General features: G+C 39.4%; 1 protein-coding gene across 1 annotated transcript; it reads left to right on the top strand.

Moving 5' to 3' along the window:
- Positions 1-46,074: 46,074 nt before the first annotated feature.
- Positions 46,075-121,616, top strand: cass4 (Cas scaffold protein family member 4). The gene is made up of 7 exons (XM_028811821.2): positions 46,075-46,186; positions 80,056-80,496; positions 107,199-107,309; positions 107,492-107,620; positions 111,327-112,706; positions 116,154-116,237; positions 119,880-121,616. The coding sequence occupies exons 1-7, from the start codon at positions 46,181-46,183 to the stop codon at positions 120,294-120,296; spliced, it is 2,568 nt and encodes an 855-aa protein (XP_028667654.1). The 5' UTR covers positions 46,075-46,180; the 3' UTR covers positions 120,297-121,616.
- The last annotated feature ends 22,563 nt before the right edge of the window (positions 121,617-144,179 follow it).

Raw genomic sequence — 144,179 nt, 5'->3', positions numbered from 1 at the left:
TGTAATGCTGAATTTGTAAAAAATAATTTAAAATCAGAATCAGACCATGTTGACAATATATATGACAAAGACACTCATTCATATGCTCTAATTAATCACACAGCAAGCACTTTTACTTGCTGTCACACTCTTTTCTTTTTGCTTTCCTTAACTGGTCATCCTTTTACGACACCAAATCAGAGCTGTTGACTTGCCACGGCTAAGCTACATGTAATGTTTTCATCAGGATAACAATATAAAGCAGTGCTCCTCCATTTGTGTCATAGTAAAAATTAGGAGTGTCAGATCAAATGCCACTATTAGAATACAACTTGAATGTGTTTTTTTCTTTTCATTTTCTGACAATAGAATATAAAAAAACAGTTGTTTGCATTACCTCAAACCAATATCAGACGTGTTCTTCCACATGCTATTTTACAAAACCTATTTTGCTCATCACTAACAGGATCTTTTCTGCCTGTGCTTATTGGTATTGTTGAATGGTAGCGTCATTAATGAAATGATCAGACTTCAGCCTTTAAACACAACCCTTCACCTGTCCTGTTCTGGTTCTCTCTTAGACCAGAGATAGCTTACTTACTTCTGCTTTATTACTAGTAGGCATTCATTGAAGCAAGCACAAGTTGGGTTTCAGTTTCATTGAAGACAAAATAAAGTGCAGAGATAATCAGAAGAGCCAGTAAATCCACAAAAGAAAGCAATGCTTACTATAAAACTCCTTCACACTTCAAAGTGCGCTGCTCACTACCCTCCTCTTGGCTACTTATCAAGCCAGCAGATGGCCCACCCCCTGAGGTTTCATCCACAAAGAATAGAGGCACATCTATCTATATTACTAACCGAGAATGGTAAACCGGATATGGACGCAGGGACATGCCCGTGGATGCAGGAGACATAGTGTGCAGGCGCCACACAAAGCCCCTCCCGCCCCAGAGCGAAACGGGAGAGACTATGAACTGTCTGACATGCCGCAAACCAGGCAGGCACGGCTCCAAAAAGAAACAGCTCGACTGACCAAAGTGAAACGGGAAACACCATGGAGTCCGCAGTGGTCCACAATGCACCGCATAATAGTACGGAAGAAGCTTCGTATTAACAGTGGGGGGCACCAGAGTGACACGGGCGGACACTCCGTATTAAACGTACATCATCCTCACACGTCCAAACTATACAGCATAGGTGGATCACATTACAGTGATGCATTATTGACAGTACAGTAAAGATCACAGTATCGCAAACAAATTGAAATTAGTACTCGAAAAAGGGAGAATATAATCACCACGGACCAGGTGTCATTGAAACAAAAGCAGGATAAACTGAGGTCAGAAATAAAAGACAGAGTAGAAAACAAAGTCAAACGTCATAAAGAGGTTAAAGAACGGGGCCAAACACATGGAGAGCAGGTTAGAGATAATGAAAACTGAAATTCAACAGCTTCAAAAAAACCTAGGCACCAAACACATGCACAGCTAGATACAGAATATAAAAGCAGAAAAAACGACAGTTAAACGTCTACACCACACAGCGGAGGCAGACCCGGAAGGTGCAGGCGCCTGCATCGCGCGTCGGAAGGCGCGGGAAAATACGAAAGGCAAAGGCGCCTACACAGCATGGTGAAACCCGACATACTGTAATACGGAAGGCGCAGGCGTCACCGCCATATTGTGAGTGGCACTACTGCGTGGTGAAGGCACGGCTCCAAAAAGAAAGAGCTCGACTGACCGAAATACAAAGTGAAACGGGAAACAATACGGAGTCCGCAGTGGTCCACAATGCACCGCATGATAGTACAGAAGGAGCTCCGTATTAACAGTGGGGGGCACCAGAGTGACACAGGTGGACGCTCCGTATTAAACGTACGTCATCCTCACACGTCCAAACTATACAGCATAGGTGAATCACATTACAGTGATGCATTATTGACAGTACAGTAAAGATCACAAGATCGCAAACAAATGGAAATTATTACTCGGAAAAGGGAAAATATAATCACCACGGACCAGGTGTCATTGAAACAAAAGCAGGATAAAGCAAGGTCAGAAATAAAAGACTGAGTAGAAAACGAAGTAAAACGTCATAAAGAGGTTAAAAAAGGGGGCCAAACACATGGAGAGCAGGTTGGAGATAATGAAAACTGGAATTCAAAAGCTTCAAAAAAAACGTAGGCACGAAACACATGCAGAGCAAGATACAGAATATGAAAGCAGAAAACAATGACAGTGTCAAAACAAAGAAAGTAAACATTGCATTAGCGCAAAGAAAGAGAAATTATTACTCGGAGAAATAACGAAATGTCGAATAGACATCGAATATATGGACACAGGTGATATGTTAGAAGTATGTAAATATTGTAAGGCTTTGAAGTTTAAGTCAAGAGAATTTCAAAAACGGAGTTTACCTCACATGCATTTATTGGTTACTTTGCAAAAAACTTTATTAACTGTTGATGATGCGGAACAGTGGGCCAGCTCTATACCCTTAGCAGGGTCCTGGAGGGTGCATGGGAGTTTGCCCAACCAGTCTACATGTGTTTTGTGGACTTGGAAAAGGCATTCGACCGTGTCCCTCGGGGAATCCTGTGGGGGGTACTCCGAGAGTATGGGGTACCGGCCCCCCTGATAAGGGCTGTTCAGTCCCTGTACGATCGGTGCCAGAGCTTGGTCCGCATTGCCGGCAGTAAGTCGAACCCGTTTCCAGTGAGAGTTGGACTCCGCCAGGGCTGCCCTTTGTCACCGATTCTGTTCATAACTTTTATGGACAGAATTTCTAGGCGCAGCCAGGGCGTTGAGGGGGTCCGGTTTGGTTGGCTCAGGATTGGGTCACTGCTTTTTGCAGATGATGTTGTCCTGTTTGCTTCATCAGGCTGTGATCTTCTCTCTCTCTGGATCGGTTCGCAGCCGAGTGTGAATCGGCTGGGATGAGAATCAGCACCTCCAAATCCGAGACCATGGTCCTCAGCCGGAAAAGGGTGGAGTGCCCTCTCAGGGTTGGTAGCGAGATTCTGCCCCAAGTGGAGGAGTTCAAGTATCTCGGGGTCTTGTTCACGAGTGAGGGAAGAATGGAGCGTGAGATCGACAGGCGGATCGGTGCGGCATCCACAGTAATGCGGGCGCTGCATCGGTCTGTCGTGGTGAAAAAGGAGCTGAGCCGCAAGGCGAAGCTCTCAATTTACCAGTCGATCTATGTTCCTACCCTCACCTATGGTCATGAGCTATGGGTAGTGACCGAAAGAACGAGATCACGAATACAAGCAGCTGAAATGAGTTTCCTCCGCAGGGTGTCTGGGCTTTCCCTTAAAGATAGGGTGAAAAGCTCAGTCATCCGGGAGGGGCTCAGAGTAGAGCCGCTGCTCCTCCGCATCGAGAGGAGTCAGATGAGGTGGCTCAGGCATCTGATCAGGATGCCTCCTGGACGCCTCCCTGGTGAGGTGTTCCGGGCACGTCTAACCGGGAGGAGGCCCCGGGGAAGACCCAGGACACGCTGGAGGGACTATGTCTCTCGACTGGCCTGGGAACGCCTTGGGATTCTCCCGGAAGAGCTAGAAGAAGTGGCCGGGGAGAGGGAAGTCTGGGCATCTCTGCTCAAGCTGCTGCCCCCGCGACCCGACCTCGGATAAGCGGGAGACAATGGATGGATGGATGGATGGATGGATGATGATGTGGATTGTTTTGTTTGTGCTGAAATTCTAAACAGAGAAGCCTATCCTAAATGATTGGTACAAAGTCATTAAACACATCTCACAGACCTCATTTAATAGATTCAGAACATCGGGACTCGGAAGATTCCAAATATTGTTTTTACAGAGGTTCAGAAATAAAAGTGAAACTAATTAAATAGCAACAATTCAAAGAAAAAAAACTCTTAAATGTGTGTATCTGGAAAAACAAAAACGGGGGTTGGCGAGCAAAGCGAGCAGGGGGCAAAGCCCCCTAGTTTAAAAAGATAGTATATAATTGTACCAATACCCGAAGGTTACAAATCTCTTATATATATTTCTCTTCTGGTTCGTCCTGCTTCCACTTCAAAACCGGTCCCGCCCACACGCAGCCGACACGCCATTTCTTGATTCCTATTCGTCGTCTTCCATGTCATGCACTATACTGGCCTGCTGAGCATAATACATCCAACAAGTACTCGAAGTGCTGCCACAACGGTAACGTAGCTTTACCACCCTTGCGGGAGCCACCTGTGTCTTTACAACAGCTTCTTACACAGCAAACATCAGAAGCTAAAAATTATCTTGAACACATTCAAGAATACAAACCTTCTCTAGTGTTTGCTTCCATGGGTGCACAGATAACTCAACCTCTTGGCCACGGACCGTACTGTTTTAAAATACACGGGCAAATTTATCACCAAATCTCTCCACTATACGCTAACACTTCTACCTCTCCAGGATATGGACAGTTGTATGTTTTTGACACAGCACAAGCTACTAAAGTATGCTTACAAAATAAAGCAAATTCTGCATGCAGCAAAAATGTACTTCTCCAGCTAGATTCCATGCTCAGAACCATCAACCCCTTTGCTAAATCATACAAACACATGCATGAAATCGCTCAGTCCAATCCAACAGCATCTGTACGAATGGTTTTCAAGGAAAACCCTAGGCAGGATTTATGACAATACAAAGCCACACCAATGTTGCAGCAATTTTCATCGGAGAAGATGGCGAAACACCTGCCGAAAGAGACATTTGCATCTATCCCATAGGCAACTCCTGTAAACAGATTTCCACCCTCAATATGAATTGTGATCCTATGGTTTACCCACTTTTATTCCCTTACGGAGACATTGGCTGGCACAAAGATTTACAACATGTTCCCGATAAAAGAACCGCCAAGCAAATAATGCTTACTCAATGCCAATTTTGCACGTACAGATTAGCAATGAGGAATACATTTAGTATTTTGCACTCCAGCGGCAAACTATTCCAACAGTACGTCGTAGATGCGTATGTTAAAACAGAGGGCGCGCGTCTGAACTATCTCAGATTACATCAACAAGATCTGCGCGTCGAACTATCAGACGCACTGCAAGCAAACGCTGAAAATAACATTGTTTGTGTAGGCAAAATGATCATATTACCAACCACATTTCCAGGAAGTCCAAGATACATGCAACAAAACTATCAGGATGCCATGGCCATAGTACGTAAATTCGGAAAGCCTGATTTATTTATCACTTTCACATGTAATCCTGCTTGGCCGGAAATTCTACATGCACACTGCGTCTTTCAAGAAGTATTTATTTCTTCTTGATTTCTGAATTCCTTTCTCGCTGTTTTCCGTTCATATTCTTACACCACTGTATGCTACGGCAGGTGTCGGCTAGTATTAAATAAAATTAAAAAAATAAATAAATAATAAAAAGAATGAGGGCATACAACACTACTCTTCTGCTGGCCTCAAATTATACAGGCCACACCATACACACTGTAAGTACAAAAGAAACTGATGCTATAAATTTGAGTTTCAATAATAAAATTGAATAATAGACAATAGGACAATAGGACAATTACCCATTGATGACACCCTCCCGAGTACATAAGAAAAGACCACATAAGTACAGCATGACATAAAGAAAAAGCAAGTGATATAATGGAAATTGAAAAAGAAAAGTCCAATCATTTAACAACAATAAAAATAATAATGAAACAACAAATAAATACAAGCCAGGGAGAAAACCATGGTTTTATCACAACACAATTTGACATGTGGATGCTGACCTGACACACAATGCATAAAACAATAAAATGTCATCAAAAAGAGATATTAAAGTCACCCATGTGACCTTTTTTTGTTTGTGGCTACAAAAGGGAAAGAAGGAGAAACTACTGTAAGTCCTGTTTGTTGACCACTTACTCAGGCCCACATCATTCAACTGGCTTTCTGTGTTAAATTTATCAAGTCACATCCTGAATACCCAATCTGTTGTCCTGCAGTTTTTTAAAGACTTCTAGAAAAAAGAAGAATTTATTAATGATTTCATTTACCATGTTTGAGCAATCACAAGTGATTTCATCTTGTATTTTTATATACTTACCAGTATAGCGAAGATATGTACATTTCCAGCTTCTTTTTGATCCCTCACTACACAAAGTGAACAATTTTGTTTTCCTTTTTTTGAAGACTACAGATTTCACTTGCTTCTTTTAAGCAACTATATATAAGTCATAACTGTTATAAACTAATAAGATTTATAGTTACCAGGAGAAGGACATGACATCAAAACAGGTCCAAACCAGGAGATCAAAACAAAGATCAACAAAAACAGTGAAGAACGTTAGCAGAAGGTCAACACACAAACCAACAAAGCATGAAGGTTTCTAACAAGCAATAAAACGGTTGTTTGTTTGTTTTATCCAGAGCTCAGACAGGGACAGATTGCCCTGGAAAAGCATTATATCCACTGCATCACAGTAATCAGAATCCTTACACAGAGCAAAAAAACAGAAAAATCCAACAATTATAACAATTCACAATATTCACAAGAAAGACCAAACCACCTTTCACCAGAGCGCCTATGACATACAGCAAGGGACTGCGATTCCCATGAGACTTTAGACTGAGAGCAGTCCTGCAATGGAGATTGACAGGTAGCCCTGCCTTTGGGGAACCACCCACAAAACACAAGGATTATAACTGAAACATAACACAATGGCAAAATTAAATACAAAGAATAATGCAAGTAACAGTCAAAAATAACATTCACTTAAACAAAAGAATCAAAAATGAAGAAAAAGACACAAGACAAGAATTTGAACCCCAGCCAGGGGGATGTCGAGATGAAATACAATAACAATGCATTCTTTGCAGGCACACTGTAAGCAAAAAGGTAAAAGTATTAATAATAATTATGAAAAATATTTTTAAAAAGCACATAAACATGTATTTAGCACCCAGAATATATAAGATACCTTTCAATATACAATGCCTCTTCACTTTCCACATGTTATTGTGTTGTAGATTTAGTTTCAAACTGATTCATTTGCCATGTTTGTCCATCAATCTATGATGAATAATCCCTAATGACACAGTAAAAACATGTTTTCAAAAAGATTTTCAAACTTTATCAAAGATCAAAAACTGAAAATGTCCTTTTTTTAACTCTTCAGACGCTTTTCTGTGGCACACAAATTGCGGTCAGGTCATTCTGTTTGCTTTAATTCTCTGACAGATGTGTCCAGAACGTCCGATTGGGGTAGACTCAGTGGGGCATCGTTTGCAAAGGCTACCACATTGGTTTTTGTTTGCAAATAAAAGTGCAAAAATTTACAAAAAATCCTGTTTTCACTTCATCATTTTGGGGGTGTTGAGGGCTGTTTGATGAAGGGAAAAAATGAATTTAAACAATTTTAGCGTAAAGCTGCAACATAACAAAATGTGAAAAAGTGAAGTGCTCTGAATATGTTCTAAATGCACCACATCCATGCTTACCTTTGTTGCTACAATCCTACTAATTTTGTTTTTATACACTTGGAAGAGGTCATACAAAATGAACAATTTTCGTGGTTTTGTTTGTCAATGTTCTATCATATCAACTACTTATTTAACCAATCCTGTTGCCCTTTGTCACAGTAGCTGTGCCGGCTGCTCTTTTCTCTGCTCTTCTGTGACTTTGGTAACAATGTCAGTCACGGCAAGCCGATGGTCACTGGTGTCTGATCCTCACAGCTGGTTTCTGCAGGCCATGCACACAAACTAACCACTCAGCTTCCTGAGGCAAGCAACCACAGTCTGAGTAAGTCGCAGCTCTTCTTCTTGATAGATAAGCCTCAAGGATGAGTCTGATAACAACCGCAAATCCACCCTGCTCTCAATGACTGGGTGCTTTTAGGGCCCTCCTTTTTCCTGTATTTCTTCACTGCAAGAAAAAAAAAAGAATTCTAATTATGTCTATGTTGAATCCTTAAACATGATGCTCATGGGTCAAATTATCTTCTGACATCAGACTTCCAATACCGCAGCAAGCTTCCTTTGTCTTTTGTCACTGTGAACATACATGATAAACAAAGAACTTAACTTTAGGTGCTCAGCATAGCCAGTTTTATTTCATTTCGAACTGTGCCTTTTCCATAAATGGTACCTCCTTTAGTCTCATGGACCTTCCAACGTCTTTAGTACTTTATACCATTTCCCCACATTAATATACTTTTGTTTTTGCAATAATAAGACAAGCAAATGAATGCAACACCAGCTCTGAATGTGCCAACCCTTTCAAAATAGACGGAAATGGCTGAAGTGTGCCTCAGGCTCCAAGCATGATGCTTCCCCTGTAATTAGTGTGAAGCTGATCTAAGAGCGTGGCATGCTATAATCTTGTGCAGGTTACCTACTTTCATGTCTTAAGCCAAATTAGCCCTTTTACCACCTGCTGCAAAAAAATGGCTGTCTCCAGGGGAGATGCCGAAAGCCCACTCACACATTATACAAACAGCTGAGTGGTGCGCATTTACAGTAAAAACAGCAACTGCAGCTACAGCCCACAGCACAGTGACCTCAGTGTCCCTCAGTGGAAACTATGGTGCACACAGAGCCATCAGCAGGCGGTTATTACAGGGATCAGTAGTCATATGAGAGAAAAATCTAAAAAAATGAGGCAACTAAAAAGTACAGAAACTGTTAAAGAAGCATATGTTACCGTTAAATGGGGAGCAAAAATGTCTTTTACTAATTCTGCCTCTCAGTTTTATAAATCAGCAAGACTGTTTAGACGAGAACAGGCCATTCAGCCCAACAAAGCCCACCAGTCCTATTCATTTAACTCCTCCAAAATAACATCAAATCAAGTTTTGAAAGTCTCCAAAGTCCTACTGTCTACACTTGGTAGTTTATTCCAAGTGTCTATGGTTCCCTTGTGAAGAAAACCTTCCAAATGTTTGTGTGAAATTTACCCTTAACAAGTTTCCAACTGTGTCCCTGTGTTCTTGATGAACTCATTTTAAAATAACAGTCTCAATCCGCTGTACTAATTCTCTACACAATTTTAATTATGTCCTCCTCTTGATCTTCTGCTGCTTAAACTGAAAAGGTTCAGCTCTTTTAATCTTTCTTTATAATTCATCCCCTGTAGTCCTGGATTCAGCCTAATTGCTCTTCTCTGGACATTTTCTAGAACTGCTATGTCGTTTTTGTAGCCTGGAGACCAAAACTTGAGCATAATCTCCTTGGACTTATATTGTACACATCAGGGCACTATATAACCAAACATTCTGTTAGCCTTCTTAATGACTTCAGAACACTGTCTAGAGGTTGAGAGTGACAGGTCCACTATGACCCCTAAATCCTTCTCAAATAGTGTACTTCCCATTTCCACACATCACAGTTGGAGAAGTACATTCACCTTTCTGCATCATCATCATTATTGTAGCATTTTAATTCTGTCTTAAGGATCTATAAACCAGGATTCAGATGCTATCCATGTGCCATTTGCATGTCCTCCTTGTATCTGTGTAGGCTCGGTGAATTGTCAATATTACATTGGCCCTTGTGTATAATTGGAATGGGTGTGTGTGTCTGTGTTAGCCCTGTGATGGAGTGGCACCCTGTCCAGGGTTTCTTCCTGCCTTGCACCCTATGCTAGCTGGGATAGGCTCCAGCACACCTCCACGACCCTATTCAGGATTAAGAAAGTGATCTGGAAAGAGGAGGGACATGTGCCTGCCTTGGCTGGTTAAACACAAGACATGCTGCTGAACTTTGGAGGGATGCACGCCAGTATTCCTGTAAGCAGAGAGCTGCAGTAGTCTAGATGTGACAAGACCAAAGCCCAGAACAAGAGTTGTACTGCATGCTATGCATACAGGGAGTTGTGGTTTGTTGGGCTATAAGTAAAAACAGGGTTATCCCCATCCCAGTTGTAATTCTGTGCATTGGGCAGAAGTAACCCCAGGAGGTGTTTATGTCACTTCACGGCCAAAGTGTACTTGTCCTTAGTATCAGAAGATGAGGGTTACTAATACTATGGTGAGTAAAGCAATGTACTTTCAACATGAGAAGCTGGGTAGACAGGGGTCAACACCTTTTGTGGCAAGCAGAAACAGCAGTAGCGTACTCACCATTCTGTATGCTTTGGTACTTTGTGTTCTCTCTGTGCTTATCCCACGTATATGTTAACAGTTTCCCCTTTCTTCAGAAAAACCCTCAAGTGTCAAGTTCTGAACTAGATCTGCTGTTTGACAGTATTAGTTGAACGCCTTCTAGATTGCATTCATTATTTCCACTTGTGCTAACATTATTTATGTCTTTGTGATCCACATTCTACTTAACCTTAACTTTCATTTTATAATTTAGTACCAATCAATCATCGTTTGAATACCACAGCCTACTTGAGTGTTGCTGCTGAGCATGTGCATCCCCTCACTGGCTGGCTTCCAGCATGATAATGTACCATGTCACAAGGTCATCCCAAACTGGTTCAATGAAATTAGTTCAGTGTTTCTCAGTGACCATCCCAGTAACTGGAGCTACATCCAGTCAAACACCTTTAGGATGTGGTAGAAAGGAAGATTCACACCACGAATGTGCAGCTGACAAATTTGCAGACATTGTATAAAACAAAATCATGTGAACATGGACCAGAATCTCAAAGGAGAATTTTCAGCATTGTGTGGCTTTGGAATCCATGCCATGAAAGATTAAGTTTGTACCAGAGTAAGTGCCAAAGGAGGCCTTACCAAGTGTTGGTATAGTGGTCCAAAAATTTGATCAATGAGTATATTTGTTCTAAATCTTTATTTTTATTTTTGTTGGCAAGTTCTCCCCATATCTTTGTGGGTTTCCTCCACTCAATTGGATGTGCATTCAGATGGCATACCATGAGCCTCCCTCCATCAGAGAGGGTAGTAAGGAGGAGGTCAGCATCTTTAAATGTTTTAGAGTCACAATCATTGATGACCTGAATTAGTTTCTGGCTATCATCAAGAAAAAAACATTGAAATTTGCAAAGATTAGAAAATAAATAAATGAAAGAGTTATCAACAGAAATAAGCATAATTAAAACTGCTGCAGAGTGTAGGTTGTTTTAAAATCCTTAAAAGTTTCAATATTAGTAGCCAGAGCTTAACTGGACAATATACTATTATATATGCTATGGTGAAATGGCCACAGAGAAGAGGAAAACAAAACCTCCAACTTTCAAGGATGCTGGAGAAAATAAATGTCTAGCGGTTTCAAGACCAAAACAGTGTCCAGACCCCTAGGGCATTCTACAGTACAGTAAAACCTTGGCTAACAAATCCTTTGAGAATGAAGCTCAAACTGGCATCTACCGCTGATGGAAAAGCAAAGGCTGAAAATTCTCGAATGCAAAGTATTCAGAGACAGACTTGCTGCACTGGAAGATGGATGCAGAAGGCATAATATTAGAGTTGACGGTCTTCCTGAGAAAGTCCAAACCCAGTGAAATTCGTAGCTGAACTGTTCTCTAAAATAATTGGAGAGGACTTCAAATCAGACACCGAGATAGCAGCAGCTTACCGCATATGGGGATCAAATATCTCTAAACCTAGGACTCTTATTGTGTGTTTTGAAAAATTAGTATCTAAATTTGTATCTAAATTACATACATAGTATTATCTCTCAGACAGAAACACGAGATTATATTTGAAAATAACCACATTCATATTTTTCCTGATTTCTCACCCTCAACAGCTGCCAGTTTGATCCGCTTACAATAATACTTGTTTTGGACGTGCTCTGTTATTAGGTATGTGAGAGGACTGGGACTTTGTGAAGTAGGGTCCAGCCTCATGTGGAGAGGCAAAATGGGGGGGCGGGGGGACTGGGGAGGAGAGAAAGAAAGCAAGCTATTTCTAATCTATCCTTTTAATCATAATTTTAAGTGCCAATATAACATTAGGCTTCATGGTAATAACTCCTGGGAAAACTGGACATTAAGGTCAAAGCTGTCTTATTTTAAGTTAAGAGTACAAAATGACAACAAAAGTTCAGAAGCAATGTCTCCATGGCCAAACAGTTAACTTTGTGAGCTGGAATGTTAAAGGCCTGAATCACGAATTAAAGAGAAAGAAAGTATGCTCTCACCTAACAGGTCTAAATGCTAAAACAGTATTTTTACAGCAGACCCACTTAGTAAGCAAGGATCAGTTTCGGCTACACAGAGAGACTGGACTGGCCAAATGTTCCATTCCAGCTTTACAAAGAAAACTTGAGGTGTGGGAATTCTTATACATAGAAGAATCTCATTTGTGGTATCAGATGTAGTATCTGATCTGAAGGGAGATATGTTATTGTCATGGGTAATTTATTACACAGTTAAATTCTGTTAGAATCCATCATTTCACATGTGAAACAAGTGGTTTCCACACATAGAAGTTAAGGAACATTGAGTAACAATCAACATCAGTTTTGCCCAATGCGTTTCAATGGGGAAAACAAGTGAATTTGAGATGTTGATGTGTACCTTTGATAAAAATCTACGCACCCAGTGTGGATGATAGGGACTTCATCCAAAACGTATTTGCATCCATTCCCAATGTGAACACTCATAAAATTGTAATGGCTGGGGACTTTAATTGTGTTTTAAATCCAGACCTACATAGGTCTCCCGCCACAGGGGCGATGACGTCTAACACTACAAAAACAATCACACAGTTTGTAACTGACCACAACTTATTGGATCCCTGGAGAAAATTTCTCTATATGCAGACAATATGGTACTGTATATATCAGACCTACAAAACACTGTGCCTGCAGTCCTAACAGCACTTACAGAATTTTCAAAGATTTCTGGTCTCAGAATTAATTTGAATAAAAGTGTGCTCTTCCCAGTGAATTCTCAAGCACACAATATTAGATTGGACACCTTCCCTTTTATCATCGCAGATCAGTTTAAATACCTAGGGGTAAACATCACAAATAAACATAAAGGTCTTTATCAACGAAATTTTGCCGTCTGTATGGAAAAAAATTAAACAAGACTTGCGTAGATGGTCTACCCTTCATCTCACTTTACCTGAAATAATTAACATTGTCAAGATGAATTCCTTCCTAAGCTTCTTTTCTATTTCAAAACATTACAATATACATCAATAAATCATTTTTAAGAAATTAAATTCAACCATAACCTCATTTATTTAGAATTCAGAACATCCATGTATCCAAAGGGCGACCCTACCAAGACCTAAGGCAGAAGGTGGCCTGGCTCTACCTAACTTTCAATTTTATTACTGGGTGGCAAATATACAAGCTATAAAAACCTGGACATTGATACAAATAGATGAACACACGCAGGCTTGGTCCACAATAGAAATAAAATCTTGCAATACTTTATATTCCTTGCTTTGTACCCCAATAAGTTCAAGTCATTGCCAATATACTAACAACCCAATAGTGCTTCACTCACTCAGAATATGGAACCAATGTAGGAAGTATTTTAAGATAGAGAAGCAAAACATATAAACATATAAAACATAAAAACATATGAAACATATTAAAATATTTTACAGTCCCTCCTTTTCAAAGATCCAAGTGTACAGTGGGAAAGGATCTGTCACACAACACCTCAGAAAAGGAGTGGAAGGTAGCAATGCACAGAATTCACTCGAGCTCCATATGTACAAAGCATACAATTATCCAACTTAAAATAATATATCGAGCACATCTATCTCATTTAAAATTGTCCAAAATGTTTCCAGGGCAAGATCCAACCTGCGAACATTGCAATCAAGTTCCAGCCTCATTATGTCATATGTTTTGGGTCTGCACCAAATTAACATAATTTTGGACCAAAATCTCTGAATGCCTTTCAGACAGCCTTGGTGTCACAATCCCTCCTAATCCATTAACAGCTGTGTTTGGTGTTCTTCCAGATGGGCTTAAAGTGGAGAAGGACAAACAAACTGTAATGGCCTTCACTACACTATTGGCACGTAGCTTATTTTGCTCAACTGGAAGAATCCTAACTCCCCTCTGTTAAGTCAGAGGGTAACTGATGTTATATGTTATTTGAAACTGGAAAAAATCAAATTTGCATTTAGAGGATCTGTACAAAACTTTTTAAAAACCTGGCATGATCTAATCAAATTCATTTTAGTGTAACAGTAGAGGCACGGAGCCACCTCTAACACCTTCAGGTACCACTCTGAACATGAGGTAAAAGCACAAGACTTCTTTATTTGTCTTCTGTACAGTGCACAAAGCACCCTCCACTCCACACTCATATAAATCACCAATAAACTCTCAATAATCACAAATCCTCCTCACCCAGACACTTCGCCACCCTACCTCCCAGCTCAGCTCAGTGTCTGGGCTTTCCCACAGTCCTTTTATATGCCCTGACCCGGAAGTGGTTCCTGGCCGAACCCACAAGTCCTTATTCCCTCCGGGTCAGGGTAAACAGTCCTTTCTTCAGCCCGGGAGCACGTCGTTCCTTCCTGTCACGTGATTGTGACGCACTCCCGGGTTATAGGGCACATAAGAGCCCACTAGCCCCCCTACAGCGACTCCCGGTGGCCCCCAAGGTATCCAGCAGGGCTATGTATACAAACTACAAAGTCCATGAGGCCCTGCTGGAACTCGGGGCACCATCATGCTGTCCGGAGGGCTCCTCCTAGCGGCCTGGGGGTAGCGAACGGAGTCTGTAGCCTGTCATCCATCACATTAGAATAAGCAATTAAATTGAGGAAGTGGATTCTGTCCCCTCTTTTTTATTCTATTTATTTTTTATTAATTTACTAATTTATCTATTTACTTATTTTTACTAGTTTAAAGTTTTACTTTGCTGGCCTAGCTCTCTTTCTTATGGATGGGGGTTGATTTGTTTCAAACCTAGTTTTGTTAAACTTGACTTGCTTGTATGAAATGTTATTTGATTTTAATAAAATTAATAAAATGCAAAAAAAATAAAAAAGAGAGAATGAAGTTCCTTTATAAAGATGTCCACATAAAACACACCATGACGCATGTGCACATTCAAGTACCAGACTGATAGAGTGTCTGTTGTTGATATTGTGTGTGCTGTGGATGGAAAATGTAACCATTACTGGAGACATCCCCAGTATCAGACTTTTGTCATGTTCTTCCCAAATAATGGATAGTGGCTTCCATTTTAGGACATTGTACAACACTCATGGGGGTTCTGGACAGTCAGGTGACCAGAATCATATAGATTTGACTGGTCTTTTCTTAACAAATGTTGTTTTTCAGAGATTTGTTTTATCTGAAATTGGTTGACACTGGAGTTTTATTTTCTTCACCTTATGGTTATCTGACTATATTTCATTTTTTTGTTTTTCTAAACCACTTTTTACTGAGTATAGGCTCAGAGTGCTTGTGGAAGTTTACACCCATAATGCAATAACATAAATAATTAAACCATACATCATTCATATATATCAAGTAAACACACTAATTATGTGTGAACCTCTAGTCAAACTGAAGAAATTTAAATCTGAAAGCATGATATTTTCATAATATACAGTGGATTCATAAAGTATCCAGGCCCCTTCACATTCTGTACATTTAATTTTATAGTAAATTTAATTTTAAATCAATCTACACTCATTAACCAATAAGGACAAAGTGAAAACATGTTTTCAGAAGGGTTTGCAAACTTTTTAAAAATCAAAAACCTCTGTCTCTGGGTAGGAGTAGCAGCTTGTCAAAATAGCTGTGGCAGCGAGTGCCACAGCAGGATATTGAGAACCGATGTGGGTTACTAAGAGTCCACAGTCACAGTCAAGTTTGTATTTTTGTACAAATGACTAACAAATAGTTTTGCAACATAAAAAGCTAATTAGCAGCTCTAATTGTTTACTCATTTCTTCCACTTTCTCGGATGTATATTAGGTTGAGTGGCAGTTCTAAAATAGCCCAGTATGAATGAGTGAGGGTGTTTTTGCTCTTTGAAGGTCTGGCACTTTGTCCAATGTTGGTTTCTGGCATGTATGTTTCTTGCTGCCAACCCTGTAAGGCTTAAGTAACCCTGTAACTGAATAAGTAGGCACTGTGGTACAGTGAGTCAGAGGTCGGTGGCAGGGTGTGATTTTTATATAAAAACAGTGCCGCACAAGATTTGTGGATGTGGATGTGGGCCATGGAGTGTTCAATGGGAAAATTGGGTGATTACTCATTCACAAGCAAACGTAATCACCTCAGCCATTCTTTACTGAAACTCTGTCTTTGAGGCGAGCACCTATACCCTCAAAGTATAGAAGGAATCTTGAATTGAGAGACAAGGGAGAAAAAGAAAGAAAAGCAAAGGGAGAAAATCAAGAAAGATGGTTTGGTGAGAGAATAAAGAGAAAGAAGATCAGTGTGGTGGACAGGAGGCAAGGTGGTTGGGTGGCCCCGCAAGGAGCCAGAGGAACAGCACTCCAGGAGACGGTTGCTCTTGGTGTTCATTGTGAAGAGCAGGAAGGGCCAAAGACTTTGGAGGTCATCCTAGGGATGCTTAGTGATAGTGGTGAGACTATGGGGGGTCCAATTGGGTTAGCAGCTGAGACGAAAACTGTTGAAAAAGGACTTTGTTTGCTAGCGTTTCAGCCCTGCTGAAAACAACCAGAGGGTGAGCACTGGAGATGAGAGAAAGGGAGAGAAATGAGAGAAAGCATACTACACGCTTTTCACCTATCTTGTTGATTGTGTCATCATTGCACTAGTACATCCTCAGCACATGACTATCGATGTCCTCGGAAATGGGTAATGCCAAGGCTGCGGGCACCTGGGGCATCACAGGCACAGAAGTAACCTTTACTATTGATTTGATTTAGGTTTTCTTTACTTCAGATATTGGTACATATGATATAACAATATATAGGTTCATAGGGCCGTAGAATTTAGTAAACAAATTCAGCAATTGCTTGCTTTGCATGTCTACTAATGTCATACACCACCACAACTCGTGATCACAGAAAATATCACTTCTCCTTTAACTTTATTCTGACTTACAAATTATATGCCTTGAAATGGCGTTTTCCCAAAGTTTTTTCAAGCAGCACTCCAAAAGTTCTTGTTCTGTATTTTTATTTGTTTTACAATCACACAAAGATATGGAATATCCCCTTCACAACTCTCTGTTGAATCTGGAGTGTTATCTGGAATCTGGAGTGTTCCAAACAAACCCCCTAAGCACAATACCATACCACTCAACAAAACCACAATTAAAGGATTTTCATCTTATAAAGGAGAAGAACAATCCTACAAAATGACCAATGCCTGTCTGCACCTTTTTCTCACTCATAGAAGAGACAGCTATTTTGCTTTCCCACAAACCATGCTATCTCTTAACCTCACCATTTGTTATTTTTAGGTGTCATTTCCTCCTGCATTTACATGTTGCTCCAAATACATATATCTGTGGCAAGAAGTTGCTATTCACATCATTTCTTGCAGTCATTTTTTGGGTCAGGACTATCATTACTTTTAAGCTCATGGTACGTCTAAAATGTTTAAAGGCACAAGGCAACACTGCCTGCTGGTGGTAACTGTGGATGTTATATCCAATCATCTGTCCTACCATCCATCCATCTATTCATTCATTCATTCATTTGTCTGCTTACTGGTATTTGGGCCAGCTTATTTCAATTCAGGTCCCCGTAAGACAAGGAATGAAGTGTCATTGGGACAGTTACCACTCCACTACATAGTACATACACTCACACATGCACACTTACTCATAGAAGGTCTGTTTAGACTCAGCAGAGGTGTCGAACTCCGGGCCTGGAGGGCCGCAGTGGCTACAGGTTTTCATTCTAACCCTTTTGCTAATCAGTGACCAGTTTTCACTGCTAATTAATTCATTTTTCCTTCATTTCAATAGCCCTGTTTTTAAGGATTCAGTCCTCTGAATTGATTCGTTTCTTCATTAAATGGCAACCAAACAGAAATGAGATGTGAAACGAGCCAACAGATGACCAGCTAAACTGGGATTTCATACTCCAACCAGTGTCTTAATGAGAATCTGATTCTTGCTGTTAATTAAGCCCGTTATTTAATTTAATGGCTTGTTGCTGCTCTCATTCTGCCACAGCAGATACAGTATTTCCAAATTTGTTGATTTTTCCATTTTTTCTAAGAACCCCGTCAAAATATTTTGGTGACCTGAGAGACCAACCTTACTATATTCTCAGATATTGTGTGATGGGCACAGGTGAGCTGGTCATATGGTGGCTTGTTTGTCTCATTATTGTTTGGCTACTAATTAAGGAAAAAGAGACAACTAAGGGGCCTGAGTCAAGTTAATATAAAACTAAAGCAAAAGAAGTTAATTAGCAGTAAAAACGGCTCACTAATGAAGAAGATGGTTAGAATGAAAACCTGCAGCCACTGCAGCCCTCGAGGACCGGAGTTCGACACCTGTGCTTTAGAGAGTTCATTCCAAGTTTACATATGTAGTTAGAGACCAATGTGCAGCACATCATATGATCCACTCTTAAAAATAATGGTTCTTTAATGTCAGCCTATGGTTCTTTACTAGCCTTTGCTCGACAAAGCACCATTTAATTCTGGGAAAGGTTCTTGCTTATGAAGTTGGTTCTTTGTGTTTTGAAAAACATTCTAATATGTAGTAAAAAATGAAATATTTAATGCATGGTAGGCTGTCTAGAAGGACAGTAACAGATTAAGGAAACCTGGAGTTAACCTGAGTTATTGTGTGTAGCAAGAGTCCGTTTAAAAATCAGGACTCGCAGGGATTTTACAGATCTATTAAGGGTTATTTATTGTATGGAGACCATTACGGATCTAAATAAATAAAGGTTCTTTCTGGTAACTTCACGTGGAAGGGTCTTTAGGGAGCCAAAAATGGTTCCCCTATGGCATCACTCTGAAGAACCATTCTGGCACCTTTATTTTTAAGAGTGAACTCCAGGGATTTAATCAGCAGTTAACAACACCAGTTTCATACAAACCATGTGGCTCAAAGTGCTTTACAAGTCTCGAGGAATATTTTGGACAAAATTAAATTTAAAAATTTGCATACAAATATATTGTGAAATGTGACAATAAATAAACAACATGATATGTGAGCATCAGTAATTAAATTTATCATGTCATGTGACATATATTTAATGTATGTGTTTATTTATTTCATTAACAACATGAAATGCCACTTGAAATGAAAGCATGGTTGCCTTGAGAATCCTGTAGCTCATAAGCATGCTCAAGGTTGTGACTGTGTGCATCCATGAAGGATATGAGTGCAGTTGTGAAGAATTACTGAGGGAAGCGACTATTTTAACTGAAGAAGCTCTGAATTCATCATCAGGAGTCTGCATCTGTCGTGTCTACTGAGTATGTGGCCCTTGAATTCCCAAAGACTTCCAGTAACAGTACACTATTGACGATTCACTAATTCTGCAGTACTTGCTAGAGCTCACCCTCTCAGCTCTGACTGGTAAATATAACAGTTTTCATTTCAAATGGCGAATTTCATGTTCAGTCACCTTCAAAGATGGGAAATATTTCCAAGAGGGTGGAGTGGTGGCTCTGAGGCTAGGGATCTGCACTGGCAATCGGAAGGTTGCCGGTTCAAATCCCGTAAATGCCAAAAGGGACTCTACTCTGTTGGACCCTTGAGCAAAGCCCTCATTCTGCAATTGCTAAGTGCTTTGAGTAGTGAGAAAAGCGCTATATAAATGCAAAGAATTATTATTATTAAGAATACAAAAGATGTTTTCACAGCAGGTATTCATAAAGTGGACAGGAGGTGAACATGGCACCTTGAAATGACAGAGTTTGAGAAGTAGGCTTTACAGGAACACAGTCAAGAGAGGATGTGCTGGGAAAGGGAGGTTGAGACACACCAGGATGCCAAACAAAGTTGTAGGAGGAATGTTAAAGGTACATGTAGGACAAGAAATATCAAATAAATTTAAATTTATTCGATTATCTGTCTTCAACAAGTAATGAGGCTAGTAAATACGTAAAATCATAACACATTTATTTATTTTTATTATGTATTTTATTTTGTCTGAAATATTCCTCCATGTGCAAGAAGTTAAAGGAAGAATTACAGTTACAAAGATTAATTAAAAATAAGCAAAAGAGGAAGATTCACTAATGGAGTTAAATATAAATTAATTATCTGTTGACTTTAGGCACTTTTTAAATCTCTAGTCCAAGTTTAATTTACTAAAATGTGCTATGGCCAGATGGCAGTGAAGAAGAAGAAATCAAAACTCCAGCTAGCAAGATGCTGGATAAAATAAAACTCTAGGGTAGTTCAAAGAAAGGCTGACTGACCACCCAGCTGATTGTAGCTGCTACCAACCAGGGACTGTGTGGGAGTGCAAGTCATCTTTTTGGGTTCCTGTCACAACCACTAGGTGAAGTGCTCAATGAATGGCCTTGTGACCAAAATGCTAGGGCATTAGACTGCAATACCATCCCAAAAAATTATTAAATTTAGGAAGACATATCTTTCACTTCTTACAAAATAAGCAGGAAATAAGGGTTAACCCATAATGTTTTATTTAACAATGGATCGTCAGTTGGGTGATTTTTCAGTTGGAATGCTTTCTGTGGGGAGTTTGCGCCTTCTTCTCATGCCTGTGTCATTTTCTTCTAATTCCTCTGTCTTTTTACTTCCTGAAAGCATGTTGCAAGTAGTTGTGTGCACGAGCATGCCCAGTGATGAACTGGCATCTTGCCCAGGCTGATTCTTACCCTCTGCCCCCTGCAGCTAGAGTAGGCTGCTTATAACTTGGAAGTACTTCATGAAGACTATTAACCTGGGTGTGTGGCTACCAGTAAGGCTCAGTCTAGGACCCTGGGGGAAATTTTGGCAGACAGATTGGCTGTAACCCTAGGTGAGCGAAAGGAGATAGGGTTGGCGGGCACAAGGAAGAGTTCATTTAGCATAGAAGATTTGAGCAGTGTTGAGGAGCAGCTAATAATGGAGTTAGTGAGTCCAGCCACAGAAGAAAACAAGGGTCCTTCTAAGAGCCACTTACCACTAGCATAGCACACAGGGTTAAGTCCACTCCTCCGTCATTCGTATCCATGGGTCATTATAGTACTATTAAAAATTGACTAAACTGAAATTGTAGTGGAAATTCGTATAAAAACCAGAAGTTCATCAAAACTCAACATAACAGGCAATGGAACCAAAGTGGACCTAGAGGACTATATACCTGATTGTTTTATTATTGAATGATCACAAGAAATTATTGTCTATTTTCAGACAAGATAAGAAAAAATGGCTTTCACTAATGGATTAATCTCATGGCCCTGAGACCCAGAAAAATGTAACCTCACTGAAATGTTAATTGTGAAAAAAATGTCAAACAATTGTTACGATGTCAGGAAGGTGATCTGAGTGCTGGTGTGCAGCAGTTGCAGAACAACACAGATGGTCGCACGTCCATCTGCAAGTAAGAAGAGTCGTGGTTCCTTTCTTGTCTGTGCCCTTCTTTTGACTTTGTGTTTTGTACACAAAAATCTATGCAGGCAAATAATTATCAGCACTACATGGTATCAAAAACCAAGACTTAATTGTGTATTCTTAAGCACCATGTTTAGCTAAAATCATTTTAGGAATCACATATATTTTCAACAATATTGTATTAAAAATAACCTTAAATAAATATTTTAATAACCCAAGCATGATGTATCCATGAGGCCACAGCACTAGCCACTATGCCCTCCACTTTGAACACACTTCCCTTACATTTCAGCAGTGCCCTTTCATTTTTTACAAAATTGACATGATTTCCTACATATCCTGCCTGGCAGGAATGCCATATCAAACATTGTATGTATCACTGGAGTGACGTATCAGTGACATTAAAAACTCTTTGTTATATTAAACATTATGAAAAGCACTGTGAAAAAGGTAGAATGACTGAAAGAGTGAACAATACTGCAAGTTTAGAGATAGCAGATGTGGGAACAGAGAATTTGAGGAGCATGGGAATAGCACAGTGGGGAACTATGTGAGTCCACCTCAATATAGTTAGGCCCCAGCACCCACACACCTGCACTTCAAAGCCAAAAATGAGGCGCCCGTTTAGCCTCAAGCATTAAAACTGCTGTGCTCCAGAAGGTTCTATTAATCCCTTATGTCTGACATGAATTAGTCACCAGGACCTGTAAAGATTCTTTGCTTTGATTAATTTGTTGCAAGTACTTTGTGGTGTAATTTCTGAGTCATTTTACAGGAGCAAATAATGGTGAATGTGGTTGGAGAAGATGTAATGTCAATTTGTGCAGAACCACGTGAGATCAAGTCGGCTACTGCTTTTGTCAGGAAGCTGGCAGGGCTGCCCTCCATTAGTCTTGCCAGCTAGTGTTATAATCTAATACATCAATCTATCAAAATGATCTGATTATTATATCTAGATGGGATTTTTATTAAGTTCCAGAAACTGATATTTCATTACACCAAACTAAACTGGTCTACATTGATGCAGGAGTCATCTAAATAACAAAGATATTAAAACCAAAATGCAGAAAGATGTCCGAGGCAATCCTTATATTATATATACTATAGAAATGTCTTCTTTTAACTAAATTTCTTTCTGAAGTGGCAGAAATCTGTCTTTTCTTTGTTAAAGCAAAGTTTGAACAAGTAGGACACAGAGCTGTCACCATGACATATAAAATGGCCATTTTGCCTTTGCATGCTGATGTGTACGTACATACAAACTGCAATGATACCCAAAGAACAGTCAAAGCACCGCTCACAGAAGATGGCCACACCTCAGCATGCAACAGTCAAAATAAAAGCATTAAACGAAGCAGTAAAATAATAAAAATCATTATTCTAACATACTAAAAAGAATGAAAAAAGTGAAGATCTCACTAGATATGTGTAGGGCAGAGTCGTGGGGTCCAGCGGCTGTGGGATGTGTTGGTAAAGAAAGATTTACTGATCTTGACTCTGCTGATGATGCTGAGATTTTCACAGACTCAGTGGAGGCTCTGATTGGAGCTCACGAGAGACCGAGTGAGGAGTCTGAGTGTTTGGGCTTGCGAGTGTTCTGGATAAAAACCAAGATCTTGGTTTTAATGACCTCCTGGGCAGAGCCATCAGCAGTGTTTCTGTCTGCAGAGGGAATATCGGCCTCGTCTACAGGTTTACTTATTTCGGCAGTGACATTCATGTCTCTGGTAACTCTTCCCAACATCTCTGCAAAACGATGAAGGTCCAGGTCATTGGAGTCCTGGTGCTTCCTGTTTTGTGTTGAACAAGCGGTTGCTCTTGGAGTCCCAAATTAAGCACATGACCTGCATTGTGAGGGAGCGTCAGTGATTTCCAGAGAGTGGAGGACATGAGCAGTTGGACCAGGCCAGGGGGATGCTCACGTAACACCTGGCTGAGGCAAATAGATGGTCATTTCCAGAGGGTGGGACTGGACCATGTGTCTTGCCTTGGGAGTTGCCAACTGGCATCTCGAGCTGTTTCATTGTATGATAGGTGTAGCAATGCCGTGTACAAGTGCATGCTCCCCAACTTGACCTGACCTCACTAGATACTGACAGCTGGGCACTTAAGAAATGTGAAAGAAATTGTAAAGACTCTTTGACTTTTCAGATGTTCCCTTTTTAATAATGTGGATATTTTCAGATTATAGAGTATCAAATTTGGACTATTAATTTGTACTAGTGAAAAGCTGTGATAGCATACATCTGCAAAAGAAAAGAAACAGGTTTACTCCCACATTAAAATGAAAATACATGCAAGTTAGGAAATGTACGCCTGGCATGACAACCTATCCTTTAGAATGGTAAACCGGATATGGACGCAGGGACCTGCCCATGGACGCAAAAGACGTAGTGCGCAGGCGCCACACAAAGCCCCCCTCCAACCAACGGAAAATAAGAAATGAGGCAACGCGACAATAGCACACAAACAAAAGGAGTCAGACGCAGGCGCCACACAAACCCATGGCACACAGCGCCACACAAAGCCCATAGCACACGAAACGGGACGCACACAAAAAAGAGGATTCAGACCCACGACACACAAAGCCCCCCTCCACTAACAGAAATAAAAAATGAGGCAACACGCCCCTAGCACACAAAAAAAAAGGAGTCAGACGCAAGCGGCACACAAAACCCATAGCACACGAAATGGGACAGACTACGGAGTCCACACACTAACATAAATAAGAAATGAGACACAAAGCACCCCTCCACTAACAGAAATAAGAAATGAGGCAACGTGCCCATATCACACAAAAAAGAGGAGTCAGACACACGCTCCAAAGTGAAACGGGACAGACTACGGACTCCACGCACGGTCACCCATCTAACCCGAGATTGAGGCTCATAAACGAAAGAGCAACCGCAAGCGAACACTCCAGATCATACAGAAACCCCACACATACGGACAACACAACATATTTGAATCAGATTATCCCCGCCTAACAATGAGATGAGACAGTCTAAGGACTCCACAAAAGTTCACAAATGAAGCCCGAGATAGTACTGAAAAAGAGGACTCACCCCCCTCACCACAGTAAAACGGGACAGACTACGGAGTCCTCAAAGGGTCACACATCAAGCCCAACATATTACAGACAGCGAATTGTGGTTCGTAAAAAACGGAAGATACTACGATAGAAGCATTCGCCTACAACGCGCATCTGAAATCAACGTACACACTACACAGCACATTCCACGCACTTCTAAAAAAACGCACGCCGACAAACGACATCATACATAAACAACAAGAGACCGGACTACAATACATATTGGAATCACATTGCAGTGATACAGTTTTAACAGGACTACCACAGATAACACAGGCGCAACACCTGATGGGTAATAATACGAAGAAACGAAATACGGACTCCACAACATATTTGAATCACATTACAGTGATACAATATTTACAGTGCAACCACACAAGACACAGGCACAACACCTAATGGGCTATAAGAATAAACGAACACTCCGTATTAAAGGTTCGTCATCCTCACACGTGAAGACTATATAGCATAACTTAATCATCACATTACAGTCATACATTTTTAACAATTCAACCACAGAAAACGCTACGTATTAACAATAAGTGCAATCCATTATCCATGTTACTAATGCTAAACAAGGAAGAACTAATGTAGTTGCGCTCACGCCTCCAAAACAATACACCGGATACCACTCTTAACGCGACGGCCTATATTATGTCCAAAGAAAATTGATGCGGATCACATAATTAACCATGTCATTGCATTACTACCTGGAGAAAACCGCCTCTTTCTAAGTACTGACAAAATTGATTCTGCAGACGACATTGAACATCTTAATTTCCCTTTACAATATCTGAACACTAGTAACCCAGCCGGATTGCCACAACACAATCTTCACCTTAAAATCGGAACAATTGTCATGCTATTAAAAAACGTTAATACTAAACAGGGTTTATGCAACGGTACACGTTTAGTCATCAACACCATGACAAAATGTTATTGAAGCAAAAAAGCTTACAGGACCACATACTGACAATACTGTTTTAATTCCTACAATTCACCTTACAAGTTCTGCCCTTAAATTGCCATTTACACTTGGGCGACGCCGATTTCCCAGTAAACCTGCATTTGCCATAACAATCAACAAATCCCAAGCACGGACCATGGACAAAGTTGGTATATACCTCTCTAAGCGCGTATTTGGACATGGACAACTTTATGTAGCCTTCTCATGAGTTTGGCGTTCATCTGACATTAAACTTTAACTTATAAATACTCCAATACCAAGAAAAAATCATTCAAGGACAACAAACCATCTTTACTACAAATATTGTATATAAAGAGATATTCCAATAAATCTTTGTGATTTGTCATACAATGCGTTCTTTACTACCTATCCACCGTCTGAAACTGCGGAGGCAAAACAGACACGGGTTCAAACCGAACGAGCTCAACTGACGGATATACGCCTACAACGCGTGTCTCAAACCGCAGAAGCAGGGCAAGCACGGGTTCAAAACAATGCAACCTCCTACAACGTGCGTCTGAAACTACGGCTGACCAGCGGGCACGGGTTCAAAACACCAGGGGTAGGCGAGCGAAGCGAGCAGGGGGCGGAGCCCCCTTGTACATTCAGGAAATGAAGTTTGCTACTGTTTTTGAGGGGTCTATAACCAAATGTAGTTTTTACTTCTTAAACATTAAAATTTTAAATGATGTACCTGTATGATGAGGTGTGTTAGGGGCATGTGGCAGTGCGCACTTTTAAAATAAAAATTAAAAACCCCAGAGTTTTGATGGGATGATCAGCTGGGCCTGCATTCACATGCAGACACACAGTTCAGACGGTTTCCTTATTAGTGCTCTGGGGTTTGCAATTAGGTGTCCACTTAAGAATTAAAGGAGCCTGAGTAGAACAGAGGGGGAGGCAGAACAAAGAGAAAAGTCAAAGAGACAGGAGGTTAAAAGGAAAGGAAGAGTAAAGAAGAGAATCAGGAACATGGCTGAGCCAGCACTATAAAGCAGGCGGTTGGGAAGTGGCTGCCAGGAAGAGCAAGTAGATGGTGCTCACGTAGCAAGGTTGAACTGCTTCAAGTAGGCTCCTGGTTAAAACTGAAGGATGGCAGTGGGAGAAAGGGGCAGAGCTTGCGGTGTTTCCCACTAAAAGCCATGGGATGGTGGAGAAGACACAAGCAATATTTTAATGGTTGACTGCTCCCGTTGGAGGACGTCTCCTTATGTGCAGGTGACCAAAAACCGAGAACTGAGGAGGCATTGGTTTTAGACAGAGGCTTGTGAGAGGCCTTTAGAAGACAGATCCTAACTGTGTTTAATCTTGGATTTGTAACTTGTTTTTGGATTACTTATTTATTTACATTGTAACCTCCACCAAAACACTGTTTTTATCTTGTGATCATATTTATTAACTAATGTATTGAAAGAAGACTGCACTGCACTTTATTATGGAATATTTTGTTTGTGGGAAATAAAAGAACTAAGCACTTTGCACCAACCCTTGCTTGATATATGACCTCACTGCCCAGTCCATCTTGGTTTATGTCTATCAATGTCCCAAATTCGAGGGAGTATGTGAGATGCAGCCAACCTGGTCATCACAACCAGAAAGTAAATTAATGTCTATGTTGAAGTCTGCTGAATTCTCAATGACTTCTTTTGAGAATTTGTGTCAAAGGGGGTCATTTTTGTACATTGGGTGGTTTTGTTTTTTCTCTTTTTCTCAAATAAATGGTAAATAATAAATGTAAAAGCCAATAGATGAAGGTGTAATAGACACCCTCTGTTGAGACCAGGGTCATAAGTGAAAAGCAAATATCTTGAATAATTCTGATACATGTTATTGTTGATGTCTCTCTACAAGACGTAGATATTTACTTATCTTGCAAAGAAGTCACCTGCTTCGAAGATTAAAATGCTTTGTATATCATCCACGTACAAGATTGTGATAACAGAACGGCCTGCTTCCTTGGAAAATGTTTGTGTTTACCTGGTTTGAAAATTAACATGTTCTGGGAACATTGGTTTCTAATCAGCAGTGGTAAATGTACTTCTTGATAACTGACAATAATACTCTTTTTTTAACCAATGATGATGTGTTTACATTATTGATAAGTAAAGGAAATTGGTATGTACCATTGTTTAATCAATTGTCATGTTGATCTAGGCAGAGACTGAAGCAGTTATATACTTCTGTGCAGTAGGTGGTGTTTGAATGGTGCAAAGAGAGGGAGTGCAAGCAGAAGGAATGCAGCAAGTCCATAGATTGGTGATAGAGGTTAGTTGGTGTAAGAGAGAGACGATCGATTGAGAATGCTCATTCGCACTGAGTGCCGGGACTCACAGGCAGATAAGGGTATGTGGCTGACAAGTTCGAGGTACACAGACAGTGACACCTACCACCAGGGAGGAAGAGACAGTTTCACCAGAGAGACGCCAGTTGGGGTCCATCGAGAGGGGGAAGTCTCACAAAGGGACTGAGTGAAGCAGGCGGAAAAGAAACGAGACTTCTGTTGGTAAATAAGCATTCAGCAAACAGAGTGTTTCAGTGAGACAGTTGGAAGACTAACTGTTGATTTAACACAGCGTGCAACTTGGACTTTGCAGCACCAAAGGTGGCATTCTCCATTGTTATGTTTTAACAGACTTGAGTGTGTACTGCTCGATCTCTTATAAAAAAGGTTTTCACTCTTGTTTTTTTACCTTATCTACTTTTATCTCCTTGGTGTATTTTATATTGTCTGGTGTAACACAAGCTGCTGTTGTTTCTCTTGAAATTGCTGTTGTGTCTTTCAGTGTGTGTTTACTCACTGCCCAATTTAAAGAAACCTGTGAACTATTATCTTTAAATTTCAAGAGTTCCCTGGCTCTCAATAAAATTGGGGGGCGTAGTTAGATATTTTACCTGTGTTTAGGTTTGATTACCTATTAATGTGACCAGACACCCATCACATCTGTTTTGTTTCCTTACTGGGCAAATATATATGTCAGAAGCAGAAAAGATCCAAGTTGCAATAACCTCTTTCAAGGTAAATTTTGAAGACAATTTATCAGTAATTATGGTTGTTCAGACTGTTTTTGTTTCAATAATTTCAATAATTCATCACATATTTAGTTTTAGGAAATTAAATTAACTAATTAAAATGGAACTTACCTAATATATTTTCATGAAGAATTAGTATGTCAAATTTAATTAATAATAATAATTCTTTGCACTTATATAGTGCTTTTCTCAGTACTCAAAGCGTTCAGCAATTGCAGTTTAAGGGCCTTGCTCAAGGGGCCATCAGAGCAGAGTCCTTATTGGCCTTTATGGGATTCGAACCGACAACCTTCCGATTGCTAGTGCAGATCCCTAGCCTCAGAGCCACCACTCCGCCTTCAAATTAATTCTTTAATTGAAATTGGTTGGCTGGGGGCTTAGTTGTTTCAAGCAGACAGGCTGACATGATGTGACATGAGACGACAGTAGCTGCTTGCACATTTTATGTTAACACACCTAAAAATGTGACAGTCATTTTGTTAGTACAAACCCAGTTAGGATACATACATATTTTTTTCTTATACATTGTTTACTGACTATAAATAATGATAGGGAATCTTAATAAGAACATAAGATGTTTTACAATGGAAAGGAAACCATTCGATCCATCAAGATATGTTTGTCTAACTAATAGCTAAGCTGTCCCAATATTTTCTCCAGATATTTTTAAAGGCTGTCAACATTTCTGTCTCAACTTCACTCAATAGTTTATTTCAGATTGCTAAACCTCTTTATGTCAAAAAGTTATTTACTCCGAACTACACATCCTCTTAATTTGTACTAGTGTTTTCAAGTACTGTATGTGGTCTGCTATTTTGTTGAAAGAATTCTGAGAAATCCACTTGATGCCTTTGAGAATTTTCACCTCCTTTGCTTGAGACTAAACAGGTTTAATTCCCCAAGTCTGACAGAGTAGGACATGTACTTTAGTCCTGGATTGCACTTGGTTGCTCTCCTCTTCACAGCTTCACATGCTACTGCACCTTATTATTTAGTATGTTGACTGAAACAGCACACAGAACTCTAGATGCAATCTCACTAGAATGCTGAATCAACATTATAGTGTAAATCCATTTCAGTGGATTCTTTCTGTAAGAGCGTGTCACCCATTTAGCATTTATAATTCACATTCCCTTTGCCTACATGTAGCACACTTCCCTTGTCTGGATTAAACTACATTTTCCAAGTGTTAGCCCAGTTCTGACAGATCATCTGGGTGTTTCTGAGTTATTTTACTGCCACCTCAATATCTGTAGTCTCTCTGATTTTAGTATCCTCTGCGAATCTCCCAAGTGTACTAACCATAATGGAATGTATTTCATTAATACAAATTAGAAAAACTAAGGGTCCAGGGACAGACCCCTGAAGGGGTCTACTGATCTCCACTTTCCTACCACTTCTTATCTGTACTCTCTGTCTGCTGTCAGTTAATCATCTTGAGATCCAGTATTTAGAATGTAACTGTTTTGCTTGTCTGACTCATTTTCTACAATCTGGCCATCATTCTACTATTAGCTGATGGACAGATATTGTTGTGTTTAATTTATGTGTATTAGTTTTTGATTTTTTAATGTATTTAAACAAATCTATATCCTCATATGTTATAGTTCTGTATTTAGTAAGTGGTATAATCTGTTCTTGCATTTTGCCTTGTAGTTTGTACTATTACATTATATTCCAGAGGTGGCAATGATTGATTGGCCATTTAGCTCTGTGAAAAGGATTACGTGTATTCTGTTTTGGGAGTTGCATTTACCCCATTTTTGACACCCATTGCACTTCCAACCTACTTGGAAGGGGGTTTCTCTCTGAATTGCCAGATTTCTTCCATTTTTTCCCTACAAGGGTCTATTTTTTGGTAGTATTTTCTTGTCTTCTCAAGCAGTCAAGGCTGGTGGTTGTCAAAAAACAAGGCCTGTTAAATCTAATTGAGGCACTGATTGTGTGATTGTGGGCTATAAAACAAATAACCTGTTGCTGTTATTGTGATTCTATATCAGAATTGCATGCAAAAAATGGCAAGATTATTTTAATTGAAAAAAACTCCAAAACAATAAAGGTAGCACCAAATCACTTTTCAAGCACTTTCTTGGAAGCAACTTTATATACCTGGGCATGACTACATTTTTGTCCTTTCTTCTTTACACGGTCAGCCAAGCTCTGTTAAGTCCAATGTCCAACATGTCCCATTCTGTATATTCTCACTTGAACTGAAGTTGGGCTTTGGTGGTAACTTGAACACACCTGAAGCACTCACTGCATGATGGCAGACATCATGTATTTAGATGAGCCTCAGAAACAGGGTTGAATTCTTATCAAATCATTTGAATCAATCTTTATTATTTAATTCATGAGAAAATAGATTTGTTGATCAGTGGCATAATGGTCCAATTAAACAAATTTAGGTGAAAAAGTGAAGGGTTGATTTTTCTTTGTTGATATTGCTTGATTTTTTCATTGACCTGAAATAGCAGTTTATTTATGATGACCAGAAGGATGGATGATTGAACCAATGACGTATGCAGTTAACTCATCCTTTTTTAGGTTTTTATCTGTTTTCTTCCTACTTTCTGTGATAAAAATAGGTTTCTTAGCCACTTTGTACCTTATAAAGTATCGTAGTGAAAGAGCAGTTGTACCTAAGAAGTGTTTTTCTCTTCATTTCTTTTCTCATGAGTCGATGTTTAGGAACCTGGCACTTGATTCAGTGTGTTTCAGATAAGCAATAAAACATGTAATCTAGTCATGTTTGATAATTTGGAAGATGTCTGCACTGTCTAGTGGTGATGCTAAAGTTTCCAGATCATTGAATATGTAAAAACAGTAGCAGCTTTTCTTTTTTAAGTGTGTTGCATAATGTTTTCACAGGATATTTCCTCAGAGTTAACAAGACTTGTTACAAAGAAAAATGTCACCATGAAACTACTTCCTTAACATATCAGCACAGGCTTTAACAGAGTTCTCACACTGTACTGAATATATTACTGTGCAGCACTTAACACAGCCTATATTTGTCTTGTTCTCAAGTTTAACATCTGCCTTAAATCCCATGATTATAAAACAGGAAGAAATATGATTAAATAATTCATTTCAATCCATTGAGCAAAGTTGACAGTTCAAAAGAAAACTGAATTCAAAGTTTCTTTCTGTGCTTCTTCATGTAAGTCCATAACAAAGAATGAACAAAAGAAGTCACACTCAGTGTGATTCCCCAGTAAAGAGCTTTTCTTACCCAAACTAAACAGACATCATGGAGCATGAGGATGCTGTATCAATCTTGTCAATAGTGTTGCAGTGCTGCCTGTTTCTGATTTATCCACCAAGAACCCCATCTGACATTAAGGCTGCGTTCCATTTGTGGAAAGTCAGAATTTCCAACTTCCTAGACTGAATTTTTAACTAGAACCCTCTTAACTCAGAAACTCAGGGCTGGTCTGTCAAGTCCGAATTTGTCTGAGTTTCAATCACGATGACAATCCAAAATGGCGATGTACACCACAAACTTTAGTGAGAGGTTTAGTATTGTACTATTTATTAGCACTTCTGTTTATTGTGTCTCATTAAATCAGTTGTACTCACAGTATGGTCCAACTTCTATCTATAGACATGTTGCTTTGTTATTTGGATATACAAAATACCATGTAATGAGTTGTTATCAACTGCTATTCATTGTGATGGAGCAAGCACAACCAAGGTTTTCCTGGATGTGTCCAAGCTGGTTTACTGAATGTTTTACTGGAATGTGGTCAACTTGAGTGTGAAATAATTTTCAGCACCAGCATCCAACTTCCAAGGTAAATGTAGCACAGCATTAGCCTCGAGTATAAATCAGTGTGCAAGAGTTCAGTCTAAGAGTTTGTTAGAAAAAAAAACTTATAAAAAGACATAACCTGGGTGGAGAATGGCAGATCTGAAGACTTTTGAATAACAAGGATCATGTGATGAGCAGAGCATTCAGGGGCAAACCAATGAAAGAGACATTAACGGAAGCAGAGTCATAACCAGGAGGTGTAGTAACACCAGCATCCAACTAAAATAAAAACTGTGAGTCAAAAACTGAGGAAACAGTGCAGAGTTTCTAACATAACTAAATATTTTTCCCTATCTAATCAACTATTAGCACACTATAAATACACACCTGATTTTTGCTATTGATAAAAACTCAAGCAGCGCATATCACCATCTTAAATACACACAGTGCAATGATGTTTTGTGCAACATCAATGAAATATTATTTGTTAATAAGGGGAACAGCAACCAAAAATCAACATGGTCTCCGTGTCTCTGCCTATTTACAGTTGAACAACAAACTTGTTGGTACAGCTATTTGCTCCTGGTGGGGGTCTCTTCTTTGACTTACAGGTTTGGAACCTCATACAGTGTATGAATTAGTTTAAGCATATGTTTTTCTCCAAAAAGCATTCAAATGTACTGATTTCTGAGTAATGGATCTATTTAGTGTTATCATACAGTTTTAGTTACTTTTGTACTTGTTTTAAAGTGCAATTTTCTCTTCAGTAATTTTGCTTTATTTAAATAATAATATTTAAACAATAATAATAATTAAATTCAGCTTACCATGCTTCACAAAAACTGAGAATAGCATCCTTCCATCCATCCATTTTCTTAACCGCTTACCTAGGGCACACTTAGCTGGAGCCTTTTCTAGCAATCATCAGGTGGAGGGCAGGAACAGCTTCATCGCAGGGTAAACACACACATACACACTCTAATTATTACTCATTATACAGCCAAGGCACTGACGTGATAGAAATTTTCTATTTCATTTGGCTTTCACATCTGTAATAAATGTCTATATCTTTTGCAGGTAAAAATATAAACAGATGCTAGTAAGATTTGCTCCTGAAGTAATAATAATAATAATAATAATAATAATAATAATAATAATCAGACAATATTTAAAATGAATAAATGATTAAGGTGTGCATGGTAAATTAAAAGTTGCTATAACCTAGTTAACCTGCAAGTGATGCTGCGAAGAAAAATTGTAATTGTGTGGTCACAGCATACATAATGGAGAAGGAATTCAAAGTTGGAAACAAAATCGCAAATCAAAAATCCCAATGGCCCCAGAGTTAGCCTAAACGCTGAGAATTGCTTAAGTGACACGGAAATGGCTTCTTTTCACTAGCACGTCTCAAAAAGTCAGAGAAGTCTCCTTTGTCAGATGCTGTGACTCAGCTCACTTGTGAATCTCTAGACACATGGCTACCAGACCAATTATGTGAACTCCCTTTTATCTTTGCACTGTGGATACCCACACTTTCTCTCTCTCTCTCTCTCGCTATATATATATATATATATATATATATATATATTATATAAAAAAATCTTGGGTCAAGATGTGATCATCTAGGAGAGACACTCTGATGTCACGCGAGACTAGACATTACAAACTTTGGAAGCAAGACCCGTGAGACAGTGACGTTTGCATGTCATGCCCTACTTACAAACAATTTAAAACATGTTCACGGACATATAACCTTGCAGTTGTTGGAATGCTTTCGGCAGACACACTTCATGTGCTCCCAGCTCTCAAAAATGTTTTACGTTCTAGATGGCACGTGAACGACTAAGCGAAGAAGAAAGAGCAGCGTGTCAAAAAGAGACATGAAAGTGTTGGAGAGAAAAGAAGGCAAAAAAGGATGCACAAGAGAACAATAATAATCTATGTGCAAATTCAGAAAATAAGGAAACTAATAATCTGCCCAGACATCCCGTAAGAGACACTTTGATGTCCCACGAGAGACACTTTAACGTCCCGTAAGACAAAGCAGTGAGACCAAAGGACAGCTGCTGTACAGGCTTTTAATTGATTGACACATAGCGTGACAAGCAGAACATGCAGCTCAGCAGCTGTTCCGTCTGCATCTTCTTAGCTTGCGTTCAAACCCCCCCCCCCCCCCCCCCCCCCTTTACAACGCAAGCGGTAGAGACGCGAAGTGGCAGGTGCTTAGCGCGCCCCAGATGAGGAGGTCGGGTAAGCGAGCAAAGCGAGGACAGTTTCTTATTCCATGTCACTGATTTCTATGCATTGTACTTCCAGAAGAGCATATATTGGTTGTCGGCCCTCATGCACACTGAGCCCAACCCTCCAACTAAAGAGAAAATCAAACCTTTTTGACTTTATCATAGGCATTCATAGATTAATTGATGCGCTGTGCAAGAAAGGACAAAGCCGGTTATACTTCCTTAGAAGGCTGGCTTCCTTCAACATCTGCAATAAGATGCTGCAGATGTTCTATCAAACAGTTGTGGCGAGCGCCCTCTTCTACGCAGTGGTGTGCTGGGGAGGCAGCATTAAGAGGAAAGACGCCTCACGCCTGGACAAACTGGTGAGGAAGGCAGGCTCTATTGTTGGCATGGAGCTGGACAGTTTAACATCTGTGGCAGAGCGAAGGGCGCTCAGCAGGCTCCTATCAATTATGGAGAATCCACTGCATCCACTAAATAATGTCATCTCCAGACAGAAGAGCAGCTTCAGTGACAGACTGCTGTCACTGTCCTACTCCACAGACAGATTGAGGAGATCGTTCCTCCCCCAAACTATGCGACTCTTTAATTCCACCAGGGGGGGTAAACGTTAATATTTAACATTATACATAGTTATTGTCTGTTTTTTCACCTGTATTATTATCATTCTTTAATTTAATATTATTTATTGTATCAGTATGCTGCTGCTGAAGAATGTGAATTTCCCATTGGGATTAATAAAGTATCTATCTATCTATCTATCTATCTATCTATCTATCTATCTATCTATCTATCTATCTATCTATCTATCTATCTATCTATCTATCTATCTATCTATCTATCTATCTATCTATCTATCTATCTATCTATCATTGGGCATGTCCCATCTGACAATCAGCTTCATGGGAGCATGCTACCGACTGCCTAAGACACAAATCAGATCATGCAAATGAAGGCTATGACTGAAAATTTGTTAACAAGGGGAACAGCAACCAAAAATCAACATGGTCATGATGATGAAAATCCATTACCAAAATTGTGATGACCGTTAAATTAACAAATGAAATGGTGTTTTTATTTAAAAAAGAATAATTAGAAAATCAAAATGACAATAATAAAAGAAACATTGTAATATAGACAAAGTTTTCAGGAAACATTAATGACACTCAGAAAGTCTACTATTGGGGGTAAAATGAGACAAGGGCTCAAATGGTGGGAGGAATAGAAGATACTGTAGGTTTTATAAGAGAGTGAGAGAGGGGAAAACAGGCAGAGATGTCGGAGGCAAGATAAGGGAGTGTTTTTCATTATATTGTATTCTCCTTGGTATTATTTTGGGATAAAGGAGCTGCTACAAAAACAAACCTTTTTTTGTGACAGTGGACTCGTGACTACTAATACTGATAACTTTGCACCTGACCTGTACAAAAGATATATTGACAACTGTGCTGGTGCTGCCCCTTGCTCCAGAATGCAGCTAGAGGAATTTGTTAATGATTTAGCTAGTTTCCATTCATCTCTGAAGTTTACAGTCAATGTTTCTACAAAACTCTACCATTTATAGATATCAGTCTTTCTATCAGCTTTCCAGGACTGACAAACACAGTTACCTTCTCTGCAGCTCCTTCCATCCCTGTCCTATTAAAAACTCTCTACCTCTTTGATAGTTACTTAGACTCCTCCATCTCTGCATTGATGAAGGTGACTTCTGTAATAAAGCACTCGGAATGAGGAATTTCTTTATTTATATAGGATACTTGTCTCAAATTGGGAACTGGGCTCTCAATCAAGCCAGGAGTAGACCTTGTAAACATCTAATCTAAGAGGAACCACAATCATGAAACCCTAATCCTGCTGGCCCTTGTACTCCACCCCATGGGTCATCAGACAAATATTCCCAGTTTTGCAGACTGATCCTTTCATAGGTGCATTTTTTCCCTAAATGTCCCTTGATTTCCATCCATTGACCTCCTAAACTATGCAAACTTCTAGCCTGCAGCTCACTTCACATTCTTCACCAAGCATTCTGAACTGTAACAGTCAGTATCAGTAACAGTAACAGAGACTCTGTATCACTTGAAATATGTCACCAAAATACCATTTTTCTGGTCTTTCTGGTAAATTGATTATTAAACAACATACCTCTTGCCAATCTGAAAATCTTTATCTGCTGCATTTCTTGTAGGTGTGTCCAGCTATCTACATAGGTGAAACAGAGAGATGGCTAGCAAGCCATTTCATTGAGTAGATTTGACCCATTAAGAACAAAGACCTCACTAAGTCTATTGTAGAACACTTTACATCTCTTGATCATAGCCACACTGATCTATCTCTTTGTGTTCTTTCACTGAGCTTCAAAGATACTTTTCAAAGAAGAAACTAAGTTCATTCTCAACCTAAGATCATGTATTTCTCCGGGTCCTAATGACCAACTAACTTTTTATTCTCTTCCTTGATCTTTTGTAATGGCAGTTTTTTCACACCTTTTAACCTTTCTGATAAATTCAGTATTAAACAGCAGGCTTCTTGCTTTCCCAGAGATTTGAATAGGTTAAATAGAGAGACGGCTAGCAGTCCATTTCAATGAGCATGTTGAAGCCATTAAGATCAAAGACCTCACAAAGTCTATTGCAAAACACTTCACATCCATTGATCATAAGCACACTGGTCTTTCTCTTTGTGTTCTTTCACAGAGCTTCAAAAATACTTTTCAAAGAAAACAGAAGAATGGAATCTCATTCTCAGTCTAACATACATCTTTCTCAAGGTCCTAATGACCAACTAACTTTTTAACCTCTTCCTTCGTCTTCTCTAATGGTAGTGCCATTTTTCCCCATCAATCTATACTCAATAACCCATGAAGATCAAGTGAAAACTTGTTTTCTGAAAAGTTAGCAAATGTATTAAATATCATAAACTAAAATCTCTTATGTATGCAAGTATTCATACACTTAATTCAATCATTTGTAAAATCCCCTTTAGCATCAATTAAAGTTTTGATTCTTCTTGAGTAAGTCACTAAACGCTTTGCACCCCTACCTGGTAAACCCTCTCAAGCTCCATTAGATTGGGTGGGAAGTGTCTGTAAACTGCCATCTTCGGGTCTCTCCACACATGCTCTATGGGGTTTCATTCTGGGCTTTGTCTAGGCTACTCAAGGACAGTCATAAATCTGTCCCAAAGTCACTCCAGCATTCTCTTGGCTGTATGCTTCAGTTCATTGTTGCAGTGAAAGCTGAGCCATCACCGCAGTCTGAAGTCCCATGCACTCTGGAGCAAGTTTTCTGCAAGGACCTCTCTGTATTTGTCTACATTCATCCTGCCTCAATTATGACCAGTCCCCATTTCCCTGCTACTAAGTAGCACCCTCATAGCATAATTCTCCCACCACCTTTAAATACCGTTTGGCAAGCACCAGGTTGAAGTCAGTCACTATGCCATAAACACCTGATTAATGAGGTGCTGAGATGGCCTCCCTTCCAACAGGTTCTCCCATCTCTGCAGAGCATCTCTGAAGTTATGACCATTGGGTTCTTCATCACTCCCCTGACCGAGGCCCTTCTTGCACAGGTACTTACTGTACATATATACGCAGCATGAAATTTATGATGTTGTGATGTTCATTATTTTTTGCTTGTGAGTTGTATGTATTGTATGGTTACTAGCATGTGGGCTTGCAAGAATTTCATTCTGCGGTGTACATATGACAACATACTTGAACATGACAAAACAATTTCAAATCTACCTAATCCAGTTTAGGATTGTGAGGGTTATGGGGAGGAGGAAAGGGGTCCACCCATGCACTCATGTCCCCTCATACAGGGGATAAACTTGAATTTACAATCAGCACTAACTTAATACCATTTTTGAACATAAGCATTCTACTGGAGTAAGGTGAAAAATTAAGAAAAAGAATATAATGTTTTTAATTGACTTAATGGCACAAGGTAACCTCAATGTAATGTACAGTGCAATAATCCAAAGCATCCCTGTAATCAACTAGCACTTTATCAAGGGTGGGCTTGTGCTTGTGTTCAGTTCTGCTGGTTTAAGAGGGCCAGAAAATGGAGAGATGAAATAACCAAAACATACAGTGGTGTGAAAAACTATTTGCCCCCTTCCTGATTTCTTATTCTTTTGCATGTTTGTCACACAAAATGTTTCTGATCATCAAACACATTTAACCATTAGTCAAATATAACACAAGTAAACACAAAATGCAGTTTTTAAATGATGATTTTTATTATTTAGGGAGAAAAAAAAAACAAACCTACATGGCCCTGTGTGAAAAAGTAATTGCCCCCTTGTTAAAAAATAACCTAACTGTGGTGTATCACACCTGAGTTCAATTTCCGTAGCCACCCCCAGGCCTGATTACTGCCACACCTGTTTCAATCAAGAAATCACTTAAATAGGAGCTGCCTGACACAGAGAAGTAGACCAAAAGCACCTCAAAAGCTAGACATCATGCCAAGATCCAAAGAAATTCAGGAACAAATGAGAACAGAAGTAATTGAGATCTATCAGTCTGGTAAAGGTTATAAAGCCATTTGTAAAGCTTTGGGACTCCAGCGAACCACAGTGAGAGCCATTATCCACAAATGGCAAAAACATGGAACAGTGGTGAACCTTCCCAGGAGTGGCCGGCCGACCAAAATTACCCCAAGAGCGCAGAGACGACTCATCCGAGAGGTCACAAAAGACCCCAGGACAACGTCTAAAGAACTGCAGGCCTCACTTGCCTCAATTAAGGTCAGTGTTCACGACTCCACCATAAGAAAGAGACTGGGCAAAAACGGCCTGCATGGCAGATTTCCAAGACGCAAACCACTGTTAAGCAAAAAGAACATTAGGGCTCGTCTCAATTTTGCTAAGAAACATCTCAATGATTGCCAAGACTTTTGGGAAAATACCTTGTGGACTGATGAGTCAAAAGTTGAACTTTTTAGAAGGCAAATGTCCCGTTACATCTGGCGTAAAAGGAACACAGCATTTCAGAAAAAGAACATCATACCAACAGTAAAATATGGTGGTGGTAGTGTGATGGTCTGGGGTTGTTTTGCTGCTTCAGGACCTGGAAGGCTTGCTGTGATAGATGGAACCATGAATTCTACTGTCTACCAAAAAATCCTGAAGGAGAATGTCCGGCCATCTGTTCGTCAACTCAAGCTGAAGCGATCTTGGGTGCTGCAACAGGACAATGACCCAAAACACACCAGCAAATCCACCTCTGAATGGCTGAAGAAAAACAAAATGAAGACTTTGGAGTGGCCTAGTCAAAGTCCTGACCTGAATCCAATTGAGATGCTATGGCATGACTTTAAAAAGGCGGTTCATGCTAGAAAACCCTCAAATAAAGCTCAATTACAACAATTTTGCAAAGATGAGTGGGCCAAAATTCCTCCAGAGCGCTGTAAAAGACTCATTGCAAGTTATCGTAAACGCTTGATTGCAGTTATTGCTGCGAAGGGTGGCCCAACCAGTTATTAGGTTCAGGGGGCAATTACTTTTTCACACAGGGCCATGTAGGTTTGGATTTTTTTTTCTCCCTAAATAATAAAAACCACCATTTACAAACTGCATTTTGTGTTTACTTGTGTTATATTTGACTAATGGTTAAATGTGTTTGATGATCAGAAACATTTTGTGTGACAAACATGCAAAAGAATAAGAAATCAGGAAGGGGGCAAATAGTTTTTCACACCACTGTAACACAACATAACATAACACAACATTTTTGAACTTATTTAATCCAACTACTTATTTAATCCAATTTAGTGTCTCAGAGGAGTAGAGCCTATCCCACCAACACCAAGGTCAAAGCCACAATCAAGCCAGAACAGGATGCCAGCTCCTTACATGGCCCACTTATACATGAATCAGATTGGGACAGTTTTCAGTTCCAGTTGACCAAACAAGTAGTTCCTTGAGGATGTGGGAAGAAAATTGGAGTATTCAGTGCAAAGTGTGAAGAGCATACAAACTTCATGCAGACAGCGACTAGGCCTTGATATTGAACCCAAGATGCTGGATCTGTACTGGACTTTTTAGTTAGTGATCTTGAAATAAAAGACATCCAAAAATATTATGATGACTGTACTGTGATTGGACATCAATTGATATTGCATTGAAAACAGAGGCTGTTAAACTCTTATTACGAATTGAATATTTTGTGTTTATTTCCTTTACCCAATACTATTAGCATGCAGAGAATTATGTCAGCCTGCTCCAGATCTGTCCTTATGTTGTTCTAACCTGAGAGGAAGTTTGGTATGACATCAGTTTTTTATTTTGATTACTCACAGGACATGCAGTCTTGCCAGAGGGAAATTTCTCTTCATGCCATCTCACTTGATCTGCGTGGAGCGAAGTGGCTGATGAAGCACAAATATTTATGGTCAGAGTGACTTCACTCAGTTTTGACACTGTCTATGTCATGCCATAAACAGTTTCTTATAATTTTGCAATTTCTTTGAATTGAAAAAAACTTATAAGAAAAACAAAAAGAAAACAGTAGAATTCAAACTTTCATATAAAAACAGTTTCCTGAATTACATGCTTGAATGGCTTAGAGATCCTTTGTCACAGAATGTGGTAGTCTGCCATTGTGATTATTGGGCACCTAAGCCCTTCTTGTCTGGTTGTTCAGTTTGGACAGGCCATCCACTCTCAAAGACTTTTGACTCCCTGATATTGTTTTTTTTTTAAAGTTTTCAGTGTCTCTGCCTACAGTATTTATAGTTGAACAACAAACTTATTGGTACAGCTATTTGCTCCTGGTGGGGATCTCTTCTTTGACTTGCAGGTTTGGAACCTCATAAAGTGTATGAATTAGTATATATGCAGATTTGAGAATATACATTTTTCTCCAAAAAGCATTCAAATGTACTGATTTCTGAGTAATGGATCTATTTATTGTTATCATACAGTTTTAGTTACTTTTGTACTTGTTTTAAAGTGCAATTTTCTCCTCTGTAATTTTGCTTTATGTAAATAATAATATTTAAACAATAATAATAATTAAATTCAGCTTACCTTGCTTCACAAAAACTGAGAATAGCACCCTTCCATCCATCCATTTTCTTAATGGCTTACCTAGGGCACACTTAGCTGGAGCCTTTTCTAGCAATCATCAGGTGGAGGGCAGGAACAGCTTCATCGCAGGGTAAACACACACATACACACTCTAATTATTACTCACTAGCCAACCCGCGGCGTAGCATATGCCGCATAATTATTTATTGATGGGTGAACACTTCCTGAACGACACAGTTGTCCAAATGGGGTGGGTTTGAGGATGCGACTGTGAGTGAATGAAAAGATGGAACTCTGGAGAGAGCAACATACAATTGTCCGTGACTGAAAACTGGTTTTGGCAGATACAGGCAATGTGTGTGTGTGTGTCTCTCTCTCTCTTGCGCCTGTGTGTGTGTGTCTCTCTCTCTCTTGCACGCCTGTGTGTGTGTGTCACTCTCTCTCGCGCCTACACAGATGAAAGCGACTCAAGTGAGTAGTTGGGGGCGGGCACATGAGCAGGAAGTGCGCATGCCTCGGGGTGGAGGGTTAGAGTTGCGTGCCATGGTCGGCTGCTTAGTGAATTGTTGGTGGGCGGGGCTCTGTCTTGCGTGCGTCTTGCTTGCCATGGACTTAGTAAATTATATATATAGATTATACAGCCAAGGCACTGACGTTATAGAAATTTTCTATTTCATTTGGCTTAAACATCTGTAATAAATCTCTATATCTTTTGCAGGTAAAAATATAAACAGATGCTAGTAAGATTTGCTCCTGAAGTAATAATAATAATAATAATAATAATAATAATAATAATAATAATAATAATAATCAGACAATATTTAATATGAATAAATGAATGAGGTGTGCAAAGTAAATTAAAAGTTGCTACAACCTATTTAATTTACAAATGATGCTGCAAAGAAAAATTGTAATTGTGTGGTCACAGCATACAGAATGGAGAAGGAATTCAAAGTTGGAAACAAAATCGCAAATCAAAAAATAAAGGGGTACAATCCCAATGGGCAGAGTAGGCCTAAATGCTGAAAATTGCTTAAGTGACACAGAAATGACTTCTTTTCACTAGCACATCTGAAAAAGTCAGAGAAGGCTCCTTTGTCAGATGCTGTGACTCAGCTCACTTGTGAATCTCTAGACACATGTTATGTGAACTCCCTTTTATCTTTGCACTGTGGATACCCACTCTCTCTCTCTCTCTCTCTGTACAGATAGATAGATAGATAGATAGATAGATAGATAGATAGATAGATAGATAGATAGATAGATAGATAGATAGATAGATAGATAGATAGATAGATATTCCATGAAGACCCTTTACCCAATATCACATTAAATGACTTTTGTCAGATTTGCTAACCATAGTCGCTAATCTCATTACTGTACTATAACCAGTCAAAAACATGACTGAAAATACTTGCCTATGTCACATTTACCGAACAATCTTCCAGCGCTGTTGTGCTCACCCCTTTTTCTGACAGCCAGTAGCATCTTCTGCTTGATAAACCTGGAACTTTACAAAGGATTAACAGCTGCAGCAAATTCTGTAGGAATCTTGGCCCATTTCTTTTCTTTTTTCCCCTTTGTTGTGGTAAGTAAAACAGTAAACATCAGACAGACAAACTTCTCTATGTTCGCTGTACGAAGGTTCCTTCTTTTGCTTTTTTCTATTTTGCTTTAGTACATAAAACATGAGACATCAGACAGATGACCTTCTCTTCCATTTGTGAAGTTGAAAATATGTGAGTTTCTTATTCCTTGTCACTGCATTCTATGCATTGTACATCCAGATGCGCATTCGTTGGTTGTCGGCCCTCATGCACACAGAACCCAACCCTCCGACTAAAGAGAAAATCAAACCTTTTTGACTTTATCATAGGCATTCATAGATTATTAATTGGTCTTGTTCATTGGGCATGTCCCATCTGGCAATCAGCTTCATGTGAGCATGCTATCGACTGCTAAGACACAAATCAGATTATGGAAATGAAGGCTACAACTGAAAATTGCTGGAAAAGTCACATAATGTGATAAAGGCAGCTTCATCTTAATACTGGTAGATGAGGGGTGAAAAAATCAGTCTTGGACAAAGTGCGGGTCCAAAAAGTGGCTCACGCACGTGTTATTTTAATGGCATGAATGTTATGAAGATTGGAGATTCTAAATTTGTCCTGTGAGACATGTGAGTAGACCTAACAATGAACCGGGTTCCCACCCAGCTTTGGTATCTGTTTGTGTCACATGTTATAGATAAGCTCCATTCCCAGCTCAACCCTTAACTGGTTTAAGTGAGTTAGAGAATGTAACATTATATTAAATTTGACAAATATAATAATGAACATGAAATAAATACTCTCTCTAAATGTGAGCATGTAAGAATGTCATTTGAAGTGACAAATAGAAATTGAGACCCTTGCCTTTTTCTACTTGTGGTATATCAGTCAGGTCTCATAGTCACGGAAGCATAAAATAAACCAAGAATTTGTCTTAATTATAGCATCCACTTTGCATATCAATTATTTTGGGGGACTGGCATTTCTTTCCCTGTGCCCCATTTCAAGAGACAGACTGAAAACCTGGCCTCAGACCTTTGTGTTTTGGGTTGTCTGGGAAACACCACCCATCTACCAAAGTATTTGCATGCATGCATAGAAATTGAGCAGTGTTGGCCAAAGAGTGGTGAAGAGGACTATTAGTGATCACAATTTAGAATATTTCACAAAATTATCTAAATACTTGAAGAAAATACAATATACCACTGCTTAAAATAATGATGGAAAATTCTGATGGCTTATCTGTGTGGTCTGGTAATATCTGACTTGTTTCCTTACTATAATCAATCATATAAGATAGATAGATAGATAGATAGATAGATAGATAGATAGATAGATAGATAGATAGATAGATAGATAGATAGATAGATAGATAGTACAAGAATGTCTCAGCAGAAAGTATAAAATGTGTTTTTCTGCATTTAAGGAAAGTATTATTGCCATGCAATCTTTATTTATTTTATATTTTGGATAAGGGTCAATACAGGAAAATACTCAGCTGGTGGAGGGAAAATTGCAACCAATAATATCAATGCCATCTATTTAACTATCACAAGAAACAAGAATTCACCCACTGTGCTGCATGTACCCTCATTATATTTAACTGTACAGTTTACTGCATCTGTCTTTGTTGCCTGCACAATGTGCTCTCAATTCTCAACAGGGAAAGAGAGTTGTGGCGACTTAATGAGAGCTCTGTGCTGTGTGTGCAGAATGTGCTAAATAGTTGTGTGGAAAATTGGATTAAGCGGGTTCAGTAAATGGATTAATGAATTTACTGTATATATAGTATGGCAATTTACAGTATTCGTGCATATTATGTACAATGCATTTATTATTGTGCTGTGTGCTGTAAACTTCTCAAATTTAAATCAGGTAAAAATGCACAAAACATAAAAATCAATTGGCATTGTGCTACAGGATATACTATGTATTCACCAATACACTCTTCTGCCTTGCTGGTGCTTAGGAGCAGTATACAGTCTTTGGCATTAAGCATACAGTATACACAGAATCTGTGCATATACAGAATGCATATTTTGACAGTCCATCTATCCAACCTCCAAACTTGCTTATCCAAAAGTAGGAGAAGCTCCATCCATCCATCCATTATCCAACCCGCTATATCATAACACAGGGTCAGGGGGGGTCTGCTGGAGTCAATCCCAGCCAGCACAGGGTGCAAGGCAGGAACAAACCCCGGGCAGGGCACACACACACCAAGCACACACTAGGGACAATTTAGTATCGCCGATGCACCTAACCTGCATTTTTTTGGACTGTGGGAGGAAACCAGAGCACCGGGAGGAAACCCACACAGACACGAGGAGAACATGCAAACTCCATGCAGGGAGGACCGGGGAAGCAAACCCAGGTCTCCTTATTGCGTGCCAGCAGCGCTACCACTGCGCCACTGTGTGCTAGGCATTTTGATATTTTAATTGTCTAAACAGGAGGATATGACCCTTTCAAGCCAATTATATGTGATTGATTTTAACAGGTCATACAGGTATATTTGTATCAGATATATATTGATGGCTATTCTGAGTGTGTAACTACCTTTGTGAGTTAATTTAATGCTTAGTGTTTGAAATAGTATTGCATGCCTTACTTAGTGTGACTCTCAGTCTTGGGGATGATGATGATGTCATGATGTGTAATTCTTAAAGCAAGAATGCGTACTGGAAACATGTGACGGTCGTGTGCGCTATTAACCGTGTCAATGAATCACACCTAATTCTTCCGTGCGGTCATGCTGAGTAGCTACTAGTGTGCCCGTGTGAGTAAGACCCCCCAACATGCGGAGTGAGTGATATGGTGTGTTGTGTATACATGTACACGTAAAATCTGTCTGAGGAGTAGTCTGCTTGAAGTCCATCCAGTCTTAGAGGGAAGATATATCCGTAAGCTTGAGAGTTGAGCGGTGTGTTAAGTATAAGCTTCAGTGAGAGCGCTTGTGCCCATGGAGCTGGGCGTGTCCATAGAACCAAGGAACCAATAGAGCGCTTGTTATTTTAATATTGTACACAGCCCTCACCTCACTTTGTGTACGGCGGATTTGGAAGCGGAGACTCGCCTGGATGCCGAGAGCGAACGGCGGAGAACAAGCAATGTGCGACTCGTAGAACAAACCTCGAAACAAGCGAGCTAGCGAGCGGCGAAGACATGGAGGTGAGGGCGAGACGTCTCGCACGGTTACTATTCCCCCTTATCGAAAAATGTTTCATGTTGCTTTTCTTAACTCTCTGTATTTATTTTGATCTGAAACACCGTGTTACTCAGTAATAAGAATAACATTGAGTACAGAGCAAGTGTTGTTTTGTGATTTTGTGCATGATAGGAATAAAGTCAACCCATGTCATTCATGTTGTCGGGAATGATGTTACGTTTTATTATTTTCATTAGAAGTGTACAAAGTGGTGATGTTTACGAGTTTTACATTATTTCGTTGCTATATTGATGCCTGTATCACACGGTGTATTGGTATCTCTTTTTGTATTTGTGGTGTTCATTTTCTCTGCAGTTTTATGTTGGTTAATTTTGTTAAAAATGAATTGTGTAAATTGTACTCTGCGCTGCCAGCAGAGCAGCTTGCTTGCTTCTAAGAATGTTTACTCAGGTTGCCAGTTCTTTCGTGTTCGCCCTGTTTTCTGAAGCCTTGTTTTTTAGTTCTCTTCAGTAGGGTTTATTGGACCATATCGAAAGTTGCAACATTTCACGCAGGCTCAGTCAAAAGTGTTCGCTTTAGCGTGCAGCGGTGTCTTGAGAGGAGTTAGGGAGCCGTTTCATCCCCGCCTCAGACGGGGCTACTTGACAGAAAGGTGTACAGTACGTTGTTCCCTAGTAAACAAAGGAAAGTAACATCCCAGTTTTCAGCTACACCTAACATTGGACACCGTCCATTTGCTTATTATCTGGACCAGTTCATTCACTGAGACAAAGTACTGTATGTGAAATAGCGCAGCCATTTTTAAAAGAATAATAGGGAGTTGATTCTGATTAATAATACCTTTTAGATAAGCATTGATAGCAGCCAACTGCATTGTCACATCCTCTGCAGTTTTGTAAAACTGACATATTTTTGTGTTTATGACGATTCCTGATTGAACAAATTGTAAAAGAGCATAATGAAGTATTAATTAAACATTTTCTACTGTACTTTTTGTACAGTTGTAATGCCTGTTTAATATGTATTTAATGTTTTGAAGCATTGGTGGGATACTGGCTAAAATGAATGATTTAAAAGTAATCATTTGAAAACTCGTAATTAGATTAACACTCACCTCATTTTTATGGCAGTCCTAATTTTGGACAAGTGCAGCCATGTTGTTAACTGCACTTTTAAACATAAAGGTTTCTTCACACCACAACAGGACCATCTAATTGAAGGGTCTAGATAGCCTTTATTTATTTAGTTCTGTAACAGGAACCATAAATTTCCAATGAATAGATGATAACAAATTTGTGAAATACCAACGAGTTCCTGAGGACTCTTGCTTCATACAATAACACAAGCTAAGTTCAGGTTTTCTGGATTTGTCAGAAGCTAGGTAGCCTACTATACATTAAAGATGTCAATTTTGTTCAACAAGTAGGAACCTTTTCAAAGCTCAAAGGACCAGTTTCATATGCAAAGAACCCTTCCCCCAATAAAATGGTACTTTGTCAAGCAATGGATTAGTGAGGAACCACACAGATCCAGTAAAGTGCCATTTAAGAAGAATTAATTTTTAAGAGTGTAGATGAGGCCATCTTTGTTCATGTAAACGTGGTTCAGGTTCTTTTTAACGCCAAAGTTAAGTAGAGCATATGGAAGTACTGATACTACTGTCAGAATTGTTAACAGTTTAACTGTTCCTGTTACTTAATGCATAAAGAAATATAGTACCATCTATTTTCTGGACCAATAATGGCACCCAAAGGCCCGAGGCGGGAAGCAAATATGGATGGATACCCTCAACACCTATTTGTACAGCATCAGATTTTTTTGGTAATCTGCCTAATCTGTGTGTGTTTGAAATGTGAGAAAAAATCAGATTAGTTGGAGAAAGCCCACAGGGGCATGCATAGAACGCACATATGATAACTTAGGATCAGTGGATCTGCAACGTATAGTAGCAGTGGTAACCACAGCAGCACAATCCGCAACAAAAAGCCAAAGTGTTCAAACCATTCTCCTTTCAAAAGTACCCTGAATGTTAGAAAAAAATAAATCAAAAGAATTTGGAATAAATTCAAGAAAAGGCACAGCTTACAATAGAATTGTAGAGGAACAGCAGTTTATCTACAAAATTCAGAATATGTGAACATCTACAATCTTGTTAATGCAGGTGATCCTAAATTCACCTGCTGGACATGAGTGTTGTTCAGAGAAGATACCAATAAGACTGTGACAGCATTGAAAAAAATATTTTCATAACTGACCAGAGAGAATCTGCAAATGTGCTAGCGATAGGCTAGTCATTGCACAAATATGACCACTGTGAAACAGTGACTAGAAAAAAACAATTTGACAGCTGACAAAGTGGATGCAAAACCCTGCCAGTAAAAATGGAATATGGTGCACTCTGAAAAGATTGGAAGAATACTGTATGGTCACGTAAAGCAAGAATTGAACGAATATTCCCAAACTGATAGTGTCAGGTTTAAATATAAGAGTAAATAACACTCTAAGACATCACCCATGTAAAACATTGTGATGATGGCAAAAAGTCATGTATTTGGAAAGTTGCTTATTGGCAGAGAGAAGAAATCTTCTGAAAATGGAAAGAAAATGTATGGTTAAAAAATAAAACAGGTAAATCCTATAGGAAAATTGCCTCACTTTGTAAAAATCTTGGTTTCTTCTTTCAGCATGGCCATGTCCAAAATGCACAACAAATACAATATTAAGTGTCTTAGAAACAAGCAAGCAAAAGTCCCAAGAGTAATTCAGTAAAAGACAAGATTTGGATCTAAATGTCCACTAGTGACTCTATTAATCCTGAACTAGCTTGTCACTAACAGTGGACATACTACTCAGTCCAGAGGAGCAAATATGATGTTTACTCTTTGAATGAAAGTGTGCTAAGGCACTTTATATTATTATATATTATTATTATTATTTATATTATCATTTTTAGTATATTATTGGCTGATACTTTTTCAGGAAGTGGCTGGAATGGAAGTTCTGTTTTGTTTTCTTTCCGTGTTGTCTGTATGTGATGGTTACTTAAAATTTGTAAAATGGCTATAGTAAATCTGCTATGCATATACTGTATCTTAAGCTAAAAATGGGAAACCTGCAAAACATTTTCAGGATGTATCAGCTGAGTACTTAGCTTCTTTGGCATCATCGGTTCAATGGCTAATTGTTATGCTGTGGTTGAAGAAAACCCACTTTAAACTACAAAGTCAGACACCCACTGCATCATTTCATCACATTATCACTTACAAGTGATATCTTCCAGATACTCATTTCAAAACTGGAAAAGGAGAAAATAACGGGACACAAGCTAACATAGATGTGTACATAAAACAATAACTGCCAGGATCTTCTCATAAATTATTTCTTAGAAAAAGAGCAATCAACACATTATACATGTTTTTTTACTGGATCCTGTTTTTATGTTTGGTAGGCTATGTATGTGTATATCAAGGGAGGTGTTCTTATAGTTTTGCCATATCTTAATACATATTAAGTTGCAGTCATCATAGGAAAGGCAGTTAAGAAGAACATGATGTTAATAAATTAAACATGCACTATTTTCTACAAAATGATCTTATATGTTTTCTTTATTGTCTTTCAAAGAAGACTTCATCACTCACCAATAGAAAATACCAGTACCTTGCGGACTGCAAGTGGAGTTCTCTCTCACTCTGTTACTCTGGTCCCACCCTTCTGCACAGCATTTCCACTATGTAGTGCAAATGGACAAATTTTGAAATTTGCAGACAGTAGGATTAAACTAGGAAATCATGTGAGGTTGCCCTCCTGCAGCCCCTTCCAGAGGTCATATGTGTGCCTACAGTCCTGAACCCCACCCTTTCATTAAAAGGACAGACAAACTCCAAGTTATCTACTCATTGTTATGTTTTGCTCCATGCTGTCCCCCCATTATAAAACTATCTCTTTATGGCAATGGATACAATTTGCTGATATAACAATGCAAAATGTTTTTAGCACAGTCTCAGTCTTTCTGATTTTCTACATTCATGCAGTTGACAGTTTGGTCTAGCTAAGTCTCATTTCAACCAAAAAAAAAAAAAAAATCTCTTATATATATTTCTCTCTGCGGTGGGTTGGCACCCTGCCCGGGATTGTTTCCTGCCTTGTGCCCTGTGTTGGCTGGGATTGGCTCCAGCAGACCCCCGTGACCCTGTGTTCGGATTCAGCCGGTTGGAAAATGGATGGATGGATATATTTCTCTTCTGGTTCGTCCTGCTTCCACTTCAAAACCGGTCCCGCCCACACGCAGCCGACACGGCATTTCTCGATTCCTATTCGTCGTCTTCCATGTCATGCACTATACTGGCCTGCTGAGCGTAATACATCCAACAAATACTCGAAGTGTTGCCACAACGGTAAAGTAGCTTTACCACCCTTGCGGGAGCCACCTGTGTCTTTACAACAGCTTCTTACACAGCAAACATCAGAAGCTAAAAATTATTGTGAACACAACTCTTCTGTAGCATTTGCTTCCATGGGTGCACAGATAACTCAACCTCTTGGCCACGGACCATACTGTTTTAAAATGCACGGGCAAATTTATCACCAAATCTCTCTACTATACGCTAACACTTCTACCTCTCCAGGATATGGACAGTTGTATGTTTTTGACACAGCGCAAGCTACTGAAGTACGCTTACAAAATAAAGCAAACTCTGCATGCGGCAAAAATGTACTTCTCCAGCTAGATTTCATGCTCAGAAACATCAACCCCTTCGCTAAATCATACAAACACATGCATGTAATCGCTCAGTCCAATCCAACAGCATCTGTACGAATGGTTTTCAAGGAAAACCCTAGGCAGGATTTATGATGATACAATGCCCCGGCATGTCACACCGATGTTGCAGCTATTTTCGTCGGAGAAGATGGCAAAACGCCTGTTGAAAGGGACATTTGCATCTATCCCATAGGCAACTCCTGTAAACAGATTTCTATGCTCAGTATGAATTGTGATCCTATGGTTTACCTACCTTTATTCCCTTATGGAGACATTGGCTGGCACAAAGATTTACAACATGTTCCCGATAAAAGAACCGGCAAGCAAATAAGGCTTACTCAATGCCAATTTTACGCATACAGATTAGCAATGAGGAATACATTTAGTATTTTGCACTCCAGCGGCAAACTATTCCAACAGTACGTTGTAGATGCATATGCTAAAACAGAGGGCGCATGTCTCAACTATCTCAGATTACATCAACAAGATCTGGGAACTATCAGACGCAAATGCTGAAAATAACAATGTACGTGCTGGGTGGTGTACCGGTTCATACCGAAAAACGTTTTTTATTTTTTTTATGATATGGATTTTTCTTATACCGCAACACCGGTTTAAATTGCCTAAACGACATTCGGAACGTGGCGCAGCGGGAAACTGTTCAAGTGGGGACCTTTTTCACTGCTACACCGCTAAACACAGATTTGTTGCACTAGGGCTCTTTTTCACTGCTACACCACCAAATAGTGGGCAGTAGCATAGGAATACTGCGTGGTGAAAATGGACAGAGAGCCTGGAGATACTTTAGTTTTAAAAGGTCAGATGTTTAAATACTGTTTCTATACTACTGGATAATACTGCAAGCCAAGTTGTACTTGTTTTATTTGTTTTCAATACAGTGTAATGTACCTGGGTACTGTGTAATAGTGTGACGACATGTTTTCAAACCCCGTCATAAGTTATATAGCACATTAAATGTTTTGTGTTAAATGATTCTTAAACGGACTTCTTCTTGCACTAAGAGGAGGCGCCGCCAGCAATCGCCGCACAGAATACATTCACTTCATGATCTTCCTGCTCTGTGAACATTTAGAATGCTAAGATAAATACTTGATATAATTTTCATGGTGAAATGCATTAAAGCATGCATTAATCATATGGGGGCACGGCGGCGTGCCTGCCTTGCATTTGCATGTTTTTCTGGTAGGTTTACTCGGCGCTTCAGTTTCCTTTCAAAGTCATGTAGGATGTGGGGTTTTGTTGTGCTATATTGACCCTGCTAGTGTATGTTTTGCTTGTATTCATCCTTCGATGGGCGCAACTCTGAATGGACGGCATAATTAAACATGTATAACGAAGATATTTTTTAAAGTTCTGAACACTCCGTGGGCTAAGTTTATAACTAGTTTTAATTTCACAAAGACGTTTATCGTGTGGTGATTGGTTATGTGGAGAAAGAAAAAGGACGGATAGGAACTGGGGTTTTGGTACGTCAGATAGAGACAGAACGCGTGCAATAAAGAAAGCCCGCTCAGAAGAACACGCATTGAATTCTGTGTTCGTGTCTCCGACCACCAGATCACAAACCCAACATTTACACAATATTTAAGTTAAACCTGTGCGATAGCTATTCATACATCCAATTTTTTGGAGCCTCGTCACACCTGCCATAAAGGTCTCTACACTGAATTTACACCTGGGGACCCCTTACTGCCAGGGAGCAGCACTACCGCCTCCCTACCATGCTTGTTTAATACCTGCTTTAATGCATTTCATCATGAAAATGATATCAAGTATTTATCTTAGCATTCAAAATTTTTAGAGAGCAGGAATATCATGAAATGAATGGATTCTGTGCGGTGATTGCTGCCTCCTCTTTGCTGCCTCCTCTTAGTGCGGAGGAAGTCAGTTTAAGAAGCATAGTGATTAACAACTGGGTCGGGGAACACAACACAAAGCATTTAATGTGCTGCATTAACTTATGATGGGGTTTGAGAAAATCAAGTAAATTAAACATTGATTTTAGGATGAAGTTTAGTTTGTGACATTCTACTTTAATTATTAAGTAAACTATGAAAATAAAGTGGAAATGTTGACTTTAATCTTGACATAAGTGTCAAAATTAAAGTGGAAATGTCGAGAATAAAGTCAGCATGTCGACTTTATTCTTGACATATACTGGTAGTTTGTTTTTTTTCTTCCCTCTTTACTGTATTTTTTTTTTTCACCGTGGCCCTAATGCACTTCCATAGGGCTATACCACAAATAGCATTATACAGTAAATGCAAGTTGCAGTTATTTTATTTATGTATGTAGCTTAGCTTGAAGCAAGGTCCATATTAATGCAGTTTACCTAAATGATGGTACAGTTGGTAAGGATGTCATCACAAAGTTGTACTTGTTTTATTTTATTTTATTTTAATTTGGTGAATACTGTGTAATGCACCTGGGCTTGAAGTCTTGAAGTAATAGTGCAGCTATCAGTAATAATACTATTATTTATTTTATTGTTATTATTTATTAGTTTAAATATTATGCAGTTTATTGATGGCAAAGTTGTTGAAAAAGTCACTTTAACGTGTCAGTGGACAGAGATAGTTAACATTAACAAAGTGTAGTTGGTTCACAAAAAATATTTACTATTTATTACTTTTCTAAGACATGTTCAGTGCAATGCAAGTTTTGACAAGCACCTCTGGATATTTTACTAAGTCTAAATGCCTCTTTGGATGGTTGAAAATATGTTGTCAAAATCATAGTTTAAGTTTTTGCAAAATTTGTTCAATAAAAAGGTTCTATATTTTGACAGCAACTGTCATGCAATGTGATTCCTTCTCTTCATTAGTGTCACCCCCTTGAAAACTATCACTTTATGGGGCCATGCAAACCTGTATTAATACTTGTGTGCACATCAAAATGTTTTTTTATACAATGTACAATTCTCATAACAGTCTAACAGGTTATTCTTAGCCAGTCTACTGCAGTAATTGGAGTGGAAAATGTGGTTAACATCCACTCATGCATGGGGAAAAAAATACCGTCGAATACCGTGAAACCGGGATAATTTAGAAAAATACCGTGATATAGAATTTTGGTCATACCGCCCACCCCTAACGTGTAGGCAAAATGATCATATTACCGTCCAGGAAGTCCAAGATACATGCAACAAAACTAACAGGATGCCATGGCCATAATACGTAAATTCTGAAAGCCTGATTTATTTATCACTTTCACATGTAGTCCTGCTTGGCCGGAAATTCTACATGCACACTGCGTCTTTCAAGAAGTATTTATTTCTTCTTGATTTCTGAATTCCTTTATCACCGTTTTCCATTCCTATTCTTACACCGGGCATCGGTTAGTATATGTATAAATTGTGAGGTTTCTGAAATCTTTTAGGCCCCCCCCCAATGGGACGCCACGACAAAGTCCGTCCCGAAGTGCGATTGTTGTATCTGTGGGAGATGACTTGTCCATTGCCAAGGCAACCACAGGCTCAAAGCGCTGCAGTGGAGCACTGAGGAAGCAAATCTCAGCTGATCGTGTTGCGCTATAAGCGCCTGCCATCGATGGGTGATGCAAGGAACCTTATAATTGCAGGGAACAGTATTATTTGGCCACAACCCTGCCTGTATGCTGTGTTTGTGTATAGGAGAGTGGTAGATCCCTCTTCAGTAAATACCGTGCTGTTACTGTTTCAAGCTGAATAAAGCTGGTTTTGATAAAATTACTGAGTCCCAGCCTTTTGGGTTGCAAGACAGGGACTCATATCTCACACGTCAAAATATAATAAACTAGCGATGGTAATGAAGGTTTGCACTGTGTGAGTCTTTCTTCTCATGGACTGAATATCATAGTTACCATGATAGTATGAACAGAGGTATTTATATAATTTTATTGAAGTATTTTTGGATTAGAGTGATAATTTGAAACTTCCTCATAAATAATTGTGCAACTGTAAATCTGTCATATGAACTTATTAAGAACATTTTAGGATAGACAGATATGACAACAGTTCAGATATCATAAGGGACATAGATCATGTAGTGTAAATTACAGAATACAGAAGATGGCAATTGAAAATACAAAGGGAATTAAATATGGTATGCCTTCAATCAATGAAACAATATTAAATACTGTAAATGCATGTTTTAATGCATATGAAATTGAAGTAAGCCTGAATGGTGTGCGTATGTTTAATTTTTTAGAACATTTTTTTTCTAATTTTAGGGAAATAAACAATTCCATTGATTTTTGAACTCATTTTGGGATAGTGTAGTTGTTTTCTGCATATGTTTGTTTACAAAAGAAGATCAAGATAAAAAAACATGTATTGGCAGAACTTAAACCAATAGATAACAGTCAGACATGTTACTGTCTACTCTATTCTGTAGCCGCCTTATTCTGGAACAAAGATCACCCTTTTCGACTAATAAATGAATTTTTTAGGTGTTTTTCACAATTAAACATTTCAGTGAGGTTTAAATTTTCTGGGCCTCCGGACCATGAGATTGTCCATTTTTTTTCATAGGTTGTAAATGGCCAAAAATTTCTTATCAGTCATTTAGTGAGAAACGTGTTACTTCAGTTCTTTTTATCAGGAAGCATTGTCTTGTTAATTTATTCATGTGTTATTTTAATCATTACGAATATTACCATTTAATAATAGATTATACCAGTGAACACTGCTCTTAAGTTCCATGTCAACCTGTCAGAAATGCTTTACATATGTTGGAAACTCAGAAAATACAATTATGCTTTACATAACATCAGATGGTGATGTGAGTGTTTCTGCCATTGCAGCAGGAACAAAGACTGTGGTGGTGATTTGCCTCACTGTGCATTTTACAAGTAAAGCAAACAAACATATGAGTCCAGGTCTTCTGGTATTACAACAGGACACAGACAACAACAACAACATTTATTTGTATAGCATATTTTCATACATATGATGTACAGTAGCTCAAAGTGCAGAACAGATACAGTGGAACCTCGACCCGAAGTAATTTCCCCTATAGAATTGTATGTAAATACAATTTATCCGTTCCGGACTGTATGAGCTGTATGTAAATATATATATGCTCAGTCTCGCTCTCGCACTCTCTCGCTCGCTCGCACAGGGAGAGACTGAACACGTGCGGAAATCATCGGCGTGTACGAACCGGAAGGGAAACTGGCTTCTTTGTCACCCGAGTGTGTGGTCGTGAACAGATGCAAAAGTTTGGCAAACTTTTTGGTTGTAACCCGATTTGTACGTGATCCGAGACGTTTGTGACCCACGGTTCCACTGTAGTTCACTACTGTAAAATATACAAGCTCCAGTTTTTGAAAAAGGTATTAGTTGTACTTGTGGTAAACAAATGGCTATATGAAGACACAATATTCACTATACTTTTATTGTGTTCATGTGCTTCCTTTACATTAAGTAATTTCATACCATTGCTGTCTCTTTAGGACCATCTTTTAGACTGTTCTGCTATGCATGCATATTGACACTTTTAGGCCTATAAAGAGCCTAATGTAGGTGATGTTATTGTTTTGTAGAGTTTTTCAGGTGAGATGTTTCTTGATTTGCCTTCTTTTCAACATCTTGCATACAGTTATTGATAAGCTTCCCAGCTGTACTACAGTCCTACTGCAGCTCAAATCCCATAATTTCTCAAGCTTCTAATCATGTGATCCATTACCAAATACTGACTGGAATAGCATTTTCCAAACTCCTTTTAAAAATACCTTGGTTGTTATGAGAATCAAACATATAAGAAATATAAAAATAACTTAACAGTGGTACGCATATGCTGATATGGGTTTATTTTTTTTTAACCTAAATGAATATTGTGTTTCCTGATCAAATTATTCCCAAATTTGATTTTGTGTGCCTCACTCCAGTATGTATAGTAGTATTTTATGAGGATCACTGACATTTTTGTTTTCCATAAATGCTTGACTTCTTTTAGCATTTCAAAATATTCTGTACAGCATGTTCTTTATGTCCACATTGATGTTTTGTTTTGCTTTTATTTGTGCTGAAATGGAGACAGTTCACTTGTATATTGAATGATATACTGTATGTACAGTATATATACGAGGGGTATTCAATAATTTACCAAACTAACTATGAAAATAAAATCTGATGGTCAAACTGAACTCATTACTTTTCATCATAATCCCCCTTGACTTCAACACAGTTGCCTCACTTTGTCTCCAATAATTAAATTCTTTTGGCATAGAAGGGTTCATCTTGGTCCTCAGGCCAACCTATTATCATCTGGAAATTACTGTTCATGTTGAAAGAGAAAAAATCATGCAGGGCCAGGTCTGGAGTACTCTTCAACTCATGGTTAAGCCCTATGAAGCCATATTCCCTGATAGTGGCCTTTGGTTTTTGGAATTTGTGGAATGGTATGTTTGTTGTGAAGCTGTAATACACCTGACAGTTTCCTGGGATGTTTCTGTTTGATGGCCTTATGTAATGACTTCATTGTGGAAACATAGGTTTGTCCAGTTATGGTTTGTGTGGTATGTATTCCAAAAGCAGAACACCCTTTGTATTCCAGAAAACTTGTCATCAAGACTTTCCTGGTCTACTGCTGCACACAAAATATTTTGTATGATTTCAGGGTCATGGTGGTGAACCCACATTTCATTCCCAGTAACAATTCATGAGAAAAAGCCAATGGAATTTTCTCCAAGAATATCCAAGTTTCCCTGGTGACATTCTTTCTGATCCAATGTCAGCATTTGGGGAACCCATTGGGAGCTGACCTTTGACATCATTAATTGAGTATGGATAATTGTGGAAAATGTGCCAGTTGAAGTGACTAGTTCATGGGTTATAACATTAACCCTGACATGATGATCTTCCATAATAATGGATTAGACTTTTTGGCACATTTCCTATTGACTCCCTATGCCATTTAAATTGCTTGGTTCAAAATGTCACCTAATAGTAGAAAGGTGCATCATCACCAGGCACAATAATGAACCTCTAGTAAATTTCCTGTGTTTTTTTCCCCTAATTTGTAAATAATTTAATGATGGAACAATGCTCCCAATTTGTCAATTTCTGCATAGACTTGCAGGTTGATGTGTTTGCCATGCCTTCTCTCTGAGTGCTTGTTATGAAATGACTTTAAATTGCATGTGTGGCATTCTAAGACATCACTTTCAGTGACAATTTCAGATCTGTACCACAACTACATCACATGATACTCAGGTAGTTAAATTATTGAACACCCCTCTCGTACGTCCAAGTGCGGCTACAGTATGTTTACATGGTATGTCTAAATATCCATCCATCCATCCATTTTCCAACCCGCTGAATCCGAACACAGGGTCACGGGGGTCTGCTGGAGCCAATCCCAGCCAACACAGGGCACAAGGCAGGGAACCAATCCTGGGCAGGGTGCCAAACCACCGCAGGACACACACAAACACACCCACACACCAAGCACACACTAGGGCCAATTTAGAATCGCCAATCCACCTAACCAGCATGTCTTTGGACTGTGGGAGGAAACCGGAGCGCCCGGAGGAAACCCACGCAGACACGGGGAGAACATGCAAACTCCACGCAGGGAGGACCCGGGAAGCGAACCCGGGTCCCCAGGTCTCCCAACTGCGAGGCAGCAGCGCTACCCACTGCGCCACCGTGCCGCCCCCATGTCTAAATATACGCCATTGTATTCTCAAACGTAAAGAATGTGCATGTTCATGCATTCATTCATTCATTCAAGAGAGAAGAATGTTCTCTTCCAGGATCACTCTGAAGGCAGGCTGAACCAAATATAAGGAGAGAAAGACTGAGTATTCACAGGTCTTTTGTTTCTATGCGCTCTTTTGGCAGAATTATATAATTTATTTGCCCCATCTTACTTTTTTGTACGCACCAGTTGCAGTGATGTGGTGTGATTTAGTTTTTCCTGTTTTACTCCAGTTATTTAAAAATCTTTGTTGGCATAGTTCATTAAAATTTTTTCGTTTTCTAATTTTTCCTCATTTTGCAGGCACATATTATGTATCCAGTTAATCATCTCCATCCTTCAGGTTGAAATGACTGCTAGCTTTAAGTAGCTCACACAATGACATTGTTTAAGAGAAAGCAGTTAATTTTATCCACTGTATCTTACGGCTGCTTCCTGTGGAGCACATCCCTTATAACATTACTGCCACATATGTGCTGAGCACTCCGCCACATGCAGTTCCTTAACTGGCCTCTACTTTGAATATGCAACAAATTGTGATGCATATCCGAATTCCCTTTGCGATAAGTAAAGGAGGCTTTGTATTAAAGGTTAAGTAATAAAGAGGTTATATTCCAATAGACAAACAGAACTAATGGATGAAAATCCTAAAAAGCAGTTAAGGTCAATCAGAGCTGCTCATAGGAGTTATTGAGTCCACATTTAACTTCCAAAATAGTGCCCACCAATCCTTTGGAATTTCCATTTGTTTGCATTTTTGACACTACTGATTTTGTACTTTTAGGACATCAAACCATTAACTTGAAGTCAGTTTACTATTGGCAGTTAATCATGGAACCTATAGAAACATTAGAGTTGGAGGCAGCATCTTTAAAAAGTTTTTTTTTAACCTGTGAATACCACACCAGATTTGTTAGTATGAAGTGAACAGATAGTACTGTTAAGGGATATAATCATCTTAACCCCATAATAAATTATTTGAATGCAGACTGTTTTCTTTAAATATTTATTTATTTTTAATGTTAGGGAAATAGATACTATATGTCAGTATGTATTATCAAGAAAACAGTACGAGAATTGCTGTAAACAGATATCTCTTTGAAACATGACAAAGTAAAAGCAATATACAGTATCTGTAATTATGAGCTGGACTACTTTAGTTTACTCAGCAGGCAGTCATCCATTTACAAGTAAATGAGAATTGTTGCATAACAAAAGAAATTGTGAGATATTAGTAATCACATGAACTAACGTCATTATTGTGTTTGTTAGCTCTAGTAATTTCATTCATTTTTCATATATTAATACATAAAAAATATGGAAACCCATTGGGTACTGACTTCTGACATCATCAATGAGCATGAATGATTGTGGAAACTTTTTTCTACAACATCAAAATTCTTTTCCATGTAAAATTATCTTTTGGGGCGGCACGGTGGTGCAGTAGGTAGCGCTGCTGCCTCGCAGTTGGGAAACCTGGGGACCTGGGTTCGCTTCCCGGGTCCTCCCTGCGTGGAGTTTGCATGTTCTCCCCGTGTCTGCGTGGGTTTCCTCCGGGCGCTCCGGTTTCCTCCCACAGTCCAAAGACATGCAGGTTAGGTGGATTGGCGATTCTAAATTGGCCCTAGTGTGTGCTTGGTGTGTGGGTGTGTTTGTGTGTGTCCTGAGGTGGGTTGGCACCCTGCCCAGGATTGGTTCCTGCCTTGTGCCCTGTGTTGTCTGGGATTGGCTCCAGCAGACCCCCGTGACCCTGTGTTCAGATTCAGCGGGTTGGACAATGGATGGATGGATTATTATCTTTGCAAAAATGTCTTCATGTATTAAAGCAAACTATTCAAAAGCATTTTCAAACCACAGGTTTGCTTTCATGCTACTGGAAGGTGCAAGTTGCTTAAAGTCAGTCACATATAATTTATCCAACAGCTAGCATGCAGCCTAATTAGATGGTGTGCAATTAGAATAAACTGAGGTTTTGGGTTCAAATCCATGATGATTTTATAATTCAGGACCCTTGTGTGGCATAATATCCTAACAGCCGCACAAGTAACATACACCATGTACTGTATTTCTTACTGTTTTGGTATATTGCATTCTTTTGGAATAATGACCTACTGTAGTTTTTGTAATTACTGTTGAACTAATCGTTAACTTCAGCTAAACATCTGAATAACAGACCCTAGGGCCTTCCCTCTGTTGACTTTGCCATTAAAATGGGTGGCACTGGGCTATTCTCATGATTCTGTCAGCGATCTTGCGTCCAGTCTTTATTGACGTATTTCTTTAAGGTGGTGGAAGGAACAAAATTACAGTTAGCCTTCACTATAGTTACTTCTGTTAGTTTATTTATATAAAAAAACCTTTGCAAAGCCATATAGAAAATTATCACCTTAACTATTTAGAAATTAGTTGTCAATGGATAATCTGTGGATATGTCCTAGAAGGTGACATGTGACAGTCGCCTCAATCCAGAATGATTAAATTATCATTTCTGTTTCTTTATTACTTGTCTTTAAATAACACAACCTTCGTTTTCTTTACATGGAGATGTAGGCTATGATTCCGTTAACTTTATCAGGTCTATTTTATGATCATGTGTATTTTCAGTTGTCATAATGATGTCATTGACAGATGATTTGTAAATGTCTCTTAAGTATCAAATTTAGTATCAATCATAACATGTCAGTTTAACTCTGCATAGTTGATTCTTGGAACTAGAGTAATGTCTATGATTGCCGTTGTTACTCCATAATATTCATAATAGAATTGTTTTGACTAAGGTGATGTGTGCCCTGGCAGTGTTTTAACCAACCTGGTGGAGGAGTGAGGGGAAGTGAGTCTTTCTAAATGTAGAGGATGATAATGTGACATGTTTGCAGAACAAGAACTGTTGTCATCTGCCATTCATTGACAGGCGAGCCTCCTGTTTCACAATAAAGCTGACACAGACTGTATGTCGTACATGTTCCTCTTAACTCTTTCTTATAAATATACAGTATCTATATATGAGAAACACAAACAAATATAAAGATTTTGAGCACAGAATGGTGATCCTTGTGTAACTGATTGCAAAATAACAAAAGCTATTCAATTTTTAGTTAGTCAGAATGTCTTTTCAAACATGGAGGTACTGCCGGTTATGAAGTCACTGAGGCGGAAAGGCCGGGTCCAGGAGCCCCAAGACCAAAAGTGATGCCATATGCCCTCAAGATGTTGGTTTCCAGAAATGCAGAGGGATGGAAAAGAGGAGGTATTAGAAGGCAGCATTAATGCTCGACATGTGGTGGAATTACAAGTTTCCAAGCCCTGAAGGTAAAAAATTAAAGGAACACTTTTTAATCCGAGTATAGCATCAAGTCAATGAATCTTCTGGGATATTGATCTGGTCAGTTAAGTAGCAGAAGGGGTTGTTAATCAGTTTCAGCTGCTTTGGTGTAAATGAAATTAACAACAGGTGCACTAGATGGGCAACAATGAGACGACCCCCAAAACAGGAATGGTTTCACAGGTGGAGGCCACTGACATTTTCCCCTCCTCATCTTTTCAGTCTGTTTTTTCACTAGTTTTGTATTTGGCTACAGTTAGTGTCACTACTGGTAGCATGAAGCGATACCTGGGCCCTACAGAGGTTGCACAGGTAGTCCAACGTCTCCAGGATGGCACATCAATACGTGCCATTGCCAGAAGGTTTGCTGTGTCTCCCAGAACACTCTCAGGGGCATGGAAGAGATTCCAGGAGACAGACAGTTACTCTATGAGAGCTGTACAGGGCCATAGAAGGTCCTTAACCCATCAGCAGGATCGTTATCTGTTCCTTTGGACAAGAAAGAACAGGATGAGCACTGCCAGAGCCCTACAAAATGACCTCCAGCAGGCCACTGGTATGAGTGTCTCTGACCAAAGAATCAGAAACAGACTTCATGAGGGTGGCTTGAGGGCCTGACGTCCTCTATTGGGCCTTCAGCTCACTGACCAGTACTGTGGAGCTCAATTAGCATTTGCCATAAAATACCAGAAATTGGCAGGTCCAGCACTGGTGCACTGTGCTTTTCACAGATGAGAGCAGTTTCACCCTGAGCACACATGACAGATGTAAAAGGGTCTGGAGAAGCCCTGGAGAACATTATGCTGCCTGTAACATCGTTCAGCATGACCGGTTTGGTGGTGGGTCGATGATGGTCTGGGGAGGCATATCCATGGAGGGACGCATAGACCTCTACAGGCTAGACAACCGCACCTTGACTGCCATTGGGTATTGGGATGAAATCCTTGGACCCATTATCAGACCCTATGCTGGTGCAGTGGGTCCTGGGTTCCTCCTGGTGCACGACAATGCCTGGCCTCATGTGGCGAGAGTATGCAGGCAGTTCCTGGAGGATGAAGGAATTGATACACATTGACTGATGCTCGCCTGACCTAAATCCAATAGAATACCTCTGGGACATTTTGTTTCGGTCCATCTTACTCCAACAGGTTGCATCTCACACTGTCCAGGAGCTCATTGATGCCCTGGTCCAGATCTGGGAGGAGATCCCCCAGGACACCATCCGCCGTCCCATTAGGAGCATACCCCGACATTGTCAGGCATGCATACAAGCACTTGGGGGCCATACAAACTACTGAGTACGATTTTGAATTGCTGCAATGAAATTTAGGCAAAATGGACTAGCCTTATACACACACACACACACATATATATTGTGAATTTCCCATTGGGATTAATAAAGTATCTATCTATCTATCTATCTATCTATCATATATATATAAACTGGAAGGGTTTGTGGTGAGGGTTTTCGAAATGTTTTCTCTGCAATTTCTTGTTTGGTTTATACTCAATAGCATTATGAGAGCTGGAAGTCTGGTAAAAAGCATTCCATTTTTTGCAGTACAGCAGGTTCAATATAGGGGAATTTTTTGTGTGGTATTTTAAAATAATACATTTCCAAAGTGTGCACTGCTGTGAAGGCAGTTGTGGCAGAGGTTTATTTTTTTTAGCAGGATCTTCCTCTGTGCTCACAAAGACTAAATATTGTTTTTATAATGAAAAGGTTGAAATTGATCTTTCAAACCCACAGAACTTTAGCAAATTTGAATAACAGTAAATACAATTAGCAACTTTTAATTTTTACCATTACTAGATGATTTGTGACTACATTACTACCTGACTGCAGTTGGACTTTGTTTTGAATTCATAGATTGAAGTTTTCAGATTCCTCCTCCTCACATGTGCCCAGGTTTATTTCTAGAGTTCAAGGGTATCCCATCAGGTTGACTACTGGTTTGAACTTGTTGTGGTGTGTGGTTCTCTTTCAGATTCTGTGACATTCCTTCAGGGCCTGATTCATGCTTTTTAAGCTATTAGATATCAGATACCCTTGGGTTTCCCATAATACAAAACCAAACAAGAGGCAATAGCCTCTTTGTGCCAAATAGTTCAGTATACAACTTTTTGTAAGTGGAGCATCAACATATGTCTTATTGTGTAATTTTGATTGTTGTAGGGCCCTATGGTTAATTGAATATTGTAAACTACAAATGTATTCATTAATTTTCTGAAGCAGATTGTTTCTTTACAGGATTGCAGGAAGCTGGTGACTATTGCACTAGCATCAGGAAAAGGCCATACTCAACCACTTTGAGCTAATTTAGAGACCCTGAGTAATGTTTCTGGTGGAAGATAAAACTGGAATGTGGACACAGAAATCAGCAAACTCTTTCTAGACAGAAACCAGGCCCAGATTTGAACTAAGGTCCCCTAAAATTTCATGTAGTAGCTTAGCTCTAACCAGTACACAACTCTACAAAAACATATGTATTGTTATATACAGTAAGTCATTAGCATCAATGAAAATTTACATTAATGTCAAGTGGCAAAGTAAAATAATGGTTAGTGCGCCTGCCATGCAGCTGTCAAAATCAAGAGCTTGAATTCTGTCCGGCTTATTGTCTGTATAGAGTTTTCATTTTCTCCTTATAATATATGTGGGTTTTTCTTGACATTTTTCACAAATCCCAGACACATATAGGTTTTATTGATTGGTACAGTAACTTTTAATTGCTCAAATGTGAAGGAGTGTAGATATGTGCAAAAGTGTGTTCTGTGAAGAAAAGTTGATTACAGCTGTCCTTTTGATGCTGCTGGAGTGAACAATGGCCTGCACAGCCCTGAAGTGAGTTGGAAAAATTGATTGATATTGATCGATACAGTTGATAATTTAATTATTACTAGTAAAATCATACTGATCTTATTTTGCAAAATATGTTGATGGGCAGCACATTTAGCATTGCTAATCCGTTAGGGATTTTCTGTGTGGAGTCTGCACATTCTCCCAGTGTTCTCAGTGTCATTGTGTTTTTTTTTTTCCTCTTGCTCAAAGATATGTGTATTAATTAGAGACTGTAAATTGCCTCAGTGTGGGCCCCAGTCAGCGGTGGTTCCCACTTTGTGCCTGAATGCTAAGCCAAGAACAAATATTTGTGTTTGAAAAATGGATGTATAAATTAAATTGTTCCTTTGATTAGAGATTAAAATATATTTTTTCTGTAATTCTTCATTTTTGGTTTAGTCCACAGGAGATCTGAAAAAGATGTTATTTCAACACTGTATTATTAATAAATCAGGTGGTCATCATAATGGTTTGTACTGTTGCCACCTTCCCGTAAATGGTGTCGTTGAACCTTAATTAATATAACATGCCAGTTCCAAATGTTTACATCTAGTTGAAATCCCCATTTTGTGCTCTTCACTATTTTTTACAGGCTGAAATTAAGGGAAGAGACTCTTGCCGTGCTGGCTCAACAGCTGTTAGGTGGACCAGCTGTCAGATTGACTGGACTTTTCTAAGAAGAAAAGCATGTGCTAGAAACTCGGCTTTCTCACAGCTGAAAATCCCTCATGTTACACGCACCACCGTTACTACAACCCACCCCCCATTCCCCAAGCAGAGAGTGCACAAAAATACACACCCAAGCCAAACAATCTGCCTTCTGTATTAAGACTTGACCAAGCTAGCTCATCGCCTGAGTCTATTGTCAGCTGGGTTACAGTTATTTATACTTCACATTCTCTTCTTCCCTGTGACAAACACTAAATGTTGCTATGTCTGAATCGAGACATCCCTTCCAAGCATCCTTACAAGCAACATTCTGTTAGAGTCTGGCCCAGTCCTGATCACAAGCCTTGTGTTTTTGGCTGAATACAACACTTATTTCTGAGGTCAGCAATAGACTGTTGCTTCATTAGTTATTTTGCAACAGACGGATTAGAGAGTTCTTGCTTTTCTTTGAGAATGGGAAAAGTGTAACTAAATACTTTAGCAGAGTACATGGGATTTCTGAGGTCTCATCTGATCAGACCGTGAATTTCCATTTTTAGGATTAATGCTATTGAAACCATTTGAAATGGTTTGATTTGGAAAAGGGATAGATTTGACATACTTTTACTGCCATTCAGATAGTTTACAAAATAGTAGCAAGCATAATGTGGTAATGGAATAATATGGTGCCACCAGCTTAGTCAAATGTAGAGATCTTACAGATGCTGACATTCACCCCAAAGTATCTTTAAATTAACTTTATTCAGAGTGCTTCAGAAATGTGAGTAAATTACACTCCAGCCTTTATATACTGTATTAACATCATCTGTCTAAATTAAAATGAAATGGTGCTACCAAAATGAAATCCTTTGATTTTGAAGGTTAATGTGAAATCATATCAGCCATATATGGTTGGGCATCTTTGCTCATAATTTGTATTTACAGTAGCTTGGCTTCACAGCTATAGTTGCAGCTCATTTCCATTTTGCTTTTTGGTGTTTGAAAGTTGCATTAGCAGTAGCTGCAGTGCAGACTTGACAGATGTAATGCTACATAAACCCACAGCTGAATTTATTGTAGCTATTTTTTGATTGTATCAGTGGTGCTTGAGGAATGAAAAAAAAAATCCAAAAATTTCTTAGTTTGATTTGACTGACATCTTCATTTCCCCACAATTTAAATGACATATATTCAGATCTTGTTATTCATTACTCTTCCCTCGAATGTTTAGTAAGCTGAATGAACTGTCCTCTCCAGGACCTTGGAGCTCATATTCCAACTCAGTCACTGTCATTGTGGAGTTTGCATGCACTTGCCTTGTGTTATCTACGTGATCTATTTCTGTTGGTCCTTTCAAAAACGTGCACATTCAGTTAAATGGTTCAGTGTGAGTATGTGGGTGAGTGTGGCCTGTGACACAGTCATGTTATCCAGGATTGTTTCCTGTCTTTATTTCAAAATGACCAGAATAAGTCTACATCCCAAAACAATGCTAATAAAAAAAGTCCTTCCATCTCTGTATTTTCCTAATACATTTAATGCAAATTTAGGTTTGCAGTAAATGGAAGCCTATTCTGGCAAAATTAGGGGCATGGCATGAACAAATGCTGTACAGGGTACCAGTCCAAAACATATGGTACTAAGTCATAAACATTGATTCATACAGGTTTTTACAGTAGCCATTTAACCTATCAGGCATGTCTTCAGTATGTGAGTGGAAGACTGGAATACTTGGGAGTAAAACAAACAATGGTATGGGGAGAAGAGACAGACTGGAAATGGGCTGGGTCTGCTAGAGCTCCCAGACAGCAGAACAAACCTGTGAGCTGCTATGCAACTGTAAAGGAAACAGTGACTTTGAAAATTGGACTGCAAAACAGAATTAAACCACACTGCATTTAATTTTCTTTTAAGTGTTTTCTCAGACAGTGTAGTAGCAATGTGACATAGTATATTATGTTTAGGTTATTTTTGAATCAAGTGCAGTTTACCTCACCTTTCATTTTAAAAATGTAAGAATAATTGCAATGATTTGAGTCTTAATAAAATGTTTAGTTGTTCGCAAGCTGTTTTCTGTGAGGCCTTTTGCTTTCACTATTTTTGCCTTCCATGGTGGTGTAATTAAGTGTATAGGTGTCATTATTAATGTTTGTGTTTGATTTAAAGAAACAAGGAAGAAGAGCACTTTAGTGTTAGCAGAATAATTCATTGCTTTCAAATATTGGGTCAGCAAAGAATTTCCCTTTTTAAAACAGCTGTTGAAATTTTAAAAGATTGGTTCTTATAATAACAATGGGAGGAAGGTGGTAGACCAGTCCAAAAGTTGCAACATAAATCGCACCATACATTGATCAGACCTGGAGAAGCAAAAATAACAACCAGCACCTGATGGCAGAGTTCACAACATGGCACGTGCACTGCTCAGCTGGATGAGCCCACTGCAGACATCCTGAGTGTGACATTGTTTTTAACTGCTTACATGGAGTAGTGGAAAGAGTCGTGTGTCCAAGTATTAGTGCCTCTTGAAGATAAGAGGAATCTGCAGAATGGGATCCCCAGTTGCAGCACTGTTTATTCGAGGTTCATGGATGAAAAACAAAATCAGTAAAATAATCTTCAGCTTTATGTAAACAATTATTTATGGTAGCTTCGACCGTCATAGTTCTTTACAACAGTTCTTTACATATATGTATACTGTAAGCCAGTTTGAGTTCACATCTACTTGAGTATGTCTAGACCATAAAGCATGAAGTATACTGCATTTTACACAGAGATGAACTTTAACAGGTTTTTACAGAGAAAACACGCATTCATTAAATGTAGTGAATTAGTATGCTTACCAGGCAAGATCACCTCAGATAATTACCAAGCATCATCTTTTGGATTTGGCCAAAATTAGATGGGATTGTATATCCCAAGGAGCATCGTTTGTCATTGTGATGTTGTCAGGAAAATCTGGATATTTTTGAACTCTTTTTGTTAATAAAACAAATTGTTTGTGGTATTTCTCAACTATGAAAAGAAGAGTTTTATTTATTTTAATTTAATTTTCATAAAAAGTGGTATGGTAGGGCAGGGATTAGCATAACTGACCCACAGATCCAGCATCCTGAGTTCAAGTCCTGCACACAGTCATGTTCTTTGTGTCTATGTGTGTGTTCTTCCTGTTCTTACATGAGTTCCAACATCCCTAAACACATGCATACTGGATTAATTGGTGAGTCCAAAATAGCCCAGTATGTGTGTTTGTGTGTGTGCATGTGCATGTGCATGAGCTAAGCCTGTAATAGACTGAAACCCTTTTCAAGAATGTTTCCTGATTTGTGCCCAGTAGGTAGCAAGATAAGCTGTGACCATCTGCAATCCTGACATGATTTTAAGAACACTAAGTTATTTTTATTTGCATTAAGGGACTCCACTTAGTTCTCCATTTCTTGCAGATGAGATGAAGGGTATCTCCTTAGTCCCATACAGCTGGAGAGTGAAAGAGAAGTGATGTCTGTTAAGCCATATTTTTTTGAATACCATGGTTTTTGAAGGTCTATTTTTTGACAACCTGACAGAATTTGTATGTCTTCACAGAGAACTTTCCATTCATCTAATACAGTGTTTTATTACTATTATTATTATTATTATTATTATTATTATTATTATTATTATTATTATTATTATTCATTCATTCATTCATTCATTAAAAGATCTGAGGCAGCAAAAAAAAAGGACAATAATATGTACAATTTGAATGATTTCAAAGCTAACAAGAAATGATGACAAGAGATCCAGAAATAGAAAAAGTGGATCTCCAGACCTGTCAAAAGTAATGCCCTCATAAGAAATACTGCAAGCCTAACAGTTGTAGTCTGTCCTGTGATTATTGGGTCTAGCCATTTAGATTTGAATTGCAAAAGTTTGAATTGACTTTTTATATAAAAACCTTGACGCCTCTGACTTATTTCTTGCAATTTCCCTTGGGATCAGCAAAGTGTCTATGTATTCATATGTAGTTGCATCTGCCAATGCAGTTATTTTTATCATCATTCTACTTCTCAGTCACATAAATGTGTAATTACTTTTCATGTTAAGATGTGATTGATTTACACTTGTGATTGGCTGGCAAATAAAGAAAACTGCTGAAACTGTCTGCAATTTGTGAAGGAGATCAGTAAAGATTAGAAAAAGATTCTTAGTAAAAATATACTATTATGTATATATGTCTTGCATGCATGTGTGTGTATACAGTATATAGTAGATGTTTGTGTGTACAGTATACGTTTTTGTGTGTGGACCTATTTATCTAGCACTGTTTTTGATAAAAGATTCATAGGCAGCTTCATTCATCAACTAATAACTGGTAAATGTTTAGTGAATAGGAATTGATTAACAATATTAGAATAAATGACCTCTTCTTTTTGAAGAACATAAAATACAATAAGATAATCATGTAATAGTACAACTTTAATAAGCTTATTATCTTATTCTATGGTTGTCAGTAGGCAAAAAGAAGAATTTTGTATTTGATAAACTGAAGCCAGCTTTAACTGTCAAGCAACTCCTGTTGGCTCAACATTGGCTTAATTTTCTGATAGACTATTAGAAGCCTTGAGCAATGTGTAGTGGTAGCCTGCCGTCTCTAGAGCACCCATAAGTTCACTTTGCTCAGCCTGAACAGGTGCAACTTAGCACTGAGCAGGGGGTGTAAACCTCACTGTGCAAAGATGAAAAGATCCCTTTGTTTCTTAGAATTAGTTCCCTGAGAGAGGGCACACCATGTAAGGTGATGGAGTAGGCTGGGTGTTATCAGCTGGACTGGTCTGCACAGTCACATCATGCTTACTTTCCATTTTTAACAAATGAAAAAAGAAAAAAACAAACAAGTTAAACAGCTGAAGGTCAGCAGCAAGTTTTAAGGGACAACCAAACAGCCTGACTACCCACACTCATTCCTTATGTCCACTTGCATTTTTTATAAAAATTGCAGAGAGTATATTTTGTGGCTAGCCACTTAGGTGGAATACTTACATTTATGCCATTTTGTTAAATTAAATCAAGGCAGCAAATGATGAGGAAATGGGTTTCTGAGAGATCTGTTCTCTGGAAATGTTATTCAGTGAACTCTATTTCAGAAATTAGCATATTTGGCAAATAAGAGAAATAAGAAAAGAAGGCAAGTGCTGTCAATTTATGTTTGAGACATTTTTCACCTTATCCCAATCAGTGACACTAATTCTTACTCTCCTTCTGCGGAGCTATTTTTAATTATCCCAGGCATACAATTTCTGGTCACCTGATATATGAGACATTTCTGTGGAATGAAAATTTTTTGTGAAGGCAACTTGTAATATTTTATTTTTACCTATAAATTTGGAGAGGTGCTGAGGAGGATTCTAGATTTTATTCACTGTTGAAGGCATTAAATAGCTGTTCTAGGCCTCGCTTTTTCCTTTCTTTCTTTCTTTTTCTTTCTTTCTTTCTTTCTTTCTTTCTTTCTTTCTTTCTTTCTTTCTTTCTTTAAGATAGTTGCTCTTTAACAAGTGTAGCGTCAAGATTTTTCCAGCTGTCAGGAAAAGTTAAGATGGCTTACTTCTGTCTTCAGCTGTCAGTGTATATGTACAGCTTTGGGTAACAAGTGGGCTTTAAACATTTCCAAAAACAGTTTGATTCTTTTAAATTTATTTTGTGAAGTTTTATTTTTACCTAAGCCAAACTCAGCATCACCAGAATGCACAGAGTGGAAATTAGGCCTGGATGTGACATCAGTCTATGACAGAAAATATGTTGTGCTCCATTTGAAGAAGGAAGTTGAATTTCTGAGTTCCTAATTGGAATTTTCATCTGAAACGCCCCCATTTGTATTTGTATTTTTCTATTTGGAAACTCGGGGCTGGTCTGTCAAGTCTGAATTTGTGTGACTTTAGATTATGAAGTCAATCCAAAATGGTGTACACAGAAAACTTTACTGAAAGCTGTAGTACTATACTGTTAGTTAGCACTTTTGCCTATTTGTGTCTCAAAAAATCAGTTGTACATACAGTACTGTCCAACCTCTATTTGTGGAAGTGGCGCTACGGTGTTTGGATGCACAAAATACCACGTAATGTGTTGTTCAGTACTTGTCTGTACTCCAAAGTGTAATCACAATAAAGGTTTCCTGGAGGCATCAGTATTGTTTTTCCAAATGTTTTACTGGAATGTGGTCAACATGGGTGTGATGTCATTCCCAGCTCCAACATCCAACTTCCGAGATAAATGAAACGCAACAATACTCACAATCTTTGACACTTGGAAACCTGAGTGAAGAATTAATCTAACATATTCACTCTTTTTAATTTGGCAGGAAATGGTATAATTTGCAAACTTCACACAGATCAATGAGTGGATGATGAATTGAATTAGGGTCCTTGGGTTTGCAACATTAACCTATAAAGCTTAGTATGTTGTGCTTTAGAATAATGACTAGGGGGCTCCGCCCCCTGCTCGCTTTACTCGCCAACCCCTGGTCTTGGGTAACCCGAAATAGATTTGAAAGAGATTATTTATCTCCGTCAGTTGTGGTCTTTCGTTTTGAACCCGTGCCTGCTTTGCTTCTGCAGTTTCAGACGCGCATTGAAAGCGCCTGCGTTCATTGATCTTATCCAGGTGGGCTCATGTTTGTATCGTTGAGCTGTATTGTGTTTGAATTTGGTGTAAAGCGTTCAGCGGTTTGTACAATCCCAAGCAGCACATTATTCCTAACTTCACTCCGCAGTAGTGCCACTCACAATATGGCGGTGACGCATGCGCCTTTCGTACTGTCTTTGTGGACCTGTGGGGCCTCCGTAGCCTCTCACGTTTGACTCTGGGGTGCAGCGCAGAATCCTCTTTTTTGTGTGGTTGTGTCGTTAGTGGTAGCTATGGGTGCATTGTTGCTTCATTTCTCATTCACGTTAGTTGAGCTCTTTCATTCTTGGGCCGTGACTCCTTCGTTTGCGGTGGATACAACTTCGCTTGCGGTTTATGAGACGCGCGCCTGCGCAGTACGTCTCATGGCCCCATCGCCGTGTCCCTGCGTCCATATCCGGTTTATTCTCGGTTAGTAATATGGATGTTCATTGCAGACTTGGATAAAAGCAAAAACAGAACTTCTCAAAACTTGAAACACTCATAATTTTTGAGGACAGCTTACATCTGATGTCATACCCAGCTGTCTCTTATTGAACTCACTTGATCTACCTTAGTATTGCTGCTGCTGTTACCAGCTGAGCAGTACTGCTTACAAGGTACAAAAAAGCCCTTAATTTGGCAACACTCCATCACAGGATATTGACACCATGTTTACATTTTTTCTACCTTTATTAATGTATTATTATTATGTAGTATGCCATAATCTACCACTGAAGAATTTTCTGGGGGAACTTTTTAGCTTAATATTTCTGTCTTTGGGGTTTGAAAAGAAGCTGAACACACAGAGAATATTCCAGTTGTACCCAAGTGGAGACCTAGGCTCCCAGAGCTGTGAGGCAGTGGCAAAAACTAGCACGTCACTGTTCTGCCCATACACAATAATGTTTGTTTCATACATTATAGTGGAGAGCTGAAAGGCAATGCATGTTCTTCCTATTTCCATGTGGCCTTTCTGTAGCTGCTTTAATTTCATCCTACATCCTAATTGGTAAGTCTAGTTTGTCCCAGTGTTGCATAAGTGTGAACAAACTACAATTAGTCAGATCTTCAGTAACTAACAATAGTATGTCAATTGATGTAATTTTTTTACATTTTTTGAGTTGGAATCTACTACCTGTGAAAGAAATTTCAGCCACTAAAAACCTGTTTGGTTAAATGCAGTTAAAAACATGCATTATCTGTGCTCGGCTAACACATGTAGTTACATTCTGTTATCACTGTTATTTCTGAATGTGACTCACTCATGAAGTTACTAAACAAAAGTTAACTTAGCCCTTGAACATTTGTGAAAGATACATCTTAAATATTTTTCTGCCTTGTTAAGAATTGAATTGTTAATTGATTATTAACATTTAGGTTCTGGTATTAGTATAGTATTCCTATAATGTAAAACTCTGTGATGCTCTAACACAGCTTCATTTTGTGACCTCTCTAAATATAAACTGCGCATACTGTAGATAAACAAAATTTCCTGTGAAAAGAAGTCATTTCCGTTTAGCTGAGTCAGACGTAAGTTTGTTAAATTGCTTCTTTTTAACTCTGAATTTTGTCCCTACATAGAATTAAGATCTTTATTTGAATTAGTACATACATATGTTTAGGTTTAAACTGTTATTTTTACAATTAGTTACATGGAACTATTGATTATTGTATTTCATTAGGTTGAGATTGGGTTTCATGAATTTTTGGTACTGGTACATGTGCCTATTTCAAATTAGAATTATGTTTTCCCTTCTGTATGCCTTCTGCCTTCTCATTTCCTCCAGCTTGCCATTTTAAAATGACAGTAATTATTCAGCCATCACACTTGGTCTCAGACCCTCAACTAACAATCATGTGTTGAGTCAAAACTTTGTTTTCTGGTCTCTTCAGCTTTGGTTTTTTTCTCTGCTTGTGTATTATTCAACCTTATTTTGGGGTGCTCAACATCATATCTACTTAGTTACTTAAATCCTGTTTCTTGTCTGATTTACTTTTCAGCTTCTTGCTTGCTTTTGTGCAGTGTTCTTATTTGCTCCCTGGCTCTTGTTTTTTATTAAATGCTGACTGGCCTTTCTTCGTATGATCTGGTGTTCTTTTCATTCCACCATCCGATTTGACTTCTTCAACCCTCTAGATGTCACTTGCCAAAGTCATCTGTGCATAATAACCCCTAATGTCAATGAACAAGCACTTTAAATAAGAAAGCAATAGCTTGGCATATGGTGATGGGAGGCACACAATGCATTGTGACCATTAGACGCAAGCATTCATTACAGTTTAACTTTATGCATTTTATTTTATCTTTGGCATGCATTAAGTACTGTGTTTATTAATCCATCCAATTATTAGACCATTGTAGTGCCCTGCTAGAATCATTATTGTCTACCTGTTCCATAGGACATTGTGCCTTTATTAGAGGTGGGCAGCTAAATGACCTAGGAGAGGCATGATCTGGGGCTAGAATTTATGATGCCCTAAATAAATATTTTATTTTTAATAAATTAAGAAATAGTAAAATATTTTTGCAATAAAATTCTTTGATGTTAGCCTTTTGGCATCGGCTTGTTTGTTTATGTGTATCATTTTATGTTTTTATATTACTGTCTTGTATTGTAATAATTTCAGAGTTCTGTAAGTGGTAAAGCTCTTTACAAAAATTAATTTAATTAAATAATTACATCAGTTAAGTTTATTGTCATGCACACATGGTACAATGGTATTATTACTTGTATGTCTCCTCAGAATGGTTCACAAAAATACAACATTTGTTTGTTCTTATGGCTGACACCAGATTTAACTGGGAAAATAGCAATGAATACATTTCTTTGAAGTTAGGTAGAAAATAAGCAGTATCAGATAAAAAAAAAGTGATTAACTCTGTGCTGGGTTTGAACTATGTGAACTTTGCACATGCTCCATATGCCTGCATAGAATGTTCCCAGTTTTCAGGTCTGAAAGATGTACTGGTTAGAGTAGAAATATTAACTCTAAACTGGTCCTGTGTGAGTGTGGGAGCTATACATGAATGGTCTTGTCCAGGATTGATCAAGGCGTTGACCCATTTGTACCTGGATAGAATCTAGCACCCCTTTAACCCATGAACTAGATTAAACAGATTTAAGAAATGTAATATTAGCTTATTTTATAGAAGCAAAATCAGAATTGGTTAAGGTATAAGATATCTAGCACTGGAAAGGATGATGAGCTGTTGCAGTGGAATACATTTCAAATCAGTCAGATGCCCACTGTAAATTAAGCCTGGTGGTTTCTTCCTCTTGTGGTGTTGCTGTTAGGTGAAGGACAGGCAGATGAGCAAGATAGGACTGTGTAGTTGCTTTTTTTTTTTTGGGTGAGTGGTTGTTATTACGCATACAGTAAATCGTAAATATTTTTACAAGTGTTTTTGACAAAGCTGACTTCCAACAAGCTCAGAGGCTTAAATATTACTAAAGATCAAGTCTGTTTTTGAGTACAAATGAATATTTGTTCTTCTTCTTATCCTCATAAAGATAAGCTAGACAGGTGTGATGCATCTTTGTTTTACTTTTCAGCATTTTGATGGGCTGCCTGTTGGTGCAGTGGCAGGGTTGTTGCCCCACTAGCTAGGTTAGAATTTCTGCCTACCATCCGTGTTGAATTTGAATGTTGTTTGCGTGCACCTCTTCATGAACTCTACTTTTATTACCATTGACTTGGGTGGAAACCTGTAAATAGGGCTCAGGTGATCATTGTTACTACATGTGTAATTGTGCTGTGGTGTATAGTATGGATTGAGGATCGTTTTTTTTCCATGTTTATGATGATGCCAGAATCACTTTAGTGGAATATTTGGGTTTGGACAGGCACTTGGGACACTATAGTGGTCATAAACCGTACGGTTTGCAGTGTTCATTAACTTTAGCATTCCATTTAGAATGTTTTCAGTAAACAGAAGAAGAGTCAATGCCTTGGTCTGAGGAGAGAACAGAAGTGACAAATAAACAGTAAAGAGTTTGTAGAGGGAGAGTTTGTCAGGATTAAAAGTAAATTAAGGCACAAATTACTGTCACTATGGAAACAACATCCCTTTCACACTAGCATGAATGTGGCAAACTAAATGGGGTGTTTCATTTCACATTGTAATTTATAAAATTGGGCTTTGCTTATTAATAAAAAAAAAGTGCACAAGATTTGTGAACACATGCAGGTCATGCTTCATAAATAAATAGATCTAAAATTGTTGTCAAATATAAAATTGGGCTTTGCTTATTAATAAAAAAAAGTGCACAGGATTTGTGAACACATGCAGGTCATGCTTCATAAATAAATAGATCTAAAATTGTTGTCAAAGTGTTTTGGGTCTTTGTTCCTACAGGTACATCCATCCATACATTGAATTCTCCAACTGCTTATTCCAAGCCAGAATTCTATGGTGCTGGTTAACATCGAATAAAATGTCAGAACAATTCATAGAATTGGCACAAGTATATACAAGAGCACACTCACTCATACACACCCATACTCAAACCCTGGGACAATTTACACTTGCCAATCAATTTAACCACAACTTAATTTTTTTTTCATGGAAAACTAGAGTTTTAGGTGAAAACCCACTTATATAGCCTGAAAATAGACAAACTCAACACATACAGTGACTGGGTCAAGCGTCAGTCTCAGTCTTTTAGAGCTATGTAGTCACAGTGCTGACCATATATGCTGCCATGCCATCTCACCCATGTGTTATGCCATGTGTTGTTTAGTTAGAAATGAACCTGCACAATTAAAAAAAACTTAAGATTGACTAACACCTAAAGCACCTTTATTTGTCAAGTGATAATGCCACTGTGTTTTCATAGTTTTTTAGCAAAGGAATTTGACTCCAGTTTGGGACAATGTACTTTCAAAGCTAAGGTTTTTTCTTCTTGCTCAAGTGTAATTTTTCTACACATCCTCTTTAGGTTTACAGCCACGGACACAAGGTCTAGATTGAGAAACATTCATCTTGCCAACAGTACTTCTGTTGCTAACTGATTACAGTTTAATATAACTTGTGCTTGTGTTACTGAGAATACTTTTACTTATTTTTTTTTTTTTATTTAAAATGGAGTGATCATTAAGGCAGAAGTTTTGCATAGATGCTGAGATGTTGGACAATAAACTTAAAAGTTACCAGTCCTGCCTTTACCACTACTATAACTTACCAAGTGTCCTTAGACAAGCCAATTAACCTAACAGTTTTCAGACTGTAGAGCTAAGTAAATAATGGAACTATTGTGATTTTTTATATTACTTCCAAGCGTAAGGTTTAGTTTATTGAGTAAGTGCAAGTAAAACAAGAGCAAGTTATAACAGTTCCGAAAGGTCATGTTCAAGCATTGTGTATTTTTTCATATAGGTTATAAGTATATATGTTGACTGAATTAAAAAAAAAAGATTTTAAAAATCACTTATTACATAAAACTGTTTTAACTTAAAACACATAACATTTCACGTTCTGGTTTGCCAAGCTCGCCACTCAAGTGTATCACTGAGAAAACTCGCTATATTTGGAGAATGCTGTCATATGGCAGGTGTGCAGTCCATGATCATTTTGCTTGTTGTCACCCCATAGCTATTGGTATTTAGGTAACAGATGCAGACTAGAGATTTCTTCATAGAAGTAATCCGAGGAGCACAAGTCAAGGCCAATACTAATCTTTGACTAACATCACCATAAATGAAAGAAAAAAGCAAAAACTCGGATTTTCTGAATCAGACAGAGAAAAAAAAGAAAAGTGATTTTGTTTCTTTGAACACTTTGTTCAAACCCTTTGTGTTTGCAGCTACAGTGCTTACATGTTCTGCTTCCAAAATTACCATACTGACATCAGTTATCATTAAACCCCTAAATGTGGTGTCACTTCCTGGTAATGAACTTGTATGTTGACAGTGCTACTGGGCACAACAATTTCACCAATTTGTGTTAATCCATACATGAAAAATATAAGCAAAACATAAAAATAATGCACTCTAATAAAAAAATTGCTACCCTCTTTTGGGGATTAATAAAATATATATCAAATTCTTGGCAAATCAGAGCATATTTTGAAACTGGAATTTATGGGCTTTACTAGGAAATGATGGTCCGCTTAAGCATTGTAGAGGATTTACAACATTTTCATCCGTGTTCCTGCCTTGGCCAAACTTGAACATGGGTTTCCTGTTGGCCAGTTAAGCAGTCAGTATAGTTGTCTTTGTATCTCAAACAATACATTACATGTTGTTGTGACTTCATTTTACTTGTAAATGTTTTCCCAATCGGTTAAATTCTAAAATATATTTTCCCTGAAATTTAGATTAACATCAGCAATTAATGCATTTGGTATGTAGTTATGGACTGAAATGGACATCAGTTTGCATGCCGCTGCTTCGTCAGTCACTGCTACAATTCATCAGTTTATGAGCCCTTGATCAGATTGATACACAGACCAATTTACTGTACCTTTTAGACTAAACTAATACTGTGCTGACAGTATTTTAATGGACTGTGAAATGTAACATATTTATTCCAAATGTAATGCTTAATAGACATACTTTTTTGTGTATTGTACGCATGTCTGTGGGTTGTCAAGAAGTAGTAGTCTTGGGTGAGCTTTCATGCTTGCATTTAGTCTAGTAGCTGTGAGCTGTATTATTAAGGGTAAATAAATTTGGACTTAACCAGAGTTTTAAGAACTTTCACAAATGTGAATTGGTGTCATTGATCTGTATCCAGTGCCACACTAAGGTGTAATCATGAAGCATGCGTCCACTGTGGCGCTCAAGAGTTAAAACTGTCCTCCATCACTGTAAGCTGCCTGAATAATCTACATTCAATCTTTCATCATGTCTCTGTGAACACTGGTTTTCTACAAGTACCTTCAGTTCTTCAGGCCACACCAGTCATTTGCAGTGTAAAGTTAATCTGGCAGTTCCATATTTATAGAAATGTACAAACAAATAGTCCATTTGTTAAGTGTGCTATTCTCACTTGGTGAAATCTCAGCTAAATAAATAAATGTTTGCATAGGCAAAAACAATACCACATACTCCAAAATTGTACATAAAGTTAAAGTTACTTCATCTTCTTATGTTAGTCAGACCAAAGTAGACTTGAAAAGTCTAAATTATCTCTTAATTCATCCATTACCCAAAATGTTAAGTTGTGTTTTAACATTTTTAAGACGTGCTATTCAGGCATCCTTTCCTTTTCTTCAAAGAAATACGTGCAAAACATTTCTTGGTTGATTATTAGAAACAAAACAGACACACCACATACAATTGCCTTTTCCAGAATGAATTAAGAGTCATTTTGAATTATGCCATAATTCACTTAGTTTTATAGTTAATCATTGGTAAGATTGTTGGTTGTCAATTGTTCTGCTGATCTTTCTTTGTTCAAGTTATTTCTTTGATTTATGCTTTTAAAGTTTTTATAAAAATATTGCAGACATCCTGAGCTTTGTTTTAATTAGACATTATTCTAAATATGTATTTTTCCTAAGAAGGACAGCACAGAGCTGTAGACAGATATGTGTCAGACTATTCAGGGAAACATATCACTTATGAAAAAAGTTGTTCAGGTTTTAAAAAAGCTCAGATGTAAATTCCATTTATGGCTAATAAAGAAAGGTACTAAGAGCAGTTTTCAGCACCAGGATGAAGGCAATTCTTAAAAAAAATCACATTCCTGATTCTATACTGTATGTATTGACTTCCTCTGCCTGTGTAATGCAGTAGTGGTTTAGAAACTGGACATATAGATTCTATAGAAGTCCCTTTCTTGGTTTTGAAAAGTGCTAATTTCACTTTGACTACTGTCATCTCTAAATGCTAACTGCATCTCATTGGCATAACTCCCAGCTTTCAGGGTTTTATTTGTCTTTTAACTTTGTTGTATATTTGCTTGCACTGAGAGATGTCTTACTCTGTCTCTGTTCTTCATTTCTCCCCCACAGAATTTGTTAGCCAAGGCTCTCTATGACAATAAAGCAGAGTCTTCTGATGAGCTGGCATTTCGCAAAGGGGACATCTTGACAGTGATTGAACAGAATGTGCTTGGCAGTGAGGGCTGGTGGAAGTGTTCTCTGCATGGACGGCAAGGGCTGGCTCCAGCCAATCGGCTTCATTTACTCTCCCCGTTTCAGGAAGACGTCTTGCCTCTCCGAGGTTCTCATGGGAGCTACACAGAGAAGTTTCCTTCCTTTCCAGCCCTGGAGAAACCTCCAACATATAGTGTTCAGAATATCTATCAAATCCCAACGCCTGCCCGACCTGTAGGTCCAGCCTATGAAGTCATGGAAAGTGTCTACAAAGTTCCATTGCAGCATTCCCCAAGACATCCTGTACCATCTTCACTCAGACAGTCTTTGGAGAGCACATCAGAGGCATTGACTAAGGTGAGACCTTGATATGAATAAGTGAAGAAGAAAAAGCTAGCAGAATATTTAAAAAGATGTCTATGTTTGCTGGAAAATTACAAGAAAGCTTTTCATGATAAAATGAACAGATTTTCTACATTTTCTATATGTTCACATGTAAACATTTGAGTAGTTTTAAAAATAAAAACTACCATGCTTTTATAAGCAGACAGTTTATATATATTGCACTTATTTTTTCATGAAAACTTAGTAAAGCTTTATTATGAGAAGTGAAAAATATTTGTGAACAAGTTGCTTACCTCATGTTGTTTATAGTGATGGCCAAGAAAAAAAAATCTAATGTTTTTATGCAACAGATAACAAATGTTCTGATACATTGGTCATCAGTGGGGGATAGCAGGGGCCAAGACTGAAAACAGCAAGCATGAAAAGACATCTCAGGTTACTTATTGCACAATCTGCTTAATGTGTCTAGTTGTACGCTTGCAACATCCATAGCACATGTACTTTTTGTTAAAATAGTGCTACATAAATACTTCTGGAAAACTAGAACAGTGCATGAAAGTAAAGTTGAATTGAGCTTTTAAATTGGAGACAGAGTTCTGTACCTCCACTGGTTTCCATTGATGCACAAGATACAGTAATCCCTCGCTATATCGCGCTTCGCCTTTCGCGGCTTCACTCTATCGCAGATTTTATATGTAAGCATATTTAAATATATATCGCGGATTTTTTGCTGGTTTGCGGATTTCTGCGGACAATGGTTCTTTTAATTTCTGGTACATGCTTCCTCAGTTGGTTTGCCCAGTTGATTTCATACAAGGGACGCTATTGGCAGATGGCTGAGAAGCTACCCAACTTACTTTTCTTTCTCTCTCTCTCTCTTGCTCTGACATTCTCTGCTCCTGACGGATGGGGTGTGAGCAGGGGGGCTGTTCGCACACCTAGACGATACGGACGCTTGTCTAAAAATGCTGAAAGATTACCTTCACGTTGCTCTCTTCTGTGCAGCTGCTTCGTGAAGCGACATGCTGCACGGTGCTTCGCATACTTAAAAGCTCGAAAGGCACGTGTTGATTTTTGATTGTTTGTTTTTATCTCTCTCTCTCTGACATTCTCTGCTCCTGACGGAGGGGGTGTGAGCTTCTGCCTTCATTGCAACTGCTTTATACGGCGGTGCTTCGCATACTTAAAAGCCAAACAGCCCTATTGATTTGTTTGCTTTTCTCTCTCTCTCTCTGACATTCTCTGCTCCTGACGTGCACTCCTTTGAAGAGGAAGATATGTTTGCATTCTTTTAATTGTGAGACGGAACTGTCATCTCTGTCTTGTCATGGAGCACAGTTTAAACTTTTGAAAAAGAGACAAATGTTTGTTTGCAGTGTTTGAATAAAGTTCCTGTCTCTCTACAACTTCCTGTGTTTCTGTGCAAATCTGTGACCCAAGCGTGACAATATAAAAATAACCATATAAACATATGGTTTCTACTTCGCGGATTTTCACCTTTCGCGGGGGGTTCTGGAACGCAACCCCCGCGATCGAGGAGGGATTACTGTATAAGCAAATATACTACCTCTGTTTTCCATGAAAACATAAGATTAATTTGTTTCAGCTAACACTACAAACAACACGGGTAAGTAACCTGTGAAAAAAATTATCATTTTTTGATGGAGTATTCCATTGAATATTCTTCCCCTGAAGAAGATGTCTCTAGATTCAGGCTTCCTACAGTTTTATTTAAAATCTAAAGTGGCTAAAGAATTGTTCAATAACCACACTGACTTAAAATCCTAAATGAACAAAAGATAATTTAGTTATTCTCCAGTCTGATTCTTATTTGACTGTTTTTCAATTACTCCATGTAGAATCTCTATCCTTAGGTGTGAGTACATTTTCAGGAAAAAAAAGTTTCAATTGTAATTTAAATTACATAATTTTAAACAACAGTGTGAAGAAAAGATAAAGATGCAAGTTTCTTTTACATGCTGTTCTCGAGAGGTCCTAAAATACAATGACAGTGTACTTTCATGATTTCTTCCAGGCATAGTACCAAATCTGGATGAGCAAGGTCCTTAATAAATGTTTTAACCCAACAGCACATTAAAAGACTTCCAGTAAGAGAGGATGAAAAACTTAACAACTGCTGTTGCTGGATGGCATTGCCTGGATGATGTCAAATTACACAATTAGAATTTGCAGGGGATGCCAAATTACATGACTACTTGCAGACGTTTCAGCATAGATTTCACATTTCCAAAGTACTACAAGCTTGTCACATTCTGACAGCAAGTACAGCTGCAGTTTTTATTTCAGCTCTTCCGACAAACACAAAGCATCTGGAGGATAAGCCTTTCTTCTGTTTCTGTGTTCTCTCATACTTCTGCATGAACATTCATTGGTTGGCAGCTCTTGGCATACACATAAGTCTTTCTGACCAGTGTAATGAAGTTGGTGAGGATGTCAGGCTATATGACTGGTGGTCAAGGGAGTGGGCTCAAATGCCCCTAACTCCCTAAGATTATAAAAATAAGTTGTCTAGTGTGACCAGCTTTATTAGAAAAGCAGTTTTTAGGAGTTTGTGTGCTGTCCCTGACTTGTATGTCTTTAGACTCTCATGTGACTGTGTCCTGTGTGTCCTAGTCTACTGTGTCTGTTGCTATAGTATTTTTTAAGAATATACAAGAGAGAGAAATTTGTTGACCGTATAATGGTCTTCACAAATGAACCAACGGTGCTTATTGTAGTTAATTTTCTCAAAGATCTTCAAAGTTCTTGCAGGTTTCTTTCAAATATTTCAAATAATATCAAAGATTAATAAAATATCTATCTATCTAATTTATTGTAGTTAATTTTCTCAAAGATCTTCAAAGTATTTGCAGGTTTCTTTCAAATATTTCAAATAATATCAAAGATTAATAAAGTATCTATCTATGTAAATATAGAGGAGGAGCAGCAGGCATTGATTGCATATTTATTACCAACATGTCTCTAATGATTTCACATGCTGCTGCCTGCTTCTATGACTCATCACCATAGTCAATTGCAGTTACATTCTCACCTTATTATTGAAGGAAATAACTGTTTTGATTTAAACATATTATCAGATATTAAATCCAAACAAATTATCATTAAAATATTGATATTTAATTAATTAGTGCAAAATCAATAAAAAAAAAAAACTAAAGCAGCTAAAAAAATGTTTTTGAAAAAATGTTACATGATGGAGAAAAATGGTTTGCATTTTTTAATTCAGTGCCCAAAAATCTATACAAATTATATGAAATAATCAAAAAATTTATTCAATGTATACCTGTGTAATTTCTACATTACTGTATGTTGGTTACTTGATTATACTATTGCAGTCTTTATCTGTATATTTATTACTTATTAACTCCAGTGGTACATTTAGTTAGGAAAGGCAGATCATATAGCATTACTCAGAGGATTGTGGAGATATTACCTAATTTGTCTGTCATACAGTATTCAAAATTTAAAAAAATACTAAAAAAGCATCTTTTTAGACTTTATTACATAAGGCATGAAAACAGGATTGTGCACTTTCTATTGTTTGTAAATTAACCTAATGTACTACGTTGTGTTTTTTTATTTTGTTCTGTTTCCTTTGTAACTTTAGCAACTTCATAGTTGTTTGTTATATTGAATGCTGCTTCCAAATTGGCTCTTTATGAGTAAGTGTAGATGTGTGCATGAGTGTGCCCTGTAATGGACTGAGGTTGCATCGAAAGTTGGGTCCTGCTTTGCACCCAGTTCTGCCCATATATAGACTGAAGCTCTTTGTGAAACTTTAATACAATAAAGAGGTTAATCATAATTTTGGTAAACTGTTCAGTTAGTTAGTCTTAATTTGAAAAAGACAAGACAGTTAAGATTATCTGATGATTACATGGTATTGACAGTTATACTGTGTATGAATTTTCAAAAAAACTTCAGCTAGTTCTAATTTTGCAGGGAAAATATTGAGGAGAGACATGCAACAATCCAACAGATGTCAAGAAGTGCCCCTGGGGCTCCTTTATATTGCATCTACAGCAGTAACCCTTTATGATGTCTCACTGTGACTGTACTCTTATTAAGTCAAACATTTTCTTTTTTTTTGTAATTTCTATGAGTGTTTGAGAGGGTTTGTTGTTCTTATTGTTTGTTATTATATTTCCTGAGCTTCAATGAAAAGCCAAATTACCCTCTTGGAACCAATTCAGTTCTATCTATCTATCTATCTATCTATCTATCTATCTATCTATCTATCTATCTATCTATCTATCTATCTATCTGTCTGTCTGTCTGTCTGTCTGTCTGTCTGTCTGTCTGTCTGTCTGTCTGTCTGTCTGTCTGTCTGTCTGTCTGTAATAAGACATTGTAGGGTATTTCTATGATCAAGAAGGAAGGTATGTAAGCTCTGGAAATATTACATGGCAAAAGGGTGCCAAAAAGGTGAAGAATCACAGTTCAAGATCAGGAGCATTTCAAGATTTGCATTCTTATTGTGCTATAAATTTAAAACCATTCTTCACCTAAAAATACCTTTCAGCACTCCTCCATTTTATTACACAGTTCAAAAGTCTATTCAGAAATGACCAAAAAAAAATGTAAAACATGACACGAAAAGCAAAGTTAGATTGCACTGTGGTACTACTGTTGAATTGTAGAATGGATATGATTCCTGGCAGCTGTGCTTTCTGTGTGGAATTTGCATATTCTCCATTTGTTTATGTATGTTTTTTCTTGTGTTACATATTTCCTCGAGGATTCCAAATACAATAAAATAGGTCGAAGTTATATTTCTCTAGTGGTTTGTATGTGTAGCAGTGTATAGATGTACCTAGAGATTCACTGGCTTTTTATCTAGGTGTGCTTCCAGTCTTAGGTCAGATAACATTTGGCTTCACTTGTCACCCTGAACAGGAATTAAAAAAGCTTGAATAGTGATAAAGATGTTTGGCAGTACAATTCTCCTTTAAATCAGCTGTGGAAATGGATATACAGTCATATGAAAAAGTTTGGGATCCCTTCTCAGCCTGCATAATAATTTACTCTACTTTCAACAAAAAAGATAACAGTGGTATGTCTTTAATTTCATAGGAACATCTGAGTACTGGGGTGTTTTCTGAACAAAGATTTTTAGTGAAGCAGTATTTAGTTGTATGAAATTAAATTAAATGTGAAAAACTGGCTGTGCAAAAATTTGGGTCCCCTTGTAAATTTGCTGATTTGAATGCATGTAAGCTCAATACTGATACTTGCAACCCCAAATTGGTTGGATTAGCTTGTTAAGCCTTGAACTTCATAGACAGGTGTGTCCAATCATGAGAAAAGGTATTTAAGGTGATCAATTGCATGTTATGCTTCCTTTTGACTCTCCTCTGAAGAGTGACAGCATGGGATCCTCAAAGCAACTCTCAAAAGATCTGAAAATGAAGATTGTTGAGTATCATGGTTTAGGGGAAGGCTACAAAAAGCTATCTCAGAGGTTTAAACTGTCAGTTTCAACTGTAAGGAATGGAATCAGGAAATGGAAGGCCACAGGCACAGTTGCTGTTAAACCCAGGTCTGGCAGGCCAAGAAAAATACAGGAGCCGCATACAGTGCATCTGGAAAGTATTCACAGCGCATCACTTTTTCTGCATTTTGTTATGTTACAGCCTTATTACAAAATGGATTAAATTCATTTTTTTCCTCAGAATTCTACACACAACACCCCATAATGACAACGTGAAAAAAGTTTACTTGAGGTTTTTGCAAATTTATTAAAAATAAAAAAAACTAAGAAATCACATGTACATAAGTATTCACAGCCTTTGCTCAATATGTTGTCGATGCACCTTTGGCAGCAATTACAGCCTCAAGTCTTTTTGAAAATGATGCCACAAGCTTGGCACACCTATCCTTGGCCAGTTTCGCCCATTCCTCTTTGCAGCACCTCTCAAGCTCCATCAGGTTGGATGGGAAGCGTCGGTGCACAGCCATTTTAAGATCTCTCCAGAGATGTTCAATTGGATTCAAGTCTGGGCTCTGGCTGGGCCACTCAAGGACATTCACAGAGTTGTCCTGAAGCCACTCCTTTGATATCTTGTCTGTGTGCTTAGGGTCGTTGTCCTGCTGAAAGATGAACCGTCGCCCCAGTCTGAGGTCAAGAGTGCTCTGGAGCAGGTTTTCATCCAAGATGTCTCTGTACATTGCTGCAGTCATCTTTCCCTTTATCCTGACTAGTTTCCCAGTTCCTGCCGCTGAAAAACATCCCCACAGCATGATGCTGCCACCACCATGCTTCACTGTAGGGATGGTATTGGCCCGGTGATGAGTGGTGCCTGGTTTCCTCCAAACGTGACGCCTGGCATTCACACCAAAGAGTTCAATCTTTGTCTCATCAGACCAGAGAATTTTCTTTCTCATGGTCTGAGAGTCCTTCGGGTGCCTTTTGGCAAACTCCAGGCATGCTGCCATGTGCCTTTTACTAAGGAGTGGCTTCCGTCTGGCCACTCTACCATACAGGCCTGATTGGTGGATTGCTGCAGAGATGGTTGTCCTTCTGGAAGGTTCTCATCTCTTCACAGAGGACCTCTGGAGCTCTGACAGAGTGACCATTGGGTTCTTGGTCACCTCCCTGACTAAGGCCCTTCTCCCCCAATCGCTCAGTTTAGATGGCCGGCCAGCTTTAGGAAGAGTCCTGGCGGTTTCGAACTTCTTCCACTTACGGATGATGGAGGCCACAGTGCTCATTGGGACCTTCAAAGCAGCAGAAATTTTTCTGTAACCTTCCCCGATTTGTGCCTCGAGACAATCCTGTCTCGGAGGTCTACAGACAATTCCTTTGACTTCATGCTTGGTTTGTGCTCTGACATGAACTGTCAACTGTGGGATCTTATATAGACAGGTGTGTGCCTTTCCAAATCATGTCCAATCAACTGAATTTACCACAGGTGGACTCCAGCGAAGCTGCAGAAACATCTCAAGGATGATCGGGGGAAACAAGATGCACCTGAGCTCAATTTTGAGCTTCATGGCAAAGGCTGTGAATACTTATGTACATGTGCTTTCTCAATTTTTTTATTTTTAATAAATTTGCAAAAATCTCAAGTAAACTTTTTTTACGTTGTCCTTATGGGGTGTTGTGTGTAGAATTCTGAGGAAAAAAATAAATTTAATCCATTTTGGAATAAGGCTGTAACATAACAAAATGCGGAAAAAGTAATGCGCTGTGAATACTTTCCGGATGCACTGTATGTGCAGGATTGTGAGAATGGTTACAGACAACTCACAGATCACCTCCAAAGACCTGCAAGAACATCTTGCTGCAGATGGTGTATCTGTACATCGTTCTACAATTCAGCGCAGTTTGCACAAAGAACATCTATATGGCTGGGTGATGAGAAAGAAGCTCTTTCTGCATTCACGCCACAAAAAGAGTCGCTTGTTGTATGCAAATGCTCATTTAGACAAGCCAGATTCATTTTGGAACAAAGTGCTTTGGACTGATGTGACAAAAATTGAGTTATTTGGTCATGTGAATTTCCCATTGGGATTAATAAAGTATCTATCTATCTATCTATCTATCTATCTATCTATCTATCTATCTATCTATCTATCTATCTATCTATCTATCTATCTATCTATCTATCTATCTATCTATAACAAAAAGCGATTTGCATGGCGGAAGAAGAACACCGCATTCCAAGAAAAACACCTGCTACCTACTGTCAAATTTGGTGAAGGTTCCATCATGCTGTTGGGCTGTGTGGCTAGTTCAGGGACTGGGGCCCTAGTTGAGGGTCGGATGAATTTTGCTAAAGTTGAGGGTCGGATGAATTTAGATAGATAGATAGATAGATAGATAGATAGATAGATAGATAGATAGATAGATAGATAGATAGATAGATAGATAGATAGATAGATAGATAGATAGATAGATACTTTATTAATCCCAAGGGGAAATTCACATACTCCAGCAGCACCTTACTGATACAAAAAACAATATTAAATTAAAGATTCATAATAATGCAGGTAAAAACAGACAATAACTTTGTATAATGTTAAATTTAAATTAAATTAAAATTAAATTAAATTTAACTTTGTATAATGTTAAATTTAAATTAAATTAAATTTAACCCAATATCAACAAATTCTTCAGGATAATGTTCAAGCATCAGTCACAAAGTTGAAGTTACGCAGGGTAATTCCAACAAGACAATGACCCAAAACACAGTTCGAAATCTACAAAGGCATTTATGCAGAGGGAGAAGTACAATGTTCTGGAATGGCCGTCACAGTCCCCTGACTTCAGTATCATCGAAAATCTAAAGGATGATTTGAATTAGGCTGTCCATGCTCGGCAGCCATCAAATTGAAAGGAACTGGAGAGATTTTATATGGAAGAATGGTAAAAATACCTCCATCCAGAATCCAGACACTCATCAAAGTCTATAGGAGGCGTCTAGAGGCTGTTATATTTGCAAAAGGAGGCTCAACTAAGTATTGATGTAATGTCTCTGTTGGGGTGCCCAAATTTATGCACCTGTCTAATTTTGTTATGATGCATATTGCATATTTTCTGTTAATCCAATAAATTTAATATCACTGCTGAAATACTACTGTTTCCATAAGGCATGTCATATATTAAAAAGAAGTTGCTACTTTGAAAGCTCAGCCAATGATAAACAAAAATCCAAAGAATTAAGAGGGGTTCCCAAACTTTTTCATATGACTATATGACTAATGGAATGCCATCGTGTATGGATTGTTTTTAGTACTATATTAGACATTTTTCACCTTCTGCTTTTATTCCATCACATAGAAATGAACACCATATCTGAATTCACATAATTTATTACTTGTTTTCTATCCAGATTATGTTAACAGATTTTTTGTAAGAATGAGGGACTGGAGAGATGGATGCCCTTTCGTATTTGGTTTCTTCCTTGCACTCAACTGTATGCTTTATAGATCGGCTTCAGCCCTTCACACTATAATATAATTTGTTTGTGGGCATAAAATATAACACTTCTGAAACATTTGCATGTCTGGTTCACAGCCATTGTAAGTGTATTTCTAAGGTAAATTTTGCTGCCTCCATTCATTGCCTTTGGACTTAGAGCTAAGGAGTAAAAAAGTTACCAAAAAAACTAACAATCATTAATATGTTGGATTGTAGAAGAGGTTGTTTGTGTAGTTTTTCTTCTTTTCTTTTTGTTCTCTTTATTCTGTATCTCTGGTGTTTAAAGAGATTGTAGATTAGATCATGGCAGACCATCCTTCAGGGCAGCTAACACCGTTATTCCTTTTTACAAGACCACAGAGCAGTTTTAAGATCTTTTCCAGACACAGTTAAAGCTCCACAGGCAGCCAGGTTGTTTCCATTTCCATGGTGTTGTTTTCTGCTGCTCAGAGAGGGTTCATTTCCTGTTTATGGCTCTTATTGGTTTTTGGTGAGGGTATAGTAGAATGGTATTTATTAAATCCAAATTCAAATATTGAGAGTCTTCATAATTCCGGTATAGAACAATGTTGAAAAGAAAAATGTCTATTTTTTCTGTTGCCATAAACACATAAAATCAGTGGGTTGCACGGAATATTATTGTCTGTTTGAAGAACTTGTAGTGTAATGCCTGCTGAGAAATAGTGTAGGGTCAAAGCTACATTTTAATTTCCTGGTCCCTGCTGTTACCAAATACCAGTATTAAAACAATTAAGATGCTAGTAAATATCCTAAAAAACACCGGAGCCTTCCTAACTGGTTCCCTTTTTCAGATTCATAGATGTTGTTGTTCCAGCACCTCGTGAATAACTTGTCACGTACAGTATACTGTGTGCTAGGTCTTAGAGTGACGTTATGAAGCCTCCTGGAAGCTTATACAGTACGTTGGCCTGGAATTAACTGCACAGCAGCCTGTCTCTTATCTGGTGTCTTAAAAAATCTGTTAAAACCAAAGAAAGCACATGTGTGGTACTAACTTTTCAAATGAAACTACTACAGCTGTATAAACCACAGAAATAAATGGACAGTGTATCAAGAATCTGTCCACTTCCACCTCCCAGAAAATGAGTATTTGGCAATCAGTTCAGTGGTTGTGACTAGAACTGAGGTTGACAGAGAGTGTCCACATTTTAAAAATACTATGATACATTTAAGATCAAAATTGTAATCTTCTATAAATGTATGCATCTTATTTTCTGTAAGCTGTTGTGGTTGTGAATGTAACTTGATCTGTCTTGCAATTAAATATTTGGCAAATCTTGAATTCATCAAAAGAATGTATGTAGCATCATAGCCCATTTCCTGTCTTTATGGATCTTTTTTGCCTGGAATCCTAAGATGTGAAATTAACCTCATACTTGGGTCATGTCATGATAATATTGTGAATTATTATGATTTTAAAATATTTAAGTTACATTCAGTTGTAAAGTATACTACAGGGTGTTAATCCTCTTTAATGTTAAATGTTAAGCTCTTTCTTTACTGCTAAAATTGTGAAAATCAAAATATATTGAAAAGCTCCACCTAAACATGGACAGATAATTTGGGAGGGGACCCTCTGAAGTATATTAGAAGCAAAGCAATTTTTATGCAAGCAACCATACTCCTCAAAATTAAAAGTTATCTAAAGTGCAAAGTTCACCATCAAGCAAGTAAGAAAAGAATTGTGAAACATTTAATGGGTAGCTGTATCCTTATCCTAATGAGTTTTTTCTTCATTTACTTTATCTTGGCTTTGATTTCATCCCCATTTAAGACACACTAACTTCAGAATTAACTTCTTCTGTTGAAACAGTGCTTTAATACTATCCTAATAAATAATATTTTTATATGCTTTTTGAAAAACACAGCCCTGATTTACAACAGAGATTTTGGGTGCCACTGAGGTACTTGACATTTGCTGCTTGAAAAGTTATATCCAAGAAACAAAAAGATTACTAATTTTTTCTTTTTTATTCTCCCAACTAGATTGGAAGTGAGAAAGGACTGGAAATAACTATGATTAATTTATGTTTGTAGCTAAAAGCTTTGTACTTTTATGTAATTTGTTTTTATAATATGTTAACCACACATTTTTTCATTGTGCAGCTGTGGTGTATTGTCAGCTCAGTCCTTTGCTTTTGTTCTGTGTACAAAAATACAGTTAACAATTCAACAAGTTTTCGTGAGTGTTATCTTAACTTTGCATCTGTAAGTAACATAGGAAATCTGCATACAGTATCTTTTACAGTATGCTAGTTAGGGCTTGCTCAAATATATTCCTAAATCTCCTTGCTGATTCTCTTATTAGACGTTTTATGAATATTGGTATAAATATCTTTTTTCTTGGTAGTTTTTAATAATTATTAAGGATGATTAAACTAATGGTTATGTCAGGCTGTGCTCATTAAGACCTTGAAACTTAAAAAAAAATACATCATTGTCATATATAAACAAATGCTGCATGCTAATGTTGACATCGTAACAAATTAACTTTTAGAAGGGAGATCACTAACTTAGTGTTACATTATATACGATTAAACAATGTTTGATAAAACAACACTTTTAGTGTTCCTTTAGCCAACAATCAGCAGTAGTTCCACTAGAAATAAAAGCAGGAAAACCCTGAAAGAAGATGATGTTTTCAAAATTAATATACTTAACCCACTTAGTGTAATATAGGTGGATGGTCTGTGGGAAGCCATAAATACACAGAAAACAATTGAGGGTGGGGATCAATTATTAATAACATATTTTAATTAAAATGGATAAAGTATCTATCTATCTATCTATCTAAAGGCAAAACCGCATACAAGTAGCATTAAAACACAAGGTATGTAAAATTAAAGGAGTTGATTTTCATTCCTAAATACCCTGGAAATTGTAAATGTTCAAGGCTATGGAAGGGTTGACCAAGATGCAGAAATGTATGTAATGTTATGAAGCTAACAGGTAAACAGCAACAAATAAATTTAGTTTTTACATGAAATGTCATACACCCCTTGCTATGTGAGTGCCCTTATTTGCCTGGCTCATCCTTGGTTACATCATTGACAATGGTGGGTTCAAGAGGCTCCCAAACAGAAGTGGGAGAGCAGTGTTAACCTGCATCATCACATTTGGTGGCAGTGGTGGGATGTGCTGAGGCAATGAGGAACAGAAACAGTAAGTGGGTTAGGTGTCACACTTTGAACACTGGAATTACCAGAGTCTACAAAAAAACTTGTAGATCTGGCCCACCATTAAAACCGTTCTCACCTCTCTTTTGTCTTCTAAATGTGCCGATTAAGACAAGCCAGCAAGCAGCCGGCTATTCCATCCCCCACCGTCGCAGAACGTTCACTAAGTTTTCCCAGCTCATGCCTTGTTTGATTATCTGGGAGTGACTGAACTGCTAGAGTTTTAGAGTGGAAATAATAGATCGTTATTTGGAGCACACACATTTAATGTGTGTTCCGTTTCTACAGTAATCTGTGTAAACACATTTTTAAAACAGAAACATTTTTCATATTTTAGTAGTAAATGACAAAATATAGGCATAAACTATATAATATACGAAGCATGATGTCAAAAGATCAAGTAAACACTTTAACAAAAGGTTGAAGAAAACACAATAGTTTCTGTAGAGTAGTGGTAAGATTTGCGGACTTGTAATCAAGCGTCCCTGGTGTAATCAAGAGTCCCTGGTTCGATCCTTACTCACTCCTATATTCGCTGTTTTCAGTAATGAGCTGCTCTTATTGTTAATATTATACAGTACACACATACACTTGGTTTGCGTCTGTAACACATGGTGTACATTTATAGGACTTGTAAAAGTTTCCATTTTTTTTTCACTTTTATTCTCTCTAAATCACGATCACGATACATACTAAGTCACGGATAGTTGACACAGACTGCTCAGCCAATCAGTGTACAGCAGGCCTGTTGTGCCTTAGAGACCCGAGTTAGATTCCCCGCTGGAAAGAAAGTGTTATTTTTTTTCTTTTTAACCATATAAAGTGGTATGCACTGTCAGTCAAACATATCGTTGTATTTTCATGTGGGATGCTCCTTTTAAAATATTATTTTTAACAATTGAGACTACAATTAACATGAACAAGTGTCTTTATACAGTGGTGTGAAAAACTATTTGCCCCCTTCCTGATTTCTTATTCTTTTGCATGTTTGTCACACAAAATGTTTCTGATCATCAAACACATTTAACCATTAGTCAAATATAACACAAGTAAACACAAAATGCAGTTTGTAAATGGTGGTTTTTATTATTTAGGGAGAAAAAAAAATCCAAACCTACATGGCCCTGTGTGAAAAAGTAATTGCCCCCTGAACCTAATAACTGGTTGGGCCACCCTTAGCAGCAATAACTGCAATCAAGCGTTTGCGATAACTTGCAATGAGTCTTTTACAGCGCTCTGGAGGAATTTTGGCCCACTCATCTTTGCAAAATTGTTGTAATTCAGCTTTATTTGAGGGTTTTCTAGCATGAACCGCCTTTTTAAGGTCATGCCATAGCATCTCAATTGGATTCAGGTCAGGACTTTGACTAGGCCACTCCAAAGTCTTCATTTTGTTTTTCTTCAGCCATTCAGAGGTGGATTTGCTGGTGTGTTTTGGGTCATTGTCCTGTTGCAGCACCCAAGATCGCTTCAGCTTGAGTTGACGAACAGATGGCCGGACATTCTCCTTCAGGATTTTTCGGTAGACAGTAGAATTCATGGTTCCATCTATCACAGCAAGCCTTCCAGGTCCTGAAGCAGCAAAACAACCCCAGACCATCACACTACCACCACCATATTTTACTGTTGGTATGATGTTCTTTTTCTGAAATGCTGTGTTCCTTTTACGCCAGATGTAACGGGACATTTGCCTTCCAAAAAGTTCAACTTTTGTCTCATCAGTCCACAAGGTATTTTCCCAAAAGTCTTGGCAATCATTGAGATGTTTCTTAGCAAAATTGAGACGAGCCCTAATGTTCTTTTTGCTTAACAGTGGTTTGCGTCTTGGAAATCTGCCATGCAGGCCGTTTTTGCCCAGTCTCTTTCTTATGGTGGAGTCGTGAACACTGACCTTAATTGAGGCAAGTGAGGCCTGCAGTTCTTTAGACGTTGTCCTGGGGTCTTTTGTGACCTCTCGGATGAGTCGTCTCTGCGCTCTTGGGGTAATTTTGGTCGGCCGGCCACTCCTGGGAAGGTTCACCACTGTTCCATGTTTTTGCCATTTGTGGATAATGGCTCTCACTGTGGTTCGCTGGAGTCCCAAAGCTTTAGAAATGGCTTTATAACCTTTACCAGACTGATAGATCTCAATTACTTCTGTTCTCATTTGTTCCTGAATTTCTTTGGATCTTGGCATGATGTCTAGCTTTTGAGGTGCTTTTGGTCTACTTCTCTGTGTCAGGCAGCTCCTATTTAAGTGATTTCTTGATTGAAACAGGTGTTGCAGTAATCAGGCCTGGGGGTGGCTACAGAAATTGAACTCAGGTGTGATACACCACAGTTAGGTTATTTTTTAACAAGGGGGCAATTACTTTTTTACACAGGGCCATGTAGGTTTGGATTTTTTTTCTCCCTAAATAATAAAAACCATCATTTAAAAACTGCATTTTGTGTTTACTTGTGTTATATTTGACTAATGGTTAAATGTGTTTGATGATCAGAAACATTTTGTGTGACAAACATGCAAAAGAATAAGAAATCAGGAAGGGGGCAAATAGTTTTTCACACCACTGTAACTGTTATTATATAATATATATAAAAACAGCTAAGGGGATAGATAAATAGCTATAGTGCGTCTTTATTTGATTCAAATAAATAACATGCGAGCTGATTTATTTACTTATCTTCCTACAGCATAAAGTCACAAGTGAACTGTTGAGCTTCCACTGTTTGACCGTCAAGGGCATGCTCACAAATTACACGTGTAATGCCACGAAAAATACCTGCTGACACTTCAGTACGCGAGCAATGGTATGAGAATGCAGTTAGACTTTTTTTGGGGACATACACCACGCTAGTGTTTACATCTGGACAGTGTAGCGTTGGCGAGCTCTGTAAGCCGTGCTGTTTCTTTGAAGGACAGGTGATTGGCAGGATGACGCCGGACTTTTGCCTTTACGCCTGGTGCAGCTGCGTTGTTCTTTTATGTGAGTCGACATTTCTTGCGGGGAGGGCTTCTGTTTTCTCCGATCTGAGTTCACCTCTGTTATTGCGCGTCTTTATTTGAAAACAGCAGTGTTAGATCGGGGCGAGCATGAACGCTAACTTTGACAAGCACTATAAATTTACAGCGGTTGTTACAGACGTAAATGAAATGTATGTTTTTATTTTATAATATTAACAATACCCGTGACCCTGTGTTTGGATTCAGCGGGTTGGATAATGGATGGATGGATATTAACAATAACAGCAGCTCTCTACTCAAAACGGTAAACTTGAGAAGCTGCTAGCATCAAACCCAGAAGCTCTTGATTGGGAGTCAGCAGTTGTGTGTGGGAACTGTTAACATACGAATCTGATGATTGTATATAAAACCGTGTCAGAACTTGTGCGCGAACGAGACTGGGAAAACTGTGGACGTGGATGTGAGTGGTGTGCATGACTGAGAATGATTGGTGTGAAGCCTGAAGTCCAAATATCATATAAACACTTTCACAAAAAGTACAAGTATAACAGAACAAGTGCGCTTTTATTCAAGAATAAAACTGAAGAAAAAAGAAAGCAGGTTGCAGTAAGCGGCTGATGTGACAGCTTGCGTGGTGCAATGCTAAGAACTGCTGACTCCCAATCAAGAGCTTCTGGGTTCGATGCTGGCAGCTTCTCAAGTTTGACGTTTTGAGTAGAGAGCTGCTATTATTGTTAATATTATACAATAAAAACATACATTTGATTTACGTCTGTAACAACCGCTGTAAATTTATAGTGCTTGTCAAAGTTAGCGTTCACGCTCGCCCCGATCTGACACTGCTGTTTTCAAATAAAGATGTGCTATAACAGAGGTGAACTCAGATCGGAGAAAACAGAAGCCCTCCCCACAAGAAATGTCGACTCACATAAAATTACAACGCAGCTGCACCAGGCGTAAAGGCAAAAGTCCGGCGTCATCCTGCCAATCACCTGTCCTTCAAAGAAACAGCATGGCTTACAGAGCTCGCCAACGCTACACCGTCCAAATCTAAACACTAGCGTGGTGTATGTGCCCAAAAAAAGTCTAACTGCATTCTCGTACCATTGCTCGGGTACTAAAGTGTCAGCAGGTATTTTTCGTGGCATTACACGTGTAATTTGTGAGCATGCCCTTGACAATCAAACAGAGGAAGCTCTGCAGTATACTTGTGACTTTATGCTGTAGGAAGATAAGTAAATAAAGTAAAACTAGTAAAAATAAAAAAAAGACTCTAACTTTGAAAAGTACTTTACATTTACAGCGGCTGTTACAGTCGCAAATCAAATGTATGCTTTTATTGTATAATATTAACAATAAGAACAGCTCATTACTCAAAACGTTTATTTTGGAAGACGTTAAGACTCGAACACAGAACCTTGTGAGTTGGAGTTGGCAGCTCTAACCAGTATATTACCCAAGAAGTCAGGACAACACACAGCACTAACCTGCTTTCTTTTTCTTCGGTTATAGTCTTAGAAAAAAGCGCATTTGTTCTGTTATACTTTTATCTTTTGTGAAAGTGTATAAAGATATTTGGAATTCAGGCTTCACACATTATACACTTCATGCCTACATTTTGTCAATTGTTACTAAAACATGAAAAACGATTCTGTTTTAATGATGTGTTTACTGTGCATAGATCGTTGTAGACATGGAACACACATGAAATGCAAGTGTTCCAAATAACGGTATAGTATTTATAAAAGGTGTCATTTTACATTACTTCTCACTCTATACAGCTCTTAGCAACTGACAAGTAGGTAAGCAGACTTGAGCTGAGAAAACTGTGTGCCGGTGGTGGGATGTGATAGCAGACTGCTTGCTGTTTGCTGCTTATCAACACATCTGAAGGACAAAAGACGCTGACGGAGAAGTGCGAAGCGTTTTAAGGTTGGACGGATCTACGAGATTTTTCGTAGGCTATGGTAATTCTAGTGTTAAGGAACCCACGAGATTCAAGCCTAAGGAGGATGTTTTTAGAACTTTGAACTTTTAATGGACTTTACTTATTGCATTAATGATTTTATGGTCTTTTAAAATTGTTATTCTCTTAATATCCTGCTTTTTAAAGGGCTTAAGTTTTGTGTCATGGGGTTGTTTTAGTGCTTTAATTATTTATTGATTTTAGTGTCGTAAAGAGCCATGCTACAGACCCGGGCCACGAATTGCACTGGGTTGAGAGAAGGGTGGTGCCCTCCCGTGCAACTGGCGGCCTTGTGGATGGAGGTATGTGATAGATGGTTCCTTGGCTCAGGCAAAATTTAAATAAATAATTGTGCAGCAAAAGTGCAGGCTCCAATTGGGCACAGGTGTGTGCAAGTGCGCTTCACTCCGCGGTTAATTGAGGTGTTGGCTGATTGCGTTACATACACTTGCAGAGTTGGGTGGATCAGTCAGGCACCTCAGTGGTGCACCTGCTCCCAATTAGGCAGGCGAATATAAGAGGTGGCTCACGACAGAGAAGGGAAACAGATGAAAGATCGTCAGAAAGAGAAAGAGCAAAGGTTAAAGAGGAAAGAGAGAGAAGAAGGTAGGAATGGAATAGAGGTGGTGTGAGACCCAGGAGGAGTGCCCCTCGGGAGATTGTGGAGCTGATGCTCAGGGGCTGAAGAGGTACGCTCCAGATGACTGGTTCAGGGCGCTGGAGTCACCTGTTGGTTAAGCAACTCTACCACACAAGTGTTGGCACAGCACCCTGCTGTGGCCACATAGGGCTCCAGGGACATAAACCTAAAAGAGATAGGGTTCAACGTGGCACCCTAATGGAACAGTAGGGACCCAGAGCTAGGAAAGAAGGTTGGCAGTGCCTGTTAGTTAGGTATCTTCCTCTACTGCGAGGCCCTGTGCGGGGTAAGTAGAGGAGACGTCAATTTTAAGGGGAAACACCGGGAACTGAAATTTTTAGAGAACATTCCTGCTGTGTTTTAACCTTGATTTTATGGATTTATTTATGCTGGTTTTTAACCTCCATAGCTCTGTTTTTTTAAGGATAACTTATTTATGAAGATGCACTGCACTGTTTTTGGATCACTTGTTTTCTTTTTAATAAAAGCACTGTTCACTAATGCATCTACCCCTTGCTATGTGTCTGTCCTCATTTGCCTCATCCTTGGTTATGTTATTGGAGGTGGCAGGTTCGAGAAGTGCCCAAAGAGAAGTGGGTGGGTGGACCTAACCCGTACTGTCACAAGCACAGCACATAATCTAAATGAAAAGTTGTATAACTGTGATAGAAGAGACAATTATGTAATGGAACACAGAATAAGTTCTCTGTACTACATTCCGGAAGGAGGAACTTGGCTAAGTAGTCAATGTACTGTATATTAATTCACAAAGAACAACAGATTAAATTCTGATTTTACTCTATCAAAATCATGTATAGACCCCACAAGCATGTTGATTATTGCAGGATACTCATAGTTATCAAACTGACCTAATCAACTGCCAGATTGCTAGACTCTCTGATAATGCATTTTTAATCACTGAGTGATTTATGTTGCTAGTTTTTGTTTTAAGGGGTTACTAATTAAAATATCTGTGACTGATGTTTGAAGAATGTATTAGTTCCCTGAAATGTCAACTCTGAAAGAAAGTGAAGTTAAAAAGGAAACAATCCAAATGTAAAGTAGTGTGAAAAACGTAGTCATTTGCTTTCTCTGTAAAATTAGACTAGACCAAACACAGATCTGATTTACATGTGATTGCCATCCTGTGCTAAGTGGGGAAATGATTTAGAAAGATAAAAGTTAACATTTACTGTGAAGTCTGTTTGCAATTACCAAATTACTACCATAGATCTTAATTTCTGGCATGCAACATTAAGAAAAAAATGTCATAGCTACAAAATAAGATGAATGCACAACATGATAAACACATTTCCTTTGTAAGGTGGAAACATGGTAATAAGGTACATGAAATTGTGCTGATGGTAGTCTGACTATCACTGTCCTTCTAATGTATCCTTATTAGATAAGATGTAAGAGATTTAGAGCTGAGCTTTCTAAATACCAGTGCTAGCTTGGACACTCAAATCTGCCTTTCTGCCCTGGTACCAAGCAACTCTTACACAAAGGAGCAGCATGGGGGAGGGAGCGCTGTTAGTGTGAACGCTAGATAAATCCATCTACTCACTCCTACAGTCAAGGGACTCTTTTGTTCAGTTTTAATTTATTGCTCATGCTCACTCAGTATGCAATGCTGATTAGATAAGTGGGCTTTTATCCAGAGCTGAGGGAATGAAGTTATTGAAATAGGCAGACAATGGGAAGCTGGAGGTACTGTTGAAGCATTTTTGTCAGACAGGGAAACACTATCATTCTGTTCTCTTGCAGTCTTACCCCAAAACTGACACCATTAACCATCTAACATATACATCTTCTTCTTTATATATTTCCCTTCTTTTACTGGCAATGTTCTTTTTCTGATATTTTCATTTTAATCCTTTTATTAAAAGAACAAGTTTACATAGTTAAGTTTAAGATTGTGTAAGTATGTTAGCAGAGTGATGCCTGGAATTTATTTCCATATTACTGTGATCTGTTTGTTTTCAAGTTTAATAATATGCTTTGTGGTATAGTATATCATTTTGCCTTTCCATCTTGTGTTAACAGTAATTGATTCTTTTCAGAGGGCACTCTTATTTGTTCAATATACATCTGGATTCAAGTCAGAGAGCAAACCATTCAGCCCAAAACTGCTTTTCAATTTTGTTTACTTAATTTCTTTAGTGTAAATTTGAGATGTGAAGTTCACAGAAGTGCTGCATTAAAGAGTATTTCCAGGCAGTATAGTCCATGTATTTACACATCTCTGTGTAAAGGCAAACATTTCTGGAATTATGTGAAATTTTGTCTAAGCCGTCTACCATTTGTTCTTCCTTGTTGAAAAACTTGTTTTAATACAACAGCTGGCTTCAACATTTCTTATTCCTAAACATGATGTAATATTTTTAAACACACTTAATCCAATTCAGTGTCGTGGGAAGATGGAGCCTTGGGCACAAAGCAAGAACCAACTCTGCAGAGGGCACAACTCCTTCATAGGGCTCAAAAGCCAACAAGAGGTTAACTTAGGATCAGTAGTTAACCAACACGTTTGTCTTTGGGATGTGGGAGGAAAACCAGAGTGACTAGAGAAAAACCCTCCATACTCATACCCATACCCTACAAACAGACACTAACACTAGAATTCCTGAAACCTACGAAAAAACTCCTGGCCTACCTTAAATCCCTTCACACCTCTACCTTCAGAATCTTTTGTTTTGTAAATGCGTCGATCAGCACAAACAGCAAGCAGCCTGCTGTCCAATTCCCCTGCCTTGACGGAGCACAGCTCGTGGGCAAAAACGTCTCCCAGCTCAAACCAAGGCTCCTTATTATGCGTCTGGGGTGCCTGGAGTTGCATAGGGTAAATAATATAGTATCTCGTTGTTTGAAATACATGCATTTCATGTGTGTTCCGTGTCTACAAAGATCTGGGTAAGTGTAGGATGAAAGGAAATGTGAGAAATATAAGAAATGCTGAACACATACCTAAAGCAGAAGCTGTTATACTAATAATGATGAGAAGTGCATAATGTGTGAAGACTTTAGTCCAAATATCAAATAAACACAGGTGCTTTTTTGCAAGAATATAACCAAAGGAAAAAAAAGCATTTGATTTACATGTGGCTGTCAATGAGTTAAAAACTCAAGCTCAAATATCAATCGGCAGGGAATTTACATGTATTTTTGAATGGTTCACAGGTAAGAACTGCTGCCTTATAATCCAAAGGTCCCGGGTTTGAGACTGGGTGCATGGTGGTGTTTCTTTTGTACACCAGGACATGCAGAGGAATTTTATATTGTATAGTTTATGTTGAAGTCACATAACCTGCTACAGCTCAGCCCTTTGCCTGTGACTAAAGTTGAGCCCATGTCCTCTGTTTTATCATTAAAGGACCCTCTGTTCTTACTGTCAGACTCTTTATTTCATAGACCTGAACAGAGTGTCCTGTATCTCCACTATAGCCCTCAAATGTTTACACTCAATATATTGCCTGTCACAAAGATGCAGCTGCAATCTGCATCTTCACTTCTGGTTACTGTCAGGGTTGACTGGTTCCTTTCTCTTATATCTGTATACCCGTTTGACATGATAGAACACCAGAACAAACAGAAGAAAAAGTATACACTTTGATTTATGTATTCTGTATTTTAGCATTCATTAATATGTCCAAAACAGAAGCAAAGTAAAATGAGTGTGATAAAATAATACCAGTACAGCCTGGATGGATAGTGTCAGGACCCTCGTTATTTGTTTTTTGTAGAACTTCTAGTAGTCCCTGTTTTGTCTTTCTTTTTACCCCAATGATTCTGGTGGTTAATTCCGTTTTTTGCCTTAGTTTTGTTTGAATATAATTATGTGTATCATTTCCACCCTCATTTTGTTTATTTATCAAGATTGCTAGTTTGAGCTTCCATTGTTAAGACAGCTGCTGTATTGCAATAGCACCTCAAAGTTGTTTCGGTTTCCAAATACATGGATTCACCAAAACCCTTTTATTGCTGCTTTGAGTAAATACTCTTTGATTCTCTGGTTTAGAATGTCTTTTGATTTTTTCTGACCATGAAATTTTGTCTTGCATTTTGGCATTAGTCACTAGTATTTCTGATCTTCCAGGTTTCATCTTCGCTTTGTTTCTGACCTTTCTGCTTATTCTCCTATTACATCGGAGTACTTGCTTTCTTTCTTTTTTTTTTTTTTAAGCATGACCAGATAGCAACTGATCTTGTTAAGTGTCTAGGCATCCAAAATGCCTAAATAACCAGGTGGCTTTTCATCTTAGTATGCTGGTTGTTCACTGATCTGGTGTGGTTTCTGGATAGATGAAATAAAATTTCTTAGTTTTCCTGGCTTGGTAAACCTCATGAGTTGATGGGACATTGAAATGTAAGGTGTTTCCTCTCTCGTTCCCTTTAACTTAATCCTGTTTAGGTATAATTTCCTTGAACTGTCCTTGAAACTTCTACCAACTCACATTTTTTCACTGTTGCCCTTGGGCTAGGTCAAACTTGTTTTTTTGTTCATTCATATTTACAACTTGCATATAAAGAGAAGACATGCAGATGATGGTTGTAACAGAGCAAGATGCAGAGGACAGGAAGATATGGAAAAAGATGATCCGCTGCAGCAACCCCTAATGGGAGCAGCCGAAAGAGAAAGATGTAGAGATCTCTAGTTCTTAGTTTATACTGTTTCTGATCTGGTATTTCTGACTAGAACACACATACAACAAAATCTTATCTTTCTGTGAGTAGAGTTTTTTTTTTTTTTTAAGATGTTACTGATTCTGACCTTGTTATGTTGTAAATTATAATAAACATTTAAATTTTTTTTTCTAAATACATGCTTTATCACAATATCATATGTAAAAGAGGCTACCCAATCACACAATCCTCATGTCATCCTTGCATATTATGGATCCTATATATTGTACAGTGGAACCTCGGGTCACGACTAATTTGTTCCAACACTCTGGTTGTAACCCGATTTGGTCGTAACCCGAAGTAATTTCCCTCATAGGATTGTATGTAAATACAATTAATCCATTCCAGGCCTACAAACTGTATGTAAATATATTTTTTTTAAAGATTTTTAAGCACAAAAATAGTTAATCATACCATAGAATTCACAGCGTAATAGTAAACTAAATGTAAAAACATTGAATAACACTGAGAAATCCTTGAACAGAGAAAAGTAACATTGCAAGAATTCACGCTATAGCCTTACAAACCGCTCGCTGTAAACACTTTTTTTTTTAATGAGTTTTAAGCACAGGGAAAACATGAACATTTGAAAAATCCGTAATTTAATAAACAACCAAGAACAGTGACATTGCAACAATGCACGCTACGAACCGATCACTGTAAACACTTTTTTTTAATGAGTTTTAAGCACAGGGAAAACATGAACATTTGAAAAATCCGTAATTTAATAAACAACCAAGAAAAGTAACATTGCAACAATGCACGCTACGAACCAATCGATGTGAACAGAAGTGAAGTGGAGGTTAAAATCCAATAGAAAAAAGTCTTCATTAAATACAATGAGGTTAAAACAATGCTCGAATCAGTCTCTCTAACTCTTTTAGGGCTAATTTTTTTTTTGTTTCTTTTCTCCCAGGGCTGAATATTTTTCCAAAAACTAACATTTTTTAAAAAAGAACACAAATCAATTGTTTAACATATCAAATCAACAAAAAATATTTACTTTTGACAAATGTTACTGTCTTGCATGTTGTATGAGCCTGCATACTCTATGATTTCACATACATATCACATACATTTTACACAGCAAAGTCTGATCTCGCTCAAAGCAGCCAATTTCAGTCATTGCCACATTGCACTCCTTACAATATGTGTTGCTTTGGTGCCTATTTTTCAATTGTCTGTTGCTGCACTTTCTAACATATATTGTTAGTGTGTACTGTAGAGAGACAAGTCACCCATTTGCCATCGTGCCATGCCACTACCACCAAGTTTTCTGCCTGCATGAAAACCGTATTGTCACCTCTTTTCATCTTCTGAAACTTTATGAACTTTATGTATGGCATTATAGCCTGGCTAACCCCATGGGATTTGCTTCTGTTTATTACAGAAGTGAATAAAACTTTGCAGCAGCACGTACCTAAGCCACCAATTGACAAAACACGTTTTGACCAATGCTCCCTGAAGTTATATCACCAGTTCTGTCCCATCTCTATTTGTAATGCCACAGCGCGCTTCATCTCGTCTTTCATTGTGGGTTTCCACTTTGAAAAACGAGAATGCGATGCAAACGCAGCCCACGATTCAAAAAAAATCTCTGCCTACCTGTTTGTCTCGTCTGACAGTAGCTGAAAAGCAGCATCAGGAGAGAGCAGCCTGAAGTACAGCAGCTGGTGATCTGTCGTGTCCAACAGCAAGCCATGCCGTCTTGTAAACTCCGGTAGCCAGATCGTCTCTCAACGGATCAATGTCTGTGTATTTATCCCATGCGAACCTTGCCGTAGATGCATCAGCTGCGACAAGGCACTCAACTGGCAGCAGATCCGCTGGCGCGGCATCGGCTGGTGTCTGATCAGCTGATGCCTGCTTCTAACTCTCTTGCTTGATCTCCTGATCACTGCCAATAAAGTCCGATTCTGAAAAATCAAGAGTCCGACTCCGCGATAATGCGCAAAACATCGTCTGCCGAGTGTTTTCTTTTCTGCACTTGCTTCGCTGCCTTTTCACATGTCGGTGCCATCTTGCCTTTGTTTACATTTCGCAACTCACGCACACGCAATGTTTATTTGCCGAGTCAACGAGTCTAGCATTCCTCCAAGCACAGAGGGAATGCCTGTGACGTGACAGTGAGATTTGTCGCCATTAACAGCTGATTGTCGCCCCCTATCCCTGGATGTCGACTTTTGTCGACATTCACCTTCAACCTCTCCTGTTGACAAAAGTCGACATCCGCCCTAAAAGAGTTAAAAACAAGCCCGGTGCATTCTTTAACTGCCTTCTCGCTCGCTGCACAGGGAGAGACTGAACACTTGCGGAAATCATTGGCACGTACGAACCAGAAGGGAAACTGGCTTGTTCGTCACTCGAGTGTGTAGTCGTAAACAGATGCAAAAGTTTGTCGAACTTTTTGGTCCTAACCCGATTTGTACGTGATCCGAGACGTTTGTGACCCGAGGTTCCACTGTATAAGCGATTGAAACAGCTGGTCTGAATGTCCTTAACTCCTTAATTTAGGATGCTTGATTTTCTAGATAGCTTGTTGTTTTTACTTATGTTTATTTTAAGGGAATATAAAATACTTTTATTAGCTTTTGACCAAAGCAAAAATCAAATCACTGCACTGGATATTTTTTTTTTACCTTTAAGTACTGTTTTTAAGAGATTTTTCCTGAGCCGCTTGGTGGCACGGCGGTTAAGTGCCGTTTTATTCACAGCCGCATTGAACTGGATTACAATCACAGTTTGTTCAACATTTGTGTAAAGTGTACAAATTGTCCTCGTGTCTGCATGGGCTGGTCTCTTTCAGCTATAGTTTTTTTTATATTAAAGATATGAAAGATATGAGCATTGGGTTCATTATAAACTCTAAATTGGACAGGATGGACTGCCTGTCACTGTAAAGTTTTAATGATTAAACAGGTTGAAAAATGGATAGACTTTTTTATGTTCTACATTCATTTCTTTGCTACTAACCATGTGACCACATTTTATTTGTTAGATGTAACCAGAACATGTGAACATACATTCACCATTTGATCATTCAGTAATGATAAAAAAGGTTAATACAAAAGAAAGTAAATTGTGCAAAAAAGTGTGGAAAACCTGTTCATTCATTCATCCCTCACCTAACCTGCTGAACTCAGTTCAGTGTCACGGAGGCTGGAGGTTGTTCCGGGTCTGTTGTTTACAAAACAGTAACCAGACCTAAAAAGGGTGGTTCAGCATGGCATAGGGGGTTAGTACTGATACCTCACAACTCCTGAGCCCCCTCCTGAGTTTGAATCGCATGCTTGGTCTCAGTCTGTGTGGAGTTTGCACATTCTCTGTGAGTTTGTCTCCCACATTCCAGAGACATGTGTTATGTAAATTGATAACTCCAAATTTGCACCATGTCAGTGTGTGGAAATATGGGCCTGAATGTAACCTGTGATGGATGAAAATGGCTGATTGTTTTTTAAACACGCTTCATCTGCCTTTAAGTCAGTTCCGTCACTGAAATTTTGGTAGACAGTAGCTTAGTCCTGCACTGTTGTCTGTTTTATTTGCATTTCCTGAGCTATCCAAATCAGTTTTTACCAACATCTTTAGGCAGCAGACATGTAACACTTTTTCAGTGAAGTGTCACTGTGGACAGGAGTCAATGTTATCTGTGCAGCCCCAGAAGGCAACAGTGAACCACAACATCAGCCAGCTCTGGAATGCATGTCTTCTTTAAGCTGATGGCCCCTCCACCGTATAATTGCAGTAGTCTGATAAGAAAATGGTCCATAACTTCAGCCAAAGAGGCAGTTGTTTAAGAATCAGATTACTCGACCACTGCCACAATCTGTTACACATGTCAATTTTGAGGTATGGCTGTATTGTTTTTGTTTGTTACCAGCATGACTTATATAGGAAGATAATGACCTATTGCATAGAAAACTTTGCATTATGCCATTACTGGCTTTGTAATATCAAACTCTTGGCTGCATAAAGCATGTAACTTCATTTGGATGCGCCTAGGACAGTAGTTTAATTTTGGTAACTTTCACATTTGAGAAAATTATGCAGCATGTTGCCTTAAACATAACTATAAAGCAAGTCATTTGTGTTGTCTGTTTTAATCATACTTTTGCCAGTACATATTGTGAAACAAGTCCACTTGAATTGACACAACTGCTTCAGTTTGCAACAAGTTTAAGTAAAATTTGTGTTTGATTCAGCAGCTGCAAAAAAAAATTCCTGTGGTAGACTGAAGGAAACCCGTCACACCACACACGTGCATAGCAGAGTAGCAGATGCTATGAAGAGCCTGAGGATAAATGTTTTTTTTAATGTGGTTTCATGCTTTTGCTGTGCAGGCCCTGCCATTCTCTGGAGGAACAGCAGGTTCCTGTTTGAGCTATCCTGGCAAAACTCAGAAGGAAGTATATGATGTCCCCACTCTTCAGAGGCGTTCTTCACAGTTCACAGTAAGTCCAAACATTCTTTAGCTCACTTTATATCAATAATGTGGTTTGTTTGCATTTTTTCATTAGCTAATGCCATTAGGTTACAAGCTACTTCACATTATAAAAAACAGCAATAGCAATTTGGGGTGGCTTTCATCTTGTTTAATAATTTGTTCTAATAGCATCTGTTCTGTTTGCCTCAGATGCAGTCAGCCCCACCTGGCATACGGAAGCATTCTCAATTTGTCTCACAGACTGAATTAGAAAAACCTCCACACCAGTGGTACGATATTCCTGGAATGACTAAAGCGTGCATTGGAAATGAAGGAAATGTAAGTTACAGAGTGAAACACAATAATTTCACTTTCACTTTCAATTTCAGCAACCCATTCATTTTCTAATCCACAAAAACTATTTTCTTACTTGATTTGTAGAAGATTAATAATGGCTTGAAAGAACAAGTCTTCAGGTGACATTTACCTCCAAGCACATGCTGGCTCTCAGCAAAATCAGAGTAGAATCTGTTTTCTACAATAAGTGTGCTATAAATTAGTTTGTTTCATATGCTTATGGGAATGGTGACTTTGCTAAGTTAGTTCTAGGAAATGTCAATGTGTAGGACTGAGTGAAGGGTGTTTAGTTGCAAGAGATAAACTGAACAAAGCTACTTGCCAGGGTCTTTAAATTGAAAATGTTTTATAGCTCTCCACGAGAATGTGTGAATTCTGTCCATTTTGGATTATCTCAGTTGAATTACCATGTGAATTGCTATTAGCAGTTGGTATAGCAGGGTTCTGATAAAGGAGAGTTGGCGCATTTGTAAATGTCATTAGTGATAGTGAGAAGTGATTACCATTGGACCTGTAAAGTAAGGAGAAATTAAGCAAGGACTGCAAAATGAGAAATGCTTGCAGGTAGGCACTTGAAGTTGTGGAAACAAAGAGTTTTGACAGTAGCAAGGCTTTTAATTGAGAAAGTAGTGTTCAATGTACAGTAGGATTGACCCAGATTTTGTCGGTTAAGTTCAGATAAGTTTCACCTGTTCTTTCAGGGTAGTACTCCACCTTAAGGTTTAATTCACTACTATCAATGTGAAGAACACTCTTGGTCACTTAGGCGATTTCACACTACATTTTTTTAAACCAAGCTAATCTGCATTTTTAAACATTGTAATTTACATTTTACCTGTAAACTTGTTACATCAGTCCAATCCATAAAAAGAGCTGCAAAAAATACATTGATTTGACTTGAATTCCTTTAGCACACTAAAATAAAGTCAATGTGCAGACTTCAGATTACACATTTATATTGCAGATCTGTCCTTTGTTTTTTCTTGTGAAGAGTTTGACCAATGGGAGTGTCTCTCCATGCTAAAGAATAAGTAAATTGTTAGTCATGTGTTTGGTGGCAGCAGGATTGGTTGAACCATTTAAATGAACTAGGCAGATGCCTGGAGTGGCAGAAGCTTTAGGGATGGCATTTTCTTAAACATCACAGACCTAACATAGAAACACTCTAGACTAAATAGCTCCTCACTGTAATACATGTCTCTCAGTACGCTCAATACACTAACACCAACCCCAGTAAAACTCACTAGAATACAAGTATTTCATAGCATTCATAGAACTTGAAACACCAACGGTGAGCACCTCACCCTGCTCTTTGATATTTTATACGTATAGCAATGTCCTCAAGAATCCAAGACATACATACATACATATATATATATATATATATATATATATATATACTAGATAGATAGATAGATAGATAGATAGATAGATAGATAGATAGATAGATAGATAGATAGATAGATACATACATACATACATACATACATACATACATACATACATACATACTTTATTAATCCCAAGGGGAAATTCACAAATTCAAGTGTCAGTTAAGTTTATACAATGGACTGAACTTTTATTAGATAACTATCTTTTTTAAGGAGAGTGTTTATTTTTAGTATAGAGCATGTAATCCTTAACTCTTAAACAGATCGATACATAATCTGTTGATCCATGCACAATGAAACATCGCAATGAAGTAGCTTCCTGACATTATCAAGACAGAACCAAGCAAAAGAATGAGAACCATCAATAATATTAATTTTTTAAAGAAAACAAAAAAATTCATGAAACAGAACCAAAATACGTGTAGTCAGTCAGTCAGTATCCAATCCGCTATATCCCAACACAGGGGTCTGCTGGAGCCAATCCCAGCCAACACAGGGCGCAAGGCAGGAACAAATCTTGGGAAGGCCACCAGCCCACCGCAGGGCACACACACACACAGGACAATTTAGGATCGCCAATGCACCTAACCTGCATGTCTTTGAACTGTGGAAGGAAACCGGAGCACCTGGAAGAAACACATGCAGACACGGGGAGAACATGCAAACTCCATGCAGGGAGGACCCAGGAAGCGAACCCAGGTCTCCTTACTGCGAGGCAGCAGCACACCGTGCTGCCCCAAGAATACATTGACACAGTAAATGATTTGTAAAACAAAGAAAATAAAAACACAGCCACTCAAGGCAGTCCTGCTGCCTGCTTGCTCCACAAAAAAATGCCTCCTTCTTTATAGAGTTCTGACCAGAAGGGGTGGAGTCAGTTGCCATCATTTTGCAAAGAGGGCACTGAGGAGGGATAGGAAGACAACATTGTTAGCGACAGCACCCCCTCTCATCCTGGAGTTACATACATCAGATGAGCCCGGAAGGAAATCCTCCAATACGCATGCATGACCATATATAGCATTTTATAGCTTTATTACACTTTCCAGTTACATTAATACATATTGAAAAAGAATTATAGGTTAATAGTTTATCTAAAATCTTCTACAGTGAATACTGCCCATAAGCATTTTATAATATATAATTGCTTAGTCTGAGCACTGGCAAGTTAAGTGATTTGCTGAAGGTCACACATTGAGCCAACTCTGGAAGTTGGGTTTTATAATCCAGAACATCAGCTAAAAGTCACATTTCCTAGCCACCACTACTGATGACACTTAATGTAAAAAAGGGCATGTAATTTAGACTCCCATTTGGCGTGGTAAGAGACCAGGAGAGCTATCAGACTCTGGGTAAGTCCCCACAGAGGGACCTAATTTGCTACATTTTATAAGCCATAATCATTTCATCTTTATTTTATATGACATCCATCATAAGTTACTTTGTAAAGCAAACAGAATATATTTCATAGTAAATTATAAACTATAAGATTTTTCTACACTTGACACTGGGAGATAGGATGACTTCACATTAGTTTGGTTTTGTTGTTGGATGAGCCAAGGAAAAATGATTTGTAATTAAAGCTCCAGAGCAGAATGAGCTTGCACTTCTGATGCTCATGATTGGAAATTAAAATTGCACTAATATGGAAGCCTGCGGTGGGCTGGCGCCCTCCCTGGGATTTCTTCCTGCCTTGCGTCCTGTGCTGGCTGGGATTGGCTCCATCGGACCCCCGTGACCCTGTGCTAGGATATAGCAGGTTGGACAATGACTGACTGACTACTATGGAAGCTTACTCTTATTTGTCTTCTGAATTAACTTCTGTTATCACAAATTGCTTGTCATGCTATTTAAGGAATAGTTTACATAATGTATACTTTCTGATTAAGTATAATCGTGCCTCCATTATACAAGAACTTCTCTTAGTGAGTCATGGCAGCCAGTCACCGAGCTGGGCTGACCAGGCCCTTCAATTATCCAAGCTTCTCATGGAGTGTATGCCCTGTAACCCAGCATAGGAACTTTGTCTTATCTGTTTATAGTCTTGATTAGATCTTTCAGTCACTATCCAGAGCTGATTACCATACAAAACTTGTACAATACAGAAAGACTCAAAATCAATTAGTAATTGCCAATAATTCACAGTAAAATGATTTCTTACACTCTCCGGATCAATATTGTAAAGCACATATTAAATACAGATTTAAGCGTTAATTAATCTTAAGGCACAATTCATTTTAATACAGCTCTCTGATCTTACATTTGCCACTCAACGCTCTTTACATCTATTTCTCCAGGTCTATGCAGTTCCTCCAGCTATATGCCAGGACCCCAGTTATGACATACCTGTCCCATCAAGTGAAGAAGGTCAAAAGAGGCTAACCGTTGGTTACAATACACTTCCAAATCCACGGAAATCTGATTGGATCTATGATGTTCCAGTTTCTCCAGAAAAGCAGGAGCTGAAGTCCTCTGGCCTGGGATCCTATGGCACACTGCCCTCAAAAGGCGGGATATCAGGAAGGCAACTTTTCTATGACACCTTGCCTGCTCGAACTGGAGAAAAACCCACTCCTCTAAACACAAGTTCTGTTTATGACATCCCAAAGTCCACCATTGACACAAATGTGGAAAATAAATGTGTAACTAGAACCAACAATACTGATCTATATGATGTACCCCCAAGTGTAAAACAACAGGTATTTCCAGTTCTGAGTATGTATGATGTTCCCCAGTCTTCGGGAGAACATTCCCCCCGCAGATCGTCCAACAATCCTGCACCCCTGCAGTCTCATATGACTTCCACCACATTCCCCATCATGCACAGGGAAGTGCCTTGCCCTATGTATGACCGTCCACGTGGTTCCACGGGAAGAGAGGGACAAATAATGGGAGGAGGGCCAGTTGATATATCAGCACCCAAAGAATCAGTTATAGAAAACTGTGAGCAAGAAGAAAATTCAAGTGTCAAAAGTGCAGACAGCCAACGCAACAGCACAGCCTCTACATCATCTTCCTCCTCTTGTGATTCTTTGCCACCCACATCTCTGTCACCAGAGCCACAGAGAGAGGTGACGCTCACCATAGAAGAAGCTATTATGAAGCTTGGACAGCTTCAATCAGATGTGTGTCAACCAGTGTCACGGCTTATGGTGTTCATCAGCAGTCAGTGGAGAGCAAGGCATCATCTGGCAGTTCACTTAGAAGAAGTTAGATCTGCAACTGAAGAGATTACAGCCTCCATGGCTCACTTCCTAGATTTTGCTCGAGATGTGAGAGGCAATGCCAAACATCTTAAAGACATTAGCCTACAGGCACGGCTCCAAAAGCAGTTAGCTATTGTGGAGGATTCTGGACTTATCCTGCAGGAAGCTGCTGAAGCCTTAGCAAAGTTAGGATGGCACATTGACTCTCTTTTTCAAGATGATACCAATACTGCTGGTACACCTGATCACCTCGATAGGTTTGTGATGGTTGCTCGAACCGTCCCTGAAGATGTTAAAAGACTTGTTTCCATTCTTAATGCCAATAGCAAACTTCTCTTCAGGCAGAATCCAAAGGTCATTGAAGTAAAGCACAGAGGGAAGTCTGATCCAGAGGAAATAAAGACAAATATGGATCAGACTCAAGAGTTCATGGATTCAGGTGTTGAGGACAACGACTATGTCCAGCTGCAGGTAACTTTTTTCTAATGTGCAGTGCTTGTAATAAGCTAATTAATTTCATTTTGTGTGAGATTTAACATTTTATTTTACTTTTGTCTGGTGTAAGAGTGAGTAGCAAAGTGGAGTAGTGATTTAGTGCTGCTATGTCTGAACAATAGGACGATGGTTTATAGTACTGGCTAATTTGCTTTCTGTGTTCAGTTTGCATGTTCTCTGTGTTTGTTTGGGTCTTTTCTTCAGATGCTGTAGTTTTCTTTAGTAGATTGGCCATAGTATACCTGAGTGCAGGTGTTTACTTGACTGGTGCTATATTCAGGGTTATTTCCTACCTTGTTTCTGAAGTCGTGGGCACCCCTAAAATTGTCCTCTGCTTTTTATTCAATGGATAGGATTTGAAAAAAATCTTTATTAGACCATCTATATAAGTTTATACTGGTTAGACCAATACCAGGTCACTGGGAGCAAGGCAAATATCAGCTTTGGAGAATATGTCATTTCATCACAGGACACACTCACACCAGGACAGTTTTGAAACAGTACTTAATCTGACGTGCTTGTCTTCTGAATGTGGGGAGAAACCAGAATACCTAAAGAAAACCCACCCAAAGAAAGTTGCAGGCTTCACTAAGAGAGTGCCTGAACTGGGATTTGAACCCATGTCACATAAGCTGGGCAGCAGTAAGCAAAACACCACTGTGTACCTCTGTATTATGCCTAATATCATAATCCATATTACTAACCGAGAATGGTAAACCGGAAGGCACGGACGCAGGTACACGGCGATGGACGCAGGAGACATAGTGCGCAGGCACCTACAGCGCGCGTCTCATAAACCGCAAGCGAAGTCTGATCCACCGCGAATGAAGGAGTCACGGCTCAAAAATGAAAGAGCTCAACTAACGAAGGAGTCACGGCTCAAAAACGAAAGAGCTCAACTAACGCCACACAGAAAAGAGGATTCTGCACTGCACCCCAGAGTCAAACGGAAGACACTACGGAGTCCGCAAAGGTCCGCAAAGATAGTACGAAAGGCGCAGGCGCCTACAACGCGCTTCTGAACTAAATGTCCACACTACACAGCATGGTCCGGATAATAACAATAAACAAACTCTCCGTATTAAACTTTCAGCATCCTCACACATCCAAACCATATAGCATATGTGAATCACATTACAGTGATGCATTATTAACAGTACAACCACAGAAAATGCTCCGTATTAACAGTAAGTGCAATTATCCATATTACTAACGGTAGACAACGGATAACTAATGGAGTCACGGTCACGGCTCCAAAACGATCCAGCTCAACTAACGGAGCTACAAAAACGAGCCCGCATGGATAAAATCATTAAACGTGGGCGCGCGCCTACAACGCTCGTCTGAAACCGCAGAAGCAAAACTGTCTCGGCTCCAAAACCAAACAGCTCGACTAACGGAGCTACAAAAACGAGCCCGCATGGACAAATACAATTAACATAGACGTCTACAACGCGCATCTGAAACTGCGGAGGCAAAGCAGGCACGGGTTCAAAACGAAAGACCACAACTGACAGAGATACACAAACGAGCCCGCCTGGATAAAATCAATGAACGCAGGCGCATACAACGCGCGTCTGAAATGCCGTAAGCAAAGCAGGCATGGCTCCAAAAAGAAAGAGCTTGACTAAAGGGGCTACAAAAACAAGCCCGCCTGGATAAAAACAATGAACGCAGGCGTCTACAACGCGCTTCTCAAACAACGCAACCGAAGGAGTCACTGCTCCAAAACAAAACATCTCAACTGACGGACATACAGAAACGAGCCCGCCTGAATACAATTAATGAATGCAGGAGCCTATAACGCGCCTCTCAAACAGCAGAGGCAATAGATAAACGGCAAAGAAAGGAACGACAAACAGCCGCTAAACAATTCCGCCAATTAGCTGACAACGCATTTGGATGGATGGATCAACAAATCCCAAGGACAAACCATGGACAGAGGTGGCATATACCTCTCTGAGCCTGTATTTGGACATGGACAACTTTATGTAGCCTTCTCAAGAGTTCGGCGTTCACCTGACATTAAAGTTAAAGTTGTAGATACTCCATACCAAGGAAAACTCATTCAAGGACAACACACCATCTTTACTACAAATGTTTTGTATAAAAAAATATTCCAATAAATCTTTCTAATGTGCCATGCTATGGGTTCTTTACTTCCTTTGTTTGTCATCTATACCTTTACACTCAAATATATCTCATACATACATCGATGTATTTCGGGTTACCCAACACCAGGGGTTGGCGAGCGAAGCCCCCTAGTGGGAATATAAGATAGACAGAAAGCTATCCAGGGCAGCATTGTGCTGCATTAACTTGCAATATTCTGCACTTCATGTACCAGGTGTTGTCTACATGAACTTTGCACATTCTCTCCATGAATCTGTTTTTTTTCCCTCAAGTACTCCAGTTTACTCCCATATCCCCAAAATGTGCATGTAAGTCTGATTGGTGGCTATCAGTTGGTAAGTTGATGTGCCCTGCAGCACAATGACATCCCATCCTGGCTTGAACTTTGCCTTGCATTTTTGTTGCCAGGATGGATGCTGGGCCCTTGTGAGTAATAGTTGTACTAAGCTCTTATGAGTAATACATTGAAATGAGTTCTTTTGGTAAAATTTAGACTAAAATAATCTCAAAATAGTGTACAGGACATATATACTATGCATGTTTTGTAAAATGTATTTATCTATTGCAGATCCAGCCTTCTGTGTTTAAATCCTATGGCTGTTCATTGTCTGCTTGGAAGTTTTCTTGTGGGTACTCAGGTCCCAGATAGATGCACAAATATATGTGTTTGAGGTTAATTGGTGGCTCTAAATAGGCCAAGTATGAATGTGGGTTAGTGCACAAGTGGACTGGCATGGCATTTTTGGGCTGGTTTCTACCCTGGACTCATTAATGTTGACATAGGCTGCAGTCATCTGCTATTTGGAATAGGATTTTATGGATGTGATGTTTTGTGTATCCATAAAATCGATGGTCTTTTGACAAACAGTGGGTTTCTTTGTTTTCAACTATTTCCTGAAATTAGTTCAGTTTTGTTTGTGCAGAGTTTGAGTTTTAAAATGATAAAATGGGAATTAAAGGACAGTGTAAATGAAATGCCACATAGCGATAATTTTACAAAAATATCAGAAGTACTTAAATTTATAGAATTACTGATATTAATGATGCCCACTTTTTTGAATGAACATACTTCACCTTTTAAGTTATCTAATTTAACACTATTAATTTAGGATAGATAGATAGATAGATAGATAGATAGATAGATAGATAGATAGATAGATAGATAGATAGATAGATAGATAGATAGATAGATAGATAGATAGACTTGTTTCTAAAATGACCAAGGATGTTTGTTGTTTTCATATACTTCAAGTACAGTTCTGGACTCATGTAGTTGAGGTGTAATTTCAGAGAAAAGAAGAGTTTGAGGAGCAACAAAAGGCTCAGAAGCACAAGGCACCTTTGAAGACTCCATTGGCCACTCGTCCTCAGCAGGTATTTAACCTCAGTACCATGTATCTGTTCAAAATATAGTTCCTTCTATATTTTTTGTCTAAACATATATATTGCCATACATTTTCATTGCTCTCCAAAGTCATCCAGCAAATAGGCAACTTTCTAAAATTCATAACATTATGACTATATTACAGGTAAGTAAGCATATAAACACATTTGTTATATAGACCTACAGTAAATTAAAAACTACAGGTTGATTTCAGAAATAATAGAACACAGTGTTCAAGTTTTAGTTCCTGCTGCAGAGCATTTAGTAAAAGTTACTGAAATTGAGGATTTCTGCCTATCCATTTTCTAAACCTGTTTAACCCAAACCTTTGTATTAAAAGTGTGCATTTTTAATAGATAGATAGATACTTTATTAATCCCAATGGGAAATTCACATTCTTCAGCAGCAGCATACTGATACAATAAATAATATTAAATTAAAGAATGATAATAATGCAGGTGAAAAACAGACAATAACTATGTATAATGTTTAAATGTTAACGTTTACCGCCCCGGATGGAATTAAAGAGTCGCATAGTTTGGGGGAGGAATGATCTCCTCAATCTGTCAGTGGAGCAGGACAGTGACAGCAGTCTGTCGCTGAAGCTGCTCTTCTGTCTGGAGATGATACTATTAAGTGGATGCAGTGGATTCTCCATAATTGATAGGAGCCTGCTGAGCGCCCTTCGCTCTGCCACAGATGTTAAACTGTCCAGCTCCATGCCAACAATAGAGCCTGCCTTCCTCACCAGTTTGTCCAGGCATGAGGCGTCTTTCCTCTTAATGCTGCCTCCCCAGCACACCACTGCGTAGAAGAGGGCGCTCGCCACTACTGTCTGATAGAACATCTGCAGCATCTTATTGCAGATGTTGAAGGACGCCAGCCTTCTAAGGTAGTATAACCGGCTCTGTCCTTTCTTGCACAGCGCATCAGTATTGGCAGTCCAGTCTAATTTATCATCCAGCTGCACTCCCAGATATTTATAGGTCTGCACTATCTGCACACAGTCACCTTTGATGATCACTGGGTCTATGAGGGGTCTGGGCCTCCTAAAATCCACCACCAGCTCTTTGGTTTTGTTGGTGTTCAGGTGTGGGTGGTTTGAGTCGCACCATTTAACAAAGTCATTGATTAGGTCCCTATACTCCTCCTCCAGCCCATTCCTGATGCAGCCCACGATAGTAGTGTCATCAGCGAACTTTTGCACATGGCAGGACTCCGAGTTGTATTGGAAGTCCGATGTATACAGGCTGAACAGGACCGGAGAAAGTACAGTCCCCTGTGGCGCTCCTGTGTTGCTGACCACAATGTCAGACGTGCAGTTCCCAAGACGCACATACTGAGGTCTATATTCAGCTAAAAGCTATATTTATGTCAAATCTCCAGCTCATGCAGTTACTTGTTGTTTCCATTAAATCATTCATTATGGTAAGCAGCTATGAGAAGGTTGTGTGTTGCCCGCACATCTGCATGGACTTCTGCAGAAGCTTCTGCTTCTGAGTTTCCTCCCACGCTGTAAAGATGAGGTACCCTGAATTGGCTCTGCATGGGTGTGTGTGCATGTTTGGGCCCAGTGATTCATCTGTGACGCTATATTGGACTAAACAGGTTTAAGGCAATAAATGGGTGGATGTATTTTAAAAATTATTGTTTTTGCAATATGATTATGTGTAATATTCTTGAATATTGTTAAAAAGAAACAGGTGTAGAGGGTCATCTGACATCGGTGTACTCATTTAAAGAAAAAGTGTGAGTCACCAGGGAGCTGTGTTAAGGCTAAAAAGTAGATTAGGAAGAGTTAGGCATATTTTTTTCGTATTGATTTTGGGGATCAGTGGAGAGGGAGCAGTGTTCTCCGGTGAACTCAAAAGGGTTTTTTGTAGTTGGGCAGGAAGTGAAGAGATAAAGTAAGGGTTGTCTTTAAACTGAAAGTATCCTTGCTGCTCATAGGTATATTTTTCAGTCCTACTACACTGAAGACAACTGAGCCCTGCAAGAGTGTGCACACTGCATGAAAGATCACTTCTGACCCCATAATAAGGACCAACAACACTAAGACATGATAGCCCCTCTTAGATATGTTTTCAACCTGAGCATGAGGATCTGTTACAGTGGGCCACCTGCCTTTCAAATGACAGGTTGACTGCTGAGCAGCAGTTGCTTGCCTGCCGTCTGCAAGAAGCACTTGTACACAGGCAGCTGCTTCCAAAGGTCACTTTTACTACAGAAGTAGGGACGATTGCTAAGAGGAAGCAGAGTTATTTGTTTAGTTAGTGTTTTGAGGGTTCACAAAGAATTTTCTTTTAGTAATTAAGAGTTTTCTGCAATGTTTAAGCCACGAAAGATAATTTTGAATAAAGTGATGCTAAGCCTGAAACAAAATGGCAGTGAGCATTAATAATAATACTTTATTTATTTGTCACATACATAGTTATACAGGACAACACGCAGTGAAATGCATCTTTTTCGCATACCCCTTGGGGTCATAGCGCAGGGTCAGCCATTGTACAGTGCACCCGGAGCAATTGAAGGTTAAGGGCATTGCTCAAGGGCCCAGCAGAGTAGCATCTCTTTTGGCAGTGACAGGGATTCGAACCAGCAACCTTCGGGATGCCAGCGCAGATCCTTAGCCTCAGAGCCACCAGTCTTTATTTAATGAAGAAGTTAGCAAAATGAGAAGATAGAAAATTGTGATTATCAGCTCCAGCTCACTTACAGAGACAGGAAGTCAAGACTCAAAAGACATGACTTGGAAACCACAAATAGCAAAGTGTTCTCTTTGCTGACAGCATCAAGCTGCATGAAGGGGGCTTCACATACATGTTGATGTTGGAGTTCTGAAGGGTTTCAGAAGCAGTCTTAAGGCTGTGGGGTTTGAGGGGGAGTGTCTCCTTGAGTCCGTTTTGTGTGCTTTTCTTCATTTGTTCTGCCCACCCGCATTCCTTCTCCTTTGCTTTGCTCTAGGACTTTTCAGTTCCTCCATGCCAGTATAATTACTGACTAGGAGGTGTAAGCCTCACTTTCAAATGTTTATTTTAATTCATCCAAATCGCTCCTGTCTCTGTTCTGATCAGTCATTTGTAATTGTCCCCTGCTGCACGGTGGTGCCCAGTGTAACAAACAGGAGAACTTTGTGTTTTCCACATTGAACCAAGATGTCCCCATAGCTGCCCATATAATTCAGTCACTTTATTAAGTTATTTCACCTAATGCCTCTCATGATAAAGACACTCTTACTGTAATAAGATGTATAAACTAATCATGACAGGCCATGATTTCAAAATCATACCAGTGTTTTTTAATGCTTTCCATTTCTCCTCTTGCCTGTGACATTTTAGTCCTTCTGCTTAATGCCATCCACACTCTCTAAGATGCAGTGCGGGTCACCCCACGGACAGGGTACCATTCAAGCAGTAAACAAATTTACGGTCATAAATACAATGAAGGGTGCTAGAAAGATCTGTCCAACCTTTTTAATGTTCAGACAAGCGCTTGACATGAGCTGGTCCTACAGATGGTGAAACAAGACATCAGTCAGCGAGTGTAACTGTCTCAGATGTACATGAGTGTTAAGTGACATCCATTCTTTTTTTTTTTAAGTTGTTGCATTTTGTCTCTTTGGCACCATACAGGCTGAGGAAAAGGCAGTTTCTTCTACAAAAGGAAAGGAGTGTGGCACACAAGTCCAGCTGGTGTCCTCAGAACACTGTCGCCTTTACTTTGGGGCTTTACAGAAGGCGATAGGTGTATTTGTCACAAGCCTCATTGATGGCCAACCACCTGAGAAATTCATTTCGCACAGCAAGCTGGTGATCATGGTCGGCCAGAAGCTGGTGGACTGCTTGTGTAAGGAGGCCCACAAGAGTGAGTTGGGCCGGGACTTGCTTAGCAAAAGCAACCATCTCTGTGCTCTACTTAAGCAGCTGGCAGTAGCCACCAAGAAAGCTGCAGTTCATTTCCCCGACAAGATTGCTCTGCAGGAGGCACAGGATTTTGCCAAAGAGCTGGCACAGAGAGCACAGAACTTTCGGACATCTCTCCAGCTGTGAAATACCCACTGGCAGAAGAACTTCTGGTTTTCCACTTTAAAATTTGCACCCGATTCTTTGAAAAACATATGGGCATAGGATGCTGTAAATACTTTGGTACAGAGAAAGCAATTTCTGAAACTAGAGAAGCAGTCTAACATGATGGCAACAGGCTGTTTTCTAATAATCCTGTTCCTGCCATCCTGGTGTAGCCTGGAGCACACTTTAAGGGGAAAGCTGCGTCTCTTGGGGCTGTCAAGTTAGTGAATACATACATGAATATTATGCTAATAATATTTTTTTGTTTATATTGTGCATATTTTTGTCAAAATGGTTGAACAACAGAGAATACCAAGAGCCTTGTGGCAGAGTGAAAATCCCAGCAACACCATCTCAGTGATGCCAATCTTTGTCTGGTTTCAGCCTTTTAGTTTGTATCTCTGTCTAACTGGCCTGCCCTGCCTTCCTCAAAGGTGTTTTGTCCAAAGCCCCCGGAACAGACATTTAGATGTACAAACACCTTCACACGATTGCCAGCCAGCTTTGGGACATTCCTTCCCACCATGGTGTCATTAAGGCTCAGGTCTCATGTTATATTTATACACATTGAACCTAGAGCCTTGAACCTAGAGCCCCAACGGTTTGTCTTGTTGCTCAGTATTTAAAGCATTGCATCCAAATACATCAGAACTTTTTTGAAATGGTGCCACAGTGGTATAGTGGATCCCGGACTCTTGAGTTCAAAGAGTTTCTTGTCCATGTAGAGTTTGCACGTTCTCTGTTGTCTTTTGTGTGTGTTTTATCCTAATCCCCAAAGACACATATGTCAGATGAATTGGTAATTCCAAACTTACCCTATATGAGTGTGAACGAGATGGACTGGCTCTAGCCCCTCTGTGACCCTGATTTGGGTTAGTCAGTTTTGAGAGTTTTCTGGGATGCAATATTTAAAAGAACACACAGACTTAAAAATTGGTACACACAAGCACCTCCAAACAGACACAGGAGATTAAATAGCCATAAATCTTTGACATGGTCCTCATACTACTGGAATAAAACCAAAGTCAGTATACTGAGGAATGGAGCCTGCCAGCCCAAGAGCTAGGTGGTAGGTACAACAGTCAGTTGTATGCTTTGCCACCCTACCATGACACAGCTGTGATAGCTCAGTACTGTCAGCCATACTCTCCTTCCCCTAAATATCAGGTCAGAGTGGCATGAAAACTAAACCTGGCCGATATACAACACTGCAATAATAAATTTGAGTCGGTCAGTATTTAGAACGCCTGACATACACGTTGGAGCTTCACAGTCCAAATTCACTCACTATACAGTGCATCCGGAAAGTATTCACAGCGCATCACTTTTTCCACATTTTGTTATGTTACAGCCTTATTCCAAAATGGATTAAATTCATTTTTTTCCTCAGAATTCTACACACAACACCCCATAATGACAATGTGAAAAAAGTTTACTTGAGATTTTTGCAAATTTATTAAAAATAAAAAAATTGAGAAAGCACATGTACATAAGTATTCACAGCCTTTGCCATGAAGCTCAAAATTGAGCTCAGGCGCATCCTGTTTCCCCTGATCATCCTTGAGATGTTTCTGCAGCTTAATTGGAGTCCACCTATGGTAAATTCAGTTGATTGGACATGATTTGGAAAGGCACACACCTGTCTATATAAGGTCCCACAGTTGACAGTTCATGTCAGAGCACAAACCAAGCATGAAGTCAAAGGAATTGTCTGTAGACCTCCGAGACAGGATTGTCTCGAGGCACAAATCTGGGGAAGGTTACAGAAAAATTTCTGCTGCTTTGAAGGTCCCAATGAGCACAGTGGCCTCCATCATCCGTAAGTGGAAGAAGTTGGAAACCACCAGGACTCTTCCTAGAGCTGGCCGGTCATCTAAACTGAGCGATCGGGGAAGAAGGGCCTTAGTCTGAGAGAGCTCCAGAGGTCCTCTGTGGAAAGAGGAGAACCTTCCAGAAGGACAACCATCTCTGCAGCAATCCACTGATCAGCCCTGTATGGTAGAGTGGCCAGACAGATGCCACTCCTTAGTAAAAGGCACATGGCAGCACGCCTGGAATTTGCCAAAAGGCACCTGAAGGACTCAGACCATGAGAAAGAAAATTCTCTGGTATGATGAGACAAAGATTGAACTCTTTGGTGTGAATGCCAAGCGTCACGTTTGGAGGAAACCAGGCACCACTCATCACTAGGCCAATACCATCCCTACAGTGAAGCATGATGGTGGCAGCATCATGCTGTGGGGATGTTTTTCAGCGGCAGGGACTGGGAGACTAGTCAGGATAAAGGGAAAGATGACTGCAGTAATGTACAGAGACATCCTGGATGAAAACCTGCTCCAGAGCGCTCTTGACCTCAGACTGGGGCGACGGTTCATCTTTCAGCAGGACAACGACCCTAAGCACACAGCCAAGATATCAAAGGTGTGGCTTCAGGACAACTCTGTGAATGTCCTTGAGTGGCCCAGCCAGAGCCCAATCTGAACATCTCTGGCGAGATCTTAAAATGGCTGTGCACCGACGCTTCCCATCCAATCTGATGGAGCTTGAGAGGTGCTGCAAAGAGGAATGGGCGAAACTGGCCAAGGATAGGTGTGCCAAGCTTGTGGCATCATATTCAAAAAGACTTGGGGCTGTAATTGCTGCCAAAGGTGCATCGACAAAGTATTGAGCAAAGGCTGTGAATGCTTATGTAAATGTGATTTCTCAGTTTTTTTATTTTTAATAAATTTGCAAAAACATCAAACTTTTTTCACGTTGTCATTATGCGGTGTTGTGTGTAGAATTCTGAGGAAAAAAATGAATTTAATCCATTTTGGAATAAGGCTGTAACATAACAAAATGTGGAAAAAGTGATGCGCTGTGAATACTTTCCGGATGCACTGTATGTATCAACATATTTTAATGCAAAGTGCCACAGTGATGATCATTTAACCAAAGCACTTTACAAAATACAAATAAAGTAAACAACCACCTTAGTGCGCCAGAAGCGGGAGGATGGTGACACTTGCCGGTAGAGGGCACCCGAGCGCAGTTTGTATGCAGTGTCCCCAGCAGAGCTGCTGCCGCAGAGTCCGATTAACGCGCTTCAACTTTTATCTGTGGTCCGCTCCAGTGCGTTTCACTCCTGCTTGTCCTGGCCCACACTGTGCGAATGAACCGATAAACACCACATGGACACCTCCGTTACCGACACCAGCTGCCTGCCAAACTGCCAAGGGTCTGCAGCGTCAGGCTGTCAATTCAAACCGCTGTCGAAAAGCCAAATAATGGGTGCATTCCTTCCGACTATTTACATTTTGACATGTTTTTACTGGGGGATGGAGGAGGCTTTTTATTACATGTTATTTAATTTCTATTTTGATTATTAAATATTTCTTGAAGACGTAGCCTGTTGTTGATTTATGTGTAGTTTCCTTTCCATTGAAGTGCTTCGCAATTCGCCTTAAAAGTCTTTTTCGGGGCCGTTAGCAGGAGGTGAAGCCAAGGAGCGGACAGGTGGAGTTTAACAGGAGAGATACGAAGGAAATGTCACTGTTCTCACACCATACGACAGTCTTTGCCACCTCCATTATTAACCGGTATCTGCTTTGAACTTGCGTGAGCGTCTGCGTGTGAAATAATACGATCAGCGTTTGGAAGTCTAAAGTGATGTTCTGCCTGCTGACCACTAGAGGGCGCCATTACTCCACCACATAGAAAAAAAATGAAGGGGTTTCGAGTTAACTTTGTCTCACACCACTTAAAAAGTACAAAGTGCAGTGAAATACTAAAACCACCTGCAAAATTGTGAAAGTCAGAAGGAGACTTATTGGTGGAAAAGATAAAAAAAACTATAAAATGAGTAATAGATCAAAAAAGAATAGGCTAGAGTGACTTTGTAAAGAATGGTACTGTATACAACTTTTTTATTTTCAAAAACCCAATCATTACATTGTCATGCCACTCAATCAGATAAATAATAACAGATACACCAGACACAGAGAAAATAAAGGAAAAAATTAAACTGCAAAGAAAAAAGACAAGTTTCAACTCCCAACCAAGAGAAAAAGAAGCAAGACATGAGCAAAAATAAACATTTTAAAAGCATAATCAAACACTTAAATTGTAAAAGAATCAATCACAGGCCCAACATTCTTATTCTAAAATAATGTTAATGAGTTCTTGCCATGTTTTGGAAACGTTTTTGGACATATCCTCTAAGAGAGAATTAGATTGTTTGCTAATTTGAGATAATAATGTCTTTTATCCACCAAATTATAGAAGGTGGGCTGGGATTTCTCCAGTTGAGCAGTATATGTCTGCATGCTAGTTGCGCGGTGTGGACACCTATAATTGAATTCTTCCTGCGCACTTTAATGTCATCCGTCAGCCTACCAAATTTTGCCATTAAAGGATGTGGAGTGATGGTGACACTGAGGCTGTTTGAAAAGTATACAAATATTTTGTCCAAAATGGTGTTCGTTTAATGCATATGTGATGCTGGAGCTCGATGGTAGCACTTGCAGGTTGGGTCTTGCACTAGGTACATTTCAGTCAATTTTAAACACAACATATGTGATGAATGAAAGACTTTTTGTTGAATTACGGAGTGCTCGCTGCATATACAGTGAACCAGATGTTATTCTACGTATGGCCGAAGTCCAGTGCTTTTCTGAGATGCTACCTGAGAGGTCCCTTACTCACCATTACTTAGGATCTTCAAAGTGTAGATTCTTTCAAATGTTTTTATATATTGTTGAGATACTGCCTGAGTCGTCTTCATGACTAACCAGTATGGCCTCTAGGATTGATGTGGATGGGAGTTGTAGAAAATTGAGTAGGTTTCTTTTAACAAAATTTCTAATTTGTATATAGGACAAAAGTGTGTAGCTGGAAAGTTGAATTTGAAGTGTAATTGTTCATTAAATGAAGGTATGTTGTCTATATAAAGATCTCTAAGTGTCCTCATCCTGATTGTTTCCCAAGTAGGTTTGAGAAGGTTGAGAAAGATGACAATCCTGTATCCAGAGCAGCTGATAAGAGGTGCTCTGCCTTGAAACATGTCCTACATTTGTTTCATATTTTAAATAATTGATGGATAACTGGATTGCTGGTAAATTGACAATAGTGAGAATTGACTGGAGCACAGAACAGGATATACAAAGCAGATGTAGAGCAGGAATTGTGTCAGCCAGGCCAGCGAGAATTCATGAACTTCTGCCAGTTACCAAGATTTTATTGTGTATATGTTTGTTGCCCACTAGTAGCTCCATGCCATCTTCTGCTTTAGATTTTTTGGATGTGTGGCCATGTAAAACTTGTAAAATGACAAGTAAGAACAGAGTATTATTGGGATTGAATCATTCCACTGCTGTATCACAGTAACTCAATCTGTGTCAAGTACACTTTCAGTAAAATTCTCAACAGTAATCTCAATGATCTAAGAGCTGTGTCAGGACACAACACATTGGGAACTGATGCTTGTGTGTGTGTGTGTGTGTGTGCTGGGGGGTGGGGGGGCAGTTAAATACATTGAGATTAACTCGGTACACCAGTCTAAACTGGATTAAGCATCACCGCATCAGCAGCTTTCCAGGATCTCAAAAGTGTACACTTCAGTTTTAAATTGGAACATTTGGTTTTGCATGAGTTAATGAATGATAATCTCCATAAATTTCAATTGAGAATGACTTCACCCCAGCACCACCACCCAAGCCATTTCACAGGCCACAGTGATGGACATTCACCAGCTCACTTCTCAGTTCTGTCCTCAGTAGAGTCACAGTAGACCAGCCATTAGGTGGTGGAAGAAGACAAGCTACTGGTCCATGACAGGAAAACCTTTCACACTGACAAGCATGAAAAGGATGGAATACAAATAGATAAAACTCAAAAGGCCAGGACTAGGGAGAACACAAAAAAGCATTACTAAATGCTTGAACCATGTGCTATAGAAACTGCTGGTGTATGGAATAAGGATCAGGATGTGGCTGGCTGCTCATTGTTGTCTGTTTTATACACCTAAGGTGTTGTATGAGGAACAGGCTGACATTATCAGAACATAAACACAACACACTCAGCACCCCATGTATGAAACCTGAATGGAGGGTTCCCTTTAGATAAAAGTTCTTTTGTTTCTTGCCTGTCCACTGCTCCTGTCTGAGGACCGCCATTTACACCCCATCATTTCTGTGTGTGAACATGAAAAAAAGTGTACAGGCCTAGTCACACTTTTTTCTTCTGTTTCCCCATCCCAAGTTCACTCAAGGGCTTTTCAGTTGTGGATGTTCCTGATGTCACTCATGGGGTAGGAAATACAGGGTCAGATCCTGGTGGTGAATGTCAGAATTCAGAGGAAACATCAGAGGGTCTCTTGATCCTGGTGGATCATGCTATAAAAGGAAGTGTGGCCCCTCGGTGACAGTCCCTGTTCCATTCCTGTAGCAGTGGATCCCTTTTCCTTGAGCAATTAAACATCTAGTGGGGCACAGGCAGTGAGTGCCTTCTCTCTGCCCTATTTGATGTTTTACCTGTTTTTATTTAGAGTGTGTGTGTGTGTTTTTAAGACGGCCAAATGTCATTCAGGATAACCAAGGGATGAACTTACCCTCAAAATAGAACCCAACCACTTCAGGAACTTGGGTTCATTTCTAAGCTGTGAGTGGCCACCATGTGTCTCTCTGAAAGTCCTGTTGATGCTCAGGTTTCTTTTGATGTTATAGTTATTGATAAATACAAACTGGCACAGGTTGCATGATTAGACATGTGTGCATAAGCATGCAGTGCAGTGGACTGGCAACCATTCAAGGTTATCTTGCAGTTAGTAATGATGGGACAGGCTTTCTTTAGTCAAAGTTAGCAGGGAATGTGGTTAACTTAAAATGAAACATTTGTGCACATCAGGCTCACAAGGCCTGACCATCAATCATAAAACTGACATGTTCAGATTTGCTGTCCCATTATGAAGCTTAGGGTTATCACAGGGGATGAAACATGAACCAGACAGTAAATGGAGTGGCGTCTTCTAACGTTTTAAAGGAAGATGTCTGAGGTTAGCAGGGGAAGACACCCTCACTGTTTTTTAAAATGCCTCAGACTCAAATCAGTACATTCAAACATTAAAAAGTTACAGAAGCCATTAAGGTGATGTTAACCTCTCAACCTCCTTCGAAGCATCAAAGTGTGACCAAACTGAAAAATCGCAAAGACTGTTCTTCCCCATCCACCCTAGAGTCGAGAACTTCCTTCCTCAGATTTCCACCACTTGGATGGTGATGACAAAATGTTTCAGATGACAAGTGGCTGTGAGCGTATGATTCAGACTGGCACGAGATACGGGTATATGCTTTTGTTTCAGGTCGTTGAAGCTGATGGAGATGATGCAAAAAAAATGATGAGGGCCCTGAATTCATCCAGCCATCCTGTTAGTGTATTCAAACCATTCTAGAACCAATTACTAGAAATAAAAATGGTTTGCAAAATTTTCTGGCATCTCCTACACTAAAAATATCCAAATCAACTGGACTTGCTCAATTGAATGGTGGTTCTATGTTAATTGCTTGCATCAATAAACTTCCTAGAAAGTGTAGTAAACGGGACCACCCTTTACCTTTTCTTAAATCTGCTGTCTTGCAGTTTCTAAAGGTGCACATGTGTTGTGTTGTTCAATGCCTCTTGGAGAGCTTGCCACAGTCTGCGGTGGGTTGGCACCCTGCCTGGGATTGGTTCCTGCCTTGTGCCCTGTGTTGGCTGGGATTGGCTCCAGCAGACCCCCGTGACCCTGTGTTCGGATTCAGTGGGTTGGAAAATGAATGGATGGATGCCACAGTTCCACTGCAGACTTTGGCTGACTTAACGTGAAAGCCCAGACTGGCTTGATGATGCTGAGATCAGGGCTCTGTGGGGGCCATACCATCTGCTGCAGGGTCCCCTGTTCCTCTTTTCGCAGCAGATAGTTTTTTTTATCAGTTGCGTTTGGGGCCATTTCTGTGCTGCAGAATGATGTTGGGAAGGATCAAACACCTTCCTGAGTTTATTTCCCTGAGGTTAAGAATCTGCCTGTACTTCTTAGCAGTGAGGGGGTCATCAATTTTAATGAAATCAACAACAGCCCCAAACCTGCAGAAAACCTCCATTATGCCTCACAGTTTATTGTAGTCATTGATCCACCCACCATTCTTGAGCCCTTCGGCAGAAAAAACTGCCTCCCAAGTTTCAGATTTTGACTTATCCATCGCTTCTGCTGCATATTTCTGCACCCCAGTCTTTTGTTTACTTACGTACAGTAGGTGAGTTGTCTGGCTTTATTTCGGCCTTGGAGGAATGGCTTTTTTGTTGCAACTCTTCCATGAAGGCCCCTTCTGATAAGACCTCTCCAGACTGTGGAGGGGTGTACCAGGGTTCCCCAGTGGTTTCCAACAGTTCTGAGCTAACTGGACATTTTTCAGTTTCTAAAGAAGGTAAGCTTGATTTGGTTCTAATTGGCAGTACTCAATTTCCATGGCCCACTAATGTACTTGTCTGTTTGCTTTGTGTTTCTGCAGTAGAGCTTGGACATCATATCTGGAGACACCTGTTGGATTCACATTTTCTGCTGTGGAGAGACCTTGATGGGGTGCAGGATGGCCACCTTATGTTTTGTTCCTCTGCTAACTTTTGCTATGGTGTAAGATTTGCTGGTTAAATCACCACATCCACTGGGGGTCCTTGTCCAGTTTTGCTCCCTCTACACAGCTCTTTCCGTTTTAGTTAATCACTTGTGTTCAACCTACACATCATATCGTTGATCATTTGTGCCTGTTTGTTATAATTGCCTGATCAAGCCTTGGGGTGTATGCGTACAAAGATCTCATGTTTTTAAGTGGACTTTCTTTAAGAACATTCAGATATCTCACTGTATTGCTTTACATTTTGCAAAAAGCACTGCTTGAAACTCTATAATACAGTACACTCTTTTCTATTAATACACTAATCCAGAAGACATAAAATATCCGTTTAAGACGAGTACCTCAATTGCCTCAAGACTTTTACGTTGTACAGTAATTTATTCAGGTACTTAATTCTGAATTAAGGCCGTGTTACATTACTTTTCAGTCATAACCTTCATTTACGTAATCTTAGCCACTTGGAGACAGTTGGTGGCACGCTCTGGTGAATCCAGTGGTCTAATGTGACATTCCCAGTGACTCACTCAGGCTAGTCCTCATCTTGCTCTGAGAAAATCAGACATGTTTGTTTTTTTGTCTTCAGTTGTTAGGGCAGGCTGTGTGTGCATGAGATCTGATAACAAATGAGTTCTCATGCAGAAGTACAATTCTTATAGTGCCTCAACAAGGAGTAGGGAATGTGAGTGTTTTGAACATCACAAACAGAAGCTCAACTGTCTAATGTCTCATGTTTTACGTACCACTAGAGAAGAAAAATGGCCCGAGATTACAGCTGAACTTGCTGTACCTGTTAACCCTTCGTACAGCACAGGATCCATCAGACAGCACACTATTGGCTGTCACAAAAGCAGGGCTGTGCTGGAAGGTCAGCACATAGTCCATATATGTGACATTAGTTGTGTAAATTGACATGACGAGATCAGCAGCTCAAACAGCAAGTCCAACATACCCCGCGACTGTGATTGTGTAACGTGACATCAGCTTTAGTTGTGTTAGATTAGCTTTATGCTATTGTTTTCAGCTGCATGCCCTGATTATGTTAATCTTACATTATTTTCAGTCATAATTATTATCTATCAGTTTCAATAGTTTGTGTTAAACATTGCCAGTTTTTAATTATAACAAAAGTAGATACGATTCCAAAACATTTATTCCAAATTTCCACAAGTGAATCAGTGGAACAATTCCTATGACATACAGTAGACCTGGCATCTTAATCGCTGCAGTCAGGGCCTGCGGCCTGCACGCCTTTAAGTATTCCTGAGCACATCAGATCCCACTCATCTGCAGATTATAAGTATTGGATCAGGCCATACCTGGTGCTACTCCGTCATCTTCATCCAAGACCCTTTTATTTGAACTCTTCCTTTCAATGTGGTCACATCACTTTCTACCTGCCTGGGCTGTACTTCATTTTGACTTGATGTCAAACATTAAAATATTAAACTGAGTCCATGTGTTCTGCCCTCAGTATATCCAGTGGAGGCTTTTTCTGTGTTGGATATCCGTCTGCCACTGAAGTTGATTGTGCCGTCTCATGCCTTTACAGACCTGGGTTCAGATTTTGTCTGGCCGTGTGTATGTTTCACACTCGCCACAATTTCACATAGCAGAGACACTCAGGTGGATTGGTGGGAGTGATTGTGCCCCCTAAATGGACTAAGATCTCATCAGAGGAATAAGCAAGTTCAAAAAATGGAAAGAAGGAAATTACGACTTTCAAAGCCCCTAACTTGAAACTTTTTATTTTTTTTTTCTTATTTGCCATCACGCTTTCTTTGTTTCCATAAATGAAGTCTAAAAGGATGAGGTGTGTGTTTCTTGTCTGCAGTCCCTCATCACCCTCACTGTGCCCTTGTGCCTTTTTCCGTGGTGGCAGAGCGGGCCTCTCGCACTTATGCAAATGCCGAGCCGGTGTCAGGGCGTCTTTCAGGCTGCAGTGCAGCTGCAGTCAAGTGTGCTTTGTTCTCCTGGCAGCGCGTGTAGCGTACTGGCATGTCATTTGGTCCAAGTGACAAAGCACTGCACTCCATGGTGCGCATCTCCGGGGTGGAAGTTGTGACAGAGTGCAGAGTGGCACCGGGTGGTAGAGTGAGTGGCACGATAAACAGAGCTAGGCTTGGGTGTGGTGGGGCTGCTGTGCATTGTGTGGCAACCTGTGAAGGTTGCCACCTGTGCACATGCAGCAGTGGGCGAAAGGGAGTGCCTTGCCAGTGTGAGAGCCATGATGGCACAGCTCACTCGACAGTCTTGCAAGGTATTAACCGAGTTATTTAAAGCCTGGCAAGAGGAGCGTAAAGCGTGGTTAAATGTGCACCTCAGGACTGTGTGCATGGGTGTGCACATCACCCACCCCAGAGCGTTTTGGAAGGGCACACACGGGCGAGCCTGGACACGCCTGACTCCTCAGCCACAACAAAGCGTGGAGGAGCCTGCTTAGTCCCAGGGGAGGCACACATCTCCCCCCAGCTCACACAAGCACACCTCCTGCAGCTCACCGTCATTCTGCCTGGTAAAATGCACTCCGATCCTACCAGATATGACGCATGCTGCCGGCTCTCCACTTTGGTGGTCATTCATGCAGCGCCTGCATGCAAACCTCACTTTATGTCTTCATGGCCTCCAAGTGGCGAAGTGCTCAGTGGTGCACCTGTCACATCAATCACTCAGACACTTTCATTTACTTTTTTTTTTCACACCAAGTCAGTTTTGAAAGCTGTTACACACACCGCTCCTGCAACTCGGTTTTTGAGGAGGGACTCCATGTTAATTAGGCACCTTATTGGTGAAAGTGACACAAATTTAATCGCACCTCTCCTGGCCCTGCTTTGCCTTTCAAAAACACTGTAATTACGGCGCGGGAGCACAAAAGCCCCTGACTGCCGATACACGCCTCAGCCAGCCCCCTGATCCAGACACACAAGGGGCTGCAAATTGCGGTGCTCATCCTGAGAGGCGAGCAGACAGATGGTGCCAAAGGAGCTGAAAAGGAGAGGAGAAGAGGCCCAAAATAGCAGTTGGGTGGGGGGTGGGGTGGATACTCGGGGGGCAAGTTTGAGCAGCTGTCGGGGTGGGGAGGGGGGTCTGGAACTAAGAAACAAAGGCTACGTGTGGCATGGGAAGCATCCGAGCATGCAGCACTGAGGGGCTGCCAAGCATATAAGTCATCCACTCTAAGATATAAGGAGCCAAAAATATTCATCTGATGATGCCTGGAATTGTATCATCACGTTCTTTCTTTCTTTCTTTCTTTCTTTCTTTCTTTCTTTCTTTCTTTCTTTCTTTCTTTCTTTTTCTAATGTAGCTTACTGCCAAAGATGCTATTTGAAAACCCCCATTCTTAGTTTAGGGGCCCTCACACCAATGAAAGCCCCGGGCTGCTCTTCTCAATCCATGGGTCCTACCACATGCTGCTTTTAACTGGATTCCAGTCTCAAGTAAACACTCCATTATTTCCTGTTTCTACAATTATTGTGTCAAACCAGAAATTCCCAGCGGGGTTGATTCCCTTGCTTGTCAGAATAACTAATTTGAGATCCAATTAGAAGCAATTAACTGCGCCGTTTCATTCTGGACATGCCAACTGGTAGATGAAGGCATTGGCTCATTTGATTACATGGAGGCTTGCAGCTCTACGTACCTGGGTTTGAACCCGTCTCGATCACTGTCTGAGTGGCGTTTGCATGTTCTGTCTGTGTCAGTATTGGTTTTCTTGTCCTTCCACATTCCAAAGAGGAGCATTAGGTGGATGACAGCATGTCCCTTTGCTCTTTTTGTAGAATTTATTTTAAAGAAACAACTGGGATCAACAGTACTAATTACTTTCATAATTTAAAACACTTCAGTCACATCCCCACTTAATCTCCATTTCCTTAAACTAAGAAGGCTCAACTCCTTTAGTCTCTCCTCTTAGCTCATACATTCTCTGGACTTCCTCTGCTGCTGCTATGTCTTTTTTGTAATATGGAGACAAAATCAGAGCCCACTACTTTGGGTAAGACTTCACTAGTGCTCTGTATAATTTAGGATTAACCTCCCTTGACTTGTACTCAACACAGGTTAGCAGTCAAAAACAGTGAAAGTGTCCTCAGCTTGAGCCATCACCTTCTCATTTTAAAAGAGACAGTCCGTTTGCTCGTTCAGACCACTTCACACAGTGATCTGGTGATGGATTAGCAAAGCCAGAAAGATATCTACACACAGATGACGTATGTTTTCTGGGTGCAGGCAAACGCACTTGCAGCCAGGGCCACAACATGAACAGGCCACTTTATTGTACTTTACCATATACTGTAGATCACCAAGGAGCATCACTCCTGGCCATGCAAGTCAATTGAGGACAAACTACACTTCAGGGAGGAGAATGGAAGGGAAGGGAAAGAGAAGAGAAGAGAAGAGAAGAGACGAAAGGCTGTCATTCCCAAATTAGCTCAGCTCTTGACTTTCCCGGAAGTCGACTTTCTCTCTCTCTCTCTTTCTCTCTCTCTCTCTCTCTCTCTCTCTCTTGCTGTCTCCCTCTCTCTTTCTGTGCCAGTCAACCCCCCCCCCCCTCCCTGCACCAGCCCCCACATGACCTCCACCTTATTTGCATATGCTTTGCTTGGCAGTTGGCCTCATTGTTCCCTTGCAGGTGAATGCAAATGCCGAGGCCATTCTTTCAGATCTGGTATGCCAATTCCCTTCTAGACTTTTTGTTGATCACTTAGACATAAGTTCATATTTACAATTGTTCAACTGTGGATAAATTATTCAGAAACACTGGGCCCTCAGAGTCAGTACATAAGCTATCATAAGTCCTAAACATCAAGTCCCCAAAATCAGTTGATAGTGAAATCGTCATCCATCCATTATTGAACCTGCCTAACTTATATCAGGTGTGTGGAGGGGCCAGGGCGTCGCCCTATAGCATTGGGCACCAGGCACAAACCAACACACACTTACACTCTTACCAGGACAATTTGGAGCTCCCCTTCATCTTCGGAATGTGAAAGGTAACCACCATAAACCCATGCAGACATGGGGAGAACATGCAAACTCCACACAGGGAGGACAAAGGACATGAACCCTGGTCTCTGTACAGTGAGGCAGCAGTACCACCATTATGCCACCCTTATTTTCTGTGTTTTTTATAGAAATTAAATAAATTGGGCTGCATTGCCTGTCATTGGTCTTCTCCTTCTCCCTCATTTAAAAAGATGCACATGTCCTTGAATGATGATGTATTGATGAGGACTGCTGTCTCACAGCTTCTACGTTCACATCCCAGGCCAGATACTCTCCTTGTGGAGTTGGAATGGTCTCTGTGTTTGTGTGGATTTTCTTTGCATGTGCCATCTTTCCTCTCATACACTGTATTCAGAAAGCATTCATACCCCTTCACTCTCTGTATACTTCGCTGTGTTGTAGATTTTATTTTAAATGGATACATTTACCATTTTTGTCATCAATCTATACTCAATAACCCATAATAACAAAGTGAAAACATGTTTTCACAAAGGTTTGCACATTTATTAAAAATCAAAGACCAAAATCTCTAATTCATGTAAGTATTTATTTAAAGAGCTTCTGTAAAATAAAGTTCTATCTATCTATCTATCTATCTATCTATCTATCTATCTATCTATCTATCTATCTATCTATCTATCTATCTATCTGTCTGTCTGTCTGTCTGTCTGTCTGTCTGTCTGTCTGTCTGTCTGTCTGTCTATCAGACCCCCTGAATCAGGGCTACGCCTTAGAAGCCCCTTTGGCAGCAATTACACCTTTGAGTCTCCATGGGTTTATCTCTTTGAGCTTTGCTAACCTGGAGTATGCAGTTCATCCCATTCTTCTTGACAGAAACTGTCAGGCTCCATTAAATTAGATGGGAAGTGTCTGTAAACTGCCATCTTTATTTCTCTTTTCAGATGGCCTATGGGGTTTAAGCCTTTGCTTTGGCTGGGCCACTTATGAACAGTCACAGACTGGACTCGAACCACTCCAGCTTTGTTTTGGTTGTATGCTTCAGGTCATTGACATGGTGAAAGGTGAACCGTCACCCCACTCTGTGGTCACGTGCACCCTGGAGCAGGATTTTTTTCTCTATATTTGGCTGCATTCATCCTTCCCTCAATTCTAACCAGCCTGCCTGTCCCTGCCAGCAAGAAGAATCTCCACAGCATGATACTACCACCACCACACTTCAATGTAAGGGTATTAGGTAGGTGACAAGGAGTGACTGGTCTTTGCTAGACTTAAGGCTTGGAGTTCTACTCAAAGAGGTCACTTTTTGTCTCATCAGACCAAAGAATCTTTTTCCTCATGCTCTCAGAGTCCTTTAAATGCTGTGTGACAAACTCCAAGTGACAGCTACACTACGATGAACACCAGATTTATGGAGTTCTGCTGAAATGGTCAATCTTCCAAGCGGTTCCTCCATCTCATGTTAGAGTGACCATTGAGTTCTTGGCACTGCCCTGACCAAAGCTTTTCTTGCCTGGTGTAAAACAAAAGATAAATGTCGAAACCTTACGGCTCACCCCATATAATTCAACTAGTGTATGTGATAAAACAAAAAAATGAGTCATTCCGACTTCTTCAATCTGGCAGATTGCCCAAGATGGTAGTTCTTCTGTTTAACAAGGATTCTGGGAGTAACAGATGGGTCTAGGTGGTCAGTGAAATCATTGATGTAGAGGTGTCAATCTTCCTTTCTGCAGAGGGAGAAGAAGAGAGATCATTATTAGGCAATGCCACCTCATGACTCGGAGGAAATTTTAATCACTCAAGCCCTTGAGCTGTTCCCCAAGTGCACACATGTGACACTGGTTGCTCAGTTTGACTGGATTGCCAACTCAATGGTAGCTCCTGGTGTTTCCAAACTTCTTTCACAATCATTGAGGCCACTGTGCTCCTAGGAACACTCAAAACTTTAGAAATGGTATTATCCCTGATCTATACCTCACCGTAATTTTATCACAAAGGTCTACACAAAGTTCCTTGGTCTCCATGGCTTAATTTCTGTCCCGACAAATTGTGTGAATTGTCCAAACATCCATTATCCAACCCGCTATATCCTAACTATAGGGTCACAGGGGTCTGCTGGAGCCAATTCCAGCCAACACAGGGTGCAAGGCAGTGTGAACTGTGGGATCTTCAATACACAAGTGTGGGCCTTTCTAAACAATGTCCAATCAATTCCATTTGCCACAGACTTTAGTTTAAAGTTATGGGTTGTTGAGTGTAGATTAATGGGTAAAATGGCAGATTTATCCATTTAAAATTAAATCTACAACACAGTAAAGTGTACAGAAAGTGAAGGGGTCTGAGTACTTTTGGAATCCACTTGCATACCAAATACACACAGATTATGTTAACTGATAACCTTAAATGTGAGTGTGTGCCCATTATGTGATATTGAACTGGGCAGATGGCTTACAAAATGGAAGGATATTACTTTGGGAATGCACAGCTTTGAGGAAGAAGGGCAGAATCTTTGTTTCTCTCAGGGTAGCCTTTGTGGATGTTTCTGCCAGATGTAATACATGGTGACATTTTTAAGCATGGGTCCTCATGTGTCAATTTTATTCCTCCAGTTCATGGCAGTTTACCTCTGGTGGGCAAACTTGGACACTTCAGAAGCAGAGTGACAGATAGTGAGGACTTACCTACATTTATGACTTGAGAGATGGCAGTCTCTGTGACATTTAAAATGTACTGTGTATGTTCATAAATATGACTTTTTGTTTACGCCACAAAGACAGCATTTTTATCTTTAAATCATCCAACTTAAGAATACAGGAATGCATTGCTCTTCAACTTTTGTTGAGATATTGACCAATGATGGCAGCATCACATTGTTGCTCTGCAATTTTCAGGTGAACATCATCCTTCATTTGTGATCTGTACATTTAGGACCTCTAGATTTTGTCTTGTTTTTTCTCTAATCTTTCATTCTTGTTTCTGTCCCCAATGCTATTGAGTCCACAGTCAGTCTTGTAATACAGCAGGCCCTTTTTGATCAGTTTATTCAGGTGGTTCAGATCCCCTGGATTGGGAGAACATGCCCAGCAGCTTGTTGCACACATTAAAGGCTCCTCAAAAAGAAGAGCCTGTTCTGGCCCCATTGTTTGTGTTGTCCACCCAATCCAGCCCACAGTTCAGATAAAAGCCCGGGTATCCTTAAGTCTTTGCCACCACCTCTTCATTCTCTTCTTCTTCCTCCTTCAACACCACCTTCTCCTCCTCCTTGTAAGTCAAACATTCACCATCAAGTTCTTTGTTGTTTGTAATGCTCAGTTCCAGATGATACACACTGAACCATATCATCTTTCTATACTCCTCATTTCTGTTGTTCATGTGGAGCAATCCCATAATTCATAAACTGGAATTGTACTTATTTGAGTTAATGTACCCTGTGATGGACTGCTGGCCCATCTGAGTGGGTTTCGTCTCTGTGCTTCTTATTGCTGTCATACTCTTCATTGTCCTGGGATACAAAAACAAGTTGGTAAATCCTCCATATTTTCCATCTTCTCCTTTCCTTTAGGCACCTCTAGACTTACAGGAGGGTCTGATTATGGTCTGTTTGATACTCCTACTAGGACAACACTTAAACTACAATATGCTTGAGAGGCCAAATTTACCTTATGCCAATACATATTTGACCCTAAATTCAATGTATTGTAAGGCTTCAAGAATCCAGAAATCTTAGAACTGTTGGTTGCACCCATGACCATCATGTCTCCCAGAGCAAATAATGAAAACTAGGATGGACCATACTGTAAACAGGGTCTGAGAATCTGACACTCCTATTAACCTCTGAGAAGTTCATTCATGTAAATGCACTTGCCCATTGGGTAAAATGTCAGCCCCCAGAACACTTCAAAGTCTAGCACCCCCAGTGGTTCCTAGTTGTGATTTCAGTGTCTTCTTGTAGAATCCAGTTCCCCATTTTGGTGTTAATGAGTCCCAGCAGCAGCTACATAATAACAATGGAGGGCAGTTTTTTTTTTTTTTTAATGTAGTGCCTTTGTAGACTCTGAACTCTATAGTCCCATCTTGACATGTGGGTATCCTCTTCAACTAAATTGTCTTTATGCTCAGTAAACTAATGCCATGTGATGATCTGATGGACATCCAGTAGGCCTCAGCACTTTTTCCTCTGGTTGTTCTGTTCAGGTAGGTCACACCTCATACAGACGTGCTGAGCCAGACGTGTTATTCTGGTTTCAGAGTCATGTCTGGTCCCTCAAGACCACATCTCATATGGTGTTAATCTGTTAAGTTTTACCGCAAGGGGTACTACCCCGAGTCCATCTGTACCGACTTGTTCTCAAGTCTTAAAAAGTTAGGATAAGAAATCTGAAAAATGATTTACAAACACAGGGATCACAAATGGCTTTGCCCCATAGTACCACGATAGTTTTGATTTGAGTGTATGAAGAATATACTGAAGCTCATAATGACTAAAGTAAGTGGTGTTTATACATCAGTTTAGGTTTTTCTAGTATTGATCGTAACTAAACAGATTTTTAAGCAGGTGTTTTTCAAAATGAGGAGTACCCTGGTATAACAATTAGTGCTGCCACCTCATAGCTTCAGAGTTCTGGATGCATATTTGGGGCGGAGTGGTGGCTCTGAGGCTAAGGATCTGCGCTGGTATCCTGAAGGTTGCCGGTTCGAATCCCCATCACTGCCAATAAGAGATCCTACTCTGCTGGGCCCTTGAGCAAGACCCTTAACCTGTAATTGCTCCATGGGCGCTGTACAATGGCTGACCCTGCGCTCTGACCCCAAGGGGTATGCGAAAACTAACAAATTTCTAATACGAGAAATCATATAAGACGAAATAAAGAACAAAAAAAAAAAAAAAAAAAAAAGAACTGCCACTGTTTGTGTGGAGTCTGCATGCTCTGCTCTGTGTTGCTTTTTCTCCCACATCCCATAGATGTACAAATCCTGTAGCTCTGTAATTTTTAAATTGTCCCTATGTATGAGAGAGTGTGCCCAAAGATGGAAATAGTTGGCTCCTGCCTGGCACCCAGTGCTTTCAGGGTAGGCTCCAATTGTCAGCACCCCGGAACTAAGTGGTGAGATAACAGACAGATTGGGCACTGTTATTCAGAATCACTTAATGCGAGTGTGCAACATCTTTAATCATCCTAAACACTGCATTGTAGAATTTAAAGTAGCATTCACATTTGCAACCATTTCTGTGACATTTCTCAAACTCATTTCCTGTCATATCTCCCCGTTTGGTATCACAGCGACTGTTTAAATAATCCCAGTTAAACGCCTTGTTGGGGATAAATGGCTGCAGGCCAGATGTTTTGAGCAATTCTCATAAAGTCTCTAAAGAACCACAGTGTGCACTGAACTGACCCGGCAGTTCTACCCACCGAACAGCACCTTAAAGCCACAGATGGCTGGTTGCCATATTGTTGTATAAGTGAGACAAACAGGTCTGTGCACGTGACCTCGAGGCAACAGCAGGGAGATACTGTGAGGCAATCATAAACACCACAGGATGGGGCAACAGCACCTTTGTCTGGTTACATCACTCTCAGTCTGCACCTCGCTATGACACTCTGTTCAGCCTGGGAAGAAAAAGAAAAGCAGCGCTTTGCTTCGGCTGAGTAACAAAACCTTCTGCACTGAGCTTCTTGGAGGTCGTGTCGTAACACGGCTGTGATAAGCCGCTATGAGTCAGACTTGTTTGGGACTCCAGGGAGAGCCTGAGAGGAGACAAGCTGAGCTTCTAATTTCTGAAGTGGACCTGGGCAAGAAGGGACAAGCGGCTTGTCATTGGGCACAGTGGTGCTAATTCACTAAATGCTCCCTGAACCATTTCAAAACAGGACAGCGGCAGACCAACACCATACCGTTTTGCCATAAGCAGAAGAATGGACTACTCCATAAAATGTTTGTCCATTCCATCAACACCACTGAATCCAGTTTAGGGTGTAGGAAGCCATAGCCAATCCCAGCAGCACTGCATGCAAGGCAGGAACAAATACTAGATAGAACACCACTAATGGACACCTCAATACTAAGGCATGCTGGGCCACATTAGAGTGATCAATTATCCAAAATCTTTTGGATATGGGAGGAAGATCCATGTAGGCGCTGGGATAACATACCAATCTCCACAAATGGTCCATGGAACTTGTCCCAGCCTTAGTGGTCAGCAATCAGCCGCCCTTCACAACCCAAGAATACGTCCAATCCCCCAGATTTTTAAAAGGACCAGACTCTTTTGTACTTTACTGTCACAATAAAATAGAAGAGCTGACACCCTGTGCAGGGACTGTTCTTGCCCTGTGCTCAGTGCTAGCTGGGATAGGCTCCACAATGCTTCTGATAAGCAGAATAAGAAAATGGATGGATGGTTGGATGGATAGATGAATGGCTGAGTGGTGCAGCACAACAAACTGGGCTGGCTCAAGCATTTTGCTGCCCCAGACAAAGCTGTAAATGCACCCCCCACCCCATCATATTGACCCTTTCTATGACTTTTGAGTTTCATAAGTGCAAAATTATTGCTGTTTTACACTTTGATCTAGTATTATCTGTAGAACATTTTATTTGTAACCTCTTTGTTTAAAATGATCATGATCTGATTTATATATGCATTTTTCGCAGACCTGGGTAAGTATTTGTTTTGACAAACTTCACAATTCTTGGTAAAGGATGACAAAGAAAATAGCCGTTTACTACTAATAGAATGTAGATTTGACTTAGCATTTTAGTGCTGCGTAGTGAACACAAATATAATAAAGGGTGGTGCATTGGTAGCGCTGCTGCCTCGCTGTATGGAGACCAGGGTTTGCTTCCAGGGTCCTCCCTGCGTGGAGTCTGCATGTTCTCCACATGTCTATGTGGCTTTTCTCCAACAGTCAGACACATGCAGGTTAGGTGAATGGTGACATTAAATTGGCCCTAGGGTGTGTTTGGTGTGTGTGTGTTCACAGTGCGATGGACTGGCACCCTGTGCTGGCTGGGAAAGGCTTCAGCCCCAGCAGTACCCCTGGCCAGGATTAAGTGGGTTAGAAAATGACATGACAAATATAATAATATGGCAAAAAAACATAACACAGTATATAGTAGGTTAATTGATAGTAGTTCATTTTACAAAGAGATGAACAGTTTGAGGAAGTAAATAATAATAATATTTTTAATTAAAATTCTTTATAATTGCAAAAATTCAACAATACATTTTCTTAACCTGTTTATCCAGGGCTTTGGTCACAGGGCAAATGAAGCCTTTCCAAAAACCACTGAAATTCAAAATGGCTTCTTTCTTGACTCCATCTCTTTTTCTCTCTTCATCAACTTAGAAACATTTTTTAAATGATTGCCTGGGCTAGCTTAAGCTCCCTGATAAGGAGGCTGAGAAATACATTAAACACATGTAATACATTACATACAAATCCCTTGTGGATACCAGACAACATTAACGTCTGGGCATGGATTCTGGACATTTTGTCATTTTATATACCATACTAGGGGGCTTACCCCCTGCTCGCTTTGCTCGCCAACCCCTTCGTGTCTCTGCCGCTGGTGTTGTGAAGAGGGGGGCTGAACGCACCCCAAGGAGACGCAGACACTCCTCCGAAACCCCCTCTTAAATGGTGATACAATGGGAAACAAATAGTTTTTTTTATCCTCCTCTTTGCTCGATCAGCTGCTGGTTTGCTGCTGCTGCTGCCGTGCCGCATGATCTGCATCTCGCACGGCGATTCGCACATTTAAAAGCCTGTACAGCAGCTGTCCTACTCTTTGTCGTCTACTCTTTGTCTTTTATTTCTGGCCCCAGGCGTGGTTAAATCTGTTGGCACAAAGTCTCGTCTCGCGGGACGTGAGTTCTTGATATTTTAGTTTATAACTTAAAAACAGAATAAGAATCAAAGAGAAAATCTAAGAGCATCATATTAAAGCTCGATAAATTCTGAAAAGAATGATACCAAACATATATATGTAGGTTTTAAAATAAGCCCAATTTAAAACGTGACATAAAAAGTTGCACAAAATCGTTGCACTTTTAGGCTTAGGATTTTATATATAGAGAGCAGATAGATATATATTTTCTGGTATTTAAAAGTTTGGAATCACCCAGAAATTTTCATGTTTTTAATAAAAATATATCAAGACACTATTCTGCTCTGTACTTCTAAAATTTATATATATATTTTTTTTTATTTCTTACTATATTGAGAAATTGTTCTGTGTACTGTACTGTATTGTATTGACCCCCTTCTTTTGACCCCCACTGCACGCCCAATCTACCTGGAAAGGGGTCTCTCATTGAACTGCCTTTCCCAAGGTTTCTTCCATTTTTCCCTACTAGGTTTTTTTGGGAGTTTGTCATTGTCTTCTTAGAGAGTCAAGGCTGGGGGGCTGTCAAGAGGCAGGGCCTGTTAAAGCCCATTGAGGCACTTCTTGTGTGATTTTGGGCTATACAAAAATAAACTGTATTGTATTGTATTGTATTAAACTAATTTAGTAATCCTGCAAAGACATTACTAGTGTTGCTAATGTCATCTGTAACAAAGAAAAGACGATTGTGGGATGCTGGCTTTAGAAGCAGAGTTTCGAAGAAAAAAGTCATATGTGAAACTAGAAAATAAAAAAAAGATGAAAACGATCAAAGGGGCACAGACATTGGACAGAAGAAGACGAGAAGAGCGTATTAAGGCCAGAGTCGTGTTTTGTCTTTTGCAGACGACACTGTTATTTGACATGTGTTTAAGGATGAAGCCAACTGAGGACCCGTTAGGTGTTTTGGTATATGGTACACTGTTATTCATCTCCGGGGGGAGATTGTCTTTTCTTGTGACCTTTGGAGCTCAGAGCGCAGAATCAGCCACTGTACAGTACCCCTATAATTCTAGAATTTTCAGTAATTTCAAAAATGTGCATGTTAATACTGATACAGAATAATACTAATTAAGGAAATATAAAACAGACATAGCATGCAGAACATTAAATTTGCGATTAATGAAATGCCAGAGTTTTAGTGTATACTGACCAGTTCAATAACTTGGAGTGTTTTGGCTCCTCACGTGGTGCGGTTAAATGTTGCGAGTATTCATAACAGGCACATAAATATTTCTTCTAATACATAAGAGCAATGCACAGTGCTTGTAAAATCCAGGAAGAATGGAAACAAAAATCTGTCTATGCATCCAAAATGTGCAGCAGCCCAATGTCAAAGTGAGAGTGAACAGTAAGATAATGAACAGACTTACTGAATGGGAAACAGAAGTAAAACTATGAACTTGCACATGAAGAAAATGAAGAAACAATAGTAATATGTATGAAGAGAGCCCCTGTAAAGCCAAGTACAGTGCATCTGGAGATTTGGAAGAGCACCATCAAGGGCTCATGTAGGTTAAGACCAACCCTTACTCGTATATGAAAATAATAGAAAACAATGTAATTGGGTTAATGGGGTCAGATTTATGAACTGAGACTGGGTCTTTGTTAAATTAGGGTCTGTATTGTTTAAAACATTCTGCCCCTTAAATTTTGCCACCCTGAGTGAGCACCACATTCAACTGAATAGTAGAGCTTGGGGGCCTTCTATGTGGTGTTTGCGTGCTCTCCCTCTATCCTTATAGGGTTTTTCAGTCTCCCCCTATAGTTCTAAGACCCCTTTCTAGTGCCAGTTTATATGTGCATGTGAGTGTGCACACACTATGATACTTCGTTGTCACATCTAGGGTTGCATTTAGTAGTTTGCTGATTTCTGCTGGAATACATTTGATGTAACAAATGCAGATGTGGACAAACTCAGGGACTGAAGCTCAGTGTGCCAGTTAACTGTTTAGTGCTCCTGTATTGTTTAAGTAGTAAGCAGGGGCTGTACACAGACTCCAGAAATGCAGAGGCTCTCTCTTTGGGGTTTTCCTACTCACTTAAATGTCAATTCATTATTGTCTTCAAACAATAAAAGGCTTTGTTTGGAAGTGACGATGTCTCTTGCCCACGTCTCAGCCCTGGCACTTTGCTACAGTGATAAACAGCCCAAGATCTTCAATTTGCTGTATCTTTACAACTGTGCCATGCTTCCAGTGCCATGGAGAACAGCTTAGGACTGGGGGATGCAGTCCCTTTGTCTGGGTGCTGGTAACCCAGGGCAGATGACTCGACACTCAATTCTATCAACTTTTTAAGGCTTCAAATGACAAAGTATGACTTTCAAATAGAGATATAAATCAGACAGACGTTGATCAGGCAC

This window comes from Erpetoichthys calabaricus, chromosome 10 (genome assembly GCF_900747795.2).
Source record: "Erpetoichthys calabaricus chromosome 10, fErpCal1.3, whole genome shotgun sequence".
Taxonomy (NCBI): Eukaryota; Metazoa; Chordata; class Cladistia; order Polypteriformes; family Polypteridae; genus Erpetoichthys; species Erpetoichthys calabaricus.
The sequence above is the reverse complement of the archived record's forward strand: the minus strand, read 5'-3'. Positions and strand labels throughout refer to the sequence as shown.

Bases quoted from the DNA above. Each gene is read 5' to 3' on its own strand.
- cass4 (XM_028811821.2), top strand. The intron at 107,621-111,326 runs GTAAGTTACAGA...CTATTTCTCCAG, and splicing joins GCATTGGAAATGAAGGAAAT to GTCTATGCAGTTCCTCCAGC. The intron at 112,707-116,153 runs GTAACTTTTTTC...GTGTAATTTCAG, and splicing joins ACGACTATGTCCAGCTGCAG to AGAAAAGAAGAGTTTGAGGA.